This window comes from Buteo buteo, chromosome 16, assembly GCF_964188355.1.
Source record: "Buteo buteo chromosome 16, bButBut1.hap1.1, whole genome shotgun sequence".
NCBI lineage: Eukaryota > Metazoa > Chordata > Aves > Accipitriformes > Accipitridae > Buteo > Buteo buteo.
This window is the reverse complement of record NC_134186.1, coordinates 787205-924210: the sequence shown is the minus strand read 5'-3', so window position 1 is coordinate 924210 and position 137006 is coordinate 787205. Positions and strand designations below refer to the sequence as shown.

The following is a 137006-nucleotide window of genomic DNA, read 5'->3' as shown; positions in this document are numbered from 1 at the left end:
ATAAGCATCTCTAGGAATGGTGTAGCGGAGCTGCCTTTGCCTAAGGCAGGCAAGTGGCCCCTTGCAGCGTGTTTTTCTGTAGTTCTGATGTGCTCGTTATTAGTTTTCACATCCCAGCTCCACTCTAAGATCAGGCCTAGCTTTGCAGAACTGTGCAGAAAACTGGAAGGACCCGATCCCCATCCACCAGCCTTCATGAACAGCAGATAAATATGAGAGAGCAGGAACCTACAGCAGGAGGAACAGGCAGAAGTGCAGGTAGCCATGGCCCGTGCCTGTTCTCTCTGAGTGCATGTGGGTGATACAAAGTCAGGTTAATCTTCTGTTCCCAAAATATGGTCTATAAATGAATAAGCAAGTAAATAAACCAGTCCTCTCTCAGCAGTCTTCGTGCCATCTGCTTACCATTACCAGCTGGCATCTACTCATTAGTTTATATCTCCCTTTCGTTCTGGAGGATCCAAAGCATCCTGCAATCTTTGGGCAATGTTTGGCTCTCGCTTGCACCTGCATATGTCCAGAATAACTCAGAGCTGACTTTGTCCTTTAAAAAGCTGATATTAAGGATTTTTTAGCTGTCCACCGAAATGCAGACATCCCTGGCGAGCCACACAGCAGCTGCCTGGTGGTCCAGGGTAGGTGGTGAGCACCAGGCTGCCGTGGGGACCTGCTTCCCCCCCATCCCACCACCCTGACCCCACGCGGGCTGTGCTGAGGAGATTCACCTTCCAAGAGAAAAAACTTCTCCCACGTTGGGTGCAAGGTGGGTGGAATGGAAGTTTTCTCCCAGCAACCTGCACATGCCTGAGGTCTGCACAAGTTTATCTCAGCTCTACATCCAGAATTAGACAAGGAAGAGCAGAGTGAGGAATCAGAAACAAATTGTGAACAGATGTCGGGTAGAATAATAAGAAATGTATGGAAGGCCCACCGGGATAGACTGATGAGGCAAAAAAAGCACTGGACTCGCTGAAGCAACAGCTGCCGTCCTGGAGGGAAAGGCACAGGGAGGAGGAACAAGCCTGCACGGGATCAGCGCCGTCAATAGAGAAACTTCTGTTATGCAAGTTCTCCTCCCGCAGGGACACCCGCTCGCAGGCACGCCTGCTGCTCTGCTGTGGTTGCACAGCAACATCGCATTAGGATGCATGATTTAAACATCTTGGCTCTGGCGCTTCCACTTACTTATCCTGCAAATTGGGGAGATGGAGACAGGTTTCCCTCTGCTTCCACCTCATCTATGGCTGCAGACAGAGAGGGAGGAGGGCAAAGTCTCTGAAGAGGACAGCTCATAAAAGGGACAAAAATTCCTTGCATAGTGATAAAATCAGTAATTTGGTTCTCCTGCTTTGGCTTGGCTCCCTAACCTTGGTTGGAGTGAAAACTTTATTGCATAAATAGCTTGGGTGAGCCTTGCTTGTCACTGTGTAGAAACTTAAAACCCTTTTGCAGAGAAGAGCTGTGTCAGTCCCACCCCGCTGACTCCCCTGCAAGAAAAGGTGATTCACAAAACCAGCCACTTCTGCAAGAGGACAGCGCTTCCCGGGACTGCCCCGCTGTCGCCCACCTGAAGCTTTACCCGCCCACGTTTTGTGGGATGAACGGGCGCAGGAGCTGGCAGCGCCCTTGGCCCGGCATCGCAGCCGGTCGCTCAGCCTCAAGCCCAGCCGCCGAGGAGAAGGAGCTGAGGTTCGCCTGCGAGGCAGCAAGGTTTCCTCCACGGACGGAGCCCAGCACCCTGCGCAGCGACCAGGGCGTCATCTCCTGGCTCCGGCTCACAGCGTGCGGCCCATGGACGTGGGGTGGGAAGAGACAAAAACCTTTTTAAATACCCCAAAGGGGAGTTTCTTTATTTACTCACAAGAGTAAAGATCAAAATGTATTTTTTGTCAACAGCACATTTTATAATAGCTTCTGAGTGAGTCAGAGAGGAGATGCTGGGGGAGGGAGCTGAGCCTGTCATTCAGCACATGAAAGGCTGAAAAATCTTTGTCCGACCTACAAATTAAAGTATAAAGATTGAAGATTACTACAGGCCACAGATAACGATGGAGCAGATACAAACCTGGAGCAGTGGTAGCATGCGCTCTTGACTGCTTCCCTCTGGGCCTGAAACAATAAAGCTCGTGCTTTTTGAGCTGCTTAATGAATGTACAAGCTGGAGAGCTGTATTAAAGCCCTTTCAAGAGGTTTTGCTCTGCACTGCAGGCAGAGTGCGTGCCCTAGCGGGCAGGTACATATGGTCAGGGTGGCTGGCGGAGCAGAGAGCTGGTGCTCTGACATAAGATCGAGATCTGCCCCAGGCAGCAGGTCAGCGTCGCCTTGTGCTTCCCCGAGCACTCGTTCCAGAGCCGCTCTGTTCCCTGCTGCGCGCCGCAGGGACGTCACCGCGCCGCTGCTCTCACTGTCAGTGTTGGGACGTGGGTCCCTGCCGCAGTGAGCAAACAGTCGATCTCTTTCCCTCTTCCCTCCTGGCTGGGAAAGGGCCCCAGGGCCAGGCAGCGGTGACTTCCAGTGCTGCAGTGGAGGGGTGTGAGATAATTGACTCATGCTTCTCATGGAGAGGGTCTGCAAAAGTCGTTTGGCCAGAAGTGTTGTGGCTGACTGGAAGAACTGGACCCCCAAACCCATCTAATTTCATTAATACCAATTTTTGTACGTGCAGATTATTGCGTGTGGGAATAGACAAGTATGCATGAAGACAGAGATGCACGCTTAATATTGCACATGCAGTTCAAGGGCTGGTTTTGAAAACTTGGCATCCATAGGAAAACAAATACTCTTAAGAAGAGTCATGCCAACAAGGAAAAGAGAAAATTATCCCAGCCTGAGTAATCCTCCAAGAGCTGTCACAGGAGGTAAATGTCACCCAACCTTGATCATTGTCTTCAGACTTGAACTCATTATTTTTCTGGCTTGTAAATGGACAAGTTGCTGATATTTTCATCAGCAATATTAAAGCCTGCAGAGCTCTGCAGCATAACGGGTTGTGACGCTGGCTCGGGTTCCTTTACCGCGGGAAAGGAGAGGGAAGACAAACGTTCCCATCACTGGTGGAAGCAAGCAGGGCACGCACATGCGTGAGCAGAGCTGGCTGGTGGTGCAAAACTGTCAGGAGAGAGGCGGGATTGGGTTTGACTGACTGCTAGAGAGCCGGTTAAAAGGCTAATCTGCCTGCGAAGAGCTGGCGTCTCTCCTGATTAGGAAAAGCACTCCCCTTGCTCTGCTCTGATTTCTGCTCCCCAGACTGAGCCGTTGTAAGACTTGCTCTAATCCCCTCTCCTGTCTTGCCCTTAAGCCAAACGCAGCCCTGGTGAAAAGGTGGACGTGGACGGCAGCTGCGGGGCTGGATCCAGTCCACGGGGACGTGAGCACCGAGGGCTCCTCCAGCCCGGCACGGCAGCCCTGACAGCGGCTCTGTGCCGCCTCGGGACATCAGGACATCCCTGAAAGATGCCATTTGCGTTCCTTAATGTGTCGCGCTGGTATTTGCTAGGCACAAAGAGGCAGTCAGATCCCAGAGGCGGATTTTCCGATGTCCTTGCAAGGCACTGCGGTGCCGTGGCTGGGGTCACCCAGCTCCATCCCAGTGCTGCCCTGGGAGCAGGGACTCTTGGTGGGTGAAGAGCGGACTTTGTGCACGTCGGGTTTGTCCTGTGTGCGATTAGGAGCGATGGAAATCGAGTAGTTCCTCAGGCAGCTTTGGGGTGGCGAGCGGTGCGGTGCAAGCCTGGTGCTGTGCCCCAGTAGCGGTGCAGAGCGGCGTGGTGCTGCTCGACACGTCACCGCAGCCGAGCGCAGCGTCCCGGGGGTGAGAGCGGGGGGTGACGTGTAAACTGCCTGAGCTTTGGGCTAGCCACCCCTCCCTCGCCACCTCCTCCTCCTCGAAAGCCCGGGTGCCGCTGGCAGGAAGGGCACCGCTTCCCCAGAGCATCCCTTCCCGTGGGGTGGTCACCGGGAGGAGATGCGGACTGGTACAGGGAATAAGCCAATTCCAGAGCAAACATCCCCTCCACTCATGAAAGGGGATAACCAACCCGGGTTTAGCCCATCGGACAAAAAAAATCTCTGTATTCCTGCTGTTGCCACTTGTCAACCAAGTGGGCCTGAACACGCTCCCTAGAAATTATTCCATTTTATGTAAGAAAATGGTGCCTTGTCAGAAAGGGGGGCATGGGTGTGGGCAGGGGGGCCTCAGCCCGCAGCAGGGTCCCTGTGGCCGCATGCATGATCTGAGCAGGAGCCCTGGCCCTCATCTCTCTGTGCTGGCATGCCATCCCTGCTTTAAACATGTAATATTTTTTCTGGGAAATACTTCTTGTAAGTGATAATGTTGGTATTTAAGAGTATTTCTTTTTAAAGGTATCTTTAAGCAAAATCAAGCTTTAGCTGTGATTCATTCCCACTTGACAATCAAGCAGACACACATAGGCGCAGATATTTCTGCATATATATATATATGCACACATAGACACATACATATCTTTTCAAAATTGGAAAGCAATCAATTCTGAGATTTATTTAATGCTGCATTGCACAAGTTTGATAGCCGGGTTGGTTAATTGCCGCACTAATAACACCCTTCGTCAAAGAGACTTGCAGGCAAAAATAAAAAAAGCTTTAAAAATTAAAATGGCAATAAATACAAGCTCCTGCTGTACATTGCCTAACATTTTTTAAAACCAGCATCTAAATAGCAAATTAGCTGACACTGAGAGGAACCGTATTTCCAATTCTGTTCCCTATTCTAGGAGTTCTAAGAACTCAACAATTTTTTCTCATTAAGAAACTTTCCCAGCAACAAGCACCTCGTGCACACCCTCGTGTGCTCGCGCCCTTGGACCCTCAGTGGCTTGGGGGCCCCTTTTCGGCAGAAAACGTGACTTTGTTTTCACTGCTGTGGGTCACGGGTGGGAAGGGACCTGCCGAGGGACCTTCCCCTGGGCAATGGCTAGAGAGGGGGATGCTGGGGACCACAGGGCGCTGGAAGCGCTGGGCAGGACCCCTCGCTTTTCAGCTGATAACCGTGGGTCCCATGGGCGAGCGTTGATGTTCAGCTCAATAAAAATACTTGTACTTGCTCAGACGCGATGGGAGGCGAGGGGCACAGCCGCAGCGGTGCGAGTTCAGTTCGGACAGCACGAAGGCACTGAGGGCTGGGGCTGCACACTTTTGGGGCTGAGCATTTGCAGCAGGTGAGAGGGGGGGGGGGCCTCCTCTGCCCCCTCACCACCGCTAATAGGTTAATTAATGTGTCCTCGCCAAGCGGAGCGGGATGAGGCGTCGCTCCCATCTGGCGCCGGCGGCAAGGTCGTGGGCTGCAGACCTGGGACTGCAATTCACGGTGCCGCTGAAAGCGTGAGCGAAACCTATCAGAACATAGGTAATTTGATTAGAAATTAATTGGCCTACATCAGAGCCTTAAAAATCTAACAGATTTGCTGCTGATAAAAATAAAATTAGAAACTGAATTGATTAGCCTGTGCCAGCAAAGGAACCAAAATGTCAAAGGCACCAGCTGCACATTTGCATTTGGTACTTAACAAAGTTCTTACCAAAGCGAGTGAGAGATGTTTGACATTTCCATGATTTCTGCAATTCTAATGTATCTTTTATTGATATTAATTAAAAAATGCAAGGGAATAATGGAGTGGGAAATGACAGAAGGCAGGTTGGCCATCCCGGCTGGGCAGCTAGTGCAGAGCGTGGCGTGCGGTTCCCGCTCTGCCGTCGTTAGGAGCGATTAACGTTGGGCTGTTCCTCCTTCGCCATTCTCTGGGACGGGGCCGGTTCAAGCGCCGGGTGCTGCCCTGTTTTTGCTGGGGCAGACGCCGTGCAGGAATCCCCGGGTCCCCTCCCGGCTCCCCCAAGGGCTGAGCTACGGCGCAGCGGCGGCGGCGGTGCGATGCTGCCGGGCGGTGGGCAGCAGCCGGGGTGGGTGGTGCCACCTCCTTCTGGACTCGGAGGTGTAATCAGGATCGGAGCGGGTGCCCTCGCCACCTTCATGTGAAAACTGCGCACCTTGCCGTGCGGGGGTGGCCGCTGTGAAGGGCTTTTTCTGGCCCGGTTGCCGTAGACCTTTGTGTGCCCTGCAAGGGAGGCACGTCCGACTGCTCCAGGTAAAACGACCTGGTGAATTCTGGGCTTTGTGAGCGCTCGGGGAAGGAAAAGCATTGCGTTAGCCATCCCTAAATCCAGATGGCACAGAAAAGATGATTAAACATCACTCTTCACGTTTCCTTCCTTCCCGTTTGCTTTCCCTGCAGAAGCATGGACATTTTCTGTCGTTGTTCCTCTGGCTCTTTCCTCTAGGAGGAGGATTTTGCAGATAAAGCCTTGTCCTGTAATGGCAGCGGGGGCAGGTTCCTGGTGTGCACGCGCGTTTGTGCACCCCTGTGTATGCGCGGATGGCGCGTGTGTTGGTGTGTTACTGTACGCGCCTCTCTGCTTGCGTGTGCCCTGTGCACATATGTACGTATGAGTCTTCTTGTGCATAGGTGAGTTTGACAGTAGAGCATGGACGTGCGTTAGTGTGAATCATGCAGGCAAGGGGAAGAGGGGCCCATGTCCCTGGGGCCCGTGTTATAAATAGGCAGAGTAAATAAATCACTTAATTGACTGGCTTATTCTCATTGGCTGGTCATGTGTCATTTTTATGCTTATTGTGTTGAAAAAAAGTATTTGTGGAGTGTAAAGCTTGGGTGAAGTTTTAATTGGGAACAGTTATTTTGAAACATTTTCTTCTGTAATTTATTTTACCTTGGGGACTTATTACTGTGGGAAAATCCTATCAGGTTTATGCAAAGGTTTCTGCCATAGTCTATTGGGATATTTTAATTTTAGTTTCACAATGAGATATTCAGGAATATTGTGAATAAATAATTGTAAAGATTCCACATAGAGCAATGGGAAATTATTAAAACTTTCGCCAAAGGGTGAAAGTTTTGGGTTGTTTTATTTTTTTAAACAAGCGCTCCAAAAGTTATCTTCCCATCCTCAAATCCAGGGGCATTTCCATTGCCCTCTGTGAAACCGAGCCCACGATCAGGTGCTGGCGACACGTTGCACAGCAGAGCTGCAGCAAGCGCTGCCGGTGCCCGTCGCTGCCGGTGCCCGTCACTGCCGGTACCCGTCCCTGCCGGTGCCCATCGCTGCCGGTGCCCATCCCTGCCGGTGCCCACCGCTGCCGGTGCAGTTCCCAGCCGCACGGCCAGATCCTGGGTCAGCAGCGCCTTGATTCGGGCGCTCCATAGCCTGTCCGGGGAAGCTCTCTGCCTGCTCACCGGCCAGGCAGCTGTGCTGCGGGACAGGGGTGACAGCATCCCTGGGGGAGCCAAGCCCTCCGACCTGGGGCCGGGGCCGCTGGCTTCGCCCCTCTCCTCCCCAGCTCTCTGCAATCGCTAGCTGTGGTTTGCTTCATATCTATCCCTACAGGCTAAAATTATAAATATGTCAGATGAAAAGCTTAGTTCTCTTAGAGTGAAGGTGAAGGAGAGCCTATAGATTTTGCAGCCTGTGTCTGAAAATACGAAGGACAACTTAAAATTCCCTTTAAAAAAAAATCCCTCCTGCTTTATAAATATTAATTGCAAGTATGTGGTAACAAGAGAGACGAGAAGCCTCTGGCTCTTATCTGTGATTGTTTGACTAATATTAGCAACAGTTTAAACACGACAGTTATTATTTGATATGACACTAAATTAGAGGGTTCATGCTTCATATTAAAGATTGGCTTATTGAGTGTAGGGGAAATTTGATTCTGCAGGTCAGAATTATTCTCAATAGATTTGTTGATTAAATTACACACTGCCACGTGGTTCATTAAGGTGCCGCCTGGGTGAGGTCCCTGGGGACGGTGTGGGAAGAGCCTCTGTGCCCCCCAGCAAGGCCACAGCCGGGACACCCTCCTGCTCAAGGAACTGAATCACCTCTAAATCTTCAAACTAGGCACTGAAAATGTGAAAAAAATGGAATATTCCCTCATGCCAGGGTTGTTTCACTGGGGACCAGGGGGTCTGTGTGGTGAAGCCTCTGGCAGCATCACGGGAGGGAGCGGATGAGCTGCAGCCCTGCGCACCCGAGGGAAGGAGGGGGGTCCTGGTCCCATGCTCCCCCACCGAAAATTCCTGACCTGGCAAAGGGCTCCTGTGGCAGCAAGACTCAAAAAAACGGGTCAGGTGTCTGCGTCAGTGCCCGGTCGGCAGCTTACGTGGGAGCTAATGCACGGCACTGGGGAAGCCGGGAGCGGAGCACAGAAATCAATAGTCATTTTTATGACCCAGGCAAAGCTGGATTTCATCCTACAGTACATTAATTGGATATCACTTTTACACAGTTGTATTACAGGCTTTGGGAAATATGAGGCATTATTTCTTTTTAATGCTAATAAGTAAATCAGCTGCTGGTTGCAAGGCTTGTTTAAGTGACAAGCAAGCTGACGGCTTTCTGCAGGGTTACACCAACCACCGCGAAAGGCACCGGTCCTAAAACGTGCCCGAGACTGAGCAAAGTTGTGTGAATCACCTGTAGGTCTTTAACCCTTGGGAACAGACTGACTAGGAATAAGCTAACGATAACCAGAGAAACCTCAGCCCGGCATCCTCCCCTGGGCTCTGAAGACCTGCTGCATCCACCCGCAATTAAAAGCCTGAGCCAGAACAACCCTGCACAGCACCAACCATTTGAAGTCTGTGCTATAATGCTTCTAAAATTACCAAACCTCACTATACTTAGGAAATAGCCATTATCAGAAGCTACTTTTATTACCATGGAAACGGAAAGATAACAGAGAAAAGTCCGGTCACATCTCTCCGCTGAAGGAGGCAGATATATATTATGTATGTATTATGTTTATGTATGAGGTGGCAGTGATCACCGCTGGCCCTGGGTAAGACTGCAAGAGGCCGGGAGGTTCAGAGGTTCATGTATACACATATGTATGTATGTGCATGTATGTGAATACATAAATACAAATGTATATGGGAATCTCAGAAAAAATACCATTTTTGTATAAAACCGCCAGAACTATTTGTGGCCAAACACTAAATTCTATTTTTCTGGACTTGTAGATAGTGTAAGACTGAATCATGCAAAAAAACAGAGCAGAAAAGCCAGCAGAGCACAAAGGGAAGCCAGGCTGTCCTAAGAGGAGGAAGGGATGTTTTCCTGAAGGACTGTGGGAAATCCGTGGGTCCGGCTCTCCCGGCGCTGGGGCATGTGTCCAGCAGTGCTGCGGGGTGCAGGCACCCTCGGCGGGAGGCAGCAGCTCGGGGCGCGGAGGGGAGTGGGATGGAGGAGGTTCGATGCCCCCGCAGCGCGGGGCTCTGTGCTCAGCGGGGCTGTGGCCAGAGGGTCGCTCATCTGCTTCAGGCAGAGGGAAGCAACTGGCATCTGAATATCAAAGGTGACTCGTTTTCCCCTGCACGTTCCCCATAAATCTTGTGCTCTCACGAATGTTTTTATTCCGGCCGGTTGTTCCTTTCTCCTCGACATTAAATCTTCATCTCATCAGCACTTGACTGAATTTGTAGAAACAAAATAGAAGAGGGGAACTCGGGCATGAATTAGCAGTTTAGGATCGGAAAGGAGTTCATATAAACCCGTGATCTGCCTATCCATCAAAACATAGTAATGCAAAGATACCAACGTGACCCATTGCTTGCTGGCTGTCCCAGCCATCCATCCCGGGGCCGTTCCTCCTGCAGGCATGTCCCGCCCGCACCGGAGCCCCGGCTTTCCACCGCCGTTGGCCCGCAGAGCGTGCTCAGGACATGAAGGACAAAGAAAATGATATTTTCATTCTGGTCCCAGAGCTGGGGATTCAAGGAATTAAATTGTGTCAGCTGTTCTCTCCTTTTTTCTTCTATTCTTTTTTTCCAAACAGCACAATTTATGACCATGGCCGTGAGAGAGCAATTGCCTCTTGCTCAGGCAGAGACTGAACGTGTGTGTTTTCTGTTGTGGTCCAGATTTGGGTCCCGGGCAGAGTGAGGCTCAATGACCCTAAGCCAGGACAGGCTTGCAGGGATCTGCAGGCACAAAGGATGTTTAGCCCTGCCATGACCCGCTCTCCCGCTGATGGAGGAGCACTTTGCAGTCCTCCCCACCAGGACAGCTGGGCAGTTTGATGCTTTAATCACACAGAAGGTCGTGTTCCTCCTCCCTGACGGTGGGAAGAGCTTTGTCAGAAATAGTTGCTTCCCAGTGAAGCCTTTGCAGGAATCCCAGGCGCTGAAAAACCTTGCAGCTCCCCCAGCACATACGCCAAAACATGCCTTCTCCATCTTGGGTCTGAGTTCAGGGAACCCGTCACCAAAGCAAAGGAGCAATCGGCTCCGTCTCCTGCGCGCACTGCTGCTCTTCCCCTGCGTAGGAATGAGATCATTAAATCAAGGGACTTTCCCAGCCGATCTGGGATTTAACCCACGGCCGCAGCCGTACAGAGGGTCGCTGCCCCGGGCTCAGGCTGTGCAGTGCTCGGCACAGCGGGCAGAAGGGCTGCTCCTGCGGTTTTCAGTCAGTTTGAAAGGACTCTGATTTATGAATTTCCTATGATGTCAATCAATATTTACATGTGATGTAAAAAAAAAGGGCAGCCATGCGTAGGCTTACATTAGTACGTCTGAGCAGTACTGGCCTTAAAATATCCATTAAGCTTTCACAGTGTTGAAATAGGAGCAATAAATAATGACACAGCTTTTAAAAAGTAAGAAATAAAGCAGAAGTAAAGAAATATGCCAGTGATGGATTTGCACCCCCTCAGAATATACAAGATTTTATCGTGCAGAATTATTTCCACACAGTTTGATGCACACTGGTAATGTTACGTATTGCACAGCTGAGAAATCCTTGTAGGCGCTCGTTACTCATGTATGAGGTCCCTTATGTGTGAATTCGTGTCTGCAAATACATTAACAATTCAAATCAATGTGATTATTACTGGTGAGGCACCCTTAACCTGGGTCTTCCTAGTGATTTCAGTAGATCACTGCTGACATTTTCCTTTCTAGCAGGACCAGCAGTGGCGAGGCATAGGTTAGGGGGTACTTTGGGGGCACAGAGCTGTCCCCAGAGATCCCCATCATCTCTGGGGGGTGTTCAGAGCTGTGAGCGTCCCCCCGTCACCACCACGCTCCGGTTTGTGCCCGGCATCGTCGTCAGGACTCGGGTGCGTGCGGGAAGCGCACTGCAGAGCTCGGGAAAGAACAAAGGGGGAGAACAAAGCTGTGTGAATGAATCCCTGCTATTTCACTACAGCAGCGAACTAGAGAAATAATTAAAAAATAATTTAGGGTTAATGTGAAATGAAACTTTTGATGCTCTCTGCGTTCAAGGTTTCCTTTCATCAGTAAATATAGGAAATAAAGCCCTTAATCGTTTCATTTCAAAATGAAAAAATGCAATGCTCCCTTTAGAAAATTTTGATATCTTTAACATCTAACAAAATTATATTCTTTTTTTTGTCTGAAATTATTTTCTAAATCCATCACAAAATAATGAATAATCTCAAACAACCTGAAGCTGCCTTTTTTTGAGTACTTCATTCATCAGATAAATATCACTCAGCACTATACAGGCATTTTAGCTTTTCTACTAGCTGTTAGAAAACCTCCTGTTACTGCAGGCAGAAGCAAACCGAGTCCCCTCCCATCCTACCCCAGAGGCAGTGCCAGGTTCTGAAGTTCTTTCATTAAATTAACACAGTGGCATGGCAATCAAAAGAGCTTTACAGGGTTTATCGTGGACAAATGTGGACCTTGTATTTCAGGCCTATCACCTGCTGAAAACAAACTCTCCACCTCAAAAAGGTGACTATGTGGTCCAGAGCTATTAGAACATATCCAACACCATCCGAGAGGAAAGACCGGATCATTAAAATAATGGGGAAACAAAAGTAAGCCTGCAGCACTCTGAACAAGAGTAGATGGGGATATCCGCGTCATTCACCCTCCGTGCAAGGCCACCGCCATGTGCCCTGTGTAATTAAGTAAAAGGCTGTTGGAAGAGATTCTGACATTTAGGCTCAGCTTCATGAAAAGAGCTCCCACATCATCATTTTCCAGATTCGAAAAAAACGCCCCATACTTCCGAAAATGAAAGCAAAATAGAGATCTGTCTGGTCTGCAGAGGCAGTGAAGACTTGCAGCTCCTAACGAGCTGTGAAGAGCAGGCTGCTGGTGTTTTCTAAATGATTTGTCAATCTTGGAAGATGGGAAGAGTGATCGGGTTAATGGTGCAGAAAGCACGTCCCTATGCCAAAGACGCTGGCTGTGGAGCAGCTGCGTTATGAAGCTTCATGATCTTAAGGGTCTTTTCCAACCTAAATGATTCTATGATTCTAAGCCATCCAGCCTTAAAAGTGCCATTTTTTTCCACTGAGAAAGCAGGACCAGGAGCTATGAGAGAAGCCAGTGTCTCCAGAGATGATGAGGCTAACTCATCCCTTGTGTTGCCCGTTGAAATGGATTACATTTTGCTGATGAGGTGAACTTAAAGCAAGACGATTTTAAATGTAGTTAAAGCAACAAATCCTCTATAGGATGCTGAAACCACAGTAGAATAAACCTTTATTCCAGGTTTATCCCTGCAGCCTGCCTCCACCACATACTGCTGCAGGACATCCGCACCCCGTTAGTCCCAGCCCTCCTCCCCAGCCTGCACCCCAAGCTGCTCCTTGTCCCTCAGAGTTGGGCTGCAAAACTCAAAGGCAAGGATGTGGAGCGGAGCTTGGAGGGAATGCGAGGCCCGGAGACACGGGAGCAGCTGCTGCTCAAAGGCTCTGGAGGCAGGGAGCCGTGCCATCCGGCAGAGCATCCTGCAGAGCCCTTCTTCTCTGTGAAAGAAAGAGGTAATGAAATTTTAATCAGAATTTCCACAAAGTGTACAGAGCTGTAAATAAGGGCCTCAGCGTGCTGCTCCACCTACACCTTCATCCTCTTCTCATCTCACGCGCAATCGTCTGCAGACCCATCTCGGAGCGTTTCATGGTCTGACTTTCCCCAGGATTTTGAGCTGCCCAATTTACACTTCTTTGAAGCAAGAGACCTGCTCAATCTCTAATTTATATTTTTTAATCAGGGCACCAAAGTGTGAGAGAGCTCAAGGGAAACATGTCCCTTTTAAAAACAAAGTTATTGCTTTAATAAACATGGGGGGAAGGCAGTAATGGACTAGGGAGCTTCCCCTGGTTAAAAATTTAGTAATCAAGCCCTGCTCTTAATGAAACTGAAGATTAGTCCTACGGAAGAGAAACTTGTTTCTTGGCAAGGCAATAACGACTGGTGATGTGAACGTGGGGAAATGCAAATAGCATGGCGAAGTCCCGCTGGCGTGGAGGTTTCTCACCTACCGGCAGCTGTTCGGGTCTCTCCGTAAGACAATTCCCCCCGGCCGCGGGGAGTCCTCGTGGGAGCCAGCCGCCCAGGGAACAGCCCGAACCCCGTGTTCCTGCCCCCGCTGGCTGGGATCCTGGTGACTGATCTGCAGCATGGCACAGTGCTGAGCTGGTCAGAGCACTTTGTCATCGCTAACTAATTAATTAGCTGTCACGCAAAGTGTAACTGCAAGCTCCGTAATTAAGGCAGGCACTCTAAGCTATCATTCCGCACGGGTTCTTCGAGGCACTGCTTTCTTCCTGCCTTTGGGGACGTGCTAACGCTGCTCTCCAAGCTTGTTGCCAGTGGTGTTTTGGTAAAAGTTTGCAAGAAGCTGGAATGGGGCCTCCTGCTGAAAGGCAGGGAAACCCTCAGCGGAGGGACAGGGAGCCGGGCTGCCTCCCCGACCCGCACCCTGCCGCGTTCCACCCACGGCTGCGGGGAGCGACTGATGGAGCGGGTTTACCACCCGGAGCACAGCGCAGCCGAGGACGTCTGTCCATTACCATGAGGCTGGGAATGCTCCCGCCATCCCAGGAGTTGCTTCATATCAACCTGGCCATCCCCACCCCGAAACCAGGGTGCTCCCTTACAGCAGCAGTTAGTAGTCTTCCCTCTTTCCTGCGTTCTCTCTTTTGAACAGAAGTCTCTTCATTAAAAATTAAGGAGTGAGCCAACTGTAGCAAGCAATAAGAGTACGAGCTAGCAGGCTTTGCCCGAAAGGAAGACGACCAGTCTTTTGTGTTTAACTCAGGCATGCAGTAAAGCTTTCCTCACTGAGTGATTTAACATATTGTCCCTTGATTGCTGTCATTATTTATGAAAGGTAAAATGAATCATCATCATCTGCCTCCCGCTCCTCTCCCTGCTTGCTGGAGCTTGCATCATCAGCTGGCCAGTGACCCACCTCAGGTGCTGGACATCGAGATGGCTCTGGGGTTCACTTCAGACCCCGCTCTGCCGGCTCCCGGCCAGCACAGCGGTGCTGGGTGCCTGGCAGTGCATCCTCCACCCCTGCACCAGTGCTCCTCGGGGAGGGCTTCACCCTCTGCAGCCCCGCGGACCCTGGCTCCAGAACCCCCTGCCAGGGCGAGGAGGGCAGGAGGCCACGAGCTACCAAAGGCAGCGGCACAAGGGTGGAAAAGAGGAGCCGTGACCCAGGACCTGGGCTTATTCCAGACTTACTGGGGCTCTGGGGGGAGAAACAGGACCCAGGTCGGGTCTAGCAAAACCAGGACTAACTTTGTCCCCCAGCCCCACGAGTGCTCAGTCTGGGGGCTGTGTCTGTGTTGGTAACTGGACTCATCAATCCACCACACGGCCATGTGCAACCCCCCGGGCGTTGCTGCGTGGTTCGGGGGCTTGCGGAGGGTCAGAAGCAGCTGAAGCAAAGCCATGTCTTGAACTGTTGCCAATATTTAGGCTGAGCCTGAACGTGACTTCCATGCAGCTCCCCATGGAGAGGGAGAATAGCTTCCTGCGCAGCCGGGTTTTGAGGTGGGACTGGCATTAAATTATTCATTATGTTCTCTCACTGGGTTTCTAGCTTTGCAGCAATGTAGTAATTTGATTTTGGCTTCAGGCGGATGGCTGGAGGGCCGTGCTGGAGGCGGGGTGGGGGGGCAAGCTAGAGATGCTTGGGTTATCAAAGGTTGCCAAGGACGTATTTCAAACTCACCAAACACCCACTTTGGAATGAGGACTGATGGAGAAGGCCCCGCAGTCAGAGCCTCACAAAAGAGAAGGTTTGACAAAGCTTACCCATTTTCTTAATAACAATGTAAAGTTATAGTGCAAAGCCTGTTCTTGAAAGTAATAGAGGCATTTGCTTAATCCTGTTCTATTCACTGTAATTTAATCTGAAAATAACTTCAAAGCTTCGTTTACTCCGTGTTTTCCTTTGGTTCTTGGTCGGAGCGAGGTCTCTTGCACAGAGGCACTCAGCTGCTGTCACACGCACTGAAGGGCGAGGGTGTTGCTCTGGCCAGGATGCTCCAGCCCTTTTCCTGCTGCCGGCGGCTCACCCTGGCCCTGGGTGCTCTGCCCGAGCTTCCCCAGGTGGACGAAGCACAGCGATACCCGCCGGCTGGCCGGGCTGCTTCCCCTGCCGCCCCGGCAGAGCCAACCGACCGGGTGGGGGCTGCGGCGAGCGCTGGGGCACGGGGACGCGGTGCCATTTGCAGGCGCTGCCCGGGATCGCACCCGGGGCACAGCCCTTGCCTCCTCCAGTGTGGTTGCATCCTTACCGAGGAAGAATTCTCCTCCTCCTCAGCAGCAGTAATGATTTTAAGAGCCGATTTGTGGGAGCAGTGGGATTAGGAAGCCCCTGGCAGCCTGCTGCATCTGCAGCCAGTGCCACCGAGGCGACGGCAGCCCCACCAGCGTGTGTCCCCTAGGGACGGGGAATTTCGGGGTGCTCGTAGGAGAGGGCAGCGATCCGTCGGTGCATGGGGCACCGAGGGTCCTGCCTCTCTCTGAGCTGTGTTTCTGAGCTGCGGGCTGTTTCACAGGGGCGTCACGGCACTGGGGGGCACATCGCTCCTGGCAATGCCGGAGGACTCGCCCACAGGCTGCCGGCAGCCACGGCGGCGCTCAGCCCTCTCCCCACGGCAGCACCGTCTGTCGGCAGCAGGAGACGTCGGAGCAGCCGTGCCGGTGTGCGGTGGTGGGCAGTGGGTGACTGGCTGCGGTCCAGCCAGGCCTGGAGACAGGCAGACTCCCAGAGAGGACTTTAATTGCTGCCATTTGCCTTTTGGGCGTGATTTATTGCTCCCTGTCTTTTCCCAGTTGGAACAGGAACCGGGCTTTGGGAAGGGTTTTCAGTGATGTCTGAGCATAACCTTGGGGGATTTTAAATTTGCATTTTTATTTTCCTTTCTCTTGTTACTGGAATAAGTTCCAGAGTAAAATATAAAACATGGTGGGAAGCCTTTCATAGCTTGGCGTTCTCGAACGATGCCCTGTAACTTGGAGAAACAATAGGGACTTGCAAAATGCGGCAATTTCCATCATGAATTTGAAGGGCAAGATGCACCGAGATCCTGGTTTCTGGGGTTTAAATTGATTTACAGCGTATTCATAGCCGCTGTCCTGCTCCTTCACTGCCCTTCTTTCTTTTTTGTGCTCACAGAAGTATGTGCTGGAGATCCCTGCTGTTACTTTTTGATTTTTAATCGTAGTGTAATTTGCTCCCAGAACATACAGACCTGCCTTTTCACACTCTGACCATGCAGCACAAGCTGCTTCTGTCCCTTTGATCCACTTGTGTGTCCTGTGAAAGTCCTCGGGACCAGGGCACACAGCCAGGCTGGGGCAGGGGGAGCAAAGGGGCTTCTCAGCTGCCCTCCCTTCCCTTTCCCTTCTGCTTCCCTTCCTTTCCCCTTCCCTTCCCCTTCCCTTTCCCTTTTCCTTTTCCTTTTCCTTTTCCTTCTCCCTTTCCCTTCCCCTTCCCCTTCCCCTTCCCTTCCCTTCCCTTCCCTTCCCTTCCCTTCCCTTCCCTTCCCTTCCCTTCCCTTCCCTTCCCTTTCCCTTTCCCTTTCCCTTTCCCTTTCCCTTTCCCTTTTCCTTTTCCCTTTCCCTTTCCCTTTTCCTTTTCCCTTCCCTTCCCTTCCCTTCCCAGGACCCTACCAGACCTGGACTTTGGTGGCTTTAGTGGCACACAGAAGAGGCAGGCGGGTCCCTGCTTTGCCTCCCCGCACCCGTCACACAGCACCGCCGCACTTGGCACCAGGTCAAACACAACAGGAGCCTCACGGCGACACCTTTCTATTTGCACCTTTCCCGGCAGACGCGTGCCCCTGCTCCTGCAGCCGTTGCTGGATCAGTTCAGCCACCCTAGATTCTTCGAAGCGGCTCCCCAGCCCTCGTGCCCCTGCTCTGCTCACCCTCACCGGCGGGCGCAGGGGCACGGGTGAGCTCTGCTCTTTGCTCTCAGCCCTTACGGCCGATTTCTGAATATGCCTGTGTCCTGCCTAACTTTGATCTAGGTAATGACTCTGAACTCTTGTTAAAGCTCATTTCGTGTTGTGCCTTTCATGGTTCCTTGTCATCTTGTTTATTCTGCTGCACACTTTGAAGTGCCTAAGCCATACCTGCCGCACGCTGTACCTCGCCGCGTAGTGGGCTGCAGCGCGGTGGATTAGAGTCATTATTTTTTAAGAGCACTTTTTCAGAACTACAGTAAGTCTGTCCTAGAACAAAGGAGCCCCAAAACACCCTGAGAAGTGCAAGGGCAGCGGTGGGAGCCGGGGGGGTGGCAGCAGGGGCCTCGGCACCAGCCGGGTGCCTGTGCAGCCCCACTGGTGACAGCGCGTGCCCAGAGGACACTTCCAGCCTGTGATGCTCAGTGGAGCCCCAGGGACTCAGCTATGGGAAAGCGAGTGCTTGGCATCTGGGCTTTTAAAAAACAGCAGCAATACCTTTTTGGAAACAGAACCAGTGATACCAGCATCCTTCATTTCTGCTGTTTCTCTTTGTGCTCGGGCTAGCTAATTAAGCCATTGGGTCACCAGGAGCAGCCCTGTTTCAGGCAATAGGAGTGTGACTGCCCCTTTATTCTGCTTTTCAGCTTCTCACTCCCCTGGTCATATTTAAAGGCATAATTCTCTGTCATATCTTCCTTGGCAGCATGTCAGGAGCCTGTGCCAGGCAAAGTGGGAAGCAAGACGGAAGGATTTCCTTTACACATTCACTCCGTTTGAAATATTCTTGGTATTCACAGATTGTTTTGCATTTGCCCTTGAAAGTGCTCCTTGTACAGAAATCTCTCACCCACCTCTGCCCACCCGGCCTGAATCTCCCCAAGACTGGACACAAGGTCTGACTGTTCGCTGAGCAGCACCAGCTCTGCGTTCAAGTAGCAGGTGAAAACCTGAGGGCAGCATCCCATGGAGTGCACACAACAATGAGACAAATGAAGTAGGAAGGTTTTTTTTGCAAGACAAGTTAGTATAAAAGGCATTTATTCATTCTTTATCGTTCATTACAGGTGAAACGAGGCTTTTCTGTTCAGAGTTCAGCGGCCTGGGATTCTTTCTAAAAGTGCTATGAGCGCTTCCATCTAATTTTGGAAAGGGGATATATTCATATTGCTCCTGCTGCGCTTTGTTGTGTCCCAAAAGGCTGACAATCTGCTTTCAGAAATTGCAGGCAAAATGCTAGTAAACCCAAATAAAATGATAGTTACTGTAAAGCAGGCAGCGCTCGCCATAGACCCAAAGCAGGCGAGCAGTCACCGCGCTGTTCTGCGGTACCGAAGGATGCCGGCACGTGCCGAGAGCCGGGTCAGCCTCAGGGATGGAGAAGGCTGCAGCCACTGCAGCAGCTGCGCTGTGCTCTGCTCGCTGCCGTGCCAGCGTCCTGGTCTCTGGCTACAGCACCGTGTGTGTGTGTGTGTGTGTGTGTGTGTGATACTGTGCTACCCTGCCAGGAAACCGGAGTTGCCTGATGCCGTCATTTGGGTCAGCTCTGCTGGGCAACTGCACACCCATTTGGCATCTGTGTCGTAAAACGTCCCACTGATATCTTGTGCTTACTGCTATGGCGTTCTGCTTTAATGCCTTTGCACAATATAGATATATATTAGTGCTGCTTTAAGCTGTTTAATGAATCCAGGCCTTTAGGGAGAATTAACAGTGTATTAACACTGCATCTGAAAAATTAAAGGAATAGTCAAGCAAATTTCTTTTTATTGACTTTTAGTGAGCCATTTAATCCAAACATCTCGTTAACTGCAATATAACTATACTATATAATGGGTTTTGCAATAAGAACAATTAGCTTTGTAATTAGCATAAGAGTGAGTGCTCTGCAACTGCCTGCAATTGGCAATGGGCCTATTACAAACATGTCCTGTGGAGAAAAAATAATAGCGTTTCAGATGGGTAGATTGAAACCGTTTGACTTTAAGCACCAATAATATTTCTTCTATTGATCCTATGTCCCAGATGATCTAGGGCTGGGGAGGGAAGGTTAGCTGCTCAGGGCGAACTTATTTCTCCTCTGTCATTGGCATGGCATCGACCAGCTTGATTTGCAGGGTAAACCATGGAGTCCTGCAGTAATTAGCCCACCCCGTTAATGCTCGACCTGTCTGACCTCCCGTGGTGGTTACAGACAGAGTTGTGGGGTGCCTGGGCTGGCAGGCAGTGGCAGCTCCGGTGCGGGGATGGAGCACCCGCTGCTGGCACCCTGCTCGCCCCGGGGGGATGCTCCCGGGGGGCTCCAGCCGGCGCAGCCCCCAGCGGGCAGGCTGCACGTCTGAGGGCACGGGTAGACGTTTCTGCTCTGGGGATTTTCTGTGTCGAAAGGGAGAGTGTCCCTGTGGCTGCCCTCGAGCCCGTTTCTGGGAGAATATTCACCTGGGATTGTGCTGAAGTGCAGGATGAAATGGCGATCCATCACCCGTGTAAGGATCTCCTGCCTCTGCCTGGAGCTTCCCCTGCTTAGAAAACTGAAGACAACAAGGTTTGACATCTCAGGCTATTGAATAAATAATAACCATCAAAAATGTCAGCATTTAGGTTTTATTTAAATCTCCTAGCCAACAACACTAACTTAAACTTTATGATGCACCATTACAGCCTCTGAGAGCATTCTGCCTGCCAAACAATATGTTCCATGAAAACTGATATAATCTGCTTGTTATCTGCAGCACCGCCTCGTAGTGGTGCTTTATTGATTTTCTGCACAATCACAGTAAAAAGTCTTTTTTTCCCCCTCTGGTATCTTTTTATGATTCTGGAGGATTTGTTTCCGCTCATCTGTCATTTTTCACCCACTCATATCTCGGCTGTTTTATAATGGTAAAAAAAAAAACCACAACCCACTATTGATTTGCTCAACCACATTAACAAACATAAAGCTACAAGGAGTAGAGACAGTGATAACCACCACAAGCTACGTGGACAGACAGACAGACAGACAGACAGCCTCGCAGCGGAGTTCCCAGAGCAGGAGACGGGCACTTGCAGCAGCTCTGCCGGACAATCCCGGCGGCTGCGGGGCAGCGGCACCGGCTCGGCCCCTCACTGCTGGGGGGACGAAGCCCAGACATTTTCTCAATTACCAGGAGCCACAAAGAGCAGTGTTTCCCAACAGTTCTTTGAAAGATATTGTCCAATGAAACATTTCCTGCAGTTTCATCCAAAAGCACTCTTTTCCTTCTGCTCTGCACCTCCATAGCCCATCCTAAAACAATTTACTAAAACGTAAGGCAGGTGTTGAGAACCTGTATGCTAATTACCGCGTCTTCAGACCGCAGCGAGGACGTGCTCCACCGATGGGGACTGGCACACTGAGACCTGAGCTGCTGGCGGTGTCCGGACCAAGCACCCGAGTGGCTCGGCAGTTTGAAGCTGAAGGACGGTCCCAGCCCCGGTCCCAGTCCCGCCTGGAGGACGGCGCAGGGCCGAGCCTGGGGACCAGAGCATTTCACCTGGGGGAGGAAAGTGGGTGGGGGGGCTTTATATGCTGAGGAGTGGGGCTGGGGGCTGCAACGTGCCTCCTGAACAGCCGTTAATAGCTTCGAGAGTGAAAAACGGCTGAGCAGAAACCAGTTTCAACACTTTTACTGCCTATGTAATTAAAAACTAAGCGTTCTAGTTGGCAATATAAGTAAATCCTCCCTGGCAATCGATTTACCTTGGAGTAACACAGTGGTGACTAAGGGCCAGAGAGGGGTTGGAAAGCAAGGGGGCACAGACGCCCTCCCCACACTTTGCTCCATCCCGAATTAGCTGCACAGACGGGGCAGTGCCGGAGACCCATCTGGCTCTGCAGAGCCCTTCCTAACACCTCAGGAGCTGCAACAGCCCCAGAATCTAAACGACTGAGTCAGAGGAGAAATCAAAGCAAAGCAGCCACGCTGACGTCCTCCAAGGAGCCCAGAACTGCCCCTGCTCGTCTCGCACACTGACAGCTCCGGTCCCTCGGTCCCTCGCTGGGGACCACGGCAGTCGGTCAGCACCTGCCCGCTGCTCCTCCGCGCAGGCACGCAGCTTCCCGCACCGGGCACGGAGATGAGGCTTGGGATGTGACAGAAATTGCCAGTAAATCAAGGAAAGTCAATAAACAGGAAAAATGAGCAGCTTGAGCTTGGGGTTGGTTTCCCCCGTGCTTGGAAATCCATTTAAATGTTTAATGCTGCCTGCCTGTTGGACAGAGCAGCCGGTTGCTCCCCCAGCGAAGCGCAGGCAGGCGGGCGGCCGAGGGGCTGCGTCGTGGTCGGGCACCTCCTCGGCACAAACCGCTGCCTCCGAACGGAGGCTCGCTGCCAGCCACTGCCTGTGGCACGTGCCGCGCTGGTGGCAAACGCTCCCTGCTAACCCGGCAGCAGGATCTCTGCAGCTCTCGCAGCCCGGCTGCAATATCCCCAATCTCAGGCTTTGGGAGGGGGTTGTGAACTGGGAGGGGGTGTTTGCCTCGTGGGCCTGTTAGCTTTGTTTGCTGCCGCTGAACCTTCAAATAATTATCTAAAAATTGTTTCCTTTCTATGCTTCGGGGGCAAGTTTTGTTGTTTTTTCCTCAATAACTGATGTTTTTACTTTTAATTAAGCAGCTTGCACGAGATTGTGGTGAAACAACATAAACGGTGCAAACCGCCGTGCCGGACGCAGAGCAGCCGGCCCCTCGCCCGCGGCCCCTCTCCCTGGACGGTGTTGGCCACATCCCTCCCATGGCAGGGAATTAGGTGCTGGAGGACGGAACGGCGAGGAGGAGCGCGGTGGGGAGCCACTGGCCCTGTGAAGGAGGAATCGGCTCTCTGCCTCCTCTGGACCGCCACACGTCCCAGGTCAGGGCACGGCTCTCAGAGCCGCCGCCTTCGGGGACCAGGGAAGGGTTGCAGTTCGGAGAAAAGGGGGGTGTGAGGGGAGCCAGCGAGTAACGTGGAGGTGTTGCAGCGGTGGCTCCGATTTGGCCGTTGGGTGATTTAACCCACCCTTCCCACGGGGGCGAGTGTCCTCGCTGCTCACGCACGAGCTCTGCTCGGGGAGCTGGAGCCCAGGGCCCCCCGCGCCGCTGCCCTCCTTCCTCATGGCACGTTCAATCTCCAGCAATAATCTAAAGTCAATTTGCTATAACAATTGAGAATATTCCCTTTTGATGAATGCCTGTTTGCCTTTAATTTGTTACAAGACAATGAGAGTTAAGGGAAATGTTCAGCTGTCAGGAAAGTGTGCTCTTAAGACACTTAAATTTGTGAACTTTGGTATCATTGACTAAGTCATTTTCCAGGGACTCTCTTCTAACTCCCAGCATTGTCAGTGCTGGATTTTCTGTCTCTCACATTTTTTAATGCAGCAGGCTGAATATTTTACATTTAGGAAGCCTACCTGTGCCTCGGTGAGATTTAGATGCTTTGAAATGTCACTTGCCATATGTTGCCATTATTATTATGAACCGCATTCAAATGAAGAGCTTTTTCTCCCAGATCTGTAGTGCCAGACCTTTGCACTTCACAGGATGCCAAAAGAGCCCCTCGTTTAAATGCCAGTAATAATCCCATCTCTGCCCAATGAGGCACCTGCTTCATTTTAAGCACCTGAGTTGGTCCCCTTTGAGATCGGGTCATGGACTCGGCAGGGTTGGGTAGCACATCTCCAGCATTGCCTCCTGCATCAGGTGCCCAGCGTGGCTGTTCGTCCCCAACAGCATCGGGGGTCCCAGGCTGGGAGGCCGAATAACATCAGCACAGTCGTTAATCTCAGCTTAAGGCTCTCCTTGTACTTGGGCAAACCCGTCCAGTTCCCAGAGTTCTCCTTTGTGGTGGAGAGGCTCGCTTGAGAATTCAGTCTTCATAACCTGGAAAGAGGGTATTTTTCTCTGCAATATCATGCGTTTGTAGATCTGATTTACTGTCTTCCCTGCCCCGTCCCCTGGGATCTGCACTGCACCTGGCCCTGCTAATGGCATCAGCTGATGAAACCTGGCACTGCCAGGCTGAAAAAGGGCTGGGCTGGGACCTGCTGGAGTTTTGAGTCCCTTTCATCCACCTCTGCCTACCAGAAACTTTGAACCATCAGAGTAAAACAGTGTCACGGGGAGGGGGCTGAACTGAAGTACAGAGAAGGAGTGGAAGGAAGCTCTCCAGGAGAAGGGAGAGGATTGCTGCCGGCACCCTGCCTGCGCGGAGCTGAGCGGGGGGGTCCCTCCCCCGGCTGAACTCTCTACGTCTTTGAGAAGAGCAGAATTTCAGACAGGCTGTTCCTTCCCAGGAAAGGACAGTGAAGATTGCAGCCTTCCTGTAGACAGCAAGACCCTCAGCTTGGTTTTCGCCTGGCACAAGGGTGTCCTGGCACGGGGGCACCGAGGCAGTACCAACGTGCAGCTAAGTAAGTGTGCAGCGGCATGGGAGCATCAGCAAGGTGCAACACTGTCTGCTTTTGCAGGGGAAGCTGGAGCACAACGGCAGGTCCCCAAACTGGGATGTTTTTTCTGCTCTTCCCCCACAACTTTGCTTCTGCTTTCCTTTAAAGAAGGCAAGGATACAGAGGCGAAAAAAAAAAATCTCTTTGCATTTCTGAGAGTTATGAAATAATCATGCGGTGTTTCCCTTCATCACTACTAATCACAAGAGCAAGCTCTCACAAAGAATTAGTTTGCACTAAACCTTTCATAAATCTCTGAAGCCACAGATGAGAGATTGCAGAACTGGAGATTATGACTTTTAAGTTCAATTCATTACCTCAAATTAGCATCAAACTACACAGCCTTGTTAGCAGAGCTCTCACGCACAAAACAGCCCCCGACCTGAGCAGTTAGCTGTTCAAACCGAGCGGCTCAGATTGGATTAGTCAGAGCAGGTTTGGAGGAGAACAAGGCTAAAGAGGAACAGTTCATATTGGATCACATTCAAAACAGTGTCTTCTCTCCTGCTAGAACGTATCATTGCGTTATTAGGCAAAATAGATTTTAGCATTGATTTATCATCCCCTTTGGAAAGACATTTTGCTGTGCTGTTCCATTTAAACTGAGCTTAACAGCCCGTGCATGGGAGCTGTGTCACTTCAGCACGGCCGTGCATCGTGAGCCGGGTGGTGAGGGAGGAAGGAAACCTGCTGTTAAAGCTTCAGTGGTACATGTTCTTGTCTCCCTGATAGAAGCAGAAAAGGGGCGGGCAGGCTCTGGATGGTGTTACTATTATTTGCACCTATCAAGAAAAAAAGTCTGTTGCAACCTGAAAACATCAGAGGAAGGAGCTGCTGACAGGGATGGTGGCTCCCGCTTCCCTGCTCCTGGGGGAAAATGTATGAATAAATTATTACGACTCCAAGAGCAGTGGAAACTTAAGAAATAGTATCTGAAACTGATGACTGTGAAATTTCAATAATATCACTGCGGGGTGCTGGAATGAATCAGGGCAGTGGGAAACCCAAAGCTGGGCCACCATGTTTCCCGCAGGAGGGCTGCAAGGGGACGTGCCTAAGAGTGCTGGGGGAAGAGGGAGATACAAGCCCTGGCTTTAGTGAAGGGGCACACAGCCCTGAACTGGTCCAGACGAGGCAGGGAAACGGAGGTTCCCAGGTACCCAGAAGGTCTCTCTGTCTGGTTTGGGAAAACTCAGGGCAGAATTTACATTAGGATCCCAAGGCCAGGTTGTTTCCATGTGGCTTGTTCACTTGGCTTCACAGTATTGAAACCTGGAGAAATTCTCCTGGAGATGCTCCCCAGCAGAAGAACATCCCCAGTGCGGCACCTTCACCCACTGCCGCGGAGCAGCTGGAATAAGAGTGCTTAAGAGAGCTCAGAGTACCAGGGAGACAGTCTCTAATTACCTTTACTTATTTATGCATGAATCAGACGTGAACTATCAGGTCTCTTTTCCAAAGCCCTTTCTTAAACTTCAGCAGCCCCACAGGCACCTCCTCCCAGCCCACGCCTGAGGCTTTGCGGGGGGGTGACTCTGCCCCAGCCACGTCCTGGCGATCCTTCAACCCGGGTCCAATGCAGCAGGTTGCAAAATGAGCTGGAGACGGAGCCAGGCTGGCACCAGCCGGTGGAACACCCGGCACCGCAGAGCCCGCCAGGACCACCACGGTCCCGCCAGGACCACCGCGGTCCCACCAGGACCACCACAGTCCCGCCAGGACCACCGCGGTCCCTCCGACCCTTCTCGAGGGGCGAGAGAGGAGCACGCTGAGGACACGGCCGACTCCAGCAGCGCAGGGACACGCTGCAGAGCGCGCTCTGCCCCCCTCCCTGTGCCGAGAGCCTGTCTGCGGAGGCACCTCATCACTCAACACACAATCCAGATTTATTTATATGTGCACAACAGAGGGAAATGGCTTTGCTGCTGGGATCAATCCTTCAATCTAATGCCTCTCACTCCATTGTAACTGTATTTCATGACCTTCTCAGGGATTTTCAGGTTTTTCACTTGAAGGAACAAGAGCTGTGGAGAGGAGGACATAAGAATAAAGGAAAGAGCTCTCTGGTTTCCATTCAATGCGGAATGACCCGGGCAGGAAAGGAAAACTCATGAGTTATGATGATACACAGTTTAGATCTTTGCTGCACCCGGTGATGCTCTGTGTTATGGCTTTGTGTATTTTTAATGCAGAGGACACGTACTTGAGCATCTTCTGCTGCTCATGAAATCCCCCCTCCAACGCGCTTCTGTCACTTCAGCCTCCGCGCAGCAGGAGCAGGGCTGACACCTCTGCCGGGCACAGCCAGAGCTCCTTCCCCGCATTTTCAAGGGCATTTGTCAATGGCAGAGGCAGACCGTCAGGGTGCAGGAGGGCTGGGTGAGGGATCCTGGCTCCTCCAGACCACATCCACCAAAAGGCCTTTCCGAAGGAGGCTGCCCAGGCAGGGACGCTGTGTGTCTCTGCACTGCTCTGCTCCAGTGTGCTCACTCAGCCTGAACTGAAGGCCAAGACGGTTTGGGGATTGCCCGGCCCTTCCTCTGTGCATTCAATCAAGTGATGCTCCAGTGAGCTGGAAACTGAACCGCAAAAGCCATTAGATCTCGACAACGGCACAACCAGACTCATTGCTCTCAGCCCACAGACAGTGCTGTCTCCCCAGACAGGCCCGTGGCTTCCTCTCCCAATCTTGTTTTCATCCATTTTTCATCGCCCTGGCAGTGCTGGGATGCAGCCACGTCGCAGCCGTCCCAGGAGCATGGCTGGTGTAGATTTTTCCGTCTTGACTTTTGAGCAGACTGACGCGGGAAGGGTGCGTGTGACCTCCTGCCCTGGGCACAAGCCAGCCTCTAAGCGGGGAGTATTTCCCGGCAGGCTCCTGGTCCGTGTCCTGGGCATCCCGGGGTACCGAGGGCCGGGCTGGACGGCTCCCGGGGCTGGTCCCCAAGCACCGCCGCCTCCCCCAGAGCTCGCACCCACCGCAGCCGAGCCGAGCTCCGGCGCGTCCGGCAGCGCCGACCCTGGGCTGAGCAGCCAGGAGGGCAGCGGGAGGTCGGGATCCGAATCCCTGGCTCCCACCTGCCTGCCTGCATGAGGGCACGCAGCCGTACAGTAACAGTCCATTAATTATGCCATTTAATTAGATAACAAATATTCATATTTCCGTAATGACTCTGCTGCTTATTCTGCATTTAGCTCCTCGTGCTGCAGTGACGCAGCTTTTACCCGTTCGCTTGCTCCTAATGAACAACCACTTAGAATTTTAAAAAGTGGAGGATATCTTTCTGAGTTAATTAGCTTGAAATTAGCTTAATCACAGCTCATTTAAACTTATCTAAACAACAGCACAAGGAACTCTAGGAAAACTTGGGCTCAGCCTTACTCAGCTTTCCATCAGAGATCCCTGCTGGCTGGGGATGCTGAGTGCCGTGCCAGGGTCCAGCCCCGCTCCCGCTCCACTGCTGCTGCCCTGTCCCGGCCCCGTGCGGCTCCAGACCTTGATCTCCCTGTCCGGACACTGTGCCCGTGCTGGGAGGCAGCTCAGCATCGCAACGGCCCCATGGTCCCTCACCCCTCAGATGGGGCTGGGGGCTGCACCACCTTCAGCGGCTCCTCTTATCTGCCCTCGCAGGGAAGGGGGTCCCTGCGCTGGCACCCCTGGCCTTCGCGAACAGCCAACGTGCTGCTGCGGGCTGCCGAAACAGCAGCACCCCGAGCGCTGCGGCTGGTCTGGGACATGGAAACCATCAGCGCTGCCCCGGCGAGCCCATCCTCGGCACTCGGCAGGCGGCAAATGGAGCGGTTCGGCATCTCCGCCTGGCTCTTCGCATGAGCCAGGCAACGGGCGCTTCGGAGGTCAGCCCTGACTTCTGCCTGTCTCGGCACCTCACCAGTGCTCCCTGGTAATTAGAAAAGCCGGCGTAACCAGTAAGACATGATATAATTTAGGCTGTCACTGCTGCCACAATTAAGCATGCTATTCATCATCCTGCTATCTCCAAATGCAGGCGTAAGGAGCAATAAACACCCCTGCGAGGTCACGTTCCCGCAGACCGCTGCCCGTGTCCAGCAAAGCCACAGAGCTTTCATTTCATTTCACTTTTCTGATCACCGTAATCACTGGGATGGCACCAGCGCGAGGCAGTACGTTGCATGGTGCAGGGCCACGAGCTGAGGAAAGCGCAGAACAAAGGTCCCTGCTGCCAATGGCTCGAGTCGAACGAAGACGCCTCTTTGCTCTTCAAAAGTGACAGAGCAGCAACCGGCAGCTGCCTTCCCATGCACCTCTGTCCCCAGCCACTTCGTGCTCCTGGCGACCACTGCACGTGAGCTGGGGAAAGGTCCCTCCATCTCCCGTAACCTCAGCGATATGTCCCGCACCAGGGCACCGGGACCCTGGCACCCAGACACGGGGCTGCAGCACCCAACTCCTGTCCCTGGGCAGGATATCTGAACGCTTAAACAACGGGAAGGCTCCTGCCAGAGCACACACAGACCTGCTGCCAGTACTGACACCAGCACAGAGCAGGAAAGGCAGGGGAAAGCTGGGGACTGCAGCAGGGTGGGGGGGATTATTGTACCCAGGGACTGGGATGGGCAGGGACCCCACAGGGTGCGGGGGAGGACAGGGGCTGGGAAGAGCCCCAGGGAAAGAGCCCTGGGCCCCGGAGGGGGCAGCTGCCCACGCTGGGTCACCTGCGCCAAGGGAGAGCCCCCCGCTCGAACATAAACCAGAGATGACTTTCATTAATACGTTGTTTTCTTTGTAACTCGGTTCCCTATTCTATAACAGTCGTGATCTGCCACAGACCTATTTACTGCACTCGCTGCAGCTGCAGACAAGTAATTTCACTGCCTGTCTGACTGTGATGAGCCTGAAGACAGTCATCCCTGGCTGGCCTTTAAAAAAATGACTGTAACTCTTAACACCTAATTTTTTCCACTTCCCTTTGTCGTGGGACCCCTCCCTCATCAGAAGGGTTAATGCTACCGGGACTCAAACCCCAACACTTCCCACCGAGGTAAGAAACAGCTTTTGCTACTGTCCTTTAACGAGCATTTCAGGTGTTGGGCGGGGGGAAGAACATCATTCTCCTAACACCAAAAATGATTCGTTGTCTCTTCTAGAGATTCCCTGCCATTGAAACATAAGATGGGCTTATGCATAAGGATACTCCAAGCAAGCTCCACCTATCTTGGCCATCAGAAGTGACAGTGTTCAACAGAACCTCTTGTTGGCTGCAGAGGGATGCACGTGAACAGCGGCTGCAGTTAGATGTCATCTCAGCTTCCCTGCTTCAGTCCTCAGGTCCTCCCGATTCCTCCTGTGAGATGCTTCAATCTTTCTCACAGGTTGCACACAGTCCACAGATATGAGAAGCATATTATGCCTTTCTGCGTCAGATTGATTTGAATACTAATTGTATGTGACCTGTTGACTTCAGCTCATGCAGAATCCACCCCGCAATTAGTTTACTTAACTGCTCTGTCTCCTGCAATAGCTGTCAAGAATAATGAATTAACCCTGAATTTGATCCTGAACAGAGAAACTTCACACTGGAACAAGTTTATTATTTCATGTGCTTTTCAGAGTTCTTGAACTCAATGTTAAGATCTAATCAATTGAACATCTGGGTTTCCTGGAGGCTGAGGCAGGATCATGCAATATTTACATCAATATTCTGAGATCAAAGACAGCTACGAGTCTTGGAAAAAACCTCCATGCAGAGGCATACAATGGAGCAGAGGAAATCAGAGCTGAAATCCAAGTCCTGCCCTGTCCTGTCCAGACAGAGCCTGGCGGGGGGAGGACACAAAGAGGTCCCTCAGTGCTGCGGAGGACCGCTGGGACATGGGTACCATTAAAAGGGCACAAGGGAGGCAGCAGTATTTTCTTTCTTCAAAAAGAGCAGATAACATTGCCAGCACAGCTCCTAAAGAAAACAGCTTCTGTTTCTATATATGGTTGGTGTTGGCAGCTGTATTGCTAACGGCCTTTTCTCACCTACAGCCGAGCAAATGTCCCAGCCCCGAGGACTCGGCAGCGCTGCCTTCCCTAGGGGCAGGCAGCCTGTAAACACCCAGGCTGTTGTTTGGTAAGGAACATTTAGGGCAAGGTCTGATGCTGCTTCCACAGAGCTCTGCAGTCCTGGTGGGTTGGTGAGGTCCGGGCTCACCTGCCAGGGTTTCTGCATTTTACACAAGTTCAGGATGTCTCAGCCTGGACACGCTGGGGAGCGGCTTGGAGAGTGCAGGGCCAGGGTGGTGTGGGAAGGGAAGGGATCCACTTGATCCTGGGATCTGTTTGGCCCAGTGTGGAGAATGCCGGCACACCTCGGGAGTTTGTTCATTTCTGTGCTCCCTCCTCAAACCGCCACATTTCTAACCTGCTCTTAGCTTCAACTTCAAAGAGGAAGGAAGACCCTCTAATGCCAGATTTCGGCTTGCAGAGCAAGTTCCGCAGCAAATTCCCTGTGCGAGCACCTGAGAGCTGCGCGGCAGCAGGAGATGCTGATGGCAGTGCCAGCCCGGCTGCCGTTACAAACACGGAGGAGAGCAGAGAAAGGTGAAAGCAGAAACCCTCAGAGATCTCATTAGTAGGAAGCATCCTCCAACCATAAGGTGGTTGTCGAACCCAGGTCTGCTCAAACATTCCACCCAAGGCATAGAGAAATGCGTACCCTGCACACAAAGGGGAGCACCGCGGACGGGCTGGGCTGGGAAGATGCAACCACCTCTGACGAGAGAGGTCCGGGCTGCAGTTTTTACCCAAGCATATGCTGAGCTGTGTCGGCAGCCTGCTGCCTGTCTCCTCACTGCAGAGATGGAAAACGACCTGTCCGTACCCATCGCAGAGCAGGGTTGGGAATCTTCCTGCCTTTCATCACAAGAGCATTTCCACCTCCTTCCTGCCGCCCTCCCCAACGGCACCCAAGGGAAACAGAAATTCAGGCACATCTGTCCTGGCGCATGCGTCACAGACCCACATGCACACGGGTTATTTGTGTTCACTGGGTCAGAAAATAGCTCACCCAGCCCCTCGCACGTCTCTCCCGCACAGAGCTGGGGGAGCGGGTGGGAGTTTGGGACCAGACCTCGCCACGCTGCAGCTCCAGCAGCTCCTTGGACAGGGGATGCACTCCCCCGGGGCAGAGGCTGAATGGGGACCCCCGGCTCCCGGGGAAAGGGCTGAGCCCAAAGACAGAGGCTGGACGTGTGTTATTCTGCCATGCACATCTGTTGCTAAAGCACTCGGAGGCAGAGTCCGGGAGCCCCTGGTCTGCAGCCTCATTACCCCGGGCTGAGGCATGTTCCGCTGGAGGATGACGGGCAGCTCACCCAGGTAGCTATCTAATTGCAGGTTTGCTACATGAACGGATTATTTCCACCGTGCCGGTACTTGACAGAAGCAGCTCCCTTCAGGGACACTCTTATTTCCTGTATCATGAAAAATTTAAGTACTATTTAGGGCCTGCTTTACCACTCTTGTATTTGCGCAACTCTCATTAGCCATAGGAGGAAACATTGTGCTGCACTTCAGGTGGAAGTGACTCCTGTGTTTTTAAATCAGACACAATATAGAAATACTTTGGGGCTCCTTCAGAAGAGAAGTAAATGCTGCTCTAACCACTGCAATGAGAAACCCAGTTCCTCTCACTTAGTCATTTAGTCTGCAGTTAGCAACAAGGTGAATTTTAATTCCAGACCATTTTTTTCAGTCCTGCTGCTCTTTGTGTGTATGCTGCTTTTCTAGTACCAATGTGAGCCATATGGTGCCTCTAGCGCTGGGACTGCAGCCATGGGGTAACAGATGCAAAATGGCCCAAGACAATAGATTTAGAAGTTTGCCTTCTCACTTTTGAGGAGTTAGAAGAGCTACCAAACACAACAACATGAAATATTCAGCAAATTAAACATGGCTGGAGTGCATAAAGGCCAGCCTTCCCGGAAATTATTTCTTCTGGGGACCCTTTCTAGGACACTTTGGAGGCACAGCTCCAGAAACCATGTCTGCAGGATACTAAGCGATAGGGGCTGCCCAAGAGCAGCTAAAAAATCTCCTTCAGGGATCCTTTTAGGAACTGTCCTAAAAATGTCTGTCAGAGCCAGGGCGGACAGGGCCAGGAGCCGGGTGAGGGCTGAGATGGTGCCCTGGTGTCCTTCCCTTCCCTGGTTTTGAAATTCCCTGACCCTCTCTTGCATTTTCCCACCCAGACGCTGGCCTTGCCTGCGATATGACTGGGCTCTGCAGAGTCCCATCTTATCCATGCAGGCAAGTCCCATTTTCCAAGAATTTCCAAACCCATTGGCTCAAAATAATAGGAGCAAAATGAAAATAAGGCTTTAAGGGATAACTCTTCCAGCTCCTGCAAAGAGCGGAGTTGGTAGAGAACAAGTCAAAACGGTTCCCAGCCCATGTCAACACTCGGCTGAGACCTCACTGGAGCTTGGCTTCGCCTCCCACTCTTGCTGGCAGGCTGCTTCCCGGCCCTCTTGGCTTGCTCCTGCCAAAGGGAAAGGAGGGGACTTGGAAAGCAAAAGTGGACGTGCTCCCCGGGCCAGCACGCCGAGGGAAGCTCTTGAGGGTGGTCTGCTCGGGTTCATTGCTTTCAGTGCATGGCCTGAGCTGTGTAGAGCTAGTATCGCTCATTAGAAAAGACATTAAAACATGAGTTACAAATGACTGCGGAGTTCCACAAATGTCACTTCCATCAAACTGTTATTCATTTATTGATTTGTATTCAACAAGTAGATAAATACTTAATCTGAACAGCAACAGTGCTCTCTCATCATAAAGTGAATTAGTGTTTAAAGTGTGTCTGGCTCATTAGCAGACTTACTGCACTTTGTCACTGTTTCCAGGACTGCCAGCCAAACCTTTTAATTATACACATCTTCAGTAAAGCCAATCAGCTGAGCTCCCCCAGGCTGCAGAACTGGGCAGAGTTGCAGCGAAGCCGCAACCCGCTTCGCCCGGCACCGCCGGCCAAGGGTTTCTGCAGGGAGCACCAAAGGCTGGGGTGGGGGGACACAGCCCCTCTGCCCCCCCCCAGCCGCCTCAGGCCCCAGAGCCAGCTCTGCAGGCAGCGGAGTGCTGCCAGGTCACGGCCCATGATTTGGGGCAGTCGTGCTCCTGCGGCTGGAGCGAGAAGTGCTGGGGGCTCAGGGGCTGGAGCGAGAGATGCCGGGGGGCTCAGGGGCTGGAGCGAGGGGTGTTGGGGGGCTCGGGGGCTGGAAAGAGGGGTGCTGGGGGGCTCAAGGGGCCGGGGCAAGCTCTGCCTCGCTCTCCGCTGCCTGGGATCAGGCTGCTATGGGGCTGATGCCGGGGGGAGGGCTGGTGACCCTCCGTCCCACGCTGGTTTTTCCCAGCCCTGCTACCACAGGCGCTGTCAATGGGCAGCTGCCGCGGGGCTGGTGGCTTTGACCCTTCCAGCCTGCGCTCCGTGCAGACAATTGTGGCTGATTGCCACTCATGGCCGAAACTGTGCAGCCGCAATTACTCCCGATAGCCAGAAAATGAGAACAGGAGCAGCCCGACCGGGCTTAGCGGTGCTGGCGCTTCACACCAGTGAGAAACAGTCAGACCTATAAATTTTTACATTTAAATGACTGTGGAGTGGAGGCGAGTTCAGCAGATGAAGCTGAAACTCCCTTGCACCCCCTAAACCCTCTTCTGTTGCTTGTCTTTCCCTCAGCTTTCTGCAGCAAGATGGCTAAAGCTCCCTGTCACCGACCACAGACCTGGGAAATTCTGGGTGCGTGTGACCCTCGTGGGTCATGTTTTACATTCAGCATACTGCAAAATTACTGATGTTACAGTCAGCTCATATTTAGCCCAAAATTCCCAGTTTATATGTAAACAAACTTATTTTTAAAAGCCCTGAGGCCAAGGCATGCATTCTTTCAACATTTTTCCTTAAAGAGATAAAATCTTTTTGCCAGTGTTTTTCAAACGCCATGAAATTCAAATCAATAACTTGAAAATGAAATTGCCCTCAAACTGATTATAAACAAAAATTAACCCAGCCAGACTGCTTCCACTGAAGGTGGGACTGGAGCACCTCATACCTTGCCTTCAAATTATTGCCGGGCCCCTTCGTCAGTAATTAGCTGTAACAAAGTGCAAGATGTCAGTATAAGGAAATGGCCGGGGAGCAGCCGCCTGGCTTTTTGTTTTGTTTTGCAGCTTCTCCTTTCGAGAAGTCCCTGGATGGATTTATGGCCTCTCACCAAAGCAGGGCATATCCACCCCGGGCTGCGCAGGGATGGGACACCGGGACAGCGTCACCGGCGTCACCCCTCTGCTCGTGCCCTCCCGCAGCGTGTCCTGCACCCCGTGTCACGCAGGGACCCAGCGCCCGCACACCCACCTCCCGGGGCAAATACGGGGAGCCGGGCTGGGGCTGTACCGGGACCCACCCGCCTCCCGCAGCCGGGCAGCGCAGGCGGGGGCTGCGTTCGGGCATCACCTCAGCAGCGGTTCGTATAGGAACCTATAGAGTTCCCATCCTATACGCTATACTCCTTTCCGTGGGCTCTTTGGAAACAGAGCAGAGGCACCTGGGGGAGGCGAGAGCGGGGGGAGCTGCCGGGACAGGGCTCCCAGCCCTCCACCTGCATCAACCCGCTCCCGCACCCGGGGCACGGTGGGCACAGAGCCCCGCGGTTTGGGACGGGCAGGGTGTCGGTCCCCCACACGCAACGGAATCCCCGGGGCAAGAGCGGGCTGTGCCGGGCACAGGCACTATCCGTCTCCCTGCCGTCTCTGCGGAGGGATGTCCTGAGCACACCAAGCCGCTCCCGTGCTGCCCTTCCACGCCGGTGGAACAGATCCCTCTGCGGCACTGGGGGCTGGCACTGGGCTGCTGGCGGAGGTGGTGTGGGCATGGCTCAGGGCTGACAGAAAGGCCACGGTAAGAAGGCAGGAGCACTGTAAGTAGTTCAAAAAGGTAATTAAGACTTTGGACAACTTTCTTATTACAGGTGGGAACTAATACTGAAAATGTTCCTCCTGGGCTATTCTCATGTGAAAGGAATTGCTGCAGAAAAGCAACTGAACAGCATATTAAAAAAAAAATCCATTCTCATCATCCCCTTTCACATTCCATCTCCCTTCCCAGGGCACCTCCTCTCCTCCCTTCACCTATCAACAAACAAACAGTTTGGCTCTAATTGCATAGGACAAGCATTAAAGTCAGGAGCTGCGAGACCAGCGAGATGGATGGGTGGGATGTTCCTCCACACCCCGGTGTTGTGTCCTGCTGCACGGGGCGGGGAACAATCTGGGCTGATTTACTTTAGATTTGAGCTGGAAGTAAATTGGAAGACATGAATCATCTTGACATAGACGCTCCAGAGATGGATTACCTGGCTTGGCAGCTTACTCCTCTCTTTCCACAGGCTTGCTTTCTTCTCTCCTTTCAATGAAAAGTTTCATTTCCCAGGCACAGGAGAGCTCCTGCTACGTGCCCGTGCCCCAGCACGCCTCAAGCCCCGTGCGGCTCTTCTGGTGCTCCTGTGGCCAGGCTGGGCTGGTGGCTGCCAGCACCCTCAGGCAATTCCCCGGCTGCCTGGCAGCAGCAAGCAGGCTGTCTGGGAGCTGGTGTTCCCCTCCAAACCCAGGGCTGGGGCTCCCCACTTTCATCTGGCACTGCCAGACTGTCGGTCATGAATAGCTTTGGGCTGAAATAGTGCTACACTAGCTCTGTCTCCCACATAAGTGGGTGTAAACCACTCGTAACCTCTTTCTGCCCAGGCTGCTGTGGGTTCACCAAACAGCTGCTCAGCACATCCTTTCCTGAGTTCTTCCTCCTAGGAATCGCCTCTTCTTTCAAGGCATGGAGCTGAGAGCTGCTACATGCAAGAAGCAAGCTCCTGCCTAGGGCTGGACTGCTGCTGCCCCTCGTTGACAAGTGACTTTTGCCGCCTCTGTCGGTCGCTCTGTGGAAACCAGAGCTGGAAGCACAGTAAATAATGCTGCTCCGTATTTTATTCACCAGGCAGAGGGACTCTCTACCACTGTGATCTCTGCTGCTCCAGCAAAGGGAGGCACACCTGAAATAAATGCCCGACTCGCTCCCTTGCGTGATACTGCAAGTCAGGACTCACAGCCCCTGCTCTGGCCCAGCAGGACTAAATAGCTGGTTAAATATGTCCAGACACCTTGCCACCTTAAAGGATTCCGCACTTCACCCCACAAATTATGTGCAAAACAGGCAAATAAGCCCCATCCCCATTTTGCAGTGATTGCAGCAATCAGACTCCAACTCAGACTTGCTCCCAGGGACTGTAAATCTTGAACTCTGCAGGCACAGCCCCCAGGTTGATAACGAGTGATTAGCTTTAATTCCACCTCTTCCGCTCTTTTAAGATGGTTCATCTGGAGCCCCCCACGGTGTCGCTCACCGCACCGCTAATCACAGCCCTGCACAGGAGCCCCCCAGTTGCCTGGGCAATGCACGGGGCAGGTGGCAGCATCGCTGCCCTTCTGCTCCTGCTCAGCCACCTTCTTCCTCTCCACCTTTGTTTCCTTTTTGTCTCCAGTGTAACTTCTGCTGGAACTGATTTTTTTTCTTAGTGGGAGGGGACTTGGAAGCAGAGGGAAATCTGGGGAAGGAAGCAGCACCCTCCTGAAGGGTGTCTGGAGGAGCCTTGCGCAGCTGCCTGCCTGGGGCAGGTATATTTTGGGAGCCGACCTCTCCCGCTGCTTGCAGCAATTGAGCCCTGACTTTTAGGACTTTGCCAGCTCTCCCTGAAGCTGGCGTTCCCAGACTTATCTTTGCCATTCCCCAGTGCTTCCACCTGGTCTGTGGGGCTCTGAAGCCCATCTGAGGAATGTGAGGTAAGATGCAGATTTGTTTGGGTTTATTTTTTTAAGAGGTGGTGAATTTTCGAGAGCAGCCTTGCTTCCTCTCCTCCTCTCCATCCCTTTCTCCAGCTCCCTTTGAGCAAATCATTCCTTTTGCAGAGTCCCGTTGTTTAATTTTGCCAAGTGCTGAGTCTCAACCTCCTGTTAATTGGTTTTGCCCGTCTTTGTGCATTCCGTTAAATGAGAAAATGCCACACATAAAATTTTAATTTTGAAAGCCGCCTTGTTTGTTTTATATTGAAATTACCCATGCTGCTCCGGCCTGCAGAAACAGACGCTTTCTCGTTTCATTAAAAACCCTTTGTGATGATAAAAAGCAGCAGAAACGAGATAAAAAGTGGTGTTTCCTTAAAGGCACATGAAAGTGAGAGAGATAAATCCCATGTATTGTAGGGGATCAAATCCAACGCAAGGCTGCAAAGCGGCGATACTGGCGAGGGAGGCTGGGCTGTTGGCCGGCAGCGCTGCGCGGCGATGGCTCCTCTCCCAGGACAGCACGGGCTCTGCCTGGCCTGGCCTCTGCCACCCACCCGCTGCTTCCCTCCGGGACCCGCTGCAGAGCACCCGGGAGGGTGCATGTGCCTCCAGCCCCGTGTCCTCCAGCCCCGTGTCCTCCAGCCCCGTGTCCTCCAGCCCTGTCCCCGGCCGTGCTGTCCCCCCTTGGCAAGCAGGAGTGCTGACGAAAGGAGACTGGTCCCTTTGCCCAGGTGTGAGGGTACTCGTTGAGCCCTGCCGATGGCCAGCACCATGAAACCATCGCCACGGCCTCAGGTCAGTCGCGAAGCCGCCCCGGCGTTGCACAGGTGAGGGGGAAATCAGTGCCCAAAGCGAGGAGGGCAGAGGGGACGTTTGCTGCTTGGCAAGTGGATACGGGGCAGAGGGAGCAGCACCTTCCTCTCCAGCCCTGGCTTTTCAGACCTGGTCTGTGAGCACACACAGACGATTTAACCGGCTTCTCAGGAAGGACCTAAGCCCTCAGCAGTCCCAGTCCAGCCACTCTCCAACAGCTGCTGGTCATGGCAAAGCTCCCTGTTAAGCAAACTTTGTGTCACCTGCCTTGCCGTGGAGTCCCTTGCTCTGCAGCAGATGTTCTGACCATTGGGTATAAAGAACAGAGGGGGCTGAGGCCAGTCGAGGTTCCTGTGCACATGGGGTCGTTCACTGATCTGTTGGGTTTTTAGCGCTCCCATATTTATTCTGCCCAACAAGATCCGTAAATCAGTGCAAACGAAGAACAAACTTCCAGCTTCACACTTGATTTTTCTTCCTCATCCCTTAACATCGAAGTGAGTTTTTTTCCTCTTGATTTTCAATATTCTTTAGCAGTTGCCAAATTGCTATTCAGCCTTACTGTTTTTTCCCGCCCACTGCCATTGTGAAGGTCATTTAATTATTAACACAAACAATTACGAAAAGGTAGAGAATTGCCTAAACGCCTTAAGCTGCAACAGGTTATTAGCATGGATATTTTTATGGTCCTGTTAAACGGATTCGGCTCTGCGGCTTCGCGCTGGAGCACACCTCGGCAGCCGTCGCACCGGCCTCTCTCACCCCGCGGGTGGTTCGGGGGCACCCGGGGGCTGCAGCCGGCGGGGGGGGGCGCTGGCTCCTGCTCCTGCTCCACGCTGCTCCCTTCGAAAATACTCCGAGACATTTCGCCGGGGATCTCAGACCGGGTTTCCCAGACCCGGCTGGGTGGCCAGACCAGAGGTAAGGCTCTCGCAATGCACCCCCCCCAGCACCCATCTCCCTCCCCCGGGCCGAGTCCCGGCCCCCCCCGAAGCGCCGGGCGAGCTGCCCGGGGCTGCAACACCCGCCTCGCTCCTCTAGGTGGGAGCCTGGGAGCAGGAATCCGGCGGGGAGCCCCCCCCCCCCCCGGGCACCCCCGGCACCCCCCTTCCCGGGACCGCGGGGCTGAGCCCCCGGCAGCGGGTCTGGGGTCCCGAGGGGGGGCACCGGGGGGTAGGCAGCAATATCGGGCTTTCCGCCCTTCCCACCGCACCGACGGCTCTCTCGGGCCGCCATCCATCCCCTCAAGGGCAGGGCTGGCCGGGCCAGCCGGGGCACTTGCCTTTGAAATCCTTCTCCGTCCGTCCCCCCCCCACTTCGCCTGCAGCTCTCCACAGTCCTCCTGGGAAGCGCCGGGCCGGCTCCGCCGACCCCCGGCGGGACGAGCTGCCCCCAGCCCCACGGGAGCATCGCTGCGTGCGCGGACAGCAGGACCGGGCACTGGGAGAGCTGGCGAGACACGATGCCCCCTTAGGGATTTGGGCGAGGAAGTTGGAGTCCGACCCAGAAAAGAAGTTAGACCAGACCACTGGGTTCATACTGTTCATATGTCTTAAGGAGCTGTTGCACGCACAGGTTTTTCCCCTCATTTCAACAGCGCATTAATGAGCAGAGTCATCGCTCAAGCAAAGCTAAACAGAAACCGAAAGCCAGGCTCCTACTTTCATGAAAACTTGTTTTCTACCAAAAGGCAGTTATCGCTGGTAAACAGCCAACTTTCCACCCTTCACAGAAACACTGCGCGTAGATCAGGAAGGAAGAGAAGGATGTGCTGCTCTGTCAAGTCTGCAAACGGGCAGGATAGCAAGCCGGAGCTTGGGAGAGGCACAGCAGTTTTATCTTCTGCTCTAAGTGATTGGTAGTTGTTGGTGTTTACTGTGCAGAGAATTCAAGTTTATAAACCAAAGGAAACATTTCCATTTCTGCATGTAAGACTGGACAGACAAGCCCAGAAATGCAACACGCATTTATCAGCACGATTGGAAGATGGCATTAACCAGGCCTTAGCTTCTCAATAACCTACTTGCTGTATCGTATCGTCCTTTTCATCCCAAATGCTTATTCCACAGTGCTGGCGACAATCAATCAGAAACTTTGGACTAAATTGTAAAACCTCGTTCACTTCTCTAGGTAGAAGGCTGAGAAAACAAATCTAATTATTAGAAAAGGGGTAGTTTGTCCCAAAGAGCAAAACTAAAAGTGCAACCACTTCTTTACCCTCTTTACTTGATGTCAGACATGAATCAGGCATGTGGGTTGGGAGGACGTTGTCGAACGCTTGCGAGGTCTTAATTGAAATAGTCTGACAAACAGCCCTCAGATCCCACGTGCTGTTCCTGAGTATTGTGTCTCTTGAGTCTTCTGCTCCAGATGCTGTTTTGCAATAAATGCATCACTTCTTTTGTACACTGTTGTGTAAAAGTGGAAAGACAGGCTGGGGCCTGGCTGTGCTCTCCCACTGCAGTACATCAGCAGGATTGGGGCTGGGCAGCACAGGAGGTGGCAGGGGCCCAAGCCGCCGGCCGCAGCATCCTGAACAGGGTGCTGTGCCAGAGGGAGCTCCCCATGCCCTGGATGCTGCAGAAATCCACAGCTCCCCAGGAGCAGCTGGAGCCCGGCACAGCCGGAGGCTGCTCCAGCTCCACACCAGCACGGCACTCCTCGCACTGGGGAAATCCCCAGCCAAAGGTAGCGAAAGCACGGTCTTGCCTCACGGACACAGGCTGCTCTAATAGCAGCGTAAGTGGAGGGAGAGGCCAGCCCTGTTTGCACTACCGCTGCGAGGTGTGCGAAACACGGAGCTTTCCTCCGATACCAGGCAGCTCAGTCCTTGTCTGCGCTTGTGGCCATCCGCCAAACGCTGGGAATGAGCTTTGCCACTGATCCGTGGGGCAGTTAACACCTTCTCTACGTTATAGCCTGAGCAGGTAGGAAACCACCTCTTGGACCCTGCCTGCTGGCTTCGCCGGCTGCCACGCTGACACGGGCTGAGTCATATCAGATCGGCAAACAGAGCGGCTCCCACTGCCACTGACATCATGGGAGCCGTGAGGGGAGAGTTGTGCAGTCTGTTTGTCTTTCTACCCCGGTGACACACATCCGTCTCGTGGGAGGGCTTTGGGGTAGCCAGCACTGTCCCGCATTGCGCAGGCAGGCATCGGCACAGTCCCGATGGTGACACGCGGCCCCCGTGTCTGGGTCCGCGCTGACCCCACCGTCCTGGCCCGGAAAAGGAGGAAATGAGTTTCCTGATGGGCAACGTGCGCTCAGCGCGGTGCCTGGCAGAGCCAGGATCTCCCATTCTGCCCAGCTTTAACAGGAGCATTGGGGAGACCCAGCCTGTGTCCCGAGAGGTTCACAATGAGCCCACTTAGCACAAGAAGTCCCAAAGCTGCTGTCGAGGAGTTAACCCCTTGGGTTTGTAGACTTCAGCAGGGCTCATAAGGGAAGGACTGGAGATGTCCTTCCCTGACCTCCTGGGTGCCCAGGGCAGACACTCCAGCCTGGGAACATCTGGAAATCACTCCCAGATGGAGACCCTTCTTCCCTGTAATGCTCCCATTGCACGGTGGCTTCACCAGCGTGTGCAGCGGCTCGGGACTGGCCTGTCCGAGAGCAGCTGCTGGCACCGGTGCCCTCGGCCGGGGGAGTTGAGGGCCCAGTCTGGGATGGCTGGTTGCCCCTCTGCTGCTCCCTCCTGCTGCAGGCACCGAGAGCTGCCAGGTGAGAGCACGTCCCCGTGACTCAGAGGGATGTTCTTGCTCTCAGGGCTGGAAACGCAACAACAAACCACAGAGCAGACAGCACGAGGATGTGTGTCCCTTTTCTCATGAAGCATTTGACACTTCTGGTTTTTGCTACATGTCTCCATTCATCCCGGAGACGTGCCTACAGATGATTAACAGCTCTGAGCCACGACACTGCGCTGTCTCAGTGCCTCGCTGCGAAGCCAGCCTTGCTGACCTGGCTCGCTCCCAGCCCGTGTGCTGAGCTGGGGCTCAGCGTCACCACGCGCCCGCAAGCCGGAGGCACGTGATGGACACGCTGCCATGAGACTGTGAGTGGGCACCGGGGCTCTCCCTCAGGACCTGCCATGATCTCAGCCCTGCGTGGTTTAGGAGGCTTTGTCCCCTGCCCCGACACATGCAGGGCACGGGGAAAGAGCAAATGTCTCCCTTCTCCCTGCAGAGTGAGGGGCATCCCTAGCCAGCTCTTCTGGGGGCTGGGGTCCAGAGGTGTAGCTGTGCCGTCTCCCCTCTGCGTGCCCATAGCGTAGGTGAGCTCTGCATCTCCTGCCCCCAGGCGAGGTCTGCTCTGTAGGATCCTCCGTTATCCCTGGAGGGGAAGAGCAGGAGAGCTCCCGGCACTGCTGCCTGCTGCTCGCTTGTCTCAGGCATGCTCTGCTTTCAGTTCCTTAGAACAAAAACTGCTTCCCAGATGGATGTGACTTCTCGAGAGGTATTTGCTCAGCAATAGGCATAAATCTTCTGCTCTTCACATGGCTCTGGGTGGGATAAAATATTCTGTGACTGTCTATTTAAACATCTTATGTTAATACCATGAAATGTTTGTTCAACTTCTATTATTCTTTTAGCTCTGAAGTAGTAAACGCTCCCAGGCATGTCAGAGTAGAGCAAATCTGTGGCTGCTGATGCTGCATCTGAACAAAACTTGGGCTGAGCAGGCAGGGATGTTTCTGGAGAAGGGGACAGCTGTCATTTTCCGGCAGAGGGGCTGTGACTGGGAAGGGCTTAGCAAAACGGTAAATAGCTGCTGTCACAGACACTTGCGTAACTGCTTGGTTTTCCCCATCATTATTTATTAGTTGAGTCTGTTGCTTCTCTCTGCTTTTGACTCTGCTGTGGTAAACCCAAGGTTACCCGGTAAGTCAGGAGTGCTGCTTCAGAAAGGAGAGGGTGCTACCTGAGTGCCAATGCTCTGGGTACTTCTGTTAAACACATCTGCTGGGACGAAGTGATCACAGCAGAGAGGAATTATCCAGATATCGAGTCACTGAAGCATCCCGGGCAGGGGCAGTGCGACCGATCCTCTCTGGCTTTGGCACAGGGGTGTGGAGGAACCGCTTTCCCAGGTCCAGCCAAGCCTTTTCCTTGCTGCCAGAATGGTCGGCGACAGGATTTCCTGGGACTTGTCTGAGACTAGCCGTGGTCTGTCAGTGCCTTGCTGGTGTGCAATTTTACTTTTCATGGAAGACCTCAGGAGATGCACGCCGAGCTGCAGAGCCCTAGAGTGGGAAAGACGGGGAGGATTCATTTCGCAGCCCCCTTGCAGGGTCACCATCCCCGGCTGGTCAGCCGAGACCTCACACACTCGCGCAGCACCGCGTGCTGCACCTGGGACAGCCCAGGCGATGGTAAGGCTTCTGCTGTCTCTGTCACTGCAACCCTCAACAATAACAGACTTATAGTCAAAAAGACCTTGAAAGGATGGCTCTTTTCTGTGATGGAAGAGCAAGAGAAAAAAATAGTCAGGGTGTGCCTGATCCATCTGTCACTGAGGAAATAAGCCCGTCCTATAACTTAATGCTATCATTCACTAAGACCAAAGGTAGAGATCAAGGCTGCTTACTCGGAGTAGTACCTAAGGCTGTGTCTAGTCAGGCACACAGGCAGTCACAGTGACAGCCAAATAAATTACTCTGGCATGGTCCCTCAGGAGCGTGTGCTCTCCTCCAGAGCAAGCGATAGCCTCCGAAACACGTCTACTCTGCAGGGAGCCCTCAGGCTACACCGGGAGTAAGTTACTCTGCAGAGTGCTTATGAGGATCTCCTTAAAAGCCAGGGAATAAGTTCAAGAGAGAATATTTCAGAGAAAAATCAGTCTATTTGTCTGCAGCTGCAAAGGAATCCCATGCTCGTGGATGAAGGTGGCACTGGGAAGACAGCTAGCAATGTGGCGAATACTGTGGGTATACAGGCTTAAAATGTGAGTAAGTTCTGCCAATCCTTGTTTAGCTTCTCCTCTAGTTCTCCCTTGCTACATTTTCCTTTTTTCTGAGAAGACTTGAGCTACCTTTTCTCCTCTTAAATCACTAAGGCACGTAGCACCAGGGTCGGGAGGCCAAGAGCTCTTGCCCAACGCGTGTGCACAAAAGCGGAGCTGGCCTGTGCGGGGAGGGGTGACCTTCCCACTGGTGCCTCCACTGGGCACGCTTCCAGACCGGAGTGATGCATCAGCTGATGGGTTCTCACTCTAGCAACGAGCTATGATGCTGCCATCAGAGACATCTTTATTGAGGCAAGCAAGAGAAGCAGATGGTCTCTCAATCAGCATCTCCATAAATGTGAGTGGTTGCAGCTATAAAAGCAAACTGCTATAACGGGATGTTGCTAAGCTTTCCTTCCAGCATTATTGCTCGGCTTTCCTTGTGAGGCATGGTGACCCTCTTCCAAAGAAAGGGCATAAATCATCACTTGTTTTTTCCTTTAATTCCTGGATGTGCTCAGTACTGTGTAATAAATTATACTGCTCACTGTAAAAGAAAATTCAGATGCAGCTCTGCCAGCCTCTCGAACCCCTACTTTGCGGGTAATGGAAGGATTCAGTTAATCTACCGGGTATTGTTCGCATCACCCAGGAGCACACATTGGTAAGTGCGGTGAGACAAGCCATTACGTCACTCCGCAGATGAGCAGGGGATTTATGATCTCAACGCTGACGGGAACGCACAGATCCCAAGACAGCCAGCCCCAGCCCCGTCCCCACCCAGAGAGGCTGTAGGCATGAGCTCAGGCTCTGAGCAGGTACGGATACCTGCCCCTCATTGCTCGGGGCTTGCCTACACAGGACTGTTAAGAAAGTTAAATTGAAGTAAATAAATCTAAAGTGGATTAAAGAGCATTAAAATTCTGCATAAAACTCTCATTCAGAATTAAAGTGGCCTTAATTCAGTTTAATTTACTCCCAAATGCTACTAAATAAGGCCATTTAAATTGTCCTTAATTAACATTAAGTAGTCCCATGTAGGTATTTATGAATGAGGTTTAATTAGCCCATTTTTAAAAGCGAGTTAGCTGCCTTGAGCTTCCGTAGGTAGGCAAGCCAGGTCCATGGCCACTTTGCTGACAAGGCTCCTGATTGAGGCTGGTTAGCAATAGTTTTGTAGCGTTGGCATCTCTTCCCAAGCAACTGGCACGAGGCCAGCTTCTTCCCCGCCAGCGGATAATAAGATCCTTGAATACCACCTATTTTGACTGCGTTAAATGTGCGAGTGGGAGATGAAAGGCTTTGCCAGAGGATGAGCTCTTCCTTTAAAATCCAGGACATGGGAGTGGTAATCCCTAGAAAAATCCCTAGAAAAATGTGATGTCAGGATTTTACGAGACTTGTTCATGAGCAAGGAACCAGACTGGTGGAAAGCTTACGTTGAGTCAGCAGAGAAGTGGAAGGACACAGAGGACTGGGAGGCACGGAGCCCATCCCCAGGACAGGGCTCCTGCTATCACAGGCTACCTCGCTGTCACGGCTGCCCCTGCAAGCTTATGTTCCCTTTTTTGCTTACTAGAAGCCCTGATTCAGACAGATAACCCTTCAGCAGCACGAGACACTGCTGGCTGCCCTTGATACCCAGCCTGGCACGGCTGGGCACATCCTGTGGTCTAGCATCTGGTCTTGCCTGCCCACTGTCCCCCCCTTTGCTCTCACAAGTTCCTTCTCAGGAAAGGCCCCGTGCATGCGTGCGCTGCAGAGGGGATTTCCACCGCTTTCCTGTGGGCGCGGATATCTCGTGGCAGGACGGAGGCACGAGCACCGCTCGGCAGCCCCGCAGTGCCCGCGGACGGCCCGTCCCGTGGCAGAAAGGGGACAAGGCGGCCGCCCGACCGCTGCCACGGTGCTCCCTCCTGCTCAGCCCCGCTGCTCCCCGGCCGAGCCTCCCCAGCAAGACCCACCGGGCGCCTCAGCCTGGGCGTCGGGGCTGCGTCCCCAGGCACAGCACCCAACCCCACCAGCCCAGCAGAAAGTCAGTCAGACCGCTGTGAGATGAGGGCCTGACCTCTGGTGCACGACACAAAAAAATCAGCTGTGCAAGATGCCTTTCCCAAAACAAAGGGGTGTTTGTTGGTGTCTGGACACAGAAGCGGGGGGTGCAAGTTGGAAAGCACTTCTGCGAAACGCCAGGGAGGTGCTCAGTACCCCTTACGAAATGCACGAAATGGTTGTTGGCATGTCTCTGGCAGACTTGGTGCTATTTAGGCTCCTCTGAATATGGCTCCCTTCCCTCCCCTTAGACTGATTCTCTGTTCTGCAGCTCCTCTGGCATTCCCCACTGCAGGACAAATCGCTGCTCCAAACTCGATATCAGCGGGCTGTTGGGATCGTGGTTTTCTGCAGGGTACTGTTCCCGGGGCCGTGGCTTTACTGAAGTCCTGCTGGATACGACACCCCCGGGTGAGCAGAGAGGGGCAGGGACCTTCGGGCGCGTTTGGAGGAAGCAGGACGGCCGCTGGTTCCTGGAAACCACCGCGCAGGCGGTACCGCAGCAGCCGCGCGGTTATGAGGTCCAGGGGACAGTGGAGCGGAGGAGTGACTGGCCCCGAAAACACTCCAGGCTTGTTTGCACAAGGAATTTAACTGCAATACCTCCTCCTCTGTGCTGCGTAGTGAAGCGGGTCAATACACTTTCAAATCACAGCAATTAAGTGAGAGCCGGTTTCTTGCTCTGGAACTGAGAAGCCGTAGGAGTCTTCCTCACCAGCAGCAGTGGGACAGCTCTGCTCTTCCAGCCCCTCTCCCTGCGCAGGGGACCCTTCGTGTGCCTCAGGGAAGAAAGAAAGTCTCCTGCCTGTATGTGGTAGCGAAGGGTCTCGGTGTACCAGTGATCCTAGCAGAGACTTGGCTCTGGAGATCTTCATATCCTCAGAAGCGGCAGCCTCCACAACGGCCCTTGCAATGCCAAGTAACTGAAGCACTTTCTCTTCAAAGCAGTTTGCAAATGTGAAAAAGGGAAAAAAAAAATCAAAAGTAACCACTGGGAATTTTGGGGTGTGGCCAGCATATGACCCCTTTTGACTCTCAGGGTGGAGAAGCCAACAGACCCTCTCTCTATCCTGGCTTCTCTTCTTACCAAATCAAAACAGGCAGCATGCAGTTGCTGTCACTGCTTTGCATAGATCAGAAGATCCAGCTTTGTGGCTCTTAACTTGGGGTAATTCCTATAAAAAGCACATCTGTGGCCATACTTTTTGATGCAATAGACTTTAGCCTGGAAGCAAAAGCACACAAACAATGCTAGATTCATGCTGACTGGAGTAGATTCCAAGGGAAAGAAGAGTTGGGAAAGCACCTACTTAAGTACTGACTAAGGATATTATCTCTGATCTGAATCTAGCCTCTGTGTGTGTGTTACTGTTGAGTACACAGTGCGGTTTCAGACATGGCCAGAGACAAGAAAAAATGATTGTTTCAGGGTAACCACAAGGAAGATGAATGCAAATGTATTCCTGTAACTGGGAGAGTTCCCTTGCTCTTAAGTTGGGCTCTGGTACGTGGCCTCAGGAAAGCAAATTTGCAACTACCTTCATTAAATCGTTTAGGAATGATTAATCAGAAGTCAGCGATGTAAAATTTTTGCACGTTGTGAAATGTTAGTTCAATCCCTGCAGTTGCGTACAGTGTGCAAGGGTGGCTTCAGCGAATAGTCGGGGGACAGGTACGGGTGGCTGACAGATGCTTCCTCTTGGCTCTTACCTCCTCTAAAACCCCGGGCCGATAAGCCTCCACCGGTTGAATCACAGCCACCTGCATCACACCGGGATCAAAGTGGTGCAAGAGGCGTGTGTCAGAGACTTCAGCCTCCTGCGGGGTGCACGCCCGGCGTGCAGCCTGTGTGGGCAACCTCTGGGCTGGTCACCGCCGGCGCAGGAGGGGCCACCACGCCAGGAGCTGTGGCTAGCAAGCAGCCTAGCACCCCTGACCGCGTTCTGCCACGTCCACCCATCAGGTGGCTTTAGTGTCACCGTACGTTGTGTCCAAGCACCTGCCGCTGGACGCGCAGCTCAGAACACGATAATACACGGAGCACCTTCGCTGGTGTGCCTGAAGCTTGCGGTTGCGCATTCACACGTTCCTTCTGCCTAAAGCCGCCTACAGCTTAGGCTTGGCTTAAACAGCAGCAGCGCATCCTCAGCGACTCCTTGGTGACTGCAGGATTGTCCCTGGAGCTGACACGACCCACTGTCCCCTGCCCTCCGTCCCATTTTCCTCCCTTTCCAGTTTCAGCTCGCGGGTCTGCTCTGCCTTCCGACTGGGCGCTGAGTGTGCCAGGGCTGGAGCGATGTTTTCCTGACAGCTCCTGGGCCAAAGCCTGGTCTTTAAGATGGTGAGGGGCAGCAGGCTGGTACCACCTTACACCCCGTACGGGTCAGGAGATGCGCTCTCTCTCGGGAAGCACCGAGCATGCGTTTCGGAGCTCTGGGACTCAATTACCACTGGAAATCCACCTCTGACGGTGGTGGGGGAAGTAAAACAAGGGCCGGGAGCGGAGTTTTCGTGTTTCAACGCTTTTAACCTCAGAGCGACAGCACCCAAGGACTCGCTGGCAAACCCTCCGAGGACCCATCTCCTCCAGGGCATCGCCCCCCTCCACGCAGGACCTGCCGGCCTTGGCTACCTCGGGCCTTTGCCGCGGCCCCCGCCCCGCTCGTCGTCGTCCCCCGCCGTGCCGGGCCGCGGGGACCGGCCCCGGGGCGGGGAGCGGGAAGCGGAGGGGAGCGTTTCCCTACGGAGAGCGCGCTTGTCGGGGCAAATCTGCCCGCATTGCAACACGATTTGCATAAAGCCCAGGTGTTTGCGGCAGGGACCTGCCCCTGCCGGGGCTGTTCCGCAAGGAGCCATCGGCGGGGCTGGGAGGGGACCAAAGGGAACCGCAGGGGCCGGGGAGGGGGGGAAGGCGGCCGAGTCCCGGCCCCGCTCCGCTCCGCTGGCCCGGGGAGCGGTAGGCCCGGCGGCGGGGCCCCAGGCGAGGCCGCACGCCGGGGCCGGGGCCGGGGCCGGGCGGGACGCGGGGCGGACCGGGAAGCGGCCGCCGCTCCGCCCCCGCCCGCTCTGCCCTTCCGCCTTGGCGCGGCGCTGCCCGGGCCCCGGTATAAAGCGGCGGCCGCCGCCCGGCCCGCTCCGGCCCCATGGAGGCGCAGCGGCGGCCCGTCGGCGGCAGGCCGGTAAGAGAGAGAGGCGGGCGGGCGGGCGGGCGGCTTCGGGGAGGGGGGCCCGGCCCGACACGCCGCGGCCCGGCCCCGTCCGGGCCCCGCGGAGGCCGGGCCGGGGCCCGCTGCTAACGCCCGTCTCGGCCCGCAGGTCCGTGGCGTGAGCGGAGGCCGGCGGTCCCCCGCGGCGAGCCATGAGCGCGGGCAGCGTCTTCTCCGTGCCGGGCTGGCCTGAGGCGCTGCCGGCCGCCAGGCCGCCGGCTCCCCGGCTGGGAGAGAGGATGAGCGGCAGAGAGCCGTGCGAGAGCCGCTGCCTCGGCCCGGGCGGCCTGCCCGGCGCGGAGCCGCCCGAGGAGGCGGGGAGCCCCGGGCGGGAGCCCTGCGACGGCGCCGAGATGCAGCTGAAGGTGGACTTCTTCCGCAAGCTGGGCTACTCCTCGGAGGAGATCCACGTCGTGCTGCAGAAGCTGGGCCTGAACGCCGACACCAACACGGTGCTGGGGGAGCTGGTGAAGCACGGCCCGGCCGAGCGGGAGAGCGCCGAGGCCCCGCCGGAGGCCAAGGAGGCCCCGCTGGTGCCGCGGGGGGGGGCCGCCAACAAGACCCCCGCGCCCGCGCCGGCCCCGGAGGAGACGGAGAGCGAGAACCTGAAGCCCATCGTGATCGATGGCAGCAACGTGGCCATGAGGTGCGTCTGGGGTTTCTGAAACACGGGGCGGGGGGCTCGCTGCGGCGGCCCGGCCGGGCGGTGGGTTTTATTGCCTGACCCCCGGCTACGGGGTCTGCCGAGAGCTCGGGGTCTGAGAAAACCTCGGGGGGTTTCTCGCTGCAAAGGGCTGGATGCCCGGCCGGCGGCCGGTAGTGTTTTCTGAGGCACCTCACCAGAATGCACAGCTCTCGCGAGGATGAGCGTCGCGTCCACGGATGCCGTCTGCCTTGACGGCCTCTCCTGCCCGTGGTCGCTGCCAGCCCGTAACCGGTGGTCTCTTGGCTCTGAGGAGAGCCGACGTGCTTCCCGGGAGATAAAGGCATTTCCTTCTATTTTCTAGCTGATGGGGAGAACAGCTGAAGATACGCTGTCCTCTTACCTAATGGCTTTATGTAAGTTTCTGTACCAGGAAGTTGCTCAATAAATAATTACAGGTTTAATTAGAGAAGGCTTTGTAGTACAGAGCTGTCTCCTGCATTGGAGACCAGTCTCCAAACTGCGAGTCTTGTATTTTGGTTGGATTTCCCTACGGTGTAGAGAACAGGTGAGGTGTCAAAGGGGCACTCTGGTGTCACCAAGGCCGGGCTGCGACGTGCCGTCAGCATCGCGGGTGTTTTGGTGCTGATGGCACAGGTCCTCTCGGGCACTGCAACCAGAGGCAGCCTGCGAAGCTGCTTGGGTTGGAGCGGTAACTTGGGAGTGCAGGAGCCCTAATATCTATGGAGCGCCCAGAATCTCTGGGCTGGATGTTTATTAGCCTGATGTCCCTGCTTTCACCTTGGCTTTTGTTCCCTGCGATGGTGAGTGTTGCCTGCCCCGGCCCCAAGCCCTGGTGCTGCACTCCCCACCTCTGCACAGGAGGGTCTGGACTCCGTTAATTTAATGCACCAGGCTTCTGAATTAGGCTTTGTCGTTGCAGTTCAAAAGCAAGCCTCCTTCACTGTGTTTTAGCTTAGTAGGTCTTGTAGTGTATGTTTGTGTACACAGACTTTTTATAAAAAAAACCCACCTGGGTGCACACAGAGCTGCTCTGTGTGTTACTGTACCTTTTGTCTAAGGTGAAAGTGCTGAGTGGAGATTTGTTTTCAGGTGTGGTTTTCTCCAAGCTGTGGCTGACAGTTCTGAGAACAGGACTGAGAAAAGATGGGGTACAGTCCACTGTGCAACCAGCGAACAGAGCCTGCAAGTCCCAGGGCAAATAAGGAATTCTGATGGCTGTAGAGCAGGGCTGGAGAGTCAAAGATTTGACCCGGGTGTCTGCAGGAGAGCACCGTCCTATTCCTGCAGCAGCTGTGCAGTCACTTGAGGAAAATGGCCCATTGTGAGACCTGGGATGATAAGTGTGACTCTTGCAGTGAAGCTCACCTTAGATAAGTGCTCAGGCTTAAACAACAGAATTGGTTGTGGTTTTTTGAATGAGGAGCTGTTTACCCATGGAAGTTATCCCAAAAAGCACAGGAGAGATCACACCAAATGTGACTGGGACAGGCCAGGCGGTAATAATGCTGCCAATAGGACAGAGCTTGACATGAGAAAAGCAGTCTGGCTTTTTTAAGCAATTTGCTAGAAGGGGAATTCCATTCTGAAACTTCCTGTATTGATGGTGTGATGTTCCCTGCTGATTCATTTGCAGTGTGTACAGCGGCCTCCCTGAACAGCTCTTGACAAACATATGCAAATCATAGTGGAAATTAGCTTTTACTTCCTTCTAAGGGAATTTTTTCTTGGCTGCTGCCAAATCAGATCAGCCCAATTGGCTACCTTCTGTAGATTTGAGATTGGTAGCAGGGACTCAAAAAAAAAAAAAAAAAAAAAAACCAACAAAAAAACAACAAAAAACCCCCCCCAAAAACAAAACTCTGCTTTTCACATTTATCTCTAAAAGATTATAGTAACCTACCTTTATCTACAGCAAAACCAGTCTGACATTGGAGAAAATTTTTAGAGCATCTTTCTTCTTATGGTTAATGTCAGCCTTTCTGTAATTTGGGATTCTTAATGAAGATACATTTGGTGTCTCTTTAGGTGTTAGCTTTGTTGCTAAATGTATAGTTCTTTTAGAATAAGTATTTTGGTACAACTCTTCAATTTTCTTAATAGTTTGAGAAGGGTAAGGACAGGAGGAGAAGTAAAGCTTCTTTCTAGTAGTACTCCAGCAACACTGCTTCTTAGCAGTGCCTCTGCTGGGATGTAAACTCTTCAGTAATTACTTTATGGAGGAGTTCACTGGCATGCTAAGTGGTGGTGGGAGTTGAAATATCAATCAAGTGTAGATGGGAAGAGTAAGACTTTGGGCAGGGGTAGTGCCCAGGTGGGGAAAAATCTTACTGAATCATGAGACCAGTTATTTGCAGTATAGTACATCTTACCGGAGTTTCATCATAAAACGCAGGCTATTACATCCCCAGAATGACAAATTGGGCTGTAATACAGAAATGTTGAAAGTTTGCCAGCACTATTATCAACAGAAGAGCTGATTACACTGTAAATACTGGCACTTGTAAAACAGGAGTGGTAGTTTCCTCTTAGAAGTTCTGGAAACTTATTGATAGGAGCTAATAAATAATTGAGAAGCAGCTTTTTGCATTGGTACATAGCTTCTGATGCTGTTGTCAAACTTTGTTCTTAAACTGCCAAGTGCTGTTAAGACATTCAGCACTGATCCTGTTAACAGGAGATGTTGCTATTTCGTGCAAATAGTGCATTTGTAACTGACTTTTGGGGCCATAATATAACGAAGAAGCATCTTTCATCAGTGCTGATGTCCTTGAGGTAAGAGTGCATAAAATATCTTGTTTTCCTTATCATGGTAACTTTACAAGCAGAACACCTAGTGAGAGTGCAGTTTGCACTGGCAGAGATTAACCAGTGGCATTAGCTGGCAGAATAGGACAAAGGGTGTTCAAGATCACGTTGTACTTGGGGCTAAAAATAAAGATCTAGAGTCCAGAGTTGAAGCAAAGGCTCTGTTTCAGAACGGCTGCAATGGTTACTGCTGCCTTCTCCCTCCCAGTGAGGATTTGGGTGTTTATTGGTATACTAAGGTGCTAAAAGGAACAGTAGTTCTGTGAAGATCTTAGTGCTTCTATTTACACAAGATGAGCAATGAATACTGATTGTGCTACTCTTAACACTTCTTCACTAAAGGTTGTCTGAATTGCTGCATCCATTTGCTTAGTGTATTGCCTGCCTAGTCTGTACATAACCTGAATATTGAAGTCCTTAATTTTCTTCTTTGATGCAGCCATGGAAATAAAGAAGTGTTCTCCTGCCGAGGCATTCTTCTGGCTGTCCAGTGGTTTTGGGACAGGGGACACAAGGATATTACAGTCTTTGTGCCATCTTGGAGGAAGGAGCAGCCACGACCAGATGTACTTATAACAGGTGTGGAAATATGAAAACCAAAAGTAGCTTTTCAGGCTTAATGCTTTGTCGCTTAATGAGCTTGCAAAGTTCTGGCTAGTTAGTAATTAACTTATGAATGGAAGATCTGAGTAGTAGGAGACCCAGTAAGTTGAGCTGACCAGTGAGAATTAGTCATTAACTTCTCCCCTAAGCAAGTTCTTGCCTGGATCAGTTGCAATAATTCAGAGAACAAAGAATGTAATACTACTCTGCTTCCTAACTTCTTGTCTTTTATTACTTTAATTTTTTTCCTCTTTCAGGGACACGTCTTCATGCAATGTATTTGACTATGTTAAAAGTTAAAGCTTGATGGGAGTTTAGTCCGAATTATCCAAATTGAGGGGAGTTTGCTCTGAACTGGCAAACAGCTGAGATTTCTGAGTACCTCTGCTCAGAAATCTATGCACGTAGTATGGCACTACAAAAGATATTAGCCTGCCAGTCTTAAATGCAAATCACACTTTGCAAGCAAAAGATTGTGTGGATGGGACTTGCTGTATTACAGCAGCCTCTGTGGTGTGCTCCAAGTGTTCTCAGGTGCCATGCAGGCACAGGGGCTAGGAGTCCGCCTCTGACAGCGTGATGGATGGTATAAGAAAAGAGATGAGACTACAGGCTGGGTTGTGGAGAGATGAAATGACTACATGAATTTTGTCATTTATTTATATTGTTACTTTATCTGTGCGAAGGCCTTTGGGCTGTGTAAGTGTGTTCACAGTTGTGTTTGTTCTAGACCAGTACATTCTCCGTGACCTTGAAAAGAAGAAAATTCTGGTCTTCACTCCTTCCAGGCGGGTTGGAGGCAAGCGTGTTGTCTGTTATGATGATCGATTCATTGTGAAACTGGCACATGAGTCTGATGGCATTGTGGTTTCTAACGATACTTATCGGGACCTGCAGAACGAGCGTCCTGAGTGGAAGAAATTCATTGAGGAGAGTCTGCTGATGTATTCCTTTGTTAATGACAAGTATGTTCCCATTCTTCCTTTGCTGTTAAAAAAGATCCGTGTGAGCATGTTGTCTTGTTTTAATGAAGCAAGAGCAAGTGATGCATGAAAAGAGCAAAATGCTGGTACAGAATGAAAAAAAAATGCTGTAGAGAGATTTTTATTTTTTTATGTAGAAGGAAGTGTGGTGGGAAGAACTAACCAACTGTGCTGAGGTACAAAGGCATAAGGAATTGGAGTAATCTCAATAGCTGTTCATGGTTTTGGAGCTAGGAGCTCTGCTGTAGTTCCTAGGAGAGCTCCAGGGCTTGATTTCCTCACAGGACAGTCACTAGCAGGCCCAGCAGCAAGTACTAATTCTGGTCAGCAGCAGAGCACAAAACCTCTTATGTGCCTGAAGTGAAGCATTTCATGCTGGTCTTTACCAGGTGACAGGAGGGTATATCAGCAGTGAAATGGGAAAGCTTTTTAGGGCTCAGATAGCTTTTAATCGTCAATGAAATGGGAGACACTGAGAAGAAATTAAACCCTCACCCAAGAAAGTGAACTGCTTCTGATTGAGATTTATTTTTCTTTAGGTTTATGCCTCCAGATGATCCCTTAGGGCGACATGGCCCCAGCCTGGATAACTTTCTCAGAAAGAAACCTGTGGTGCCAGAGCACAAGAAACAACAGTGCCCCTATGGTAAGACCTGCCTTCTAAACATGAAGACCGAGGTGTCTGTGCAAGTGTAATTCATGCATTTAGTAAAATTCAGCTGGTCATTCCATCCTCTGCCTTTCCTTGCAGGGAAGAAATGCACTTATGGAATCAAGTGTAAATTCTACCACCCTGAAAGGATCAATCAGCCCCAGCGCTCATTAGCTGATGAACTCCGAGCCAACGCAAGGTTGTCTCCTACCAGAAGTACCAGTGCCAAGGAGGAGAAAAAGGGCAAAAGAGGTTCCCAGGCAGAGCTCTTGTGCTCTGTGCCCACAGAGAGTGATAAAAGCTCCTTGCAGAAGGTCTCTGCAGAGAGGAAAAGCTTGACCCACAAAGCAAAGCCCAGCGATGTTGCGCTTCAGGTCAAAGGCTGTGTGTCAGGCAGCGTCCCCCCTAACAGTGGGAGCCACAGGTCTTCTGACAGGTACCAGCAGCCTCATATGGACTCTCTGTCTTATATATCTCAGGAGCATCTTGACTCAGGCATTGGGTCTCTGGAGAACCAACTGTCTGACATGTGGCCTTACAGATCTACCAGTCACTGTGATCATTCCCATGCTGATCAGGTGGCAGTCTGCACCTGTGGTAGGCAGAGACCTGTCTACCCACATTCTCCCAGCTTAGAGAAAAATGGTCTGGTCTCTTACAAGCACGGTTCCCATAAATCTTCCTCCTCTGGTGCTAGCTTCTTGCAGTATAGCCCTGAGATATCTCACTCAGGGCCACCTCACTCTTTCTCAGGCTATGGAGTACCTGTACACCCAGCTAATGCTGGGCAATACAGCCTGCCCAATGAGTATAATGCCCCTCCACCCCATTCTCGGGAGTACTGGTCTGAACCATACCAGATGCCACCGCCGCCTCAAGTGATATCTACCAGCGTGCGAGATCCTCGTTCAGTACAGAGAGCCCCAGGGCCAGCGTATGGGGACTCCTGCCAGTGGGCTGTCTCTGACCAGTTTGCAGAGGAGCGGGCCAATGTGCATGTCAAGCTGTGTGGCATATTCCATCCCCATTTAGTTGATGCTGTGATGAGCCGTTTCCCTCGGCTTCTGGATCCCCAAAGGCTAGCTGCAGAGATACTGACGTACAAGTCTCAGAACCCAGGTATATGAGGCAGAAGTTGAGGGCAGCCAGGCATGTGAAAAGCTTGAGAGGCAGTGTTTGCACTCTGTAGCTGCCATAGATGCCTTCTGAGGGCTTCTCCTTTTTCCTTGGAAATACCAGGCTCCAGTTGGAGGCTGGATACCAGATATGGTATGCTCACAGCAAATTCTGGTCTAGACATGACAGTGTGCCCCTCTTAGAGAGGTGAGAGCACCCTAGGGTCCCATCTTCCCCAGAGGCTGTTGAAGAGGCTTTGGGTGCTGAACAGGAGAAGAGGCTGCAGCTTCAGAGCAGGATTTTTCCTTTGGGATTGTATGGTGAGTCAGACACACCCTAAATTCCTACAGTTGTTCAGAACTGAATGTGACCTTACTCCTCCCATTAGCTTCAGTTTTGAGATGGTTTAGTGTATTATCAGGCATATGGAGGGAGGACTCCCGGGGAGGGGGGGCTTCTGAAAGATAAGGGGGTACTACCTTTGCAGTGGTGTGAGGCTTTTTTGTGAAGACAGAAATGCATTGTCAAGGCTGTTCTTAGCTGTTAACTAAGCCTCTTTAGTAAATACTGCCATGCAGACCTGTGGAAAATGTTGGATTATAAATATAGTATGAAGCTGGGTTTAGCTGTCTTTAATTTGGTTTTATTGGTGCACTTCTTTCATGATGCTTCCCATACCCCTCCCACTTAAGGTTACCTTCCTGAGATGAGGTCATTCTCCAATATGTAGCACAAGTGCTTAGCAAGCTGCTCAGCTCCCAGAAATAAGAGGTGCTAGGAGTGCAATCCTTTCTCAGGATGAGAGGCCTGACACTGCTCCAAAGCTACATGCAAGTTGTGTATTTGGCATTTGCTGAAAAATGCAGTTGTCAGAACACGTGGATGACCACGCTGTTGATGCTGCTCTAAAACCTTGACCTTGCCTGGTAACCTGTCTTAGGCTATCTCTGTACAACACTGACAAGGAGGATTTATGATGTTGTGCCTTTTGTTTTCAGACAGCAATAGTTTTGAGCATTCAGTAAAACAGCTGTAGTCATGTCTGGACTGCTGCCAGTACTGTTCCTGAGGATTCCTTAGTATTTTTCTCTGTAAAGCTGTTGCTTCATCTTCTTACTAATGTTTTCCTGTCCCCTTCAGCTTCGTCAATCTATAGCAGCATCCAAAAATGTAGAGTAAGACTTATTTGGTAAGACTGTTCCCCTTTCATACCCTCTTACTCTGTAAGATGTTTTTTACTGTAGATACTGTAACAATTTTAAATATGCAAACCCAATTGCTGTAGTAATTGGTTCTGGTCCTGGAATTTCACTGTGCTTAGAATGCAAAGATGTTTCTTGCACTTGCAGGCCAGAAGCAGTTGATTTGTTGATACACATTGTATCTGTGTTTTCTGTTATGTTTTTTAAATACGTCCATCTTGTGGTTAAACCAAGGTTGTTGAGTGGCAAACTATGAAGGGGAGAGTGGAATACAGCTGTTTCTGAGAACCCTCTTCAGGAATGGTTTTGTCTATTACTGTTCTTCCCTCTGACTGTCCGAGGAGTGACCTACCCAGACTGGCACCATGTGCCATAAAAACCACAGGGACACAGAAACCTGTATACCTGGTTAATTATGATACATTACAAATTAGTAATGTTTCATGTTAGTAAGCAAAATGCTTCTTAATTTTAAGTAACCTGATACTTTGCATATTTGTAAATTACAGGAAAAATGGTTTTTAATGTTATTGTCCAGCAACTTGCTGCTTGATGCTGTTTTTAATTAGTACTAGTCTCGACTCAGCCATTGCGTTACTTGGCATCGTGGTTTTTGTTTTTCTGGTGGAATGCTGATATATGCTTCTTCTCTTGCAATCAGAAGATTAACATTTTATACTCACAAGCTGACATTTTACTGAACTTCCTGTATCATTATGCAGTATATAGTTTATGTACTGAATGGAGGCAGCCATGTGAAAGCCATGGCAAAGTAAGAACTTGTGTTATATGAATAAAAACTGCTGAGTTGAGTTATTTGGTCTCTGGTGGCTTTTTGGAAGACCATTCAACGTTTTGGCTGGCTTTCCAGGAAAGTCAGAGGAATTATCCTTCCTCCCTGGGGTTCCTCTGACAATCTTAGATCTTCATACACAATCTAGTGGCAGCAACAGCCTGATGGCTGGATATTGACAAGCTTGTGAATTGATGCAGTGTGACAGGTCAAAAAAAAAAATCAAATTGCTCCAAATTGCTGTAGCAGATAATAGCATGTCCAGTGTTTACTGTTTATTTGGCATTAGTGAGGTGAGCTCACTGCATAGGGGATGCACTGGCAGTCAAGGTGCAGTAAGGCAGTGGTGCGCTGGCATGTGGCTCTAACTGAAGTATGAGAACCACAGTGGTGCTGGATGTCTCAGGTGCTAAAGAATAGTACACTCAAACAATTTTGGAATAAACAGCGTGGGCTGTGCTTCAGTTTTAATGGGCACTCCACAGTATAGTCTGGAAATAAATATGTATTTTAGCCAGTTGTGTCAGATGTCAAGCATGATCATATGATAATATGTGAACTCTAACATGTCAAGACTTTGCTCTAAAGCTTTGTTATGAACTGGGAAGGAAATGCAGTAGGAATATCAATGCTCACATTGCTGTGTAAGAATCTTCCCCTCCCACCTGCTATACTGCAGTACCGCATGTTCCTATCTGACTTGCTAAATAACTTTATAGTCTTTATTCAAATTTGTGCTCCTGATTTAATACAGGGCAATGACTATTTCTAGTTAATAAAAAACAAGGAAGGCAGGTGCTCCCAGAGATAGTCCTTTGTTTCAAAAAGCAAATCTGGAGCCTCACAGTCTGAAAGGTCATTTATTGGCTGTGGGAGAGGAACCCTCTGGAGGATGTCATCTGAAGTGACAGTAAGCTCATGTGGCTCTGTACCTGTATGATGGCTGGGGTCTTGGTGGGGAGGGGATTAAGTGATGCGTCATAGATTGGGATCGGACCTTTTAACCAGGTGAAGACTCTTCTGCTGTTTGTAGTGGGGTCTGTAGTTGAAAAATGCTGCAGGATTTTAAGGCCAGTCTTCCTGTAAAATACCGTAATAGCTAATTTTAGTTTTGCAGGATGTGTAGGTGTGGGGGGAATGCTTATTTTTATTTCTATCAAAGCTGGACCGACACAACTAAAGGAATCTGTGCAGAAGCACAGAGGTTCCTTACCATAACCAGAAAAGGAAGACCTGGTGGTGACTTAGTTTGGTTATGATGTTAATGGCCCTATTCTATTGCAGTGACAGTCCTGGTGGCACACGAAGCAATCTGGGAGGGTCAGTTGCTAATACAAATCTGGTCAAAATTATTCCCACAAACTGCTGCTGTGTGTGCTGCTATGCCACCCAGAAAACCCAGCTGAAATCCAGCCACTGTTTTTCTGAATTCTCTCATGCAAGGCTTCTGCGTGAGTGAACCTGTGCCTCCTGCCCCTGGAGCATTCTGTGTGTTTGAGTGCAAGTACTCCTTTCTTGTGTGCCATGTATCCTGGTGGGCTGGTTCACTGCGGTGCCCGGGAGCTGAGGAAGCGTAAGGAATGCTGACCAGAACTGTCACGGCTGCGTGTTTTTTTGCCCCACGCAGTCGTCTGCACTGAGTCAGACGAGCTGCCTACCTGCACATGGCGGGCTGCTGTGCTTGGGCAGGCTCTCGCTGTGCTGTTATTGTGGAATTTTCAAGACACATCCTGTGGCTTACCACTTCCTCGGGGTGCATCGGCGGGGAGGACCTGTCATGACTGCTGTGCATTTGTATTGTGTTTCTTATCCATTTAAAATAGGTTAGATCTTCTTGTAAGCTTACTGATCTACTGAAGTTTAAGGAGGTCACGCACAGACACCCTGTTGAAAGTTTCCTATACTTCAGCAGGGTTGCCCTGCCTTCATCCTGTTGGCCTTGTGCAGCTGGTAAAGCCTGGTGCTGAGCCCCGCAGGAGGCTCGCTCCTCTCTGAGCAGCTTTTCCTACCCTGACAGGGTGAGGAATGGCTGCTGTTCTCTTCGAAAGGGGCAGCTCCCAGGCTGAGCTGGAGAACGGGGTGCAGAAGGCACCTGAAAAGAGTCAGGGCATAACAACAGGAAAAGAGAAGGAGAATTGCTAAGATGACCCGAGGCTGTTTCTGTTGGACAGTGGGGCCAGTGGGAGCTGGCTGAACGGCTGTGAGCTCTGCAAAACAAGTCTGGTGAGCACAGCCATCGCTAGCTCTTTCCTTCCAAATCAAGCGTGCCATCCTTCACCCTCTGGCAGTGGTCAGGTCATTCTCACTTGTCATCTGTGTTGCTTCCTGCTCTCAGCATGAGGAGATTGCTGTGGCTGCATCCTTCCCAAAAGCACAAGGCAGGGTAAAGGGAACCAAGGAGGGTGGGTTGGGGTAGGAAAAACTCTGACGTGAAGGTGAGGAGGCTGAGTGAAGGTGCTTCTAAAGAGGAATGAGGGGTCTGCTGGTGTGTTTTGAGGGTAGAGGAGAACAGTCTCCTCTTTGCCTTCCCAGTTGTGCTAGAAATAGATGGCAAAGGTAATTAAATATCCTCAAAGGAAAGGCTTTGCTCCCACTGCACAATGGAAGGGTGAACAGGCAGGGGAAGAGCCTGCCTTCGGAAGTCAGTGCTGCAGGGTATCTTGACTTTGTGGTTTTTCGTTGTTTTTTTTTAAATCAATACTCAAAAGAGGGAAGGAAGAAATGGGAAGCTGTGCTGTGGCAGAGGTCAGGGTAGAGACTGCTGGATTCTTGTCTCTCCTTCCCCTGTGCTGGGCGGTGATCCAGGAAGGGCCCTGGGCAGCGGACGCAGCCCCCTGCTCCCAGCCCGGAGGGATCGGGCACCCAATGTCTGCGGGGCCACAGCCTGTTCCCCAGGGTTCGCTCACCCCTCCCTCCCCTGCACCAGCTGCCTTGTGCCCTTCTTGCTTGCTGAACTTTTGTTTGAACCCATCTGGTTCCCTCCCATCGGGGGATTTCCAGGATGTGGCTAGCTCAACTCTTAACGTTTTAAGGCATTTCCAGAGGCAGGAATCTGACCCACGGCTCCTCTACGGGCCGTGGGAAAGGGGCTGCTGTGTAATAGAAGCACACACATGTGTGGGGTTACATGGGGGCTGGGGCAGGCCACCTTACAAGCAAGCAGGTTCAGCATCAAATCTCTGTTTTCACCTAACTCTGAGGCTGCAGGGCTGTTTCTCTCCCTTCAGGTAGGGAGAGGTGTCCTGACCGCAGCAGCAGCTCCGCACTGTGTATTTGAGGCAGTTTGGGGTACAGTCTTGCTGTAAGACAGAAATGCAGAAAGTGAGTAACTCCACAGAGTAAACGTTGCGCCGAAGCGGACAGAAAGGTGCAACAGCTAGAGAGGGTCTGGGTCCTACCAGAGGGCAGGAAAGCAGGCAGGGGCAGGGAGGCTGGTGGTGTGCTGGGGATGGCGGAGTGCTGCCTGTGCAGGTACCTGTCAGTGCTCACCCTCCAGCCACGCATTTTTCAGTTCACCTGTCACCAGCCTTCCTCAGTGCCTTGGGGTTTAGCCCTGAACGCCCCTGTGCTCCCTCAGGCCAGGGTTTGCCCATGGAAAGTCTTCCCTTAAGGAGTTGCACGAGGGCAGCAGAAGTGCTTTCTTGCTCTCTCGGCTTCCCCTTGAGCAGGTGGCCCCGAGCAAAGCTAAACCCCTTGCTGCAGCGACTGGGGGGACCAAAGCTAAACCCCTTGCTGCAGCGACTGGGGGGACCAAAGCTAAACCCCTTGCTGCAGCAACTGGGGGGACCAAAGCTAAACCCCTTGCTGCAGCGACTGGGGGGACCAAAGCTAAACCCCTTGCTGCAGCGACTGGGGGGACCAAAGCTAAACCCCTTGCTGCAGCGACTGGGGGGAGCGGCAGCCAGCTCAGCCCTCCTGGCACAGCCACAGGCCAGGAGTGAGAAGCAGCCCCAAACTTCCCCGTGGCTCGCAGTGCCTCCCCCGCGCCCCTGAAGGCCTGCGTTGCACGAATGTTTTGGAGTAAATACAGCGTCTGGTTGAGCAATAGGTCAGGAGGATTTGCATGGCGTGTTGGCCCAGGGGAAAGGTTTCCTCAGCCTGCGGGGCAGCTATTGCTTCACACAGAGGCAGCGTGGTGAGAGTGCTGCAGCGGGGGCTGCCCACCCACGGGGGGCTGCTCCAGTGGGGAGGAAGAGCTGGTGAACGTAGCTAATGCTGCTTTATTTCACCCTCCACCTCCTAAACCCTGTCCGGGGCAGAGTGGCTGAGCTGCCGTCAGGGGATTTCCAGCACAGCCCCGTGGATTGCTTCAGGAGAGCTGAGCTGCGGCTGCAGCAGGGCCGGGACCGTGTCACATCGCTGCAAAGCTGCTGCCTGGCATCACTGGTGCTCCTGAGGTCTCTGCGTGGATGATGCTGTGATTCTGCAGGAGAGGGGATGGTCAGTTTGGAGCTGGGGTTTTGCTGCAGCAGGGACCCAGGAGTGGCTCATTTGCAGGACCTGATTTATTTTGGTATTTCTATGAAGCATGGGGCTGTCCCACCTCTAACACCGTGCAGGAGCCAGGTTGGTGCAGGATGAGTCAGGCTGCTGTTATTTGCATTGCATCAGTTCCCTGATGTGGGGTGTTGCATGGGCATGTTGGGAGGAACGATCCCTGCTCCCTGTAGGAGCTTGTCCCCAGTCCCTGCACCCGGCCAGCCCTGTGGGGTGGGCGCAGAGGCTGCAGTCGGGGCTGTGGAGATGCTTTCCATGTGCTCTCCAGGGCTCTGGGGATGGCAGCCGGCCGAGGGTCATGGCAGCCATTCCACAGTGTTGTGGGGTTAATTCCCAAGCAGCATCAGACAAGTCTAGCTGGTGCTGGCAACAAAACCAGAATGAAAGTTAAAAAAAAAAAAAAAAAAAAAAAGCCTTAGGCCTGGAGGCCAGTTCTCAGGGCTGCAGGACTGTGAGGAGCAGGGTCACTAGCAGACCCTCAGCTGTGTGCCACAGGGGGCTCTTTGCACTTGCCCCAAGTGAAAACCAGCACCAGCTGGAGAGAAGGCAGGAGAAACCAGAGTTTCCTCTGGCCTGTCCCAGAGGAAGATGCCTGCCTGTGTGGTGGATCAGGGCATCTGCCCTGCTTGGGGAGCAGGGAATCTGTCCCGGGCACAGATTTGTTCAGCACTTTGTTCCCTGCCTAATGCACAGGCCAAGTCTTGGTGTAGGTGTGCGGTGGCATCGCCGGGCTCCCGGAGAGCTGCGCCTGTGGGTCTCGCAGGCAGTGACAGCAGGAGCCTTCTGCTGCCTGTGCCAGAGGGCAGATGCCCCTGAACTAGTGGCTGCCTTCCCTCAGGGGCAGCCGAAGCCTTTGCCATAAGCCGGTTGCCAGCGAGTCCTTCGTCCCCCCTTTACCTGGCAGTTGCGGGGTCACTGCTGCCCGGGTGTAGGCAGCTGACGGTGGCAGACAGCGCAGTGCCAGGGCCCGCAGGGAAGGGCTGCGCACACAGGGCTGGCGAGATGTGTTTTAAGCAGTGGGAACGGTGATGAAAAGCGTTTGCCCATCTCTGGGCAAGGAGCGGCTGGTTTGCATAGCCTTCTCGCAAGGCAGGATTATCTCCCAGGCGGGAAGCGCTGCTGCCACCCGCTCCCTTCAGCAGCACAGCTCACGTTTGCAATGCACGCTTCCCTGACTGAATCACCGCTGCGGTACGCACCGTTCCGTGCCCCAGCTGCCATGGGGTGGGGGCTGGTCCCCAGTCTGCTTCAGCAAGAGCTCGTCTTCGCACCCTCTCCCCAAAGAGCTGCAGGACCGGGGTCTTTGCAGAGCGGCGGTGGCGCAGCTGTCCCAGCCCGTGCAGCGGAAAGACCAAGCGCGCACAACCAAGTGGAAAGTGGCCGCCTGTATTTTACAGCAGCAGAGCAGTGGCTGGCGGTGGCGGGGGGAGCCCGTGGCAGGGGGGGAGCCAGCATGCAGCCCCCTGAGGCTGGACCAGGGCTTGGGCGCAGGGTGGACCTTCACCCGCAGGTCTTGCACGGGAGCCCAAGGCTGATCCTGTCGCATGTGGAGGTCCTGGGGCCCTGCTGGGTCCGTGCTCCTGGGGGTGGGAGGTTCAGCGCCCTCCTCCAGCCTCCCCCCCGCCCCAGCTGCTTCCTCTGCCTTTGCTGGGCTGGGGGCTGACGGACCCCACACAGCGCTTTGGAGGGGCAGAGGGATGTTTGCTCAGACGTGCCCTATGCAGCTCGGAGCCTGCTCCACTCAGGGCTGGCACTCCTGCGGCACAGCAGCCCTGGCTGAGCCATTCTCTGGGGACGAGGGCCCCTCGGCCCCCCCAGGAGAGAGGGTTCCCCCTCCCCACCGCTGAGAGCTGTCACAAGGAGCCGGCCGGGAGTTGCAACCCGTGCGGAGCAGCTGACAGAGGGGCTCAACTGGGCAAGGAGGAAGTAAACGGGGCAGCGCTTGAGTTTTGCAATCCATCCGTGGCCACGGCGTCGCCAGCTCGTGCAAGGTGACGGCGCCGGCGGTGACCTTACTCCTCGTTCCTGGAAGCTCCCAACAAGTTGCGGCAGGTCGGGAAGATGCTCCTTGCTGGACTCCACCAGAGACAACCCGCCCAGGGCACAGTCAGTCCCAGGGGTGGCCCCGGGCGAGGGGTGACGGTGACCTGCCCTGGGCAGCCCAGGAGACAGCGGCTTGCCCTGAGCTGCCTCCCGGCTGGTTCCTGCTTCTGGGAACTGGCTGCAGTTCTGCTGAACGGGCAGGGCTGGGCAGGATGGGGCAGGACGGGGCAGGGCCTGGCTGGCACTGAAGGATGATGGAGGCACATACAGGGACATGGGAACACAACCAGGACTGCGCCGTCCTGGCCTGTGTCCTGCAGTGCCTGGGCAGGGAGGGACATGTGGCTCCTTCCCGTCTCACCAACACCCCGCTTGCACCTTCGCTTACGTTTTCTGCTTGTCGTGGAGCTGCTGGCCCCAAAAGACTGCCTGGGCATGGGGCTGGCTGCCAGCGTGGCTCCATCCACCGGCGTCCTTTAACAGAGCAAAAGGGCGAGAGGGGAAGCGATGGCCGGAGCTCTGCCGAGTGCAGGAGCGCCCAGCCGGGCTCCTGCTGGCAACTGGTACAGAGGACTGGGAGCCTTCCCCGGCACCCTGTCCGCCCAGGTGCCTCCCAGTGCTGCCCAGTGGCAGAGCTCAACATGTTGCCCCATCCCCAGCTCTGGCTGCAGGTGGCGGGTCCCCCCTCCCTGGCCGCTGTCTCTCCATCCCCCCCGTGCCCCCAGCTGCTACCTGCCAGGCTCTCTCCCTCGCTCCCACTGGCACTTTGGTCCTCCGCTTCCCCCAGCAGCTCGGGGCTGTCACCGCTGTCCCACCGCCGCGGGCGCTCCTGCAGCTGGGATGGGGCATGAGGGTCCGGGGTACCGGAGGGGACTGGGGGGGGGCCTGGGGGCCCTATGGGGGACTCACCCGCTGGCGCAGGCCTTGCTGTTCCTGCAGCAGCTCCAGGAACCGGCTGCTCCACAGCAGCTTCTCGGCGCCCAGCTCGGTGCAGAGGAAGCGGACGTCGGCCTCCAGCGCCTCTAACCTCTCCAGCACGGCCTCGCTGGCGTCACCGCACCGCTGCCGCTCTGCCACTGCCCTGGCACCACAGCTCAGCTCCCGCCAGCGCCCTGCGACACCCACCCCAACCGGCCTCCGCACCAGGGACACCCCCCACCATGCCAGGGACCCACCTGCCTGCCCAGGCTCCAGCGCAGAAGTGGAGCCCCCGTCCTCCTCCTCCTCCTCCTCGCTCCCCTGGCTGCCACTTTCCAGATTCGACCGCAGCACCACGCCGAGCTGAAAGCCGCCACGGACAGCGGGGACTGACATATCCACGGGCAGCCGAGCCCGGCTGGCCGCTGGCACCGACCCTGACCGGGGAACCCTGCCATGCCACCACCTGGGGACCTACAGCCCCGCTGGTGCCACAGGGCCACCCAACAGACCGTGTCACCGGGCTCAGCCGTGTCCTGGGGGAGTCAGAAATCTCTGCAGCCCCTGTGGCGTGGGGGCGCGTTGGGGGAGTGAGTTAGTTACCTCCTCGGTGACCTGGAAGGCGCCGTCCCAGCAGCTCTTGTAGCAGAACAGCAGGTACTGGGGGAGAGGACGGCAGCCGCGCGGTGAGAGCAGCAGGCTCAAACCTGCCTCGGGGGGGGCAGAGCCCGGAGCAACGTCCCCACCACTCTCGGTGGGCACAACCATACAGTGCCTCAAGCCAACTCCCAAGGATGAGGGTCCCGATCCTCCAGCCACGCTGTCGGACGGCGTGGTGACCTCCTCCCCCACCTGCCCCGGCCACACCGAACCACAGCCCCCGGCACCACGGGTGCAGAGCGGTACACCCCCGGCAGACCCCTGACCCCACGCCCCGGCACCTGGTTCTGGGCACGCGCCACGCTTAGAGCCGACACAAGTGCTTGAAGGCCCTTGGGGAAGGGACCCCCCCCCCCCGCCGTGGTACCCACCCACACCAGCCTCCAGAGCCACCACAGCCCCCGGAGCGCCGTCCCGGAGAGCGAGAGGAGCCACCAGCACCCGGCGCGCAGGAGCTGCCTCCACCTCGGCACCGGCGGGCCACGCTGCCTGCCCATGGGGACCCTGCAGACCAGGAGACGGAGAGGCGATGTGCCCACGGCCCTGGGAGCCACCGGCTCGCTCACACGCCACGCTCCACAGGCTGGAGGGACGCGCGGCAGCCGTGGGGTGCACCGGCACACGCTGGTGTCCAGCCTGGCTCACCGAGCGCCAGGCTAGCGTTCACAGGGCCAGACCCCAGCAGGTGGGACACGTCTTCAGCAGGGACGCCTGCTCCCCCCGGCTGTGCCCCCTTACCCGGCGATGCACCACGCGCGGACCCCTCCTGGACCTGGCCGGGGCGGCTGCTGCCCCTCCTGCGTGGTGTCAGCTCTGGGCTGCTGCTCACCCCTTGCTTGGGCTCGATAAAATCCGGCCTAATCCTCTTGGTGACGAGGCTGCGCAGGGGATTAGTGTTTCTCCTGCTCTACCTTTGGTGGCCGTAAGGACGGTTGCTGCTGTGCCACCCCTCGTTTGCTCTGCTCAGGATTCATCTTCTACAAGCAAAGGACTTGCAATTTATTTTTAACTACTACTTCCAGCTTTCATTAGCATTCAGGTAAAAGCCCGTGCAGTGCACTCTGACTCCTGTGTCCAAGGCCAGGCACTGGCTATCCTGGGGATCTTCAGTCACTCAGGCTGTTTAGGAATTAAAACAGCAGTCTTCAGAAATAAAACAGAAGTTTTCGGCACAACTGCCAGAGTCAGACTCCAGCATCCATCTCATGACACTCTTGTAGGAGATGGTGCTTATGTTCCCAAAGTGACCAGAGACCCCCCACACCGTCCTCCCCCCCGCCCCACAGTAACACTGTGGGGAAGCTGCTGCTGCAGAGCTTCAGCCATCAGTGCTTGTTCTGGGACAAGCTGGGGCAGACCGCACAGAGCCCCACGGCCTCTTAATCTCACCTGTCTCGTGGCAGCCAAAGGGCTGCTGCCCATCAGCAGGACCTGGGAGGGAAGAGCTGCCTATCAGCAGAACGGGGTGCCTTCAACTGTGAACCAAGCGTTTGCCATTTAGCTTTCTGTCCTGATCAGTGTGCTGGCTCCCCAGGGCTGCTGCCATCAGACACTGTCCTCATCAGAACAGGCTGTCCCCTTCCTTTAGTGACAAACACTGCCGGAGGCAGGAAAGGTTGCGTTTTCCCCTTGTCCCTGCAGCACCCCTAATGCCTATCACAGGGAAAGTGGAGCTGATTGATTGACACTTCACCGCAAAAAACGCCTGTACACACAGGCCTCCAAGCCAAGCTACAGGAGCCCTTTGCCGTTTCTCTGCAGGTAAATGTTCTGGTCTAAAAGGTACAGCAGCTTTCCTTGAGGTCAAAGAGGTGCAGCAAAGATTTTTTACTCTCTGAAGTTCAGGCGCTCTTGCAATCCTTGCTTTGGAACAGCAGCAGTAGTGGGAGAAAAACTGCTTTTGTACCAAGGCCAAGTAATCAAAAACCATCAGCTACGACTTCTTTTCTCCAGAACCATGGAAAAGCAAGGCCTTTCAGGAATTTATGCTGTTTCCTAGATCTTCCACCCCCCTGTATTTAACCTCTGTAACTTAAAACACAAAAAAGTAGGACAGCTTTGCTGCTCTCCCGTTAAGCCACTACATCCTGACACCCCCCTGCAGATAAGCAGCCACCGGCCCCTGACAGCAGAGTGCCAGCTGCTCACTCTACTGCGGGATAAGTCAGCTCCCACTGTGAACAAATACAGAGCTGCCTTGATCCCTGAACCAGACAACAGAACAAGGGAGAACTTTGCCCTACACATTTGCCTTCACTCTTCGGTACCGCTCTGCACTGACTGTGTTGCCTGGAGGGAGCTGAAAAAGACCCAAGACACCAGGACAGCAGAGGTGTAGCAGAACGGAATGAACACTCAGCTGTAACAAGTGCACATGCACGCACTGGGGGGGCTGTCAGGCGAGCCGTACAGCTTTTCCCACAGCACTCATTAAGCAGACACAAATACATTACAGCACCAGTAACAAAACCTATTTGCCACCTTGAGAAAAGCAAAGCTTATTTCAACATCAGCATTGATATCTTGACCTGGCTACTGTGAAAAGCACCTAACACTCATCCCTCTGTGTACTCTACCGGTGGCAATCCAGACTGCTCATTCCTTATCTGTGGGCATTCTGCCAGTATCAGCAAGAACTGACTTACATCCAAGTCCTACCTTGAAGCGGGATTAGTTGGAACACAGCTGGAGATTAGTGCCTGGCAATCCTTTCAAGTAGTCAATGTTATGTCTACCAGAGGAAAGAAAGCACAAGGAGCGTCACGAGACAAGGAAGAGCTACTATGCAGAAGTGGAAGAATTCCAGCAAAGTCCTCATAAAGCAGATGGAGAATAAAAAAGCACTAGGAGTCAAATTTTGGACTGAACAAAACATGAGAAGAGAGACAAACATGTAATTTTATTGTTTATGTACAAATGACAGAAGTTTGTATTAAAAAGAGAATCCACCCAACCTCAAAGATAGCAAAGAGCAAGATGGCTTTGGAGCTCCAGCCTTCCCTGCATCTAAAAGCACTGTGTAAATTTCAGGGGATGGTGTTTAAAATTAAAGTTAGAGAAAAGGGTTAACCACCTTCTTCTCTGCTCGAGTAAGAATCAAAATAAGCTGTTCCACAAAATGAAGAACTTTCCACTCTACATGGATTAAAACAAAGAAACCCAAAGGCAATTTGTTAACTATACACTTTGGTTTAAAAACAAAAACAAAACCAACAAAAAACCAAAGCAAAACAAAAACTACAATGCTAATCATCAGCAATAAAAGTAATCTAAGTCTTACAACATAGGTGGGACATACTGAATCATACCCTAGTTCCAGTGGAAAAAGAAATACCTCTCCATGGGTTTGCAGGTGACAGGGGTGGTGGCAGCAAGATCAGCCAATTTGGGGAAGTTCCTGACTGAGGTGGAAGCACAGAACAGTCAGGAACTCAGGACTACTACTACTACTACACCTTAGTCTTCCTGCAACTCAGGTGATTTAAAAATGATGCAAGTACATGGTCCAAGATTTTCTCCCATCTAAGTTCTTTAGAGTGAGCCACTCCTATCTGCAGACACCTGGCCAGAGAGCTGCCATCGTGCTCATTCAGTCGACTGGCATTTTTCTCAGTGGGGATTCATGTAGACCTAAATCCCGGAAGCATCACCACTGATGAGTCTAGTAGTCCTGCAGAGAAAGAAAAGGACAGGCACATTAAGACCTTCCTACCTTCAATACTGCTTGCAGAGCTGGGATTCTCAGTCTTCTCTCATTTCTACATACCATTAGTTGCAGGCAAAACAGAAAAGAGATTTTTTTTCTTGTAGCTAAACATTCAAAAGAAAGGATCCTTCAAAACCTTAGTTCAAGAACGCATCAACCAAAACCAGATGCTTTTAATATTCCAGATCATGACAAGATAATAGAACGCAAAACAGCTTTTTCCATAAAAAGTGGACAGGACTTAACCGTGACCTAGCTTCATAACAAACCTACCTGGGCTTATTTACTGTTAAATCCACAAGACAATGCTTATTTCATACCATGATATTCCTCAACCATGAAAATAAGATCTTAAATTACAGCGGAGGGAGGCTTTTTAAGATTAGGAGTCAGTCAGCCACTCAAGTCTACAGATGAGCAATGAAAACAATGACAGAGCACTGATACTTACAGCTCTTGGCTTTTTGTTTAACTTGAGATCAATCCTGTGGTTGGAAAGATAAGAGAAATGTCCATTTCAATACATTAAACCAACACTAGAGTTCAAAGAACCAGCTACTGCATATGGCACAGGCTACAACAAAGACTATTTGGTTAATTCAATCCACATTCTCAATTCGGCTGAGCCAAATCACTGTCCCAATATTACTGGACAAGAGAGCAGCAAAGAGACGGAGAGTGGATTCTTTATTATTTGCTAAAATGCATATTCCGTCCACTCAAAAAAAGAGTTAATAAAGATTCATAATAAAAATCACAGGGAAGTTATGCAGCATAAAGAAATAAGGTTAAATATGCATGCTCTATGTTAATTTGTTAGATGTGTAACTATGCCACAGGTAATTATTCAGACATAGTGGTAATGGTTATTTAGTTGGAATAGAGATAGGAGTTTAAGATGACAGGGATTATATGAGTCAAAGGTACTGGTTTATTAAATTTTTCCAGAAGGAAATATCCAAGTCTACACTAATCTCCTTAAGAAGCAAAGCCAGAAGAATCAGTTTTGAAACTATGTTTTTAAGTTAAAAAGTTTATCTATTTAAAAATGAAATAGAAAGGTAAAGAAGAGTGAAGTTAATTTAATTTTGCTGAAGTTATTAAATAAAATGTTACCTCCATCACGCTTTTCTGTTTTTAAAAAAAACTTCCCAGCCTAACCTAATATACATACCTACAATTAAACAGATAAACTATGGGTTAGAAAGGTCTCAAAAGGCACATTGGTGTCTACACACTAACAACACAGCACAAGTACTAATTCAAGTCAAACTTACTCAAAGTCATAATCAAACATGCCAGACGGGCTGAGGGGCAGCATTTGAAAGGAAGAAAGCAATAGAAATTAATATACTAATGAATTAAATAAATTAGTTGATTAGCCACCCTAGCGAGATTACTAAAAAATAAAATAAAATAAAATAAATAATAAAGCCAGTGTTCAAATGCCATAAAGTTCTTAAGATATCTTAACCAGAATTGGGCACAAAAAGCACTCCAGATTTGGCCATCCAGAGTCCCCCTCCCCAGTGGGATTTCCGGGAAAAAGAGGTGTTAGAACAGAGGCAGACTGGTTTTATGGAGGGAATTTTAGGTGCTGAAAAAGGAAGCTATCAGATAGGTGAGAGTGCACACTAGCTCACAGGCAGAGAGAAAAACTGATTTGCTTGCAAAAACAAACGAGCGGGTGGTCAGAAAGCAGTGGCTTTGTCTAGATTATTACGGCAAAGCAAAGCTTGTTCAGGCAGAGGTGGAGACGACACAGAACTAAGTGGCCAACTTCGCATTCGAATGTTCTCATAATGTGCACACAAACACACATCCTCTTGCACTCGCTTCCTTTAGAGAGCTAAAAAGAGAACACGGTCATTTGGCCAAAGCTAATTACGGTTTGGTGACATTCCCACCCCTCGTCTCAGCATTCACATAGATACCACAGCACTGCCTCTAGAAACACTTCTGCCCCAAAGCTAACAACTGTATTGGTGGGAAAAGACTTATCAAATCAGCTGTAACTTAGTAGCTTTTCAGCACTGAATTTCTAAGATGAAACAGTCTTGTTTTCTTCTGAAATACTTTTTAGCCATGAAACTTGCTGAGCGCACAGAAAAGAATCATCTTGGCCTTCCTGTGGTCTCGGAGGGTACAGAGGATGACTACAATAAAGACACTGTAACTTCCATCTGATTCCCTGATTTTAACTGTTCGAAGTTAAACTGCCTATTCATGCCAGTTCTGCCCAGCCTGAATCCAACTTTCCACACTGCTCTCGGTGGCGTACAAAGTAGAAAACCCAGTGGAGTCAGTGCACCTTCAGGGTGCCTGTTCCCAGCACCTCCCAGTTCTTCAGGAACAGGTCAGCAGAACTCAAACGTATGCCGGCAAATGGAAGAGCTTCTGAATGAAAAGAAGCGCCAATGTTTCTTTTTGTTTTTCTCTTTTTCATTCCATGACACTCAAGAAACAGACATGCAGGTCTCTTCTGAAAGAGCAGTCTGGGCTGCAATGCATTTTAAAGCACTTTGCTATACCTTCAGTAGACTGGGACTGTTTTGTTGTTGGTTTTTGGTTGTTTTTTTTTTTAAAACCTAGATATACTTAAAAACAGTTTGGTCTTTTCTGCCAAAATTTAGGAGATAGTAACGGCAATCACAATTTTAACAGAGTTTTTATTACAGACAAACTTAATTATCTTCTTCTTTTAATTATCTATCTGGCCACGCTAAGCATTACAAAGTAGTCAATTACTAACTTACTAAGCCTTTCCATAATGTAAGGTGTCTGACATATCTCTTAGGATGATAAGAATTGCCATACCAGATCAGACCAGGGCTCCTCATGTCCAACATTCTGTCCCCGACAGTAGCCAGCATCAGCTGCTTCAGTGGAAGGAATGTAGAAGAAACCCCAATGCAACACAACCTGTCAGTAGGGCAGTTTCTTCTAACTCCTGTCGCTAAAGTTTGGGTTATGTAACGGAGCAAAAGAATTTATATTATTTACAGCACTTGTATTGCACCCCACTGCATCTGCAGTGGATTGGTTTGCTGTCCATGTAAGTGCTTAGTAGAATATTTTATAATTTGTCTGAAATAGCAACTTTCTTAAGCTGTACTTCAGTTTTACAGATTGTTCCTCTGAACTTGTTTACAGATGTAGTTTCTCGTGTTATTCCTGAACTTCTTTCCAATTGTCTACAGGCAAAAAAAAAGGAGTTTTGAACTGCTTTGGATTCCCACCTTATGAGGACCCAAAGGGACATCCAGTACTTCAGGATGTTTGCCCAATTAAGACTGCTGTAGGAAGAAAATTCTGATCTAAGAATTAAAGACACGCTAATGACTCAAAACCTAGTGAAGAAGAAAAAGTTGTTAAACATTTTTCAAGCACTATACCTACCTCTGTACCTCCCAAACCAACCCTCCCCCAGCAATCTTTGTAAATTTTTACCGCTTTTCTTTAAAACATTTCTCTCTTGTAATTGTATGGGAAGGTCCCTTAAAAAGGAAAGCCCATCCACACACAAATCCACCAAGCTCAAAGTTAGCAAGAACACTTGATTTTTAAAAGCTCCTTTACTTCTAATAATCTTTAGGCACCAGTTCCAGCAATCACTTCCAGAAAGGTGCAGTAAATGTCTCCTCTTTCCAAGTGCATGGATTTCCATGGATTTTTCCCCTTAGGGCCTGACTCCACAGTGCACTGTCATACTCTGTAGAAAGCCTTGGGCTAGCTCTGCTGAGGGGCACCAAGACACAGTTAAGCAGCAGGTTATGTTGGCCCATGGAGAGCAGCGCGGTAAGGCAGGGAGTTTATTTCAGATTTCCAAGTTGTCAGCCCACCATGCTGCATCACACCTTAGGGGCTTACCTTAAGGGGCAGAACTGGTCATCTAAATTCAACCACAAAGAGTTCAGGAAATCTTTGTTTCACAGGAATTTCAGGTCAGTTTAATAACAAACACTTTGAGGTTAACACGACAAATGCCATAATCAAAAGAGACTCAGTCTGGGACATGACAGCTGAAAGGGCTTGGAGTGGAAATCTTAGTGAAGGCACTGGGAGTGTCCACAACCCCCAAAACATTCCAATTTGCTTTTTCACCCTCCTTCTCCAAAGAAAGTACTGACACTCCTATCTTACTTGGATCTGCAGAAACCGAGAAGCAAGCACAGGAGGCCAGGACCACAATCTTCCTCTACTGGAAGGAAGACAGCTTTATTCTCCTGGACAGATAGGAGAATTGAAAAAGCCTGGTCAAAAGCCTAGCTGTACCAGTGCTGGAGTTAGTACCCTGTGCTGCTTGTTCATCTTCTTCAGCATGCTTTCCCCTCCTTGATACAATGGGGGCAATGGGGTCCTGATGAACGCTACAGGATGCATACAACTGAAAACCAGAAAAATTACCAAAACAAATGACCTGAGCTGCTCATTACTCTAACAAGTTACTAGTTCCATTCACATAATAAGGTAAATTCAACAACAGCTAACCATTCAGAAGGCATAACAAGAAGGCTGCTGGTACCACTAACCTGTGTCGATTTTTGTTCTTCCGTTTTTTGTGGCTGCTGTGGTGGCTCCCCGAAGAAGTAGAGGAAGCAGCTTTCTGGGGTTTCACCCCCTGCACAGACCCATCCAGCTCTTCAGCATCCTCCTGGTTGGGCTCATTCTCCTGATTGTGAAAGTCTGGAGAAGTGTCACTTTCTGTGCCACTGCCTGGCTCCCCTAGAGCATGACAAACACAGACGAGCACAGCGGTTACCACCCCACAGCTCACATGCCAGGCTGCCCTGGCAAAGCCCTGCGTGGAAGAAGCAGCCCCCAGCAACAGAACATGGGGCAGCAGAGACACGCTGAGCCTTACGGCACTAGGCGGTAAATAAGAGAACCTGAAAAATATTTCTGAAGGACAGCAAGCTACCTCCTCAGCAACTGAAGCACACTAGAATTGCATGAGATTTGGCATTGATTACAAAAACATTTTTAAAAATCCTGAATGTAAACGGCTCCTCCTCACATCACTTGCAAGTGACTGACAGAGACACAAACAGAAACACGTTGCTTCAGCTCTTCTAGCCTCTTTCTCCAAAGACCACCAAATCCATTTAAATAAGTTTTATGCACAATAAACCCTTGCTTGGCATAAAGGTTTACTCAAGAAAGGAAGCTCAACTTTACTTCTGTTTCTCACGGTGCCACTTTGCTGACTTGTGCAGCTAGCGGGTGTGCTGGGAGCACTCAGGAGCCGGCCTTAGGGGAGCAGCCGCAGCACGGATCCAGACAACTGGAGACAGAGCTGAATGGTGGGGAGAAGTGTAGTTCTTTCCAAATTCTGAGAGAAATGAGAAAGTGACTTACGCTTCTCAATGAGCTGGTCCTGAACTCCAGCTAATGCACTGACCGCCTAGAAAACCGAAAGGGATGTTAATGAAAGCAGTAATTCACTTACCACTTTTCAAATGCTCAAAACCACAGAGATCGTCTCAGAGAGAAAGACGCGTCAGGCCTTTGCTTGAAAGAGCTTACGACCTAGCACCAGCACAACACAGCAGAAGGGGGTTAGGAGCAAAAAGATAAAGACACGGCTTGCAGTGACAGGCGTGTGGCACGGGTGGCTCTTGTCTGCGGCTCCCTTTCGCCTCTCTGGGCACTAGGAAAGGGGTTTCTGAAAGGGGCTGCGACGGGGGAGCGAAGATGCTCGGGTCGGGGGAGGTTGGGCAGGTACAGGAGCTTAAATGGAAAGCTGGTCCTGCAGCAGCCCGGGTGACCGCCGAGGAGCAGCAAGGGGAGGGGAGCGGGACGGGGACAGGGACGGGGACAGGGACGGGGACGGGGACGTCCGCTCGGCCCCGGCCCGGCGCTCACCGCTGCCGAGGTGACCGAGGACTTGCTGAAGAGCCGCTCGGCCTCCTTGAACTTGCGGTTCCTCCGGTCGTTTTTGCTGTTGGAGTTCCTGAAACGGAGAGAAGCCGCATCGCGGGGGCCCGGCCGGGCCGGGCCGGCCGGGCCGGGCCGGGCAGGGCCGCCGGGACTCACTTCTGGTTGGTGAGGTAGCGGTCCCAGCCGCGGATGATGTTCCCGTACATCTGCGTGTCCTCCAGGTAGCTGCCCTCGAAGGCGTAGATCTGCCGCTCCAGGTTGGCCAGCGTCTCCTGCCGGGCACAGCGCAGCGCATGGAGCGGGCCCGGCCCCGCGCCCGCCCCGCCGCCCAGGCCCCGCCGCCGCCGCCCGCGGCCTAGGCCCCGCCGCCGCCTCCCGGCCCCGCCGCCCGGCCCCGCCGCCCGGGCCCCGCCGCCCCGCCGCTCACCGCCAGCTCCTGCTTGCGCTTCACCAGCTCGGCCAGCTCCCGGCGGGTGTCGGGGATCTGCGGGGGGCCGCCGGCCTTGGCGTGCAGCGCGGCCATGGCGGCGGCAGCGGCGGCGGCGGCCTGCGCGGGCCGGGCGGGGCGGGGCGGGGCGGGGCGGGGCGGGGCGGGGCGGCGGCTGCGCTGCCGGGAGGGGCCGCCGGGGGCAGCGCCGAGCCCGGCCCCGCCCCGCCCCGCCCCCGCAGCGCTCGGTCAGCGGGCGGCGCGCCCGCCGCGCCGGCACCGGGGCGCTCCAGGCGGAAAACAAGGCCGCGGACCTCCAGGCCCCGGTTCAGGCGCGGCGGCGGCGGTGACTTCCCCCGGCCCCTTCCCCAGGGCCGGGCGGGTAACGGGCGAGCGGGGAGCTCGGGCGCCGGGCACGGCCTCGGCCGGGGTCGCTCCCGCTCCGGTGCCGGCAGGAGCCGGCCTGGAGGGCTCTCGCCGCGGGCAGGGCAGCGGGGACAAAGGGGGGCGCCGAGGGAGGAGAGGCTCCGGCCTCCCTTCGCCATCGCAGCCGTAACCGTCCCCTCGGTGCCGGTCGCTGTGGGGAAAAAAAGCCCGTTCAGAATAGGTCCTCCCAACTTCGGGCACGTCCCCGCGGTTCAGGCCAAGGGGTTTTAGCTCTTAAATCACGTTGGCCTAAACGCTCTGCAGTAAGCGAGACTCGAGGGGCTCGTTTGCCCGTTCACGGTACCGACCGGCTCTGGCTTAAACCACATCCCGATCTCCTATTTCTGAGCGTGAAGCTGTCTGCGCCGGGGGCAAACAGCCTGGGCACGGAACGAGCCACCCGGGCTACGCTCTGGTGAGAAAGGTGGGAGCAGAGGGGTGCGGCGCAAACCCTCCGCACCCATCCCTCCGCACTCACCCCCTCTCAAGTACACCAATCGTGCAGTTTTTAAATTTTTTTTTTAACTTGTTTGGTGTCCTTAATACTGAAATGAGTACTGAAGGTTCACCTATTTCAAGGAACATAAAGGGGAAAAAAAGGAACACTAGAAAAATATTACAACTACAAGTGATTAGGGCTAAATTTACAAATTCTTTATTTAAAAACCCCGGGAGTATATATAAAGGAGATCCTCCTAGCCAAAACTCACTCTACCCTCTGTTTGAAAACCTACATCAATGCCCCGTATTTACACCATAAATGTTCTAGCCTGTGTATACAATCTGCAACACTTGTATACACAATGTATATACACAGCGGGTATGAATAGCTTGTGACCACAGAACAAACACCCAGGCAAATTAGTAAACAGTGTGGAAAATGCACATTTCTTATACCATAAAGCAACAGGGAGAAGACATCCAAAAATATGCAAGCGCTTTCAGTGAGTGGAATTGTTTTTTTCTCTTCCTAAAGGGTTGTTTTCTTCTACAGGGGAGAGGACTATTTTAAACAAGTGATTTGCGTAACTTTTTATAAAAAGAAAACTTAAATAGTGCAAACTCTGGTTAAAACATGTCACCACATAAAAGGTATTTATGTGTAATACAAACAAAAACAAGGAGGAGTTATTCATGGGGTAGGGGTGGTATGGAGTGGTATCAGAAATAAAGGCCCCAGCTTTAGAGCCCGACACTCCACATCCAGTAACAGCTTCAGCATGGTTTGTTGAAACAGGTACTGGGCAGATGCTGACCTAGACCTCACCCCAAATCACAGTATTGTCACCTAAAATCCCAGGAAGCGTTTAACTTCTGTGTCAAATTACCTTGTCATTTTCAGGTAGCCTATTCCAGTGAAATGCCCCTTCCTGAAAGTCATCACAAGGCAAACTGACAACCCCAAACATACAAATACAAGAGGAGCTTTGCAACATTTCTGCCTTTTTAGTGGCGAGCCAGGTAAATTTTCCCATCTAGACCTCATAACAGGCAAAGGAATTTGGCAAACTCTACCAAACACGACGTGTTACAAAATGCATCGGATTACTTTCTAGCTAATATTTCAGTTAAGTAGCATTTTCAAAGGGCTATGACAAAACAGTTAATAAAAATAATTTTAAATATGCCAGCTATGTTTTACATCGTCTCCTAGAAGAGGACAGTCAATGTTGAATATTTCCAGCATCAGAGCTTTCACATCCAGGTGCTCTTTCGCTTGTCAGGGGGTAAAAAGAAAAAAAAAAGTTGTATTTCCTGATATGCAGAACTGTGAAAGACGAATGATCAGTGAAGTCCCCCAAAACAAACTACGAGAACAGACCAGCAACAGAAAAAGGACTTTAAGGCAATAAGAGGCATCAGTGCTGTGATGCTCCAACACTTTACATCCCAATGCATGTTCAACTGCAAAGACTTTCTCTCCCTTGCACCCCGCCCCCGCAATTTCCTCCTCATCTGTTAACTGTCAGACTCTTCCTCCTTCTCCTCCTCATCATCATCGTCCTTTGTGTTGGCCTCAGATTTGTCTGAAGATTCATGGAGAAGAACATATTCCCTGCTACTGAACCCAAACTTCAATACATCCTTTTCCTTTAGTTCGTAATAACGCTGAGGTTCAATCCGCTGGTTATTTAGAAAAGTGCCGTTCCCAGAGCCCAGGTCGATTATGTAGGGCCTTACTCTGCGGCCAACGGTACCATCGGCACGAGTGTACTCCACAAGCCTAGCAAAACAAAGAACACTGATTCAATCACAACAGCGTGAGACAGAAAACATAGTCCAAAAGCAGACAGGTTTTCCAACACGTGAGCCCCACTGCAGTTAACAGTGATCTGTATGTGCAGAGATCTGAACAGATCTGATGAGAGCAATGAGAAACTGTGTGAGACTGAGCGGATTCTGACAGACTGCATCACTTTCTGAAACTTCTGATGATGTAATACAGTAATTCCTACAACAGAACAGATGGCTGTTCCCTAAGAAAGCATCGTTGTCTCCAGCAGCAAGCAACCCCTGCTGCTTCAGAGGAGATCAGCAGACTTTGTTGTGAAAGACCAAATTAATAAAACCTCTCCTTGAAATACTTTTACTGCCAGTTACACCTGCCGGTTTATTCCAGTTCAGATATACGCACAGTTCCGTCTTTAACCCTGCTGTGTTATTTGTCTTACTAAAAGGCTGCCTGTGGTTAAATGAGAGGAATTACAGATATTTTTGCTTACTGCTAAGACGATATGCAGCAGTCAAACATAAATTCCATCTCTCTCCAACATACTTACAGCAAACTCGTACCTCTCAACTGTGCATACCCAGGGTTTTTCTGTTTGGTTGTTTTTTTCTTCAGAAATTCCTGTTTCACCAGCAGGCAGAGTAATACTTACCGGTACTGAAACACAGCGTGCTGCTTTGAGCAGGAGGGATGGTCAATTGGAATATCTGCAATTCGGCGGTGCCTGCCCAGAAGATAAGCACTCTGCCTGTGAATGTACATGACTGGGAGAAACTCGTCATTTTTGAAAGGATAGAGGCGCCATCGCTTCTTTGGAATCCGAGCTTCGGGGGGCTCGCTGTACTTAATCACAACACCTCGGAAAGTGTTGGTATCCTCTAGAAGCGCACCAGACAGTTCAAAGCTTGGCTTCTCTTTGTTTACAGAAGCTTTTTCTTTAGGTTTGTTATCAGAGTGCCCGAGTTCTGGATTCTGGTCAACACCACTGCCTTCGTTATTTTGTCGATGCTCTCGTCTTCTCTCGTTATAAAACTCCCTCTCTGCTTGCTGCTCACGGATGTTCTGAACATCCCTCTCTCGCTCGTGGCCTCGAACTCCAGGCCTTTCATTTGGATTCTTCCTTCTGTCTGAGTGGTCTCTGTGTCTGTCTCTGTCACCACTTCTCTCTCTCCTGTGTTCTTGTTCCGATGGGTATCTCTGCTTTCGCTCCTCATTTCCTCTACGACAATGATCATCTCGCTCCTGTAAGGAAGAATCGCTTATGGTGACGAATTCAGAACTGGAACGAGAGAGCAGCGACTCTACCTCAGCTTTTAAGAAGATCGCAATCCTACACATGGAAAACGCCTACCTGGACATGTCGTGGGCAGAGCTAACGCAAAGCGAGGGAAACTTATTTCCCTGCCAAACTATCTGGGTTCTTATGACTCGCGCTGAATAAAGCAAGATCAAGAAACGGCGCGACGCGTCACCTGCTCTGGGCACACAAAGAAGCTTGCGGGGACAGCCTGCCTAAGCGGCAAAGGCCGGGTTCACCCGCGCGTGTGGAGACCCAGGCCCTCGGGGCAAAGCCTGAGGTGGGCAGCACGAAACAGGAAACGGCCAAGACCCTCCTTTTCCTCACACGCCGCGCCACAAGGACCAGAAGAAAACAACTGCCGGGCGAAAAGTCGCGTTCCGTACCTCGCACGGCCGAGTCTCACAGGAACGGCTGTCGCTGCGGAGCCGGGAAGACCGCCCGGCCCCGCGAACCCCTCGGCGGGCAGGACCGGGCCTCGCTGCTACCGACAGCGCCATTTACCTGCTTCACCTTCACGGCGGCGTGGTGCGGGCTCCGGCTCCTCCTGCCCCGCGGGGACCGGCTCCTCCGCCCGGACTTGCTCTTCCTCTTGGGCGATCTTAAAAACAACGAGAGGAAGGCTGAGCCCCGGGAGCCGCGGCCGGGCGGGGCGCAGCGCGGGGCCCGCAGCCGCCGGGCGGCCCTACCTGCTGCTCCTGCCGCGGCTGCCCTGGCGCGGCCCGGCCGGGCCCCGCCGCTCCTCGGCCGGCGGCGACTGGCTGCCCCGCGCCGAGCGGGAGGCGGAGCGCCGGGGGCTCCGCTTCTCGGCCTTCACCGCCACCTCCCGCCGCCGCCGCCGCTCCCGCCGCCGCTCGGCCGCCGCCGCCTCCATGGCGCCGCCGGCCGCCACAAAGGGAAGTGCGCGCCGCTTCCGGCCCGCGCGCGGAAGCGCTTCCGCCGCCGAGGCGGCCGGCACCGCCCTCGGGCGCTTCTGCGCCTGCGCGCGGGAGACGGAAACCAAAGACCCCGTCGCCATGGCGACAGCGGCCGCGGCCGCCATGATCCCGCCGCCGGACTCGCTGCTGCGGTACAACCCGCCGGTGCTCGTCACCCGCCGCACGGAGAAGCGCTCCCCCGGGGTGAGCGGGGCCGGGCCGGGGCGCCCGCGGGCTACCCGCCGCCCGGCACCTCCCGCGCTCCGCTCTCTCTCTCTCTCCGCAGGCCCGCCCGCTGAAGGGGACCCCGCCGCCGCCCGCCCCGACGGGGCCCGTCCCGCCGCCCCGGACCGCCGCCGAGTCCGCCAAGCAGCCGCAGGAGCTCCTCAACGCCATCCTGCCGCCGCGGTGAGCGGGGCCGGGCCCGGGCCCGCCCCTGCCCGGCAGAGCCCGACCGGGCCCGCGGGGGGGCACCCAGTGAGGCCCGGTGCTGTGTCGTGACAGGGAGTGGGAGGAGGATAACCAGCGGTGGGTGCAGGAGGTGTCCAGCGCGCCCAGCACCCGCCTGGACGTCGTCCACCTGCAGGAGCAGCTGGACCTGCGGCTGCAGCAGAGGCAGGCGCGGGAGACCGGCATCTGCCCGGTGCGCAGGGAGCTCTACACGCAGTGCTTCGGTCAGTGCCCAAACCGGCGAACGCGGAAAGCATCGCTGCTCCTCACCCGCTCCCCGACGGGCTGGGGCTCCCGCATCCGCGTCCCCGTCAGCGTTCCTCCTTCCAGAAGGTTTAACGTGGCCTCGGCCCCCACCGGGCAGGGCTGGCTGAGGCGTGCTGGCCGTGCAGGGCGAGGGTTTGCTGCTCCGGCAGCCGCGCTGCTCACGCCTTTGCTGCCAGCCCACAGCTCTTGCGTGCTCTGCAGCTCAGCGGGGTGTGACCCCGACCCACGCCGCCAGCCTCTACGCAGAGAGCTTTACGCTGCCTTGTCATTCATAAAGCTGACCCTCAAGAGACACGTATACATGACAGTAAAAGAGGCAAATTCTCTTAGTTGTCCTTAACTCAACAGTTAATTTAAAGTAACTTAAAACACTGTATAACTGTTAAGCACTCTTACAGACCCTGATGACCTGCTGCCAGTCTTCCAAATGCAAGAGATCGCCATTGGTTTGAGGGGGATCCTTCTGGAGGCTCTCGACTCTCCTGGAGGCTTCCCGATAACTGCAAAAAATCGTTACAAACTTTTAGGTGTTTGCTGTTACAGCTTTAGCAGATCAGTATCACTGTTGTTACCATAGGTTCTGTACCACCACGCTGCTTTCATCTGCTGGCACTCAATGCTATAGCTGTAATGTAACAAAAAAGAGAAAAATAAATTATGACTATCTCTGGTAAATCCCCATTGCTTCTGTGGTGCAGAGAACAGGCAAAACGCAACAATCTCTGGACCCTGTATGTATCCAGCATTCCCAGAGTACAGTAGCTACTCTAACCAGATTGTCGCCATCTTTCTTTAAAGATGAATTGATCCGTGAAACTACAATTAACTGTGCAGAGCGAGGACTCTTGCTGCTTCGAGTCAGGGATGAAATCCAAATGACAATTGCTGCTTACCAGACGCTGTACGAGAGCAGCGTTGCGTTTGGCATGCGGAAGGCACTACAAGCTGAGCAGGGCAAATCTGACATGGAAAAAAGAGTAAGTTGGGCTGTTAACCCCATAATGTAGTTTTCTGCACGTGATACAGCATAAGGATATTACATATAAAGTTTTATAGGAAATCAGTTATCTCTGTTTCCACTGGATGGCAGTGAAGATCATCAAAACGCTTGTCTTGCTGTTTTCCTAGGGCTTAATTGCACTTCATAAATTATGTGCTATTCTATCTGGAACACTTCAAAGACTGTACAACATACAACTTTGTCCCATCTTAACTGAAAATCTTAACTGAAAATTGATTACTAACAAACAAAACTTGTGCTCTTTTCCAAGATTGCAGAGCTAGAAGAGGAAAAGCGGCAGCTGGAAAGACAAGTGAGTGAACAGAAAGCTAAATGTGAAGCCATTGAAAAACGTGAAAGTGAAAGGCAACAGATAGAAGAAAAGAAACACAATGAAGAGGTTCAGTTCCTGAAACGAACAAATCAACAGCTGAAGGTTAGTAAAAAAAACACAATTCCAAATAGTAATGGTAAAACTTCTCATTTTGTAATTGGAAAGATACAAAAATATCTTTCTCCTTACAGTTTTATGTTACATTTATGATGCATTTGTAGGAACGTTCCACTTTCTCTAAATTTTTAATGAAATGGGAAAACAGCACTTTTGCATTCTCTACTTCCTTGCTAAGTCAGCAATTGGTCGTTACTAGTAAACCTAATGATGCAAACAACAGGTCAGATTGGATTTGAGTCATAGACACATTTGCCAGGGAGAAATTTTTTGAACTTGTTCAGAAAATGATAAATTGTTATAGTTAGCTGGAGAGCAGATGCATGCAGCTGAACCCCAAATGCAGAGCTTTCAAACTTCACTGATACCCCAGGAATCTATTTCTGCATAACTTGATTGTAAGGTTGTAACGGTTAGCACCCCTTCTCAACTACAAAGCAGAAAATCTAGCGAAGGCACATTAAGAAGTTTTGTTTCTTTGCCGTTGGCCATTAAAGTTGACTCCCTGATAACGAGACGCATGACTTAACATTAAATATTACCCAATAAGAACAATTGTGTACTTATGCAGTAGGGACTGCATAATTACAGGAGTAATTTTGTGCATGCTGCTTTGGTGAAAACAGCACTTCTGCTCATTACTTTGATTTTGAAAGGAAAAAAATCCCACATCTTTTGAGTAAAGAAAAAAATGTTACCATAAACAACGTTAGATGTTTCTGGCTACCACTAAAAACATTTCCTTTACACCGAGCTGCTTTCCTCATCTTCATTGTTCCTAGTTTCTCCTTTCTAAACCACTGACATCTTCAGGCCATCTTGAAATCTTTCAGGGCACAAAATGGAATAACTGTTAGATCAAATACGTGTTGCCACTGAATCCATGTTTCTTCCTTGAAGTAAAACTATTCTTAACAGCTGTGTGTATACTAGTGTTGTAGTTTGTTTTGATGGCAGCTCTAGGAAGAGGACAATCTAAGAGTCCTGGAAGCTTCATGCGCTACACGCTCCCTAAGCATGGGTAGCTCTCCAATCAATCTACTAATTGGGCGTCAAGTTGTCTGAGCAACTGAAAAACTTGCTGTTCCCAGCTACTTTTGTCCCAGAGTCAGAGTTTGTGTTCCAAATGTGAGAGCGCCAAATATTTAATTTAACTAACATAGTCCAGCCTGAAGTCAGGCAATTCAGACCACTGTTTCAACAGCTTTTATTTAATTTCCTCTTCAATGCTTTACATTATAAAATGAGTCTTTCATTGTATGGAACCAAGGCCAGCTCTTTTCTTCTCAGAATGCAACAAGTGTGTATGCCAAGAATGAAAAGCTAATTTATAAAACATGTAGTAAGGAATGGAATTGCTAGGGAAAAAAACCCTGGCCTGCTTCTCTTGAAGTATTGCAGCATCCCTCAGCTCCTCACTTTGAATATCTAACAATTTATCACTTTACAGCAACGCGGGTTTATTTTTTAGGTTGAATCTAATTTGACGTACTGCCTCATTTGTTTTTCAGGCCCAACTTGAAAGCATCATTGCACCAAACAAGTAGATGTTTTTGCTGTTCTCCAGGCAGTGCTCAGAAGAGCTGTCAGAGCAAGAAGTTCGCAATTAGTGACAAAGATTTGTCTTCATAAAGCAATCTTGAATTTTCACTTACCAGTAACTGAAGGCAGCGTAATTGTATTATTTCTTTCTTTTTCTCTTGGAGAGTTGTGTTAATTGTACATCAAAATCCCTTGTCAGAACCCGTAGTAGTAACCTAGGATGAGCAATACCAGTGCTCTCTACGTGGCTATTTCTAATGTAAGAGGGGTATGATACCATTCCAAGCATCGCTTCTCAGTGGAAGCAAAAGAAATCTTTACTTGAGATAACCTGTGTAACTAGCTGGTTATACATAGCAAGCAGACATGGGAAAGATAATTCACTGTAGTCATATGAAAAACTCCATAAAGCTAGTTTCCAGAAAAAAAAACAAAACCAAAACACAACAAAACAAACAAACCAACACCACTGAATAACACTTCAGGATATGTTTTGCCAATGCAGTGTTTACTGGCCTTAGCTGGTGATGTGGAAATACCACGGTCTCCAACTGCATAAAGAACTTTCAGATGATGCAGAAACAAAGAGTGAGATGCTACTCCTGGGAACAAGACAGACAAGTCAAACTAGGCTTTGAATGGGAACTACAAGTTTTATATTAAAAAAAGCCACTGCATACTAGAGCTGTTTTATGTAAAATTTAATAGAATAAGCAGTTATTGCTTATGTTTGTATTTTTTGTGCTTTGATCTTTGTTCCTCCAAGCCAGTTTTTTTCTTGTTCTTATTCTTATTTTTCACGTTGTGAGTTTCATAATACCGGACTCCAACTTTCTTGGAGCGCTGCTGCCTCTCAGCTCGTCTTCTCTGCAAATACACACAAAACACATTAGCAAATCCACAGTATCCACAGCCTGAATTTGTTTGCATTCTTTCAAACATTGTTCACTTTGCATTCCACATGCCTTAAGTAAAATAAATAATTTCAAACAAAACATTACTGACGTGAATATATGGACATTGATACGGAACCCACCCACCCATGCTCTTAAAATGTTACAAAGGAAGATACACTTTAATCTTTACAGAAGTAGTAAACAAGATACAAGCAGCAACCTGATGGGCATAGTCACATAAGAGGTCTTTAACAGCAGATGTGACAGAACGTTCATAAATGGAATTCAGTCTTCTCCTCCCCTCCCCCCAGTCTTCTGCTCCCCTTTCCAAAAAGCCCTTGCTGTACAAGTTTGCTTACAAATCACTTTCAAAGTCCTACAGACAGACTATTTCACTTGGTATTTAAGTTACTCTAGAAGAACTGTTTAGACTTGACTAACATGAACAGAAAATAGCAGCAGCAGCTCTCTTTCAAGACAGAATAGTACTGCCCATCTAGTTCCAAATTCTCCCATCTCCTAGCATTTAGACCCCTGCTCTCTTAACAGCATCAGTGGGCAAGCTAATGCTGAAAGCAGATCGGTTACCCACAAAAGATTCTCCCCTTCAACACTCCTTCTGTCGTGGTTCCTGCTGGACCCTTTTATGGGTCCATGCTCAGCTGGAACATGCTGCTGTCACATCTCAAGTCAGCAGCAAGTCACCCTGTCTTCAAATTCACCCTACCTCAGCTACAATCCCCACGCTCTCTCCCTCCTACTAGCACCCAGTCTCAAAGCTCTTAAGTGGTAATGGGAAATCTATGTATAAAAGAAGCCAGCTCATTTGTTGTACTACAAGAAATCACACTTACTTCTTTGGATGTAAGTTTCTTGCAAGGCTGTTTACCCAAAAGGTCATCATCATCTTCCTCTTCTCCTTTCCTTTTTCTTTTCTTCTCTGTGCTGCCTGCAAACAGCAGAGATCACATACTTGGGCATCTTCCAAACCACCCATCTCTTTTGCAGCACTTAAGACTGGGGTCACCATCCCATTTACTTCAGCAAAGCATTCCTTTGGTCATATTTTAATAGCTTCTACCAAAACAACATGCATGGTCCTTACCAGAGAATCACTCGCTATTACTATGAAAACTGCTCTTGAGAAGCAGACTGCTTAAAGTCTCATGCAAGTCCAGAAGAATTTCATAGTCTTGTCAGAAGAGGGTTCCCCCACCATTTAGCCTTTAATCAAACTTACTGTGGAGACTGAAGCCACACTCTTGAAATCACCGCAATAAAACCTATAGCCTGAAGTAGCTCTGTGCTTTTATAATGTCGTAAACCCCTTCCACTCCCTTCTGTGTAATACTATACCGTGTGGAACGGAAGTTGCTCAGACTGCAATCTGCCCATAGCACCATTCTTTTGGAAATACAACATTTGTCTTTGCTTTACCCTCATTCACTAGTAGAAGGACGTACCTTACTATACAGACAGGTGTTCTATAGAAAGGCTACAGCAAGGTCATCAGGCAGCCCTTAGGTTAGCTATGGAAACATTTAAATAGCTTTAGGGGAAAAAGAACTTGCAATCAGGAGCTAATGAACGCTTCCCCCCCAGCTCCCTCTCTTCTCTTCCTTATAGGATTTCCAAATGTAGATTAAGAACATCTGCTAATCTTGTTTTACCTCTGTCTTCAGTTTCTTTGGGTTCTTCAGACTTCTGCATGGATTTTGCAAACACTTTTTCACTCAGCTGCTTAGGGATTCTACAAAAGATAAAATAAGCAATAAAAGAATGTCATAACACAAAATGTAACCATCTCCGAGAAACGATCAGTCTCCAACGGATCCCAGTAGCCTGTCAGCAGCAAAGCCACAGCCTCTGCACCTCAAAAACATATTACAGTAATCTTGTCTCTGGAGTTACTGGGCTTGTGTGCTGCACAAAGGGACAAAATATAACACTTAACCTTGAAATCTTAGTCCTCACAAGGCTGGTGGATGAGCTTTGCTAAAACTGGGCCTGCTGGATGAGCTGGGATACTCTGGTACATGCATGGAGACCAGCTGGCATATCCACATAGGGCATTAGCCTTGGTACTGCTCAAGAAAGAATGCAGCATCAAGGAGAGATCCAAGGATGCAATATTGCTACCCAGAATACCAACAGATTTCTAATCCATAGTTTAAGAGGCAGCTCTCCAAAAGCAAGAACATTTTTAGTTAGGCTAGTAAACAGGACTTCTTGGAATAATCTTTCAAAAACAAACTGCTGCTTGGCCAAAGTTCAAATATTTATGGCTAAGCTAGATAAGCTGTGGCAACTTGTGGGTGGCAACACAGAGGAACCAGTCAAGCGAATCATGAATGGAGCAAAACCACAGCAGAACCGCATTAACTCTTTTCCCCCTGCGAAACACTTGAGTCACTGAACAGATTCAGATACCTTATTGCTGAGAATCTCTTGGCTTTGGCTTTATCCAGAAATTTTTTGTATTTTGCAATCTTCTCCTCCAAAGCCTTAAGAACCGCCTTAGAGCTCTCCCTGGCACCTGGTACAGCCAACTGCGATTCCTCCTCTACTGAATCTTGATGTTGCTCATTTTCCTCTTTCTCCTCTTCCTGCTCCTCCTCTCCAGAAGAATCATTGTCTGTTTCATCAAAGCCTGGCACATCTACAGGAACCAGGTCTTCTTCTGAGAACTGAGGTGCCACATTAATCCTCCCAAAGTTCTGCCGAACATGTGACATGAGTTGCTTAATTTCAGTGTCTGTATTATTCTTCTCTTCTGCTGGCTCCACACTTGATGCTACCGACTCAGAGATTTTCTCTTCATTATTATCTTGGCTTGATGTCATAGCTACTTCCATTGCAGGAGGCTACAAGAAAGGGCGTAATGGATGTGTTATCCACAAAGTCTGTCCCACCATCTCTGAGAGCAATTTCCATTTTATCTCTTTGGAAAAAGTCTAAGATAACAGGCTAACAACGGGAGAATTACTGACACTTCTGGTAGTCAGAAGATTGTAAAATGGCTCAGACATCTCTGTGAAGAGCACTGCTACCTAATCCTCACCAAATTCAAGCAAGTGTCACCTAAATCACCAGACTTGGGCAGAGTCCAAGACATGAACTGCCCAAGTTACATGGCACTCTGGGAAAAAGAACAGTGAATACCATTAGGAGAACTGAATAACATACAAGAAGAGGCACGAGCATCACATTCTCACCTGGGGACCTGTTTCTGCATTCGGTGGCTTCACAAAGAATGGGATTCTGCCCCTCTGCCAGTCATTGAGAACCATCTTGCTCACAGTTTGCAGGTCAGGCTCACCACCCTGAAAGAACCCAGTAACAGTTTATGTCCACATTTGCAGGGCATACCACCTTTCCATTACCTATAAGCAACAGAAACATTTCTATTTCCCATGTTCAGTAACAGGCCACATGCTCTTCCAGCCTGCAAATGCAGAAAGTCACCACACCTTTAGCAGTTTTCCAGTCCTACAAGCAAGTTTCTCAAGGAAGTCTTCTGTATCCTTCCAGGAATCAATCTTGTACGTCTTTCTGATGTACTCTGGTTTGGCTCTTTCCAGCACCGCACTAATATGATCTTCAGGGCTCTTAATCTTTTCAACTTGAACCTGGAAACAAATGGTAGAAAATCAACCCTTTGGGAAGTGTGCATTCATTTCTTTGAACCCATCATATTGACAACAGCAAAGATCTTCCAGCATTTAGTGCAGATACATACCACTCCCTTCAGCACAATGTCTGTTTCTGTGTCTCCAGAGGGATAAACTACACCTGGGCAGTCGATGAGAAAAATCCGCCGCATCAAGGTAATGTATTGCCATACCTGAAAGAGATCAGTAGTTCCCCATGTTACCTCCTTCCACACAGCTCTGTTCTGATTTTTAAATGCACAGTTCTAACACACAGGATTCATCTTAGGAACTTGGCATTAACAGACAACAGAATATAACTTGGCATTTTTGTTAGCTAGCCAAGACATACTGCACCTTGCTCCTTCTGAATCAGCCAATGCTATCCCTAAGGTTTTGCACCAAACTACTAACTCACAGGACCAAGGTGAGGAAACTACAATCACAACAAACTCCGATATTCTGTGGTCTTCCTCTTCCATGATCCTTAACTTTAGTGATATTTAGGAGTAAAATGAACAGGCTAGCAAAGAAGATTCCCGTAACTTTGTCTTCTTGTTTACGGTCACATTCTTGAAGAACAGAGTTAGAAAACCAGCGCTAACAGAGCCTGACAGCACAAATATACCAAATAATGTGACTTGGGAAAGTGCAGACCCCAAGTCAGGGCCGCTGAGCATTCAGATCACAGCGCTACTGTACAGGTAGAGTGGGAACTCAGGAATGCTTCCAGTAGCAGTGCTTCAGAGCAATGCCTGTTGATCAGCCACTCCTCAAACTCAGGGTCACATAGCCTGTACAGTTCAAGTGTTAAGACTTGCAAACATCACTGAGCTAATTTTTCATGAATTCTGCCTTTGACAATGCACTTACATAACTAATTTTTATCTTTAATGTAGGGATCTCTTCGTACCTTTGTTTCACCTGCAATAGGGGCCACACTGCAGACCTTCTTAGACCGTAATGTATTGATCACTGAGCTTTTGCCAACATTTGGATAACCAATGAAACCCACGCTGATCTGTTTCTTGTCAGAGTGTAACTGTTAAGAAATTGCACATCTTTTTAACATCTCATAGAGAAAGACAGAATTACTACAGTTCTGAACATTTGAGCAGCTACTGTTTTCACTATATTGGAAAGCAAAGGGGACTCTGAAGTACCAGGTCAAAAAAGGAGATCAGCTCTTTTCTATCAAGAGAAATGTATAAGGGTACAACCAACTTGCCATCCAAGAACTCCAAGCATTGAGGAAAATATCTGCTACTTCAAAAGAAAGACATGAACCCCTTGCATTCCTTGTTGCTCTAAAATTACTTGTGGACACCTTATTTAGAAACCATTTATGATGAGAAACCAAGCAAATACAAACAGTAGATGGGGATAGAATATAGATTTGGCCTGAAGAGACAGTAACTAATCTAAAGGCAACAGAAGGTGCCTTTCTTGAAAAATGAAGACACTTAAAAGGGCAATACCTTAATAGAATATGCATACATGCAGGACAAACAGGTGTGAAATACATTCCTCTCCTACACATTCAGATGAGACCTAGGAGTGTCAACTGGATACTCTGTCTACAACAAACCTAGGCCAGAGACTGATGGTCCAACCCACTCTTTGTGGATCTCCTCAGTTTGACAAACATTTTGAACATATTTGAAGGAATATTTTCCATTTTCTCTCCAAAGAAGGGACTTTTATTGATGGAGTCGTTTGCTGACTGAATGGCCATCAGAAAGTGTACTGATCCCCAAACGCTAACAAAACAGAGGACTCCACACTAAACACCTCCCCCTCCCCAAACAACAATAAAAATCACCCAAATTATTCTGTACCTTTCCAAACTGCCTTAAAAGCTGTATAAAAGCACCTTTGCCAAAAGGATTTGTGAGGCTGGCATGAAAAGCAAGTGTTGGATACTCCTGGGACAGGACAGCAACCCAGCGCTTCTAAAGAGGAAAACATTACTTGGTTAGGGATCCTGTGCTGCGGAGGTGGTGAAAGAATCTGCTTATAAGCAGAAGTACACAGCGTCTTCACTTGGGTCACAAATGTAACTGTCTATGAAAACTGCTATATAAGAACCTTTGAAGCATTTCACCAATCCAATAGCTAAAAGGTCTGAGTATTGTTTTTATAAAAGACAAACAATTTCCCAAAAACGCCTTCACTGCTAGCTAAAACTAATTAGTTTAACAATATAAAGCAAACCAGCTGTGGTGGATATGGATCTTACGCGGACTAACATTTAGCATACTCTGGAGACATCAGCTGAACTGTTAAATCCAGACAGAGGAAGTAGAGAATTTGTGGCTGGTGAGTGTTGCTCAACTCAGCCAAACTTGGACAGATTTACATTGTAATTGTTACTTTTATAAGCAGGCAAGCAGAGAGTTCCCATTGACCCAGTTACATTATGCCCTTTGAGACCAGCATGAGGACTGGCAACAGAATTAAAGCAGAGGCTACAAAAGGAACAAAGAAGGTCCAAGGAGTAACAGGCAGGACTGTGCTTACGGTAGCCCAGGTAGGAACAAGATCACATTTGTTCAGGACAAAAATGAGATGTTTCCAATGTTTCTCCTTTTTAAGATAAGATTCCACATGAGGGGAGCGAGTACCCATGGGATCCCTGGCATCAAGAACTTGAACAACAACATCTGATGAGTCTATCACCTGAAAAAAAAAATCACACAGAAGGAAAGGATTTTACAGAAAGTAAGATGTGTATACCTCCTCAAAGTTTCTAAACTACAACATTAATTTAAAAACCTTGTATCCTTCATGAACAACTGTTACTTCCCCATAGACTACTGAAACTCAGACTAATATCCATCGATCTTCCACTCTCAATTCTCCTTGCTCCCCTCCAGATTCAGGCTAATAGCTTTTACCTGTTCTTAGGCACCAGGAAGATGCTGGTAGCACTTGGGAAAGAAAACACTGCACCCAAATGGGAAAATTAATTGCTTCAGTAGACAAAAACAATGTTTGCCATCCATTCTGCAGCAATTCAATTCTGCCATTTCATAAAGGATCAGGATATAAAACATGTTTTCTGGATCAATATGAAACACACAACCAAGTAGGAACCTGCTGTTAGTCCGCTAAGCATCTACAGCAGGGAGCTGTCATTTTACGACTTGCTTCAAGCCAAGTGAATTTGTTTCACAGCTATTTCCTGCATTTTTGGCAGCATCTTACTGAAATCTGTTTTGCTCTATCATTCCCAGTGCTTTTAGATCTAAATGAAAAGGTTTTAAGCTACATTCAGAAATTCAGAGCAAAAAGTCAAGCAATTTCACACCTAACAGTCAGTGAGAGCACACAAACTGCTCTTACAACCCTAATGCATTCTCAGTCTCCATTTCTCTAACAGTCAAGGTGGCTCATGGGGAACTGAGGGTCAGAGCCCTCCAAAAACGACCCTATCAATATGCCACATGTTTTTCACCTAACAAAACTTAAGGCCATATGACTGGTTTATTTGTGGTGAAGATCCAGGAACCTAAGAGAAGCTAACACCTTCCCTCTGCCAGTTGATCTCTAGATCATCTATTTTAAGGATGTTTGTTCCAGTGAGATGAGAACTCAAGAATCAAGCTCAGTCAGGCAGAGAGTTGAAAATGAATCTCTGCTCTCTTCTACAGCTGGCTTTCTCTGTTTGTGTTTATGTACCGTATCAGTACCAGAAAAAGGGTGTATGGTTTCAAGTCAGTCCATTCCAACTAGGCTGACAGGAAAGCAGGCAAGGGAGTGACAAACTCAGGACATCACTGCATGAAGAAAGTCACTGTCTTAATGTTTCTAAGAAACTTTGCAGCAAGTTCAGTTGTATCAAAGCTTCCCTAACAGAGCAATGAATGGTTTTTCAGAGCTGTTCTGATTATTGCTGTATAGGATTTCCAGTGGTGTGCTGAAGCACTTGACTTCATAAAGGCTGAAAGATAGACATGACTCTGCTGCATATTATAAATGTTGCTTACCTTGTAGAGCTCACCCCAGATTCTTTTGGACTGTCCTTTCTTATATATTTCCTCTTGTGCTTCATCCCTGAAAGTGGATTACCAGAGACATCAGTAACAGGGTTACAGCATTGTCTTCTCTCAAGCCACTTACAGACAAAAGAGGAGATGAGGCCCAAGTAACAGATAGCTGGGATTTAGCCCTGGTCCCTGTGCTCTGCCTTCAATCTACCCATCTGCAGAAAGATCCTATAAACACGCACTCTTTCAAAGATTCCTATCTGCCTACCAGTCAGTTCCTTATCTAACCCAAAATGTGAGTTTGGAGATATTCTGACACGCAACAGAAAATGAATTATGAATGAAGACAGAAGAGTCTCATGGAAGCAATAGTTTGGTTAAAAACATAGGGACAAAACAGGATTAAAAAATCCCAAATTCAGCTGATATCACTTTCCTTACTCCTCATACAGCAACAGCATCGGTGGATGTACTACATACTTCTTTAAAAACAAAGCTGGCTCTTCAGAACTGTAAGCAATGAATAATTTCTTCTTTCTATTTACCTTACACCAGTGTCTTCTATCACCAGGTCTCGGTCCTTGCCCTGATCATAAGATCCCGATGAGGCTTCAGCATTCTCCACCAGAGACTGCACATCACTTGCAGAAAGATTTGGTCTTTTCCTCTGTGATTTGGGGCCAAATGTTGTTTCAAATGTTTCTGTGTCAAGAATGTGAACTCTGGAGGTCTAAGGAAAAACAGGTTCGTAAAAAAACCCACAAGCACTGTTTTTTCCATCTCTCATGACACACAGTGAACAAGACCTTCATTCAACACAACTCTGCAACCTGTGACAAGAGTTACAGGCACTTTCCTAACAATGTTTGAGTTTTCCAGCTTAATCTTTGAGAAACGCAAGAGTGGATATTTAATAAGCAACAAAACACATCACACTTGCCAAAGAACTACGCTTCAATTCTTTCACCATAAGTGATGTCAAATGTAATTAAAGCTACCATGATGAAAATTCAGCTGCTATCTTTGATCATTTCTTATTTTTTCTAACAAGTGCACAAATCTCACCAAACTCACAGATTTTTGTCAGGGATAATTACAATCAAAACTGTAGATTTTAAAGCCTGTAATGAATGCCAACTTTCCTCTGAATGGCATACAATTCATTGCTGAAAGAAGTAATTTGTTTTTGTAATGCACATCTTAGTTTCTTGATTTTTTCCTTAATTTAGGTAACATTTTTATGACATAAACCTGGAAAGTTTCCATATGAAGAAATAGCTAGCAAGAGTCCAAAATAATAGGTCAGACATTATGAAAGAAACTTGGTAATATCTAAAACTTGAGGTACTAGAAATGAAGGCTGCATGCACAAGAATTTCTGATTCAAGATAAAAAGCACATATTTGAGTTCAAATTCATTATACGAGAATGTCTGCAGTGTGAAGCATCCTCGAAAAAGGTCCCTCTGTCATGGGAGCTATTAGAAGCATTAGAACATAAGGCAAGCTGCTACAGTCATCCTAAGCTGGTACGCTAACCTAGGATGTTTTAGGGTAAGTTTCCTACCAAAAAATGAAAATTTCTAATAATTAATAGATCTTCTCATAAACTATGGGGAAGTATTACTCTGCTTCTTTGCCTTCACATTTGATGTCCATAGTGACAAGCTGTCAAAAATATCCTTCCCCGAGTCACCTGCTCTAATTGCCCCTCCCAATGCTTCTAGAACACAACATTTCACCAGACTGAACAGAGACAGCACAATCACCCACAGATAAATAAAATTCATGACGCCTTTGCCCACACAACCCAGCCTTCACCCTGTATAGATGAACAATACCCACATGTGGTTTAATCCGATCATAGAAAAGGGACATTGGCAACTTTCTTTGCTTCATGACCACTCTGTAAGGATCTTTCATGACAGTTTCCATCTCTTCTTGAAATTTCTGTAGGGATGATTGCTTGATCACACGAGTATTTCCTGCATGTAAAAATACATATTGCACCTGACCACTCCTCATCTTAACTGCTTCAAAGACCCCAGGTACACTAATAAAATATTAATATTCCATCTGGAATCAAAAATACCAGTGACAAAAAATAGAGGATTTTACTTGTGACAAACCCCAAATTAGCATAAATAAGCCAACCCCTTTCTTTCCCACCACTTAAAGAAAATTTTTAAAAGTATCCCTCGGACACTTAACATACATAGGCTACAACATATGTACACACAGGCAAACCCCAGAAAATGACCAAAGGGGACAGAATAACCACACTTTAGAGGAGTGTGCAGAAAGCAAACACCCAAAGTACAGGTACATGCGAAGCATGAGCCCATACCCAAGCCTACGGTGGAGATCCTTCACCTCCATTTTCAGTATCTGTCCCACACAGCACTGAGACCACAATTCTGAAATAAACACCCTCCAAACACACAAAGTTCAACAGTTTTTAAGCTTGCCGAGTCTGCAAGTTGAAAAAAAAACCAAAAAACAACTCACCAAACCATTTAATATTTGGTTCCACTCTTGCAACTGTGCCTGGTGCCACTGTTGATTGATACTGTAGAGGCTTAATCACTTTACCATGTTTGTTTCTAAGCGAAGAACGAGAACACATGTAACTACGCAGGGCAGCACACACCCCTCTAGCACTTTTGTTCACTAGACCAGAAGTACATCCACAAAATCCAGAAAGACCCTTCATCTAGAACCAGTGCCCCAAGATTGTTATCAGAGACAGTACTGCCTGTAAAGACTAATTAACTTAAACACTGCAGCAGAAGTGATGTTGGCGAGTGCACACTCCAAAGCCTCACTCCAGTGTGACCAGACTCTTGATGAAGGCTGCTTATGTCAGACCAGGAATGGCTTATTGGGTTGCAAAAAGTACCGATGTACAATTTCCTAGTAAACCCTGCTTTCTTCTCTCATGGGCTCACGTGGAACTTTTCAATCAGCTCTACCCATCAGCTGGTGCACAGCACTCACCGTAAGATGATTTCCAAGTTGACACCTACCTTAAATTTAATAATTTTTGAAAATACATATTCCCCAGTCTGCTCTCAAAACAAAGTGAAATCTGGCAAAACAACACACAACCGCTAATCTGAACCAGGACTCTCGGAACCCTCTGCAGCATCTACAAGACGGCAGAGATGTGTTTATGAGGTGGGAGCTGCTCCACAGCCAGCAATTCTCAAGCAGAGTGAGGGGGTGTCTCTCTATGAAGGAGCCGTGTGGAAGTCAGGCTCTTCAGACATTTTGAGGTGAGCTTTACAATTACACTGTTGTGGGAAATGAAGGAATTCTGGGCATTTTGGGGGTTCACGACATTCCAGGGAGATCACATCAGCTGTTCTGCACCCTGTGTTTTCCAGCTGCATTCCCTGATACACACCGCTGGTCTGTTTGGAGCTCAGGACGAGGTTTCCCAGCTCACGGTATCACAGGAAACACGGAGGAGCAGCTCTGCACCAATAAACGGGCATTTTGGCATCAGTGCGGGCAGCGGCCCTCAGCGCGGCTGAACGTGCGTGGGCAGCGGAGGCCACGCCGCTGCTCGGCACTGACAAACGCGCTCACTGCGCCGCAAGGCTCCGGTCTGTCCCGCAGGCCGCGGCCCGGCAGCGTTACCGACAGCGCAGTTACCGGCGCCCGCTCGCTGCCGCGCCCGGCGGGAGCCCGGCCCCGCGGGAAACCGGCCAGTGCCTCTGCCCGGGCGGGCGCACGGAGCCGCCTGCACCCCGCGGCACCGGTAACGGCGGCGGCGGCGCGGCCAGGCCGGGACCCCGCCGCCTCCCGCGGGCCGAGCCGCGCTCACCTCCGCTCCTTCTGCCGGTACATGTTGAGGCGCCGGATGGTGGCTCGGTCCCGCATGTTGTTTCCTCCCGCGCCTCCGACGCGATCTGCGGAGACAAGACAGCGTCAGGCCCGGCCCGGCCCGCTACGGCCCGGCCCGGCCCGGCCCGCTACGGCCTCCGCACGTACCGGGATTGGTGCTGGCGCGGGAGGGGTTGATGGTGCTGCGGCCCTTGTAGCGTGGCTTCACCATCGTGCCGAGCGAAGCGTCCTGCGCGGGGCGGGACGGGATAGGATGGGGCAGCGCTCACGGCCGGACCGGGACGAACCGAAAGGCCGCTCCGCCGCACTCGCCGCACCGGGCAGGAAGCGGCGGCACAAGCTCTTCCGGCTTGAGGGTCAGCGGCATGACGCACTTCCGCTAAGTCAGTCTTCCGGCTGCGCAGGCGCATCAGGTTGCCCTGGCAACCACGTCTGCCGCCGGTCGCCGTGGCAACGCGTGGGGCTGGCCCGGCCCTCCCCGGTGTCCGTGTCCCGGCGTGTCCGTGTGTCCCGGCGTGTCTGTGTGTCCCGATGTGTGTCCCCCGGTGTCCCGTCGTGGCCCCCCCCCCGGCCCCGCCGTGCCTCCCGGCGCGGCGAGAGGGGCTGCGGCCCGTAGGGCCCGGTGGGGCGGCCTGTGCCGCGGGGCGCTCCCGGCCCGCCCCAGCGCGGCCTGCGGGGCGGGCGGAGGGCGGTGGGCCGGAGGCGGCCCTGGCCGGCCGCTGCTGTCCGGCCGGGGCTCCCGCCCTGGGCCCGGGGCGGGGAGGGGGGGGCGCGGGCCGTGTCAAGGGCAGGGAAGGCTGTAAGGACGAGGGTGGCTGGCACAGGAGCCCTCATTGTTTGTGAGACGTTGTTTGTTCGCAGGGACATAATAAGAATCGTTTGGGAGCTTGGCGTGAATGCCTGTTTCCATTTGGAGATGAATGCGTGCGGTCAGCAAAGCGGCCCGGTGGTACGGGGTGCTGGTGGGAGCACTGGCGGCGCGGGGCACGCTTGCGTGCGGCGGGGCAGTGCTGGTGGGATGTTTATAGGCACACAGGGTTGTTGTTTCTGGGTTGCTGGCGACGGCTTTTTAAAATTAGAAATGACAACGCTGGCTTTTTTATATGCATGTAAAGAATTGCACGGACGGTGCAGTAACTCAAATCAAATTTAGGCGAATGATATGTCTAAAGACTATGCCTACATTCATGTTGCTGCCAGATTTTAACAGAAACTGGAAAGATCCTCACCTAGGGGGAATTAACAAAGCTCCGCTGAAACGGTGTTAATTTATACCAGAGTTTGGGCTGAGGCCAAACTGCTGAGCGCGTTGGGGAATCATTCCCCAAAACTAAGGTCTGGCCCATCGTTTCTAAATACTCATTAGCGGCAGAGTATTCACGGCTAGTTCAATTTCCTTCTAGTTCTGCTAATGCTCTTCTAAATCCAGAACAATAACAGAGCTTCTGGGATTTTGTTCTTTTAATGATTTTCAGCATTTTGCTTTTAGGTAGTGCATAGTCCCTGTTGTACAACAAAGTCCTAATGAGTCAAGATTTGAGAGATGTTTTGTAAGATGGCGGTCTTGAATTTGAGTCTGTTTTGGCTAAGCCTACAATTTCTGTTTTTTCTCTTAATAAAATTATCTATGCCTTGGGCATTTAAAAAATACACATTGATGTGGGCATAAAAAATTAATTCCAAATTGTAGATAATTGTTTAAGCTATCAGACTTGAGGCTCATGTAGAAGAGTTTTCCCTGGACAAGTGTGTTTTCTATTAGAGTTGATATCAATCTGTCAGAAGATCCTTTTGATTTTCAGATTTTTAGACTAAATAGTTGAGTAATACTTGCTCTGTTCTCCCCCACTCTTTCTTCCTTTTCCTTAAGAAAACACTCTTTTTATTGTTAGCAAGATATCTTGGAGTGCCTCCAGAAAATTGCTGTCTCTTTCTGTGAAAGAATAGAAATAGCTAGCTTTAGACATAAGGTTATGTCATGGAGAACTTTTGTTGGTAATGCCTCAGAGTTAATTGTTGAATTCCCACGTTGAAAGCTTTAACACAGAGGTCTCCGCGCCACTCTCCCCAGCCTTGCTTATGGCGAGCCCTGTCATCCCAATCGGAGTGGGCTACAAGCCTGTGCGCTCTCCTCTCTCTCATGTTTTTTCCTGACCAAAATTACATTACTGTGGCTAACATTTTTTAAGTATTAGTATTTAACTTGCAGTATCTCTGTAGCTGTGGTTGTTTACTTGTCTATCTGATAACATGCGAGTCAGATATTTTACTCTACTAAACTAATTTTTTGTTGCTGTATGACTCACAAGCTTTTCATTTGCTATTGATGCATCCTCCCGTTTCAATTTTTAACTATTTTCTTTTCTTCTTCTTTTTAAATTGGCTACAGCGGGATGTTGTCCATACCACATACCAGACAGGACAGGGGGGTTAGTGATAGATGCCAGGCCTGTCAGATCTGCCAAACGGCCTCAGCTTCATTGACAGGACCAGCCTGACCATTGCTGAAATGAAATCACTTCGAATTTTATGTGGCCTCTTCCTTGTCAAAATCCCAGTGAATGTGGTTATGTGATGCCATCAGAATGACTCATTGCCATAATTACATATGTTCTAAGGGGTTATTCCCATTGTATTATTAAAAACTAGTGATGTTTGATTTTTGGCAGGAGCTGTCTTCCTTGTATGATCTACAGATTTTGTCAATTAAATGAAGGAAAAATAGATTTCCAAGACTTCAGAACAAGACTGGACTTGTACTTGGAGCACTTTTTCGGTGTGGTATTGAGCTACTTTGTTTTATTTAACAGGATGAAGGCAACATCAGCCATCTTACTCTCCTTGTTGCAGTGATTCCCCGCAGAGCACAAGGACAGAATCGGGTTTCGTAGCTAGCCTTCAAAATCATCCCAAGCACGGCCAGAAGATACCGTAGATGGTTTATCACCACAGTAGTTTTCCCAACTCACTTCCTCAGGAATAGGTTTTCAGGGAGATGGCTTACAAGAGTGGGAGGCAGGGCTCCTTGGCAAAAGGCTCCAGGTTTGATGGCTCCTTAACGGAAAAAACAAAAGCGATCCCAGATATCGTTGCCTTGGATCTGGAGTTCCCAAAATGGCGACTGAAAGCAACAGGGGAAAGCTGGAGGGAGGAGAAAATTGAAGTCAAGTAAAAAAGGCAGAGAGGTGAAAAAGTACTTTGGGAGTGCGGGCCGCGCTGTGCTCAGCAGGGTCGAGCCCTCAGAGCGAACGTTGTGCTCAGTCCTGCGTGGTTCTCACAGCCTTCCAGAGCCTTTCAAGAGCTTTCCTCTCTGAATGGACGGCAGTGCTGCAGATCTCTCTCACAGGGATTAAGTGCTTACTAGCAATCTGGAAGCTAAAGCATTTACATATAAATGTTTTACTTCTGTGATTTGATTTTAATAGTCACGAAAAGTGACTTCTTTTCTGGAAAGCTGCACGTGTTGCATCATGCATGTTAGCCTTGCGTGTCGCAGGATTTGACCTGGCCTTTTGCAGGCCATTTCAGTGGTGAATGGCAGATGAGGTTCTAACTGGGTGTTTAAGCTTGTGCTGCAAATCACAATGTATTATCTACCTGGTTGCCTTTTTTTTTTTTTCTGCTAAGATCCTGCTGCTCTTCAAAAAATCATGGAGATTCTGGCAAGCAGCTCCATCTAAACTATGGTTTGGCATTTGGTTGGGTATAATATATTATCATGTATATAAATGCCATGGGTGTGATTTATTTATGGTGACTGGTTAAATACAGCTGGTATTTCTGTAATTTCAATAGAGGGGTTTTTTTAAAATGTATGCCTAACATCTCTCTGTGAAGACTATTGACTTAATAAAATCTGTAAATATATTAAAAGATACCCCTTTTAGTGTTGTCAGGCAATGTAATCCAAATAATAGTATTAGGGATAACCTGTTTCACTATCCTCTATTTCCTGTAATCAAAGCTAAGATTTCTTCTGAGTGAGAAATCATTTTAACATAAACATGAACTAAAAAGTATATACATTGCCTCCATCTCCAGGGGGGTAGAAAGCTAGTAAATTATTGTTTGAGGATTATGTGTGCACACGTTTAACTTGACTGTAGCTGGTGAAAAATACGCATTTATATTACACGGAGAGGGTAAGAACATAATACAACCAACCTGTGTTTGGTGAAATATGTCTGCTTTAGCTCCTAAATCTCAGCAAATGAGATAGAAATTAAACAGTTCCAAACTCATGATTGTAAGCTGTTAATATATTATTCCTTGCCCTTTGTTCTCCATTACGTGGGATGAATTGCCCAAAAGCTAAGTAAACTGCCCAGAAACTATCCTGCAGATTTTGAGTAGAAAGAATTCTGTCCAGTAAATCAACAGCAGTGGGTTCAACAGTAAAAATGAAGACATTTTCTGTGCAACGAGTTTCTGACAAAGGAGCCATCTATCTGCCTATGCAGCTAGCAATGACTCCAGCAGCTAGGTGGTTGAAGTACAGAACATGAATAAGCGCAGAAGTCGGAGCAGCAATGTTTTCATGCCATGATCCATATAGGTACATTTGGCTTCTGGACGGTAGACAGAAGTTGCTTAGGAGAGGCTCTCTCTAGACGTTTTTGATTAGTTGGGATTTGACTCTGGTTTTGGTGAATAAAGCAAACAAAGCTTGTTCAGCAAACCCATTTATTTATTTATTTGTTTAAAGAAGCATATTTTACAGTGATGCCATGGAGAGAACACCACAACAGATTTTATTTGGTGGGCTGAAAGAGAGCATTCACGTGCGTGTGAGTTGAGATGACATCAACCTATCTAAGGAAATCTCCGGCTTGGACTGTTGAGCTCAGCGTGCAAATCACGTTGGTCAAAGGCAAAATATTTCTAAATTCATAAATGAACCAGCTCTCTAGGAGTGGGAATAAGCACAATTCTTGAGCTGATTGAAAAAAGAAAAGGAATTGGATTTATTTTTTATATTTTCCTCCTAGTTTTTCTAAAAGAATTTAATTTTAAAATCACCCATACTGGAAAATCTTGGGTTTTCTTAATATGCATTTTAAACTTTCCTTTGCATTTCTACCTTTTTCTTCCCATTTTGCTATGAAAAAGGAAGAAAGAAGGGAAGAGGCTACAACAGGAAGATGTTTGTCATTTTTTTCTAAAAAACTCTAGAGAGTTCTATAAAATAGGTTGTGTTGATTTATTATATGCAGTTTAGTTTTGAAATAGTTGTGCTAATATTGCCATGAGTTACTGTAGGGAATCCAGTCAGTTAACAGAGCCTCCGTGTATAAAACCTTACTAATGCACTCTCTTTTCTCTAATCCTTGTTGAGAACTGGATTGAGATACTGCAGCAGGAGGGAGGAAGGAGTCGTTTATGAATTAGCAAGCTGAGGTTCATGAAAGGGTTACTGATTATTGCTGCTAAAAAGCGGAAGGGAAAAACGGTTCTGCTTACATGCAACGCCATGGCACAAACAAAATACTTATCTCACAGGCTAGCTGAGGCTAGAAAATAAAGTGAGATCTGATCTTTCAGCTGGGAGGCTTTCAGGAATCGTCTGAACATGATCCATAAACAACTCAAAGGATGACTTTGAAGAACCTTTCTCTCTCTGCTTGGTATGCTGGTCGTTTATCATTGTGCTGAAATGGAATCCCCTTTAAAAGATATAACGGCTTCTTGTTTACTTAAACGCAAAGTGGATGATGGGCTGAAAGGTTTTGCTGCCAGCAGAGCAGTCACGGAGAGCTTGGTACAGCTCCGGAGCTGAAACAACTGTGCAGCTCCCACATTCTGCACTGAGCCAAACCAGCCGCAAAGCGGATGGGGCGAAGGGAGAGTTTAGGTGTCCTCTGCCGGAGCTGAGTCCTCGGCGGGCACCACGAACTGCCGGCTCTTCGTAGGAGAGGACCAGGACTGCCAGGCATGGGCAGGCGACCCATCGGAGCGAGCAGGGGGCTCTCCCACAGGCGTCCCCGCACAGCTGCTGGCTCGCTCTGCCCTCCAAAACCGCAGAGTGGAGAAGGTGGTACAAAAGCAAGCGCAGCGGAGACTGTATTTGCCAGGTCTAGCTTTGGGGTGAGCTTTTCCCTGCCCATCACCTTACCAGGGAAGCTAGGAGCTTCAGCAGCACGTCACTGATCCACCCCGGGCACATCTCTGGGAGCCACAGCACCTCCCCTGGCTCCCTCCCTCAGGACCAGAGGTCTTTTGCTGAACTCTAGAGGAATTAAATGTATGCACATATTTATATCGAGGAAGCACATTTTAAAATATAAGGGAAACTGAGCGGTATGCCACCTCGTGACACTGCCAAGGGTACAGCTCCCTGTGCAGAGAAGGCAGTGTTCACGCGCACCCGCGCAGGTCTCACTACGTCTCTGTCCCGCACTGTCCTCGTCCCGGTTCATCTGCCCAGGTGTTGGCTCTTGCGGAGCAGGAGCACTTGGCTGAATCCAGGGAATTCCAGTCGGTGGCACGCAGACCAGTAGTTTCTACCAAACTTAAAAGTTTGCTTCTCTTCTGCGGAGCCCGAACTGTGCCTTCCCCCTCCCGCCTGCCTTCCCTCCTGCTACACGCCTGGGTGGTGTCTGGGCAGACGGACGAGCGTGTCCCTAGCTCGGGATGGAGTCCCGCAGCTGTGACTGTACAAGCGGAGTCACAATGTTTCGGCAACCTGCGGTTTGTTGTAACCTCTCATTTTCTCAATCTGCTGCATGTTAACTGGATCCTTCAGTGGGAAATTCCTCAGGGGCTCTGCGGAGCACAGCTGGGGTCCTGCGAGTGCAGGACGGCTGATTTGTGGCTGCAGTGCAGCTGGCAACATTTTCTGGGATTTTCTTAAAGCTTTGGTGAGTTTCCCTTCCACAAGTGAGTCTCTGTCCTGTGGGACACCAGCCTCCATAGGGGCCAAGGCATGAACCACACACTCAGGAAGCTGGTTGTCATTTTGGTTTTTGTTTTTTAATTTGAAATAACTCTTTGAAGCAGATTCAGGGTAGATACCACTGACCTCTTACCACAAACGTTTAACATGTATTCGCAATGATAAAGTCATACAGCTTAAAACACAAAATAAAGGGTGGGGGGAAGAGAAAGAGGCCACTGCCTTTGTGTGAGTCTGGGTCCCACGTCAGGGAGAGCGGCCGTGCGGCCCCGGTCTCGTCCCTCTGGCTGCAGCCATGCTGCGCTGGGGCCATGCGCCCGGTCTCGAGTTGAGGCCTTTGGTCATGAAGTCTCGCGTCTGGGTCCTTCGCTGACTCGTACTCCACCTCTCCTCCCCGCAGCGTCCCCCGCGGAGCCCTGGGGAGGTGGGCTTCCCTCCATGTGCACTCCCACTCCTCAGCAGCATCCATCTGCGATCCTGGGTGGGGTGGGTGTGTGTGCAGCCTCCTTATTGTGTGTGTGGTTTCTGTCGGGTCTGTGGGTCGGTCTGGGAGTATATGTCTGTCTTTCTGGACATGTGTACGTGTTGTGTAGCAGTGCTCTGGTTCAATAAAGCTTTCATATACATAGCAGCAATGAAGTCTTGCCATCAGGTGACGTAAAGGGGCAGCTACTGGGCAGGGCTAGCGGACGTCGTGGGGACCGCAGCCCCTCTCTGTTTGCTCTTCCTCTTCTTGGTGCCAGACTTAGCATCTTTGGTGTCTTTCCGATTTCTGTTCCCATTTGCACTGTCTTGCTTTCCTTGCTCTTCTTTTTTCTTCCTTTTCCCTGCAGTAAAGCAAAGGGGCACCATAAGGCTCTCCAGCAGAGTGAGCTGGCCCGCAGCCCACAGCTGCCGGGGGTGGCCCGAAGGGCTTGTACCCCTCCCCACGCAGAGAGGTGCCCGAGAGCCGCCCTATCTGCCAGGCCGTGCTTTGCATTACGAGCTGTTGCCTAAATAGAAACAGGGAAGAAGGATCAAATCTGGGTTTAGCTTTGTAATTGTCGGTCTCCAGCAGAAGTGTTAACACTTGCATTTCTCCGCGGCTGCATACCAAGCCCCTTAGCTAACGCACGCTGCTGTGTGCATCAGAGGAACAGATCGGCCGTGTCTGCCTCCCCCTGCCCGCCTGTTTAATCCCTGTGGTGTTAGTCACTGCTCAGAACCGGTTTCCCTCAAAATACTCAACCCAGCTGCAAGCCTTGTCCATCCCATAAGAGGATGACCAAACCACCATTCATCCTGAAGACACTCTAATTCCTGGGAAAAACACAGACCTAAGCATTCTGGTAGAGGAGAAGATGACTCCCATCACCGCAGCGCACAGGCGTGCACTTTCTTCAGCTGCTCAGCTGCCTTGCTGCTCTGTGGCCAGGGAAGAAGCTAAAATACCTGAAAGCCCGTGGGACACACGGCAAGCCGTGCTGAGCATCACCCACCCGTGGGTCCTTCTAGCTGCCGTCACGTTGTGTTCCCTGTACCGCAGAGGGGTAGTGAGATGTGCAGTGCGTTTATGGTACTGGACAATTGGCTGAATACTCGTGCCTGACAAATAAGGGGTGCTGGGGAGCGATGGTGAGGTATTCCACGTCTGCTCACCTTCAGGGCACTGGTTCTTCTGCACAGTGCATCGCCGCACCTCCGTGGTGGCAGGACACAGGGACACATCTCCAGAGGGAGCCTGCAGAATCCGCCGCGTTCGGTCTTCGTTGCCCTTCTTGAAGCCACAGAGCTTCCTCTTCTTGGAGCAGGGCCCCCAGGGCCCCCACTCACTCATTTCACATTGTGCTGCCAGATAACAAGAGAGGCCAGCAGTAATTCTCGTTTCTCCGTTGCTGCCTCAGGATTTCCTGGAGCCCTTGCACACCATCGCACCTCTCCCCCACTTTAGGCTTGAAGAGTATGTGTGTTTCCCCAGCCGCTTCCTAAGTTTTCAAGGCACCCCCTTCCTTGCCGTACCACACAAACTCTGAGTCACACTTCACAAACACGCGGCAGCAACACTGGGGTGCTGCTCCCCGCCCAGGCTGGTCTCCAGAGGGCTCTGCGCTCTGAAGGGCTGGGTCTGACCTGTAGCATCACCCACTTGACACAGGCACAATGAGCAATCATCTCTGAGAGGTTCATTTTATCATCTAAACCAAACTGTAGCAACACATGTGACAGGACCGGACAGACGCACAAAAAGCTCAGCAAAAGGTGCCCGAGCATCGCTTACCAGGACTGCTGCACTCCATGGTGCCGTTGGCAGCAGAGTAGCCTTCGGGGCATGTGACGTAACATCTCCCTTTGTGCAAATACAAACCTTCCTTACATTTTGTGCAAAAGTTTCGACTGAAACAGGACTCACAGTTCTCAATTTTGCATTCTGGGGGGAAAAAAAACCACAGAGCCATCATGTAGTCTGATGTGAGCAAAAGACTCAGGAAGCTCTTCACTGCTAACTGGAGTTCACTCCCGGCTCCAAGGGGTCTGCCAACAGCCAGGGCAAGTCTCTGAACATCCTGCCAGGCCTGATTGTGCTACTCGGATACAAGTCAGTTTTCTTTGCACCGTTCCCTGATACAAGACAGAGCCACTGTGCTGCAGCTCTCCTAGCCAGCAGCAGTCACTGCCAGCTTGAAATCAGGCAGAGTGGAAAAGGTTTGGGCTGGTGTTCGCCTTGAGCATCAGTCAGCCAAAGTGGGACAGTGCAAAGAATAAAGTCCTGTATCAACTGCTCCAGCTGCAGCTACAGTATGGGCTGCAAAGTAACAGAGTTAGACAGAAATCTGGCCATGAGGGTGATTTGCATGAAACTGCCAGGGAAGTGATCGCATTTTTCCGTGTCCAGCTTTTTTCTGGTGCTCTGGCTGAAAGAGGCAGCCCCAGGCCAAGGATCTCGTTCAGAGAGCTGCTTGGCTATGGTGAATGGGCAGAGGAGAGAAGAAAAGGTACTTGTGCGAGCAGTACCTTAAAAGCTGAAAAGATTCCTCCCCTCCTCCTTCCTCCCAAAGAAAGAGGGTGCCAGTCTGGCAGCCCAGGTAACAGAGCTTCCCAAATGCCCTGCAAGATGCCACGTCCACAGCACACCTGGGCGGTGCTGAGCATGCTGCGACAGGGTAACCCAGCCCTGAAGGCTTTGCCGGTGGCCCTCTGCTCTAATGGACCATTGGTCCACCACCACCACCTGCCCGCAGCATGGAGAGACCCACAGAGGCTCTCAAAGACCAGGAAGGCCAAAACTCAAGTCAAAACCTGCATGGAAGGGCTGATGGGGAGGCAGTGGATGCTTATCCTCCTTCCGAGGGCACTGTTTGGGCAGTATCTAGCGGCTGTTCAAATGGAAGGAGCGTCTCAGCCTGGCTGCACGCTGCACCAGCTGCACCGTGCTGCGGTGGGGAAGCGCCTGGGCGCTCAAGGTGCGTTAGCCATCATCAGCATAAATTATGGGGTTATTCCCTGGGTTATTGCCCTGCTCAGCACGGCCTTCTCCCCTTCCATACAGCCACAGCATCTCCTCTCACCTGAACGGAGGCAACACGATCCCCTGCAAAGCACCACAAAGCACGGCCACCCTCCCGCATTTCGCCCGTTCCCTCCCACTCCCGTACTCACTGATGCACTTGTTCATGTCTGTATTGCGAAGGCCGAAGTATCCCAGTGGACAAGACGGTAGGCAAATCCCAATTTGCCGGATATCATTCCTCTCCAGAAGGATGAAGAGTTTGGGGGAACATCTCAGGCACCCATTGAACTCGGAGCACAGGTCGCAGCCTCTGGCACAGCCCTGACTCAGCTCGGTGCTAACTGGAAGAGCAAGGGAGAGGCGGCAATTAGTGCCTGCCCGCGTGGCCGGGCTCTGCACGCACCGGCTTCAGCCCCAACACACCGGCACCACCGGCAGCAAGGGCAGGGACCGCGGCAGCCCGAGGGCCGGGGTCCTGCTGCACCGACACGCTCGCTGCGGCTCCCGGTACCGCTCCGGCCGGGCGTCACGGCCCCGTGCCCGATGCCCACAGGCACCAGCGCCGAGCGCGGGCGCGAGGGTCGCGACGGCGGCAGCAGTGAGGAGCGGGACCCAGAAGCAGCCACCAACTCTTCCCAGAGTCCCAGCACTGTCTTCCCACCAGCCCCCTGCCTCCCAGCCCTGTCCATCAGCCCTGCTGCCCGTGCTGGGCAGACACCCACGAGGGACACGTGCCCGGGTGGGCCAGCGTGTCCTCCTCGTGTCCCCTCTTGGAGCTGGTGGTGCCGCCTCGCAGAGCTACGGGCACGCTGTGGGACGAGCGGGGCCCAGAGCCGTGCGGTGCTGGAGCGAAACTGTCTGAGTAATTCTGTGCTGCGCTTCGAGCCAGGCTGCGTCCCAAGCTAAATCTCGCTCTGACCCCGCTTATGTTAACGATATCTGGCAGTGCAGGAGATTTCACTGCCCCCAAAATAGAGATGTGTTCTCAGCTCCTAAGTTCAGTCCAAGAAAAATACTCAATCCCATGTCTTGAGAGTTTTCTGCTTTTAATTATCATATAAAATGCTGCTTGTTTTGAAACCAATAGCATTCTTTGCAGGCTAGAATGCAGGTTATTTTTATTAGTTTATTATGCAAGCAGTGTCCTTGTTTATAGAAAAGCTGTGTATTTAAAAAAATGTATTCTTTTAAATACTGTGTTTACTACACTTCAAAAGCAAGCGCGGAGCACCACAGTATTCACATGCCAGACCAAGAGGTAAGAAAACTTTCCTCTCCCCCCACAATGACCCGAGACCCCGGCAGCTCCCCTGCTGCCCACCCCAGCCCCATCCATGGGTGCGGAGGCTGCTGCAGCCTCGGGAAATGAAACAGAAAGCAGAGGGGTCCCCAGCCCCGTGGACCCTCAGTGCCCGGCTGCCAGGAGGGTTTGCTGGGTCTGGACTGGGACCTCCCCTGGGCATTTTGGGCCTGGCCCCCTGTACGCAGGGACCCCCAGGGGATCCGGCCCCATCTCTCCCACAGCACTGGGTCGCAGGGCCGAGGTCTGTTTCTATGGCAAAGGTATAAACTGGGCCCTCACTGGAAACTGCACTTTATAGCATTAGCTATGACATCAGGTTTTCCTTGTTCTCACAGGGTTCAGCAGTCCCAGTTTTAATATAAAATCATTTTTATATAATTTAATTTAAAGCAGTTTTAATGTAAAACAGTTCTAAAACTAGCTTACACCAATGAGGGCAAACTCATGTGGCTGCTCTTGTGTCGATTCAGCCTGGTTGCCCTGCGTGAGCCCGGAGCTGGGACCAGCCAAGGACCATCCAGGCTGGAGGGATAATTAAAAGCCCGTGCACCTTGGGTCACACTGTGGCCTGGCCACCCCATGGCCCAACACCCCTGCAGCAGCTGAGCGGGCACCCGTGCACGGCCGCTGCCAGGGGCAGAACCTGCTGGGGGGGTCCGGGTGGGATGGGGTGGCCGTCGGGGAAAGGACGGTGCGGGGCGGCAGCCTGCCAGCAGAGCAGTGCTGGGGGGTCGGATGGGGAGTGATGCACGGCTCGTGCTCACACGCTCCCTTTCCCTTCCTTCTACTGCTCCCTTCTCCCGGCGAGGTGCCTGACCGCAGGGCGGGATGCGCACCGCTGCCTGCCGGATCCGTGCCTGCGGGGGCGAAGGCGGGCAGGGCCTGGGGCAGTTGAGGCGCTGCGGGAAGCGGGGAGATCGACCCCGTCCTGCTCTGCAGAGCCAACTCCTCCGGCCGTGAGCGCTGCCATGGGCACCAGCTTACCCGAGGGCCGCAGCCCCGGGGAGCAGCGCCGGCTCGTCCCTGTCCTGAGCCGCAGGCTGCAGGGCAGCTCTTCCCCATCCCTGCCCCGTGCTGCCTGCAGGGTTAGTGGGCGCAGCTTGCCAGGGAGCCGGGGCAGTTGCCTGAAGCTCAGGGCTGCGGCAGGTCCGGCGGGACAGGGGAGGGCACGTCTCCGCGCGGGAGTGGGACTTGGGGAGCTGCGGAGGCTCGTGGGGCACCCCGGGTTCTGCCCAGCTCTCTGTGTTGGTAAGACATTCACCAACTTTCACATTCACGTTCACCACCTGCACAAACCGTACAGCATCACGAGAAGAAGTAGAGAAGAAAAGCATTTCATACATACTTCGTCTTTGCCTCTTGCCCTTCACCACTTTGCTGCTGCCTGTGAGATCCATCGAGCTTAGAAAAACCACCACCACAAACAGTCCAAGCTGCATAGTAACTCTCCAGCGCTGCAGCCCCTCTGTCGCAGGGTGGTCGGAGGAGCCCGCTCCACAGCTGGGGATCTCTCTGCGGCCGCTAAAACGTCTCGGGCAGGATCAGAGCTGAGAGTCTGTGCACGAAACCTGGTACGGGACCATATCCACAAACTACATCAGCAACAGCGAGCTTAGGTAGCAGGTAACATGGCTCTACCTTCATCCCCGTAAGGAGCGCAGGAGCTTGGCTCTAGTCCCATCTGGGGGCTCTGGCAGCGAGCGTTAGCTGCTTGCAGTTTCCAAATGCACTCGCAGGAACTGCAAAGGAAGAGGAGAACAGATTAACTTGACAGTCGACATCTCTCCCGTTAACGGCTGGGCTCGGCACTGCGGCGGGCGAGCGCGGAAGCCGTGGAGCAAACCGGGGGAGCGGCACGCAAGGAGTGCGGGCAGATGGCGGCACCCGGAGTGGCGTGGGGCGAATCGCCCTCCAACCTTATCCACAAGTCACTGCGTTGCTTAATAAAAGTTAGCGCACATAGAAACGCCTAACGCAGCTTTGCCATCTGCCGATGCTGCATACGGTTATAGCTGTAACTTGTTTAAAATAGTGCCAGTCCCCCTCGGCCACCCCTCCTCGAGCAGCAGATGGCCTCTGCAGACTGCCAAGTGCACAAGATGTTTCCCATCAAGTGGGCACCTCTGGGGCTGGTTGTCGAGCCAAGCAGAAAGCGAGCCTGCAGTCCCAAGCCAGAGACGGGGCTGTCTGGGGACGGGGCGGGATCATCCCACGAGCCGCCCGAAACGCCGCGTTTCTGCTCGGAGGGAATTTCCAAACCTCCCAGCTCCCACTCCCCCAGAGTGGCAGGGAAGGGTCAGCGCTGCCTGCGTGGGCAGAGGCAGTGCCGAGCGGGACCGAGCGCAGGAGCTGCTCTGCCACGGGCTCGCTGGCTCTCGCACGGCCCTGCCGGTGGAGGAAGCCCGGCGTTCGGCAGCGAGCGCGGCCGTACGTGCCGCGCTACCCTTGCCAAGCGGCGGCGGTGAATTGCCCGACGTGTGTGGCAGGACAGGGCGACGAGACGGCAATGCCAGGAGGACAGGCTGGGCAACCGACCGACTGTTCCGCATGAACTTCTTGGAGAGCAAGGGGAACCCGAGTGCAGCGGGAAATTGCCGGGTGGCAGCCCAGCGCGCAGGGCTCCAGGTGCAGCCAGCCCGGGAGCTGCTGCGTGCCCCGTCCTTGCCCTGGAGCATCCGAGACCTCGGTCCTGCTGGCTGTGCTGCCCGACTCCAGGGGAGAGGCAGTGCAGGCAGGGCTGCTGCTCCCCCGGGAAATGACCTGGGAGGTGGTTTTCCGTGTGCCCTGTGGCTGGCGTGCAGGAAGGGCGACCTCCGGGGCTGCACCGAGAGCTCTGGCGCTGCCAGGCAGGGCCACGCTCTTCTCTCTGCAGCTGGCAGAGCAAAGCCCTGCCAACGGCTGCCATTGTGTGGGAATAAAGGCGACAACATTCACTCTGTGAAGTCAAATGAAACAGAAAATGGTTTTAATCCCTTTATAATAACTGCGCAATCGCCGATGCCCCAAATGGCCAGTGATGATGGTGCTGGAACGAAGCCCGGCTGCAGCCTGCGCGCTGCCTGCGGGATGGACACGGGCTCCGGGGTGCCGGCCCCCTCCCGTGCCCACCGTGGGGTGGGGGACTTGCTGAGGGGCCACCGGCTGGAGCAGCTCCCCTGCTCCGGCCCAGCTGTAGGGTGGTTATGGCTACAGCAGCAAAATACCTGAACGGAGAGGGCTGCCCACAGCAGCCGTAGTGGGCTGGCAGCATCTAGAGTCAGCTGCTGCCGGGAGATGTGACCCAGGTACCGCCGGACCTTGCAGCGGCACGTGCCTCGACACCGAGATGTGCCCTGGAGCGGGCAGCTCACGGCAGCTTTGGCTCACGTGTGCCGGCGAGACCTGCAGGCCATCAGGTGCTGCAGAGCGCTGCCATCGTCCTCCCGCCCCGATAGCCTTGAACTTTTCACCGTGTCCCTGCCGCGACTCTGCCGAGCGCTGCTGGGGCAGGAGCACAGCGCTCCCCATGTGCTTGTCGTTACAGCCCGCAGCTCATCCACAGGATTTTCAAATAAATAATTAGTTGCTTGTGTAAACACCAACTTGTTCTGCACTTCCAAGTCTGTTTGCTGCAAGCTGCTTTATAAACACTGTCAAGTGCTTAAGCTGGGCTGTTGGGAGTGTTTACCAGAGCGGAGAGCTGTGCCGGGAGGGGATCCCACCCCAGCCCCGCAGCCTCCCTCCGCACCGTGCTCACGTGCAGGGACCTGGGCACGGCACGGGGCTCCCCTGCGCGGGGCTGAGGCAGCACAGGCAGCCGGACCCTCCGGACGGATGGCCCGGCACAGTATGGCAACGTACGGCACGGCACAGCCAGAGGACCCCGGGGATGCTAGCTGGTGTGAGCAGGGCAGCGTCAGTACAGCACGGCCCAAACTGTCCCCAAATTAGCGCTGAGTGCCAGCTGCGCTGGAGGGAGCACGGTGCCACCACCCCGGCCTGGCTGCCCCTTGTTCTTAATTACAGCGGCTTTGCAGGTGAAGTGCATTCGCAGGAAGTACAGGCTGAACCCGCTCCGCGTCCTGCAGTGTTTACACAACACTCACAGTTTAGGCAAAGTCCCCTCGGTGCGGGGACAGCAGCGGGGATATTCTTAGGGAGCAAATACAGCCCCAGCGTGCCAAGAGCCAGCGTGAAGCTTATGCCGCCGCCACATACCCCATCTCTCAGGGCTTGTTCAGTGCAAGGGCAGGGAAGTGCCATGGGAAACCTTGAGGCCACAACACAAACCAGACAAACACACACTTTTTCCTCCTCGTTTCCTTGCTTTGTGGCCCAAAGAGAGCCTGGGCCTCGGGCCACAGCTGCCCACTCAGCACAGAAAAGCTACTGGCATCCTGGATGCTGAAAAGCCAGTGCCAAGGCGGGTCACTAGGACCATCCTCATGTTTCAAAACCTCCCTGCAAGCACACAGTGTCTGCGGCATGCCCACCAGCAGACGCTGCCGCAGAAGGGCCGGGCTTCCAGCTCTTCCCACCCTTACCTCAGGACACAAATTATGATTCTTTCTGCTATTGCAGCCATCAGTCAAGCTCAGGTTGCTGCAAACAATTTCCAGTCTAAACATTAGCAGGATTTATGCCATTATCCCATCGACAGGAAGAATTTGGGGTAACCTGAATTGCTCTGAATTCATTTATGGAGAGACCTGGCCCCTGCTTCTGAGATGACAGTAAGCCTTGTTTGCAATTCAATCAGGATAAATTGGTCCTTGGGAGCTCCAATGCAAACCAGAAAATGTAAACCATCCAGATAATTTACCATTAGTCCTCCTACATGCAAGGTGAGAAAGACCAACATTATATCCCCAGGATATTCAAGACCTAATCCTCAATAACTAAATTGCTGATATATTGCCTCTTGCTGAATGTATCAGGCTATCCGTAATGTAAACGGGCTCTCCAAAGGTTTACTGAGTCTGAGAGAGAAGGACCAGATGCTTGTGAAAGGGCTGGAGGCAGGACAAGTCCGATCGCAGCAGCAGCAGTAATGAACCCCTGGGAACTGCCAGGTCGGCTGCCAACAGCCGGCTGGACATCGGCTATGAGTGCAGGGGAATTTGGGTTTCCAGGTCCTGGAGCTGGATAGAAAATTTGAATTTCACCTTGGTAGTCTGTTTAGGGGGTGCGAATATGCAAGGAGAACAGGTTTCAGAAATGTCCTTGCCTGCAGAAGGAGTCACGGTTTTGCAGGGTTTCACCCTGGTTTGTTTGGTCCCAGCAGCCTCCCAGCCCCGCACCCGGCAGTTCGGGCATGGGGGACGGCACCCACGACAGAAGACCCCCAGCCCTCCCCAGCCCCAGGGCAGGCAGGGTCCAGCTCCGGGGAGGTTGTTTATGGCAGCAGCCAGCTCCACGCTGCCGGCAGATTCCCCAACCTGCCTTTGTGTCAACTTTCAACAAGCCTGTCGAATAAGGATAATGGCACCCGGATATCAGAGGTGCTGGGAGGGGAAGGGGAGGAAGAAGAGGAGGAGGAAACAAGAGTGGGCTGCTAAGGAGAGCGGGGCCACGCGCGAGGATGGCGTCCATGGGGCATGCAGCGGCCCTTGCTCCCGGCACTGTGAGCTGCTGCCTGGTGTCTGAGCCAGCCAGAGGGGGGCTGCGGGGGGACAAATCCCAGCAGGTACTGGAGGGGAGATAAAGGAGACTGCTCAGGGGTGGGGGGAAACGTGCTCCTGCAGGCTGGCACCGGGACCAGCCGTCCCATCCGAGGGTGGAACGGCTTCCCAGCACCCACCAAAGCCCCCGGGCCAGTCTCAAGCAGCAGTAGGACGGGGCGATGCTGGTGTGGCACCCCGCATCAGGAGCCACCGCTGCCACCATGAGCCCCCCCGCACCCTCCCCAGTCTAGCCCTGCCCCGGAGAGCGGCCGAGCCGCTCTTGCAGCACGGCTGAACCTCGACAGGTGGGATATAGCCAGCAGGAGAGGAGGCATCTTTCAAACAAGCAGAAGCCCACACACGCGTTTATCTCTCTGCATGCCTTGCCCTACCTTGGCAAAAAGTCTCCGGCAGGCAAAGCTTCCCCGAGACATCTAAAGCTTGCAGCCCCAGGTGTGGCTGCGCGGCTCCCCAGCCCGGCGAGGGAGCAGAGCCAGCGAGCTCTGAAGCACACATCTTCCCTCGCTCCCCCGGCGCCTGCCAGGAGACGCGGGTGTCAGGAACCAGCCCCGGGGAGGCGAGTGCCAGCCAGCGCGGAGCGGGAGCCTCATCCACGCGCGGTCAGAGGCCATCGACCGCCAGCAGCAAGGGAGAGGGGCAAAGAGGTGGCCCCCGAAGAGCGGTTCGGGGCCGGCTGCGTGCCCTGTGCCGGCTGCACGGCTGCCTCAGCACAAAACCCCTCCGGGCACGAGGGGGAGGCAGCGGATGAGGGCTGCACAGGCGCTGCAAGCTGGGGTGCTGCAGGACCAGCAACACCCCATCTGCCTGGGCACCCCAGGCAGCTCGGTCAGCCCTGCGGCACCATCATTCCTATTTTACAGGCACGCAGAGATGCGCCCGCAGTGCTGGTGCTCCCCGAACCCAACGTTTCTGCTCTGCCTGCCCTAGGTGACCCCCCATGGCCGGAGCTCCCTGTCTGCTCTACAGCAGGAGGAAGGCAGCACGGTGCCGCAGGTAGCGGGTTTGGGGGCCCTCACTCTCTTTGGGACAGCCTTGCTGTCTTTCCGAGGGGTGTTTCCCTGTCGGCAAGGCAGAGACAGTGCTAACGCTACGTGAGCGGCACTGTGAAACCCTCCACGGAAGAGGGTCCCACACACGCACGGCTCGGTCATCGCGACTGCCACAGGGTGTCTCACGCGCCTCCAGCCTGCAAACATCTCTGCACATGCACATGCAGAGCCACTTTGTTCTGCTTAATCCTTGAAGCAATAAAAGAAGGCTGCATTAAGTCAAATTTCCGAACCAGAAGGTCTTCATTTGATATTATATCTGAGTGCCAAGTTCTGCAAAATCCCTAACCCATAAACTTCACTGAAAAAATAAAATAATAAAAAACAATCTGGCAGCAGAGTTCTCCACAGCATTGTTGAGGTCTGACTCCTTCCACCAGCTTCTGCACTGCATTCCCCGGATCTGCGGAGCCGTGCTGTGACCCGCTAATGGGGAATACGCCGAGGAGAGGCTCCTGCCCGTGGCCGCCCCACTGCCCCAGCCTGGCAGCAGGGAGTCACTCCGGAGCCCTGCCGCGGCAGCACCCCAGTCTCCCCGCCGGCTCCAGCCCCCCGCTCCGCTCAGCACCAGCTCCTCGCCCACCCGGTGCAGTGCCCGGCACAGTAGCTGCTCCAAGTAATGCTGCGATTAATAGTGCCACAGGCCTCTCTCTGGGAGTGCTTGTGCTTCAGCATTGTAAAACATCAGGAAATTTTTTACTGGGGGATTTCCAATCACCCTCTTGCTAGCGCAGAGAGGCGGCATACTGGTCTGGAGGAGAAGGAAGCAGCGAAGCCCTGAAGCAGGCTGCAGGCTCGGTGTGTGCTGCTTCGCCACAAAAACAGAGCAGCATCTGAAAACACACTGGAGTTGTCCCGGTAGGCATAGCTCCAGTACCACAGACCGGGAAGCTGCCTGGGGATTTAGCTGCAGAAAAAGCAAACCTATTTCTATTAGGTATGATGTCAGGTAGGTTTAAGCTTCCTACAGTTCAAGAACTCACTTACCAAATGCCAACCAGGGACAAAAGGCGCTAGAACAGCAGCAACCAAAGCAAATTTCAGACCAGAAATTGCAAAACAGTTCATTTCAGAGCAATGCAGACCAGGGCACCGAAAACCTCGCTCTTCCATCAAAAGGGCTCCTCAACAACCCTAAAGGCCCTACTGCCGTGCAGCGACGTGCTCAGCAGATTCCCCGGGAGGTGCAGAGCAGATACACACCATGTTACCATACAGCCCCTGCTCCTGGAGACCCTGAATGTGCAGGGAGCAGGGGGGTCTAATGCAAAATGGGAAGCACAGCCAGGGCTGCTAAGGCTCTCATCCTACACAAGTGTGCACACGTTCAGCTCAAACCCAATTCCCCTCTTATTTCAGTGTAAGTGTGACCAAACAAGGACTTACAGCAACCTTCTGCAACTGACTCTAAATGCAGGCTTTTTAAAGCCAGGGCTTACAGGAGCCCAGTAAGTCACAAGCCACTGTACTAAACAGCTTCTCCAGGCAAAAGCAGCGATGAAGCCTGGGGCAAAGACCCTAAACAGCACCTGGGGCTTTCTGCTTGGCCATGTGCAAAGGAAGCATCTGCCAAGTGTGAGCTTCCTGCAGGGATTCCCGGTGCACTGACTCTCCCACCGAAACGTCACTGCCCGGGAAACCTGAGCCCTGCAGAGCCAGGAGCAGCACCGATTTCAGCAGCAGAAGAACACACAACTGGGAAAAACAACCAGCTCTGGGCATCGGGCAGGACAGGGCTTCGGTTGGTGGGAGGGAGGGAGGGAGGGAGCAGGGCAGCCTGAGTTTTCTCCAGACTAGCCATTGCTGCAAGCCTGGCACAAGCACATGAGTTCTGCCTTTCTGAGGGGTAACAGCAACCTGCACCACCAGGACAGGGGGACCCCGGTGTGAGCTCTGCCGAGCCTGGCATCGCTCGGGGAGGTTTGCAACACAGGACACCCTGCAGCCAGCCCATGCCACCTGGCTGCACAGGAGCGTGCGGGGAAGCTGCAATCCCAGAGGATCATCCTCGGAGGCAGGTTGTTGGTGGGTACAGCTGGAAGGCTCTCTCTGTGTCTGCCAGGGTCTCAGGCAAAGACGGGCACTTCTGTCCTCGGGGAGATGGCGCGTCGCCCTCGTGCAGCCGTGGGGAAGGTGTCTGTACCGGCTGGTCCCCACCTCTCGCTGCGTGGTCCCCGCTTTCCCACCCCAGGGCCATCCCCACAGGCCAGGGGAGGCTGACCTGGCCCCCAGCTCTGGTGCTCACTGCAGGCTCATGGCCCCGTAGTGCAGGCAGAGGGCGGCTCTGCCAGCTCAAGCCTAGCTCGAGTGATGGAAACGTGGGGTTTATGCTCTGATCTGCCTCTGTCTGTGCGCCCTGGCACGGCCAGCTTATTTTGGCTGCACGCAGGGGGTCACATCCGTGCCCCTGCACCCCCAGCTTGCTCCCTGCTGTGTCCCTCCGGGTGGTGCTGCTGCTCTCGCAGCAGCCACGCCACGGCTGGGGAGCTGATCCAGCTGAAACGAGCTTTTTTTCCAGGGTGATTTCCAGGCATGTCGCAGCACCGGCATTCCCAGGCCCGCCGTGCTGCCACCGTCCTCCCACCTAGCCTCTGCAACCCTGGCCCCGCCGTGGGGATGAGATGATCGGGCAGTCAGGATCTCACCTGCTCCAGGGTCATGGATGGACTTTGGACAAAATCATTCAAACTGGAGAACACTCCAGGCATATGTTTCACTGCAAGTGCTGGGTCCCCATGGGATCTCAGCATAAACCTGGCCACCACAAACAGCACTGTAAGCACTGCCCCAAGTTCACGGACCTTCAGGTAACAGGGGGTTTTGCACTGGTACTGTACGCCGACCCCTGTGCAGGAGAGAGAAGGCTCTGTGCCTGCCATGTCGTGCAACATTTGCTTCTGCCAGTATTACCCTACTTTAATGCCTTTTACTGTAAGACACCCCTTCAAACCCAAACTGCATCACCTGAACACCCCCTCACTCCAGGGCCACTCAAAGGAACGCACACGCCTGAGCCTACAAGAAACCCCAGCAGCCCAGGGGTGACCATTCCGCAGTTGCCCGCACCCACGTCTGGCAGCACCCTGGCTCAGTCGGCGCAGGGGACCAGGAGGACGGCGGCCGAAACATCACCTTGACCCAAGCCCTTGTTGGGGAGCTGCATCCCTGCCACGCTGCGGGAGTGTGCTGCAGCGAGCCCCAAGCCCTCGCTAACCCACAGGCTCTGCAGCCCAGCAGCACTTCCCCTGCACATCAGCATGGGGTGTTAACACGGATGTCTAATTATTACCATGATCGCTGTTAACCATTTCCCCACTGATCCCCCATCCGAAAACTCAGGGAGTACGTACTTACCCCGCACTCTCCGGGTGCCTGCCGTGCCCCCATGGGTGCCGTTCTCTGCAGGAGGCTGAGTTAGGCACAGCCACGACAATATTGAGAGAGCAACTGCTTAACTGCCTCGTCCCCTCATTGCTCAGCTCGGGCACGCTCCCGTCTCTGGAAGTCAGTGGGAAAGCAGGCAGGGCACTGCAGCCCGCTGCGCAGCATTCGGCGTCTGCGCTGCGGCCGGCGGGACCCTGGGGCTGGTCCAGTATCAGCAACGAGCTCCAGCGAACTGATCGATATTGCGACTAGCTCTCCGTGTCCCCTTCCCAGGTCTGGGAAGGTAAAACAGTGGCAGGGGACAGCACGCAGCAGCCCAGCTTCCCTGCAAAGCCCCACGCACCTTGGGGGTGGGGGAGACGGGGATCCTAACAGATCGTGCTGTGATTTCTCACAGCTTTCATTGTCTGAACTCATTATCCACATTGCACAAGGCAAACCCGCAAGTCGGATGCTGACAAGGCTTGCGTTCCTCATTAGCAGCCCACATTGCAAAAGCTTCATCTAAACAAACATGCATTCTGAAACCCTTACCTCTGACTTGTCACTCCCTCATCACTGCTGAAAAGACTCTACTGGTTTCTCAGTTTTAAAATACTACAAGACCAACTACAAAAATCCTCGGTTCCTCCAGAGAAAGTTACATGCACGTTTCTGTCAAAAAAAATGAAAAATATATTCATGGCGAGTTCATGGAGAAGTCTGGTGCGTTTGGGTCTGGGTATTTTGTTCACTTGTTTTTTAAAGCAGGTTTCTAACAGCTTCCCAGGTTTTGCGCAGAGAAACAAACCCTTCTGTGATGTGCAGGCTTTCAGCTCGTAAAGATCGCCCAGGCTAGTTCATACTCCATCAGCCCACGCTGCTCCCTGCGTATGCAAAGCAGAAAGTATGTGATCATATCAGAGCAATTTGCACATTAATAAATCCTGGTCTCAATGCCGTAGACTCCATCCCCATCCACCGGGTAGGGGCTTTTTATTATTATTATTACCAGAGTATCCAGCTTTGTAAAGGCATCTAGTGCAAACTCCTGCATGAGGGAATTCCACCCCACTAGTACCACCTCCTAAGACAATATCCAGCCAAAATATTGTGACTGTTGCAAAACCCGGACTGGAGCTCCACAAAGGACCTTCCAGCGTTGCATCCAGAGCCAACGGGGTCTCAGTAAATTACTGCAGTGACACACCATCTAGTTGTCTTTGTAGTCTTTTTTATTTATGACAGTTAATTCCGAGTTATTACTAACATTTCAGTGGTAACTGGCATATGAAGTCATCAGCTGTCACAACTGCATCTGTTAATAAACATGTCAAATATTAAAAGCAGCTTATTTTCCTCTGGAGGGGGGAAGGCAGTAAGGCGAAGAGCTCGAAAGCCTGGTTCTTTTTCGATCCCTGGCTGTGCAGCTGGAGGAAACGCTCACGCTCAGGAAAACAGCGTGACTGCGGTGAGGGTGCACAGGGATATCTGCCCTCCATCACACCTGAGCAGCCCAGGAGCTCTCCTCCCCATGCCGTCGCCAGCTCGCCTTCCCTTCTCTGCCTTAACTGGGGTGGCCGGGAGGGACGCGGGATGGACCCTTGCTTTGCACAGGCGCACAGGGGAATGGTGAGGGCTCAGGCACCTTCCCCGAGGTCCGCCGTGCCTGGCGGGCTGAGCAGCATCTGGCAACTTGCCCTCGCCAGCCTTCTGGTGTGCGACGCCCTTCCAACCCGGCCATGCTCAGCAGCGGGCAGCCCCAACCTGCTTGTCCCCCATGGAGGAAGCAGAAGTGCCCCAGCCTCAGGGGAGCCCATGGGGAAGTGCAGGGGACCCCATCCCCTCTCTTGCCCCCCGCATCGGGATGCTCAAGCGGGGAGCTGGTGGTCCCAGGGCACACGGCCACGGAGCCGCGCTGGACCCTGCCCCGGTGTCTCTCTGTACAAGCCATAAACAGGCATCGGCGCCTGCCTGCTTGCTGAGCAGTCGTCAGTGCCGTGTGGCTGGCAGCAGCGGGTCCCTGCGCGTGACTGTCCCTTGTCCCCAGCTCTCGTGGGGCTGATGTGGTGCCCGTGGTCACGGGGGTCTGCCAAGAGCCCTGGTGCCCCAGCGGGTGGTCCCAGGGGCACGGCTGTGCGGCAAGCTGCTGGCCAGCCCCTCGGCGCGCCGTGCCCCACGGACCCCGGCTGTCTTCTGGGGAGGGTCGTGGCTTCCCTTTGGGGCCCCTGAGAGGCCGGGGGAGCACAGGCAGGTCGCACGTTCCTGCTTTGCAGGGTCGGGGCCCACTCCCACCCAAGGGTGGGCTTGGGAGGACACAAGGGTGCGGTGGGAGGGATGGCAACGTCTGCCCCATCCTCCCTTCCTTACCGTTTAAGACCATCACCCTCAGTACATGAGGATGTAGTACGTCTTCTCCCTGCTTTGCTGAGCGACCTGCGCTCTCGGCCTCTGCAGCTGGGGAGGAGGTCGCTGCTTCTTCATGTTCACCTTCCCACTCTTGGGAATCTCAGACAGAAAGCTTGCCCCTCTCTAACACTTTCCTTGTCCAATTGCCTCTGGCTTTCTCCGGCTGAAGGTAATTTGCAGGCTGTGCTTTTTGAGGGGTGCCGCAAAAATCAATGGCAATGTCTTCTAAACTCTCCGCATGAAGGTTATTCGGCCATACCACGAGGTAGTTTCCTTAAAGCTCAAACCAGTGACCTGCAATAGGCAGGAGTTGGGGAGCTGCAGAAGAAGATGCACTGAATGCTCCGTCTTTACCTTCCCCCTGTTGTGGGTCAGCTTCTCCAACTATCTGAACACATTCAGTATTTATTTTAAGTGTAAGATCCACTCGAGCAGATGCCGTAATTCTTGTATAATGAGTAAAATTCTGTCTTGGCTTCCAAGTGTTCCTAGGGACATCACAGGACAACATGCTGATGGGTGAGACACCTGTGCCAAGCAGGGTGAGTCACCCTGAAGTGCTTACAAAAGTCTTGAAGCAATGAGAAGCAGCATTATCTTCACTTGATCCTCCCCAAGCTTGCAGGGCTCCTAGCTGGAAGCCGGAGGGCGCAGGCTCTTCCAAAGGCCGTGACGGGCTCTACAGTGGGTCCTGAATCCTCCCCTGGGTCCCTTGCTGGGGGCCAGGGCAGGTCCCTTTCGATAATCCACTGCCCAGGAGCCCCCACTGACGATGGGTCCCTGAGCATCCCCGGCAGTTGCTGGCACGAGCCCTAGAGCGCCTTGTGGGACTCAGTACAGAACTGGCAGCGCCGAGGAAGAGGAGGGCTAGGGTACAGGATGTGGCACAGAGCGGCCCCCCAGACACACTGGGGTTTGGAGAGTCTCACGGATCTGTGTTCTTCACACACTTGCAATCATCTCTGCTTTGCACAGCGCTTGTGTGGGGGCAGGTATGAACACAAAGATGTAAAGTAACCCAGAACAGGCAAGAAGGAAAATTCGCCCTTTACGCAGCTTTTCCTTTGCATTGTGTTTGTGTTAATGCACATGTATATGGAAGTTTTATTCATCCTGAATTTTCTTTGGCACCTCATTAAATGTCCCTAGTTTCCTACTCATACACGATATCTTCTGAGATCATTGCTATCTCACAGGAGCATTAGTGAATGTGTTTTGAATATTGGGCAGATGCTAAGTGGTCACTGTTGGAAGTCTCCATATTAAAGACCTATTTATATTGGGGGCTTTTTTACTTTCTATTCTAGGAAATTCTGAAGTACCATCAAATGTTGCTCTGGGACAAAATCACTTAGTTCACTGCAAAAGTGAAAAATCTAATGAACTAACGATTTTGTATTTTATGGTTGCATTGAATAGCCAAACCTTTTTCTTTCTAATCTCTCTCAGACCACTGCAACTCCAGTTGGCAGCTGTAGATCAAGTTTCAGTCTGGAGCAAATGTTTGTAACTGAGCAATAAACCCCAAAGACAGACCTCTATAATGGAAATGCTGACAAACCCAGCTGCAAGAACAGGGCTACCGGACACATCAATAATTAGTGAACAGAGCAGTATATCTGACTGAAGGCAAAGGAGATGTGCTTGCCAGCTCCCTGGTGTTAGAAGGTATCATTGCAGAAGACAGTAAATCACACTAAATCCTGCCTTAACACCCTCCACAATAAATCCAGCATCAAGTCCCACATTTCTTCCCCTTCTGACAGGCAGCTAATTTACCATTTTGGTTTTCTTTAGCTAATGGCTGTTGAGGCTGATCCTAAATTAATCCTAAACCGGCTGTTTCTCTCTTGTACAAAAGGACATGAAATTCCATTTTTTAGCAGGGTAAAAACGCCAAGCGGCTCCAGATTGAAAGCAGAGCTGCTGACCTGGGAGATTTTCCCTGCCACCCACAGAAGTCCTTGCCGAGCAGGTGCCCGGCAGCCCGGGGGAAAAGGGGCAGCGGGACGTTCCCAAAGCAGACAAAGGCCACCTGAATTCACCAGTTTTGGTCGCATTAGGTGGAAAAGCAAGCAGCAGGTCTAATCCTGCACATACAGGCATCACCCAGCCTGGGCCACCCTGCCTGTTTGGCTCCAGCCTTTCCCCAGCCAGGCTCCGTGTCCTGCTCTGCACAAAGCTGAGGGGAGAGCCTCGCTCCCCCGTTCCTGCAGAGGAAGCGCCAACCCCAGCCAACCGTTCAAGGTTCCACCCCCCATTAAACACCTGCCATTCTTTGGTCTGAGTTCACCCCTCCCCGGTTCCTGCCCTGCATCCCCTTCTGCCTCTCTCGGCCAGGGGAAAAGCCTCTCCTCCACGGAAAGCCCACCCTGCCCAGGGACTACGGGGACTTCCAGGCTGGGACTGAGCTGCCTCCTGCCAGGAGCCACGTCCCTCAGCCTCTGGATGCAGCTGAGGGCAGAGGGGGCCCTGGGGCGCAGGCAGCGAGTCTGCACCCAGCAGCTCCGGCGCTGAGCACCGCAGCTTTTATCAGACCCAGGGCTCTGCACCCTCAACGTTAACCCTGTGTGCAGAGGCAGGTACCAGTGCCTACAAGTTCTCAGCTGGCACAGAGGATGCATTACTCATCCCTGGTGCCTCATCAGCCTTTGATAATATCTCAGCATAAGCAAAAAGCAAAAAAGACGCTCGCCGAGGAAGCAGAAGGAAAGCAAGAACGTGCTAAAGTTGTCTCTGACTCTCCTAGCTCAACCTGCGGTGTGCTGCTTCTCTGCTCCCTGCGTGGACACAGAGGTCTGCTTCTCAGAAGGCTTATCTCCTGCAGAATGATTGATAGCCTGGGCAATTGTTTTTAATAATATCTGAACACCTGCAGTCCTCACTCCCCGGTAATACAGTTATCCCAAGTGCCTAACTTATTGCGTAAACAACTGCTCTGGTTGCAAAGACAACTATCAAGTTCCTGACACAGGCTGCACAAGCCACGCTGGGGGGTCAGGCACAGGGGCACGCAGGATCATGCCTTCCATAGGGAGATGTGGGAGCGAGAGGAAGGGGAGCTGACTTTCTGCTAGGATCACCCAGGCATGCCTCTTCTTCTGGGCAGAGCAAGCAAGCCTGGGCTTTCGGCCGGACAGCGCTGCTCGCTGGCCTTGCTTGGAGGGGGCGGCTCTGGCAGCCTGGCAGCGGTCCATGCCGGGAAGCTTGTCTCCGTCTGGGAGTGTCCCCAGGAAGGTCACCCTGGTTTGGTGCTGAGCTGCTGTGAGCTGCAGGGCTGTGAAAATTACTTCTGCGTAAGATCTTTGTGGGTGAAGGAGGAGCGAGATCCACATGCCCCATCCCATCCCAGACGTGGCACAGGCAGCCTGCCTGCACCCTCTGCGCCCACATGGGCAGGTCAAGAGGGGTCCGGCAAGAACGATTTGCTTTGTGCTCGCCAGGCATGGGGCAGGGAGGCAGAGTTTGCGTGTGCGCCCCAGTGACCTACCCTGCTTTTCAGGATCTCTCTTTCACGCCTGCCAGGTTTTCTGACACCGCACCCCGTGCAGGCTGGACATTTTGCCTCTTTCCAAGGAGCGACGTTATGCGCATGTTGGGAAATGCTCCTTTCTCATTTGCTTCGAAGGCCCTTTTCCCCTGTTGTTTGAGGAATGCTGTTTGAATTAGCTCCACGGATTGCAAACAGACCCCGTTGTTTTCCTTTCCCAATGCAGGGAGGCTTCTGTTCTCTTTGGCCTGCTGGATTAACCAGGGGGCCTCACACACTGACCCCTCTGCAGCTCAGGGAAGCTAATTTAATCCCAATATTGTTACAGATCACAGCAGGACGGATCTCACAGATTCCTTGAGGCAAACCAGCACTGAGCTCTGGCAGGGACAGCAGCACACTGTGTTTGTAGAGGCAGAAGCTGCTACAATTTTTTCTGTAAAATTTCCTCTACAAAACTTCTGAGGCTGGGGAGGAGGGCAGTGGTGGTGGGATGATGGGGGCACCCTGGGCACGGGGGTCCCACTGAGGAGCTGCTCCACCTGCATCCCCCAGCATCCTCCATGCAGGAGGGTGGAGGGCCACTCTGGATCCTGGCAGAAGAGAAGGAGATGCAGGCTGGCATCTCCTTGCTATTTCTTTCTCCTTATTTTTTTTTTTTTTCCCGTGGTGCCTGCTCCTGGGGCTGGATTTTTGAGGTGTGTTGTCATCAGGCCATACACAACAACCGCAGCCAAGCCATGCCTGCTCCCACTAGCCAGTGCCTGCCCCATCCCTGTATCAGTCCCAGGGCAGGTCACCTTACCTCACACCTGCAAGGTGGAGCCATCCCCCCAGCGCTGAAGCACAAGTGCCTTGCTGCTCTTACCCAGCATTGCTATCATCGGGGGGGGATGGCAGGGTTATGGCAAGGGGGCCACGGCTCCATTCCCAGCCCCGGCCCAGCTGGGGCTGCCACGCTCCTCACACCAAGCGCGGGGCAGGCTGGGGCTCGTACACTGCCCTGCTCATTGCCCCAAGCATTACCCCACGCATGGCCCCGGGCTTTGCTCTCTGCTGTCTCTCTCTGAGTTTATCCGTTCCCTACTGCGTAAAAGCCCAACAGGCTGGGACTTCCAGCATTTCTTGTAACTCCGTCCAGAGCTGGAAGTGGAAGAGGCCACTGGCACAGCCAAGAGGATACAAAACTGAGAGCCTCTGCAGCAGGAGCGGCTCTCTGGACAGCTTGTCCCTCCCCAGGCTTCTGCCCCCTCCCTTCTGCCTCCGCTGCTCTTGCACCCAGCAGCAGCGGAGCAGGAGCTGGTGCTGCCAGAGGGCCGGGCTGGCCCCACTTCCCCGGGAGCACGGGGCAGAGTTTGGGGAGCAGGGATGGGGTGCCCGAGGGAGGGAGCCACAGCCCAGAGAGCCAGTCCCAGGAGGGTGGGCAGAGGGACGGGAGCTGGGCATGCGGGGCCCTGCTCGAGCCCATCCTCCTCTCAGCCACGAGCAACTCTTGGGAACATTCCTGCTGGATGACATTTCCCAAGGCATTGAGAAAAGAAAAAAAAAAAAAAAAAAAAAAAGGCACTTTTTTCCCAATATAAATTCTTGCAACATTAAAAAAACCACACAATAGCTGTAAGCCCTGAAACGGCTGGGGGTAAAAAAGCTACAGCTTGACATGGAAATAGCACTACCATCCCCACCAACCGGTCGAATCCCAGATGTGAGACATCATGTGTGACAAAACCCCAGAGGAAGGACACGCAGGAAGCTTGTAATTGTTGCGGGCTCCCATGGCTGCACGGGGACGCAGGCTGGTGACCTCGGGAGTCCGGAGTCCCCCCGTCAGTAACCTGCAGCAGCGAGAGCGGAGACCCACGGCCGGCTGGGCTGGCTCTGGGACTGACATTGGGGTCCAGGAGTGGCTGGGGCCAGGGTGAGCCCCTGGCTGAACTCCTTGCCGCCCCAGCCGTGCCCTTGCAGAGAGCGGGCTGCCGGCAGGGGGGACCCTGGGGTGGTTTGGGGACCCTCGGGTGGCTTCGGGACCCTGGGGCAATTTGGGACCCCCACAGGCGTGAGACGGAGGTTCCTGCTGACCTGCACTGGTGCCGGTGCTCCGGCTTGTACCGAAGCGGCACTGGGGGGTGAATAGTGCCTGTCCCTGCGTCCCCACTAATGGCGGACACGCGTACCCCGGGCAGGGAGCCGCACACGTCAGTCCAGGCCCACGCTGGCAGATAGAAATATCGCTGTACTGAAACCAGCCCAAATAAATCAGCTGAAAACCTGCGCTGAGGGGACCCTTGTGCAGCAAGAGCTGTAGAAATGTGCTCGCTCCGCTGTGTCCTCCGAGACGTTTGCAGTACACCTATAATTATTTTAATTACAATTAAAGACTATCCCCCGTCACTACGCCGAGGAAGCACGGCTAGGCCCGTGCGCACGGCCTGCCTTCTGCTGCACTGCGGCTCTTCAGAGATTTCCAGTGGAGCCAAACGCTTTGCTGGTGTGGATGGGATATGTCTACGTATTGTGTTTTAAACTATATAATTAATTGAATGCAGTGCTCTGCAAGGAGCTAATTCTGCCGAGGGATTTTGGTAATTGTACAGACATTGAGAGGAGCAAGGCCCAGCCCCGCGCGCTGCGGGGAGCTGCAGGGAGGAGGCCGGGCAGCGCGGGGGGCCGGGCCCTGCTTTCGGGGATGGAGGAGACAGGGCGGAGAGCGGGGGTTCAGGCTCCCGGGGCTGGGGCAAGGGGAAGGGGGACGCCGAGACGGGGACGACGAGGGGAAGACGAGGAAGTGAAGGGCAGGACGGCCGCCATGACGGGGCAAGCCCAGCCCCAGTCAGCAGGCCCACAGCTCGGCCGAAGGGATGAGCAGAAGAGCTGTGGCAGCTCTTCCCTCTCTCTCTCTCTCTCTGCCTTTTTTCCCCTTTCTTTCAGTTTTTGGAAGTGTTCATCTCGCAGGACCTCGAAGTGAGGCTGGCCCAGCCTGCACCCCGCATCACCCCGCATCACCCCACATCACCCCGTACCGCGGCACTTATTGCACACGCCGTCCACTTTAAATATCTGCGTCTGCACGGGAAGCCTTTGTATGCGTTTTAAATATCTTCAAGATGACAGCGTGAAGAAGAGAATGGATTGAGCCTGGCTTTAAAAGATGGCAGAGCAGAAAACAATGATCCCAGGCAAAGGCAAGAATGCTTCAGCCGGGCTGGGCGGCAGAGCAGGCGCTACCGGAGCCCATTGTGGGGCTCCGAAGCACACGAAGCGTGTGTGGGAAGCGCAGTGCTTCTCCTTGCTTTGCATCTTTGCTCCCTGAGGAAGAGCTTAGGTTATGCTGCACAAAGCTGTCCGTGGCCAGCCGCTTCCCGATGCAGTTCCAGCAAAAGCGTATTAGATGCTGTTTCTTCGAGATGCCTTTTCATTTACAAGGGGGGAGAATAATAATGCTCCAGTGACTGTAATGTCGGCAAGAGAGCTACCACAGCCGTGACAGCCTCTCATAGTGCCTCTGCCCTGGGAGCTCCAGGGTTTTATTTCCAATTAAGTTTTTCATATGGTAACATTCAGATTTTTGATGGGAGATGAGGCTACTTTTGTCTAAGAGAGAACATACTTTCACTGTTGCGCCCGGCCCAGGAATGAGTTCTCCACTATTAAAATGTAATTTAATTTATCTCCATGGATTTTGTGATGACTAGGATTTGTTCTAAGGAGACCTTTAAAGGAGAACTTTTGCATTATTAAATGTATGTGCTAGGAAGTTGAGTTCTGGCATCCTCTGATAACCAAATTTCTTTTCTATCCTCCACTATATCCATCATGATAAAAGCCCCTGCCAAAGCCCTAACTCAAGCCATGCTTCTGGCATATTGTGAAACGAATCAGAGGAAAAAAAAAAAAAAAAGAAACCCACAAGATGCTCTAGTCCAGTATTTTTTTTAATCAAAGTTTCAAGGATATTGATGGTTTACCTCATAAGGTAAACATTTGTAGCCCAGTTGCTTTCCCAGGGTTAAACCAGAAACAAGTGGCTAGCTGAAACTGCAACTAATTTGCTCTGACAGACTTCAGTCAGCTTCAAAATGAGTTTTCTTGAAAATTACAGGCCCTTTACAGGCAGAGCAATGGCACCTTCCCACGGAGGGCTGCAGGATGATCCCATTTTCCAGGGATGAGCCCTACGGACGCCCAGCTCCCGCAGTTCCCCAGGGCACCCCCTGCCCACAGGGGCCCCTCTGCACTGCGGGGGCAGCTCTGTGCCATGGGGGCAATGGACAAGGGACCCTTGTCCCTTCACCCCTGCCTCACCCTCCCACTGGGCAGAGAAACTGCCCATCTTTGCGAAGGGCGAACCCCAGCCGCGTGCTGGTCCTGTCCAGCAGCGGATTTCCCACCTGGCAGGTGACTGTGCCCCCACAGCACATACCTGGGAGCAGGGGGACAACTGGGGCAGGCCAGGTCCCTGCTCAGACACTGGCATCTAGGTTGACCTGGGGCAGGTGCCCCTGTGCCGCAGAGCTGGTCCCTCGGCTACGTGCCCCCCCAGGCTCTGCCTTTTCCAGATACAGCCCAAGAGGCGATGGAGGGGGCAGCTCTTGTGCCAGCTGGACCGTGGGGTCATGGGCACAGCCCCAGGACCTCAGTCCCAAACCCGGGACAGGGGCACTCCAGCGATGGGCACAGCACACACAGCTCTGCCGGCAGGTTTCTCCTGCCAGCTTCCACATGGTGTGCTGGGGGGACAGCCCAGGACAGGCAGTGCAGCCCAGGCTGTCCCATCAGAGCGGGACTTGGGCAAAGAGGCACTGAACGTTTCAGGATACACCACAGTCTCTCCCATGGCACCACTCATGCTACCCTCCCGTGACAGCAGTCATGGCTAACCCCAAACCGAGCCGCAGCAGCAATGGCTGGGATCAGGAGCAAGTGGGCACAAGCAAGCTGGGGTCAGGCTGGAGCGAGCCAGCCAGTCTGTGGGGACACTGGTGTCTGTTTGGGCCGCCAGTGGTTAACAGCAGCATCCTGCTCTTCTGACTCCTCCAAATTGCATGCAGCAGCCTGGGGCAGAGTGCAGCTCTCAGGGCTGTATTTATTCTCCACTGACAGCTGGCTCGCTGAGGATGTCACTGTGCAGCCTTTCTCCTTGGCAGCCCCAGGATTAGTGCATACTGGTTCCAGCTCCACATTCACTACCTGATAACCGGTGGGAAAGATCAGGGGGTTGATGCCAGCCAGCACCTATCTACGCACCAACTCCTGGCCCCAGTGAAATCTCAGCACCTTGGAGATCCAAGTCCTCCCTGTTCTCCCAAACCTCCCTTGAGCAAGGCAGCGCACGTGTCTCCCCATTCCTAGTGGTCTACCCAGTGCTTGTCCGGCACAGCTGTGGAGCCTGCTGCTCACCGAGCTGGCACGCGGGGGCTCAACGGAGGAGACAGCGCAAGTGATCTTTAACTTGGTTCAAGACTCACAGTGATACTGTGCTCTCTGTTAAGGGTACGTGCAGTGTATGAGGTTTCCTGTGTACAAAGCAGAAAGTACCTTTTTTTAGAGTCTAATTTTACTGCTTCCCTGATGCATTAGCTCGTGGACTGGAGCCACAGCAAACCGTGCCCTGGAAAGAGCTCCCTTCCCTAAGAGCATCTCCAGGGCATAACAATGGCTCTGAAGCCAGGAGAGAGCCAAGATGATTTCACCACCAAGGCTGGCATCGCCCCCAGGACTCAGCATGGCGCACAGCACCTTGTTGGCACAGCTGGCATGCCTGTCCGGCAGGTCGCCGTGCTGGCACAGGAGGACGACGTGCCCGTGCAGTCCCGGCTGCTGACTGCTGAAAGCTGCTGCTCTGCTTTGCGTATAAGTCAAAACCTGTAAGCTACTGGTTACAGAGACACTCGCTGTTTTAGCAGACTGAAGTGGAAGAAGGGAGAGAGCTGCCAGATCCCAGCTGGTCTCTGCTCCAGGAGCTGATGGAGGATTAGCCCAGCAGCATGTCTTTACAAATTGTCAGTTCCCAGAATACACAAAACAAAGCTCTGAGGACTGAGTGTATCAGCACAGAGGCAAAAGCGCATACTTCGGGAACCTGACAGCACTTTCCACCCAGACACATGGATGTGGGGATCCTGGCTTCCTGCGGTCCCTGCAGAGCGCTGCCTGTCCCACGGCAGCTCAGTCTCAGCAGATGCAGCACTGGGGCTGGTGGCTCGGAGCAGATCCCTCCTGTCGGCAGCCCCACGGCTGCCGGCTGAGCCTCTCCCTCCCCAGGCTGGTGCCCCCCAAACCAGAGAGGGTTTACAAAGCGACCACGGGTCCCTCCTGGCACATCCTGGTGTGAGGCAGCCATCTGCCCTGGAGCGTGGGGAGGCTGCTGGAGTGGCTTCTGTGCCCCACACAGCCTCAACCTTCTCTGCAAGGCGTCAGCCCCAGGGGTTTTGGGTGGACTGACGCCCCTGCGGAGCACCCGCAGGCAGGCCCAGAACTGCACCAACCAAGAATGGCGCCGGGGGAAGCTGCCACGACCCAACTTCTACAGCCCTCCCAGCCCGGCTTCGTGTCCTGCCCCAGATGGGGAGGCAGATGCAGGACGGCGCCTGCTGCACGGGCTCATGGCAGAGCTGCCTGTCCCCATTGCCCTTGGTGTCAGCACCATGGCACATCCTGCTCCGTCCCAGCTCCTAGCCCGGACGATGCTGGGAGGCTGTGGCATGTGTCAGGTCCGAACAGACCCTGTCCCTGTGCCTGCTGGCTGCCTGCAGGGGGACGTGCCAGGCGTTCTCCCCATGCCCTTCCTCCAGCCATCCCTCCTGTTAAAACCCTGCCCTAAATGCACAATTGCAGCCATGCTGCTGGAAAGCAAATGCGTGCCAGGCTGCAGCAAGGCATGGGCAGAGGCACGCCGCCCGCTGCCTGCTGCCTGCTGCCCACTGCTTGCTGCCCATTCCCTGCTCCCCGCTGCCCGCTGCCTGCTGCCGCCCTCCCGCGCGGGGCCGGGGCCTCCCCGACAGCCGCCTTGTCGCACGCAGCGGCGGAGCTGGAAGCTTTCGTTACTTGTTTCACGGGAACTTCCGACATTTCAAAAATTGTTTTCATTCTGGTTTGGAATGAAGACAAATATTTCAGAAATTTCCTGGATAACATAAAGTTTAAAATATCGTCCACACTAAAATAGAAGTAGTAGGCTATCTCAGCTCTTGCATTATGTCATATCATGCCAGCTCATGGTACACCGCGCAGAATTACAGAGGACTTGCCATAAGAGATGTAAACAAAACCAAAAATAATATCAACAAGAGAGGAGAAATGAAATGCTGAAATGAGAATTGCCCTAAAACAATTTTTTCTCCCCTTGCGCAAATTAATTCTCCATGGGAAATTGCTTGGATATTGTAAAAGAGCACGGTCTGGCCAAAGCAGCTCTTCTATTCTCTGGAGAAGGAGGGACACCCTGTCGGTGCTCCCCACCAGCCCCGTCCAGCCGCGCAGCCCAGCAGCGATGCCGCTGCATCCGGGCTGGGTCCGGGATGTCCCCCTGCCCCCTGCCCCCTGCTCCCTGGCCGCGTTCGACCCCTTATCTTGTTTCTTGCAAGCCAAGGGCAGGCGCGCTCCGCGGTCAGCCTGGTGCACCCCGGGCCCCCGCTGTCTGCCGGCAGAGATAACGCCAAGATGGATAAAGCTGGGCGCTGGGGTTAACGGCACGAAGCGGCGTCTCCGTCGGGAGAGGAGGAGGTCGCGTGGTCCCGCTCTGCCCGGTGCCGGCTGCAGAGTGGTCGCGGCTGGGGACGGCGCTTACCTTGGCTCGGCTCAGCTCTACCCAGCTGGGGCTGGCTCCTGCCCTCCCTGCGCCCGGCGCATCGCCCGCCCGGGCAGCCGCTCAGCGCCGGTGCGGCTGCCCCACGCCGGGGCTCTGCGCCGGGCGGACCTCCGGGCGCCGGCTGGCACCCATCCCCCTGTCTGCCCCGTGCCTCTCCAGAAAGGCACTGCTGGGAAGGAGCGCCGAAGCTCATGTCTCCGGCGCTGTATCCACCCCTTCCCACCCTCTTGGGGTTCGGTCCTGCCAGTTCCACTTGTGGGCTGTCCTCACCACTTTGGGCCTTTCTACCGCTCCCCTTCTTGTGGCTCCGGATGTCACCACAGACACGCTTTTATGAGAGTGGGCTTGTGCAAGGCTTGTATAAAGTGTTCTCAGAAATACGAGGTCCTGTCATTTGTAAAACTAATAAAAATGTCCAATAATTTTTACAAGGGAAAAATGAGTCATTGGATGGCACATTTCTCATTACTGGCATTTTACAATTAAAATGAGCATCTATTGAATCAATCCAAAGCTCTTATTGTTAGCAGACACTAATAACTTCCTGAGCTATTGAAGATACTTTTTTTCTGAAGAAACATGACCCCTGACCACGGCATTTCTCATCGAGAGCGGTATCCAGCTGAGACCAGCTCTGCTCAGCTCCTGCTGGAGTGGTTTCAAACACATCCTGATGAGACTGGTGGCTATAACTGGGTGGGAAATTGTTTTTAAGCCCTCAAAAATGTTCAGGATTTCAAAATTTTTCCCGCTCCACATGGGGATGAATCCAGAATTGTTCAATGTTTTTACCGAAAAAAAAAAAGTCCTCATGGAAACCAGCTCCGGAATAGCCAATAGCCGTCGGTCATGCTGAGCCGGGCAAAGCGGGGACTCCCCCCCGCCCCGGCCTGCCGGCGGCTCGGACCGCCGCGCTGGTGGCTGCGCTGGCATGAGCTGACTTCTCCTCCCAGGGTGGGACGCCCATCCCAGACCTCATGACCTTCTCTGGTGAAAAATGAATCCAGTGAAACTTTCCCGATTTCACTGCAGCAGTTGCGCGTGCGTGGCCGAGTGCTGGTCTGCGCTGTGCTCTGCCCCACGCAGAACCCAGACCAGCAAAGCGGGGTCATCACCACCTCCTGCCTTCAGAAGATGGAGATTTTTGCAGCTGCTTGTGTTTCCAAAACCCATTAGAAACTTCAGAACAATATAGGAAGGGCCTCATTTTCAATAAGCCCATCTGCTGCTATCTACTGAAAATTAGCCTCCCTCCAGATGTCTCAGGATGGATCCTGGTAACCAGAGTCACCACCTGCTTTTGAAAATGGACACCCTGATAGAAAATGAGGGATGGTCTGAGAAGGGTTCCATGAGAAGAAGTCCCGCAGCAGCACAGGGTGCAGCCAGCGCTCAGAGGCTCGGAGTGCCCCCAGCCAGTCCTTCTCTGCCCACAAGGGCTCATTTCAGCCTCATGAGATTAGTCTGAGAAAAGCCAGCTTGACTGCAGGACTCATTTCTCAAAGCTTCTCCAGATGAAGCAAAACAGATTAAAATGCAAAGCCAACACATTGCCTCCAGCAGAGGTTTCCAGGGAAAGCTCCTGCTGCAGGATTTAGCAGGAGGAGCTCCCGGTTGCTGTACGGCCAACCACCAGCCGAACCCTCAGCATGGGCACTGAGGTGCACCCCCTGGGAGACGGTGCCGAGGACAGTGTCACCGGTGCAGCCCCGGGGGGGTCCCACAGCCACCCGCACCATTCCCCAGGACACTTGCTCCCACCTGCTGGCAAAGCCCAATGAAAAGGAAATTCACTCGGGCTTTGGGTGACCTTCTCTTTCTCTTTATGTTCATGCTGGCGTCACATTTGTTCTAAACTTCCTTGCAGAAGGCGCGTTTTAGGAGTGTTCTTTTCCCACGCCTGGCCACCTGCACATCCCCAAGGCAGAGGGAGAAGCCCTTTCCCTGCCATGATGCCAGAAAAGAGAAGCCAAATTCTCCCCATGTGCACAGAGAATACAGTGAGTTTCTGGATGAGAAGGGACATCTTTCCTCCAAAACCCCAACGGACCCTGGGCAGCCAGGCTGCTGTCACTTGTGGGGAGATTCAGCCCCTATTTGTACGATCAAACACGTGCAAAGCTGATGAAAAACTACCATGAAATCCCACTGCACAGCAGTAACAATGAGCAAGTGCTGGCTTCCAAATACTGAGTGCCCTGCCAAAGAGCTGGCAAGTACAGATCCTGCTGGGCTGCGGGGGTCCAGATGCTGCTTTTGCCATTGCAGATCCTCATCGTGCAGGTCTGCAAAAGACAAGCCCCAAGCCAGCCGCCTCTCCAAGAGCCTGCTCAAGCCCTTTGCCAGAAATGAATGCCCAAAAAACTAACACCCATCCATGATGGAGACTTCACTCTGTCCTTGCTAGAAGAGTCCTTACCTGCGCCGAGCAGAGGACTGGAGCAGGCGCTTGGTGTTTGCTGGTTGAGCAGTCCAAACACATCAGAAAGATGCTGGTCTCTGCTCCCTGTGCACCATACTCTCTCTGGACTCTCTAGTCTCTCCATCCTCCCCGTTTCTCTCTGGAGGGGATGGTTCTTTCTCTTGGGGAAGTGCCATGGGAGTGGGGATGCTGATGCAGGGCCCAGATGTTGGGGACAAGCAGATGAAGTTGTTTTCCATTCTCTGTTATTGTGCAATGGCTCCAGAGCTGGAGACACTTCCCACTTCTTTTCCTTTGCTACTGAACACGGGTTGGGACGACAATATGTATTGTCATTTATAAGCACTGTAAGACCCTCCTGGGACCTACGTGCATAAAACTTGTGTTTGCTTTAGCATTCTTTTTCTCTTGCATCCTTGCCACACAGCTTCTGCCTGTGCTGTATGTCTGTGAGACTGAGCTCTGCAGAAACTGAAGCCCTGCTCCCGAGAGCATCAGTCTGTGTTGCTGCCATACTCCTCTCCTCCTGCTCCGAAGGGAGGGCCGTGGGAACTAGCTGCTAATGCAGTCCGTCCCGGCCAAGGTCCCGCTGCGGCTGCCAGGTGCCTGAGCGCAGCGCGCGCAGCGGGCATTGCCGACAGCCGGCAAGAAATGCCAAGAGCTTCCCTTTATGGCTCCGTATTTCCTGTTAAATTTTTATGGGATTTCCTCAGCATTCAGATTTACAAACGTGCTCGCCTGGCTTAGGAGGCCCAGGAGCCCGTTGTGGGCAGTGGCTGGATGCTGGCAGAGCCAAACCGGGAGATGTGCTGCCAGGAGGGGACAGGGCTGGGGGCCCACCGGGCTCCCTGGTGCCCAAGGGAGTGGTTGCCCGTGCCAGGAGGGCAGCCCCGAGCACGGGTGCCACCGACCCGGCCGCTGCAGGGACGGCTCCCAGGTGCCACCGCAAGCTCCCACAGGGCTGCCTTGTGCCTGGCCCTGCAGTGAATTTGGCGTCCCCGCCACAGGGATTTATCGGCTGATGTCGCAGGATTTCCTCACCCCGCCGGGAGTGCACAATAGCGAGGACAGGCTGCTCCGCAGACACCCTAATCCCTTGGCGATTGTGCCGCGTTTCGGGGGGTGACAACAGTTCAATGAAGGTTTGCAAGGTTAGCAGGAACGTTAATCCTTACAGAAGAAAAATGTGACAATTATTTAATGCTGTGGCTGGGAGCTTTTGTGCTGTCCTTAGTACGATGTGTTTGCACTGGGCAATGTCTCATCAAAAGTATCGCCGAGGACAAATGCTGCACAGGCTACCTGAGCGCTGGCTGCACTGCTGCCAGGGCTGCGGGGTACGAGAGGGGACGGGTGTCTGTGTCTGGAGGCTGCAGCCAGCGCTGCCAGATGTCTGTGCAGCCTGGCTCCGCTTCTGCTCTGTCCCTTTGAATTTTCATATAAGCAAGGGAGTCTCTGCCATCATCCAATGAAAGCACAAACATGTACACGACCAGAGCGCAAATGGACAGCTCTGGGAGCAGCAGAGTTTTTTATTGTCTGAATTCAATTTCCAGAAAATTGGGTGTCTCTTACAATTCAGAGATGCTGCAGAAGAAATGCAGCTGATGAGCTCCTGCTCTCCAAGTGTATGCTGTGGTGCAGTGAACTGTGGGAGGAGAGCGTGGAGGGCACACGCCTGCTGAACTGCTCCGGGGAGCACAGCCGGGAATGTGCTCCAAACCAGGTCCAGAGACCTGCAGAGGAGAGGGCAGGTGGCATGGGGGGGCCGGGCGGAGGAAGACAGAGGACCCTTGGTCACTGGACAGTGATCCCCAGGGCACGCGATGTGACCGTCTGAGCAGAGTGCGGGGAGGTTGCCCCTTCCCTGCAGAGCAGACCTGCCCTGTGGTCCCGGTGCCCCAGGGGCGGCTCGGTCGGGTGGGGAGCACCCTCAGTTGGGTGGGGAGCACCCTCCGTGAGAGCCTGCAACAGGCTGGAGGAGATGCACGAGCGCGATTGTGTCGGTGCAAAGCCTTGGCCGCTTCCCGCAGGACAGCTCTTCTGGCATTAGTGAGTCGCTGGGAGGTGGAGGAATGAAACACCCTCGGCGCTGCCAGCTAGCTTGTGTGCGGAGAGCCGTGACAGCCATCCGGGGATTTCTCTGGCTGCAGGGACTGAGGGAAGGGAAGGAAGGGATAAGGCACTGAGATCACAGGCGGGATCCCGCCTGCTCACCCAGAGGCAGGCGCAGCACCACAGCACGCCCCTCCAACCTGCTCCCGGCGGCACGGGTGAAAGTGCCGACGTGCTGTCCCCGCCTGACCCCGCACGTGTCCCTGCGGCACACCGATAGCCGAAGGCAGCAGGAGCCGCCAGGTCTGGCAGCACTGCGACCACCCGGGCATGGCTGGTGAGACGGAGGGACCCCGCCGCGGTGCCCGGAGCTCCAGCCAGGCTGCGGCAGCATCTCAGCCTGGCCAGAGGCAAACACCTCCCCAGATGTCCCCGGCGCGAGACTGGCAGCCGTCAGCCCATCCCGGCCGCCTTTGGCTGCCTCATGCCTGGGACATCAAACCAGCCTCTCCGGAGAGAGAGGAGCTGCCAGAAGGCAGCCCCAAAGCCC

General features: G+C 52.2%; 7 protein-coding genes across 17 annotated transcripts; 2 read left to right on the top strand and 5 right to left on the bottom strand.

Annotated features, from left to right (window-relative positions):
• Positions 1–48443: 48443 nt before the first annotated feature.
• Positions 48444–57441, top strand: ZC3H12A (zinc finger CCCH-type containing 12A). Its single transcript, XM_075047223.1, has 6 exons — positions 48444–48574; positions 48711–49247; positions 52513–52652; positions 53407–53641; positions 54199–54305; positions 54411–57441. Exons 2-6 carry the CDS (start codon positions 48754–48756, stop codon positions 55436–55438), a joined length of 2004 nt encoding a protein of 667 aa, XP_074903324.1. The 5' UTR covers positions 48444–48574; positions 48711–48753; the 3' UTR covers positions 55439–57441.
• A 4326-nt stretch (positions 57442–61767) lies between these two features.
• Positions 61768–67342, bottom strand: LOC142040028 (uncharacterized). The gene is made up of 5 exons (XM_075047218.1): positions 65484–67342; positions 64872–65243; positions 64695–64797; positions 64351–64436; positions 61768–64206 (listed from the first exon to the last, which is right to left on the bottom strand). The coding sequence occupies exons 1-5, from the start codon at positions 65646–65648 to the stop codon at positions 64027–64029; spliced, it is 906 nt and encodes a 301-aa protein (XP_074903319.1). The 5' UTR covers positions 65649–67342; the 3' UTR covers positions 61768–64026.
• A 1078-nt stretch (positions 67343–68420) lies between these two features.
• MEAF6 (MYST/Esa1 associated factor 6) lies at positions 68421–75690 on the bottom strand. Of its 5 annotated transcripts, XR_012653103.1 has the most exons (9): positions 75554–75690; positions 75283–75398; positions 75112–75199; positions 74605–74650; positions 73779–73971; positions 72064–72122; positions 70363–70420; positions 69698–69731; positions 68421–69210 (listed from the first exon to the last, which is right to left on the bottom strand). XR_012653103.1 is itself a non-coding variant. In XM_075047221.1 (7 exons), exons 1-7 carry the CDS (start codon positions 75647–75649, stop codon positions 69202–69204), a joined length of 582 nt encoding a protein of 193 aa, XP_074903322.1. In that variant the 5' UTR covers positions 75650–75690; the 3' UTR covers positions 68421–69201. The 5 variants fall into 5 exon arrangements, 3 of the variants coding, with proteins under 3 accessions (XP_074903322.1, XP_074903323.1, XP_074903321.1); XR_012653102.1 differs by lacking the exon at positions 72064–72122; XM_075047221.1 differs by lacking the exons at positions 70363–70420; positions 72064–72122.
• Positions 75691–76611: 921 nt separating this feature from the next.
• SNIP1 (Smad nuclear interacting protein 1) lies at positions 76612–80416 on the bottom strand. 2 transcript variants are annotated; one of them, XM_075047216.1, is made up of 4 exons: positions 80196–80416; positions 80011–80107; positions 78862–79451; positions 76612–78203 (listed from the first exon to the last, which is right to left on the bottom strand). In XM_075047216.1, exons 1-4 carry the CDS (start codon positions 80378–80380, stop codon positions 77939–77941), a joined length of 1137 nt encoding a protein of 378 aa, XP_074903317.1. In that variant the 5' UTR covers positions 80381–80416; the 3' UTR covers positions 76612–77938. The 2 variants fall into 2 exon arrangements, with proteins under 2 accessions (XP_074903317.1, XP_074903318.1); XM_075047217.1 differs by lacking the exon at positions 80196–80416 and having other exon boundaries at positions 79893–80048.
• A 90-nt stretch (positions 80417–80506) lies between these two features.
• DNALI1 (dynein axonemal light intermediate chain 1) lies at positions 80507–84569 on the top strand. Its single transcript, XM_075047215.1, has 6 exons — positions 80507–80627; positions 80710–80831; positions 80928–81097; positions 81939–82117; positions 82412–82576; positions 84103–84569. Exons 1-6 carry the CDS (start codon positions 80523–80525, stop codon positions 84136–84138), a joined length of 777 nt encoding a protein of 258 aa, XP_074903316.1. The 5' UTR covers positions 80507–80522; the 3' UTR covers positions 84139–84569.
• A 250-nt stretch (positions 84570–84819) lies between these two features.
• GNL2 (G protein nucleolar 2) lies at positions 84820–96873 on the bottom strand. 2 transcript variants are annotated; one of them, XM_075047213.1, is made up of 16 exons: positions 96664–96873; positions 96497–96581; positions 95176–95270; positions 94513–94652; positions 93214–93398; positions 92669–92735; positions 91200–91358; positions 90518–90631; positions 89593–89721; positions 88769–88873; positions 88500–88658; positions 88245–88352; positions 87460–87893; positions 86700–86779; positions 85884–85978; positions 84820–85000 (listed from the first exon to the last, which is right to left on the bottom strand). In XM_075047213.1, exons 1-16 carry the CDS (start codon positions 96725–96727, stop codon positions 84851–84853), a joined length of 2169 nt encoding a protein of 722 aa, XP_074903314.1. In that variant the 5' UTR covers positions 96728–96873; the 3' UTR covers positions 84820–84850. The 2 variants fall into 2 exon arrangements, with proteins under 2 accessions (XP_074903314.1, XP_074903315.1); XM_075047214.1 differs by lacking the exons at positions 95176–95270; positions 96497–96581; positions 96664–96873 and adding an exon at positions 95015–95139.
• A 4327-nt stretch (positions 96874–101200) lies between these two features.
• On the bottom strand, positions 101201–132285 carry RSPO1 (R-spondin 1). Of its 5 annotated transcripts, none has more exons than XM_075047208.1 (7): positions 119286–119349; positions 118829–119160; positions 109544–109937; positions 107045–107236; positions 105666–105815; positions 105047–105235; positions 101201–104235 (listed from the first exon to the last, which is right to left on the bottom strand). In XM_075047208.1, exons 3-7 carry the CDS (start codon positions 109635–109637, stop codon positions 104078–104080), a joined length of 783 nt encoding a protein of 260 aa, XP_074903309.1. In that variant the 5' UTR covers positions 109638–109937; positions 118829–119160; positions 119286–119349; the 3' UTR covers positions 101201–104077. The 5 variants fall into 5 exon arrangements, with proteins under 5 accessions (XP_074903309.1, XP_074903310.1, XP_074903313.1 ...); XM_075047209.1 differs by lacking the exon at positions 119286–119349 and having other exon boundaries at positions 118829–118948; positions 119085–119160; XM_075047212.1 differs by lacking the exons at positions 118829–119160; positions 119286–119349 and adding an exon at positions 132250–132285.
• Positions 132286–137006: the final 4721 nt, after the last annotated feature.

What these genes read in the sequence shown, in the direction of transcription:
- ZC3H12A (XM_075047223.1), top strand. Translation starts at nt 48,754, where the DNA reads ATGAGCGCGGGCAGCGTCTTCTCCGTGCCGGGCTGGCCTGAGGCGCTG. An exon ending in GGCAGCAACGTGGCCATGAG is followed by an intron (nt 49,248 to 52,512) that starts GTGCGTCTGGGG and finishes TCTTTGATGCAG; the next exon opens with CCATGGAAATAAAGAAGTGT. An exon ending in GAAACAACAGTGCCCCTATG is followed by an intron (nt 54,306 to 54,410) that starts GTAAGACCTGCC and finishes CTTTCCTTGCAG; the next exon opens with GGAAGAAATGCACTTATGGA.
- GNL2 (XM_075047213.1), bottom strand. Translation starts at nt 96,727, where the DNA reads ATGGTGAAGCCACGCTACAAGGGCCGCAGCACCATCAACCCCTCCCGC. An exon ending in ATAGAAGACACTGGTGTAAG is followed by an intron (nt 92,736 to 93,213) that starts GTAAATAGAAAG and finishes ATCCACTTTCAG; the next exon opens with GGATGAAGCACAAGAGGAAA. An exon ending in ACATTGTGCTGAAGGGAGTG is followed by an intron (nt 88,659 to 88,768) that starts GTATGTATCTGC and finishes ATTTGTTTCCAG; the next exon opens with GTTCAAGTTGAAAAGATTAA.
- RSPO1 (XM_075047212.1), bottom strand. Translation starts at nt 109,637, where the DNA reads ATGCAGCTTGGACTGTTTGTGGTGGTGGTTTTTCTAAGCTCGATGGAT. An exon ending in AGACATGAACAAGTGCATCA is followed by an intron (nt 105,816 to 107,044) that starts GTGAGTACGGGA and finishes TTTTCCCCCCAG; the next exon opens with AATGCAAAATTGAGAACTGT. An exon ending in CATGGAGTGCAGCAGTCCTG is followed by an intron (nt 105,236 to 105,665) that starts GTAAGCGATGCT and finishes GTTATCTGGCAG; the next exon opens with CACAATGTGAAATGAGTGAG.
- DNALI1 (XM_075047215.1), top strand. Translation starts at nt 80,523, where the DNA reads ATGGCGACAGCGGCCGCGGCCGCCATGATCCCGCCGCCGGACTCGCTG. An exon ending in GCTCTACACGCAGTGCTTCG is followed by an intron (nt 81,098 to 81,938) that starts GTCAGTGCCCAA and finishes CTTTCTTTAAAG; the next exon opens with ATGAATTGATCCGTGAAACT. An exon ending in GAACAAATCAACAGCTGAAG is followed by an intron (nt 82,577 to 84,102) that starts GTTAGTAAAAAA and finishes TTTGTTTTTCAG; the next exon opens with GCCCAACTTGAAAGCATCAT.
- MEAF6 (XM_075047220.1), bottom strand. Translation starts at nt 75,649, where the DNA reads ATGGCCGCGCTGCACGCCAAGGCCGGCGGCCCCCCGCAGATCCCCGAC. An exon ending in AGCGCAAGCAGGAGCTGGCG is followed by an intron (nt 75,399 to 75,553) that starts GTGAGCGGCGGG and finishes TGTGCCCGGCAG; the next exon opens with GAGACGCTGGCCAACCTGGA. An exon ending in CGCTACCTCACCAACCAGAA is followed by an intron (nt 75,200 to 75,282) that starts GTGAGTCCCGGC and finishes TCTCCGTTTCAG; the next exon opens with GAACTCCAACAGCAAAAACG.
- SNIP1 (XM_075047216.1), bottom strand. Translation starts at nt 80,380, where the DNA reads ATGGAGGCGGCGGCGGCCGAGCGGCGGCGGGAGCGGCGGCGGCGGCGG. An exon ending in CCGCCGTGAAGGTGAAGCAG is followed by an intron (nt 79,452 to 80,010) that starts GTAAATGGCGCT and finishes TCTTCCTTACAG; the next exon opens with GAGCGAGATGATCATTGTCG. An exon ending in CACGCTGTGTTTCAGTACCG is followed by an intron (nt 78,204 to 78,861) that starts GTAAGTATTACT and finishes TTGTTTTGCTAG; the next exon opens with GCTTGTGGAGTACACTCGTG.
- LOC142040028 (XM_075047218.1), bottom strand. Translation starts at nt 65,648, where the DNA reads ATGGTTGTGCCCACCGAGAGTGGTGGGGACGTTGCTCCGGGCTCTGCC. An exon ending in CCTTCCAGGTCACCGAGGAG is followed by an intron (nt 65,244 to 65,483) that starts GTAACTAACTCA and finishes GGCGGCTTTCAG; the next exon opens with CTCGGCGTGGTGCTGCGGTC. An exon ending in CGAGGGAGAGAGCCTGGCAG is followed by an intron (nt 64,437 to 64,694) that starts GTAGCAGCTGGG and finishes GCTCTGTTAAAG; the next exon opens with GACGCCGGTGGATGGAGCCA.